The 121,896-nt window shown below is 39.5% G+C and overlaps 4 protein-coding genes, 2 long non-coding RNA genes, 1 other non-coding gene and 1 pseudogene across 8 annotated transcripts; 4 read left to right on the top strand and 4 right to left on the bottom strand.

The window, feature by feature from the left end:
• The first annotated feature begins 16,357 nt into the window (after positions 1-16,357).
• On the top strand, positions 16,358-28,087 carry LOC146522428 (uncharacterized). The gene is made up of 2 exons (XR_014873456.1): positions 16,358-22,565; positions 22,814-28,087. It is a non-coding gene; the product is annotated as an uncharacterized LOC146522428 (long non-coding RNA).
• Positions 27,017-27,088, bottom strand: trnat-cgu (transfer RNA threonine (anticodon CGU)). Its single transcript has one exon. It is a non-coding gene; the product is annotated as a tRNA-Thr (tRNA).
• Positions 28,088-33,910: 5,823 nt separating the features above from the next.
• On the top strand, positions 33,911-49,186 carry supt16h (SPT16 homolog, facilitates chromatin remodeling subunit). Its single transcript, XM_085153865.1, has 24 exons — positions 33,911-34,295; positions 35,304-35,396; positions 35,960-36,130; positions 37,567-37,719; positions 37,810-37,956; positions 38,253-38,404; positions 39,093-39,265; positions 39,857-39,947; positions 40,023-40,096; positions 40,179-40,291; positions 40,499-40,564; positions 41,743-41,841; positions 42,229-42,344; positions 43,564-43,717; positions 43,867-43,994; positions 44,141-44,403; positions 44,519-44,637; positions 45,851-46,089; positions 46,184-46,259; positions 46,384-46,553; positions 46,668-46,797; positions 46,966-47,092; positions 47,251-47,325; positions 47,981-49,186. The coding sequence occupies exons 1-24, from the start codon at positions 34,230-34,232 to the stop codon at positions 48,076-48,078; spliced, it is 3,093 nt and encodes a 1,030-aa protein (XP_085009991.1). The 5' UTR covers positions 33,911-34,229; the 3' UTR covers positions 48,079-49,186.
• Positions 49,187-56,129: 6,943 nt separating this feature from the next.
• On the bottom strand, positions 56,130-57,451 carry LOC146522426 (uncharacterized; annotated as a pseudogene).
• A 3,868-nt stretch (positions 57,452-61,319) lies between these two features.
• On the top strand, positions 61,320-71,430 carry LOC146522425 (macrophage mannose receptor 1-like). Its single transcript, XM_085154824.1, has 7 exons — positions 61,320-61,497; positions 63,016-63,084; positions 67,738-68,082; positions 68,492-68,818; positions 69,020-69,111; positions 69,592-69,685; positions 69,821-71,430. Exons 1-7 carry the CDS (start codon positions 61,470-61,472, stop codon positions 69,826-69,828), a joined length of 963 nt encoding a protein of 320 aa, XP_085010950.1. The 5' UTR covers positions 61,320-61,469; the 3' UTR covers positions 69,829-71,430.
• A 13,772-nt stretch (positions 71,431-85,202) lies between these two features.
• LOC146522424 (macrophage mannose receptor 1-like) lies at positions 85,203-90,542 on the bottom strand. Its single transcript, XM_085154812.1, has 7 exons — positions 90,313-90,542; positions 89,830-89,898; positions 88,233-88,577; positions 87,192-87,518; positions 86,886-86,977; positions 86,517-86,610; positions 85,203-86,381 (listed from the first exon to the last, which is right to left on the bottom strand). The coding sequence occupies exons 1-7, from the start codon at positions 90,338-90,340 to the stop codon at positions 86,374-86,376; spliced, it is 963 nt and encodes a 320-aa protein (XP_085010938.1). The 5' UTR covers positions 90,341-90,542; the 3' UTR covers positions 85,203-86,373.
• A 581-nt stretch (positions 90,543-91,123) lies between these two features.
• Positions 91,124-92,935, bottom strand: LOC146522423 (uncharacterized). 2 transcript variants are annotated; one of them, XM_085154814.1, is made up of 3 exons: positions 91,534-92,935; positions 91,349-91,418; positions 91,124-91,255 (listed from the first exon to the last, which is right to left on the bottom strand). In XM_085154814.1, the coding sequence occupies exon 1, from the start codon at positions 92,294-92,296 to the stop codon at positions 91,811-91,813; it is 486 nt and encodes a 161-aa protein (XP_085010940.1). In that variant the 5' UTR covers positions 92,297-92,935; the 3' UTR covers positions 91,124-91,255; positions 91,349-91,418; positions 91,534-91,810. The 2 variants fall into 2 exon arrangements, with proteins under 2 accessions (XP_085010940.1, XP_085010939.1); XM_085154813.1 differs by having other exon boundaries at positions 91,125-91,418.
• Positions 92,936-109,658: 16,723 nt separating this feature from the next.
• Positions 109,659-112,990, top strand: LOC146522422 (uncharacterized). Its single transcript, XR_014871690.1, has 2 exons — positions 109,659-110,154; positions 112,122-112,990. It is a non-coding gene; the product is annotated as an uncharacterized LOC146522422 (long non-coding RNA).
• Positions 112,991-121,896: the final 8,906 nt, after the last annotated feature.

The raw sequence follows: 121,896 nt of genomic DNA, 5'->3' as shown, positions 1-121,896 counted from the left end.
AATTTTGCGCATTTTACATTTAAATGCCACCAAAGATGTTTTAAATGGATGATTTTACATTTAAACACCAACAAAGATGTTTTAAATGGATGAGGAATCATCCATTTAAAACATATTTGCGAGTCGTTTTGTTGTGATCGTGTAACCAAGCATGGTGATGTGAGGAGTCACGATTACAACGAGGAATTTTGCGGATTTTACATTTAAACACCAACAAAGATGTTTTAAATGGATGAGGAATCATCCATTTAAAACATATTTGCGAGTCGTTTTGTTGTGATCGTGTAACCAAGCATGCTGATGTGAGGAGTCAGTGATTACAACGAGGAATTTTGCGCATATTACATTTAAACGCCATCAAAGATGTTTTAAATGGATGAGGAATCATCCATTTAAAACATATTTGCGAGTCGTTTTGTTGTGATCGTGTAACCAAGCATGGTGATGTGAGGAGTCACGATTACAACGAGGAATTTTGCGGATTTTACATTTAAACACCAACAAAGATGTTTTAAATGGATGAGGAATCATCCATTTAAAACATATTTGCGAGTCGTTTTGTTGTGATCGTGTAACCAAGCATGGTGATGTGAGGAGTCACGATTACAACGAGGAATTTTGCGGATTTTACATTTAAACACCAACAAAGATGTTTTAAATGGATGAGGAATCATCCATTTAAAACATATTTGCGAGTCGTTTTGTTGTGATCGTGTAACCAAGCATGCTGACTGCTGAGGAGTCGTGCGTTACAACGAGGAATTTTGCGCATATTACATTTAAACGCCACCAAAGATGTTTTAAATGGATGAGGAATCATCCATTTAAAACATATTTGCGAGTCGTTTTGTTGTGATCGTGTAACCAAGCATGGTGATGTGAGGAGTCACGATTACAACGAGGAATTTTGCGGATTTTACATTTAAACGCCAACAAAGATGTTTTAAATGGATGAGGAATCATCCATTTAAAACATATTTGCGAGTCGTTTTGTTGTGATCGTGTAACCAAGCATGCTGACTGTGAGGAGTCACGATTACAACGAGGAATTTTGCGCATATTACATTTAAACGCCACCAAAGATGTTTTAAATGGATGAGGAATCATCCATTTAAAACATATTTGCGAGTCGTTTTGTTGTGATCGTGTAACCAAGCATGGTGATGTGAGGAGTCACGATTACAACGAGGAATTTTGCGGTATTTTACATTTAAACACCAACAAAGATGTTTTAAATGGATGAGGAATCATCCATTTAAAACATATTTGCGAGTCGTTTTGTTGTGATCGTGTAACCAAGCATGGTGATGTGAGGAGTCACGATTACAACGAGGAATTTTGCGGATTTTACATTTAAACACCAACAAAGATGTTTTAAATGGATGAGGAATCATCCATTTAAAACATATTTGCGAGTCGTTTTGTTGTGATCGTGTAACCAAGCATGCTGATGTGAGGAGTCACGATTACAACGAGGAATTTTGCGGCATTTTACATTTAAATGCCACCAAAGATGTTTTAAATGGATGAGGAATCATCCATTTAAAACATATTTGCGAGTCGTTTTGTTGTGATCGTGTAACCAAGCATGCTGATGTGAGGAGTCACGATTACAACGAGGAATTTTGCGGATTTTACATTTAAACACCAACAAAGATGTTTTAAATGGATGAGGAATCATCCATTTAAAACATCTTTGCGAGTCGTTTTGTTGTGATCGTGTAACCAAGCATGCTGATGTGAGGAGTCACGATTACAACGAGGAATTTTGCGCATTTTACATTTAAATGCCACCAAAGATGTTTTAAATGGATGAGGAATCATCCATTTAAAACATATTTGCGAGTCGTTTTGTTGTGATCGTGTAACCAAGCATGCTGATGTGAGGAGTCACGATTACAACGAGGAATTTTGCGGATTTTACATTTAAACGCCAACAAAGATGTTTTAAATGGATGAGGAATCATCCATTTAAAACATATTTGCGAGTCGTTTTGTTGTGATCGTGTAACCAAGCATGCTGATGTGAGGAGTCACGATTACAACGAGGAATTTTGCGCATTTTACATTTAAATGCCACCAAAGATGTTTTAAATGGATGAGGAATCATCCATTTAAAACATCTTTGCGAGTCGTTTTGTTGTGATCGTGTAACCAAGCATGCTGATGTGAGGAGTCACGATTACAACGAGGAATTTTGCGGATTTTACATTTAAACACCAACAAAGATGTTTTAAATGGATGAGGAATCATCCATTTAAAACATATTTGCGAGTCGTTTTGTTGTGATCGTGTAACCAAGCATGCTGATGTGAGGAGTCACGATTACAACGAGGAATTTTGCGGATTTTACATTTAAACGCCAACAAAGATGTTTTAAATGGATGAGGAATCATCCATTTAAAACATATTTGCGAGTCGTTTTGTTGTGATCGTGTAACCAAGCATGCTGATGTGAGGAGTCACGATTACAACGAGGAATTTTGCGGATTTTACATTTAAACACCAACAAAGATGTTTTAAATGGATGAGGAATCATCCATTTAAAACATATTTGCGAGTCGTTTTGTTGTGATCGTGTAACCAAGCATGGTGATGTGAGGAGTCACGATTACAACGAGGAATTTTGCGGATTTTACATTTAAACACCAACAAAGATGTTTTAAATGGATGAGGAATCATCCATTTAAAACATATTTGCGAGTCGTTTTGTTGTGATCGTGTAACCAAGCATGCTGATGTGAGGAGTCATGATTACAACGAGGAATTTTGCGCATTTTACATTTAAACTCCACCAAAGATGTTTTAAATGGATGAGGAATCATCCATTTAAAACATATTTGCGAGTCGTTTTGTTGTGATCGTGTAACCAAGCATGCTGATGTGAGGAGTCACGATTACAACGAGGAATTTTGCGCATTTTACATTTAAACACCAACAAAGATGTTTTAAATGGATGAGGAATCATCCATTTAAAACATATTTGCGAGTCGTTTTGTTGTGATCGTGTAACCAAGCATGCTGATGTGAGGAGTCACGATTACAACGAGGAATTTTGCGGATTTTACATTTAAACGCCAACAAAGATGTTTTAAATGGATGAGGAATCATCCATTTAAAACATATTTGCGAGTCGTTTTGTTGTGATCGTGTAACCAAGCATGCTGATGTGAGGAGTCACGATTACAACGAGGAATTTTGCGGATTTTACATTTAAACGCCAACAAAGATGTTTTAAATGGATGAGGAATCATCCATTTAAAACATATTTGCGAGTCGTTTTGTTGTGATCGTGTAACCAAGCATGCTGATGTGAGGAGTCACGATTACAACGAGGAATTTTGCGGATTTTACATTTAAACACCAACAAAGATGTTTTAAATGGATGAGGAATCATCCATTTAAAACATCTTTGCGAGTCGTTTTGTTGTGATCGTGTAACCAAGCATGCTGATGTGAGGAGTCACGATTACAACGAGGAATTTTGCGGATTTTACATTTAAACAGCAAACAAAGATGTTTTAAATGGATGAGGAATCATCCATTTAAAACATATTTGCGAGTCGTTTTGTTGTGATCGTGTAACCAAGCATGCTGATGTGAGGAGTCACTGATTACAACGAGGAATTTTGCGCATTTTACATTTAAATGCCACCAAAGATGTTTTAAATGGATGAGGAATCATCCATTTAAAACATCTTTGCGAGTCGTTTTGTTGTGATCGTGTAACCAAGCATGCTGATGTGAGGAGTCACGATTACAACGAGGAATTTTGCGGATTTTACATTTAAACGCCAACAAAGATGTTTTAAATGGATGAGGAATCATCCATTTAAAACATATTTGCGAGTCGTTTTGTTGTGATCGTGTAACCAAGCATGCTGATGTGAGGAGTCACGATTACAACGAGGAATTTTGCGGATTTTACATTTAAATGCCAACAAAGATGTTTTAAATGGATGAGGAATCATCCATTTAAAACATCTTTGCGAGTCGTTTTGTTGTGATCGTGTAACCAAGCATGCTGATGTGAGGAGTCACGATTACAACGAGGAATTTTGCGGATTTTACATTTAAACACCAACAAAGATGTTTTAAATGGATGAGGAATCATCCATTTAAAACATATTTGCGAGTCGTTTTGTTGTGATCGTGTAACCAAGCATGCTGATGTGAGGAGTCACGATTACAACGAGGAATTTTGCGCATTTTACATTTAAACGCCACCAAAGATGTTTTAAATGGATGAGGAATCATCCATTTAAAACATATTTGCGAGTCGTTTTGTTGTGATCGTGTAACCAAGCATGGTGATGTGAGGAGTCACGATTACAACGAGGAATTTTGCGGATTTTACATTTAAACACCAACAAAGATGTTTTAAATGGATGAGGAATCATCCATTTAAAACATATTTGCGAGTCGTTTTGTTGTGATCGTGTAACCAAGCATGCTGATGTGAGGAGTCATGATTACAACGAGGAATTTTGCGCATTTTACATTTAAATGCCACCAAAGATGTTTTAAATGGATGAGGAATCATCCATTTAAAACATATTTGCGAGTCGTTTTGTTGTGATCGTGTAACCAAGCATGCTGATGTGAGGAGTCACGATTACAACGAGGAATTTTGCGGATTTTACATTTAAACACCAACAAAGATGTTTTAAATGGATGAGGAATCATCCATTTAAAACATATTTGCGAGTCGTTTTGTTGTGATCGTGTAACCAAGCATGCTGATGTGAGGAGTCACGATTACAACGAGGAATTTTGCGGATTTTACATTTAAACGCCAACAAAGATGTTTTAAATGGATGAGGAATCATCCATTTAAAACATATTTGCGAGTCGTTTTGTTGTGATCGTGTAACCAAGCATGCTGATGTGAGGAGTCACGATTACAACGAGGAATTTTGCGCATTTTACATTTAAACGCCAACAAAGATGTTTTAAATGGATGAGGAATCATCCATTTAAAACATATTTGCGAGTCGTTTTGTTGTGATCGTGTAACCAAGCATGCTGATGTGAGGAGTCACGATTACAACGAGGAATTTTGCGGCATTTTACATTTAAACGCCAACAAAGATGTTTTAAATGGATGAGGAATCATCCATTTAAAACATCTTTGCGAGTCGTTTTGTTGTGATCGTGTAACCAAGCATGCTGATGTGAGGAGTCACGATTACAACGAGGAATTTTGCGGATTTTACATTTAAACGCCAACAAAGATGTTTTAAATGGATGAGGAATCATCCATTTAAAACATATTTGCGAGTCGTTTTGTTGTGATCGTGTAACCAAGCATGGCTGATGTGAGGAGTCACGATTACAACGAGGAATTTTGCGGATTTTACATTTAAACAGCCAACAAAGATGTTTTAAATGGATGAGGAATCATCCATTTAAAACATATTTGCGAGTCGTTTTGTTGTGATCGTGTAACCAAGCATGGTGATGTGAGGAGTCACGATTACAACGAGGAATTTTGCGGATTTTACATTTAAACAGCCAACAAAGATGTTTTAAATGGATGAGGAATCATCCATTTAAAACATATTTGCGAGTCGTTTTGTTGTGATCGTGTAACCAAGCATGGTGATGTGAGGAGTCACGATTACAACGAGGAATTTTGCGGATTTTACATTTAAACGCCAACAAAGATGTTTTAAATGGATGAGGAATCATCCATTTAAAACATATTTGCGAGTCGTTTTGTTGTGATCGTGTAACCAAGCATGCTGATGTGAGGAGTCACGATTACAACGAGGAATTTTGCGGATTTTACATTTAAACGCCAACAAAGATGTTTTAAATGGATGAGGAATCATCCATTTAAAACATATTTGCGAGTCGTTTTGTTGTGATCGTGTAACCAAGCATGGCTGATGTGAGGAGTCACGATTACAACGAGGAATTTTGCGGATTTTACATTTAAACGCCAACAAAGATGTTTTAAATGGATGAGGAATCATCCATTTAAAACATCTTTGCGAGTCGTTTTGTTGTGATCGTGTAACCAAGCATGCTGATGTGAGGAGTCACGATTACAACGAGGAATTTTGCGCATTTTACATTTAAATGCCACCAAAGATGTTTTAAATGGATGAGGAATCATCCATTTAAAACATATTTGCGAGTCGTTTTGTTGTGATCGTGTAACCAAGCATGCTGATGTGAGGAGTCACGATTACAACGAGGAATTTTGCGGATTTTACATTTAAACACCAACAAAGATGTTTTAAATGGATGAGGAATCATCCATTTAAAACATATTTGCGAGTCGTTTTGTTGTGATCGTGTAACCAAGCATGCTGATGTGAGGAGTCACGATTACAACGAGGAATTTTGCGGATTTTACATTTAAACGCCAACAAAGATGTTTTAAATGGATGAGGAATCATCCATTTAAAACATATTTGCGAGTCGTTTTGTTGTGATCGTGTAACCAAGCATGCTGATGTGAGGAGTCACGATTACAACGAGGAATTTTGCGCATTTTACATTTAAACGCCAACAAAGATGTTTTAAATGGATGAGGAATCATCCATTTAAAACATATTTGCGAGTCGTTTTGTTGTGATCGTGTAACCAAGCATGGCTGATGTGAGGAGTCACGATTACAACGAGGAATTTTGCGGATTTTACATTTAAACACCAACAAAGATGTTTTAAATGGATGAGGAATCATCCATTTAAAACATATTTGCGAGTCGTTTTGTTGTGATCGTGTAACCAAGCATGGTGATGTGAGGAGTCACGATTACAACGAGGAATTTTGCGGCATTTTACATTTAAACGCCAACAAAGATGTTTTAAATGGATGAGGAATCATCCATTTAAAACATATTTGCGAGTCGTTTTGTTGTGATCGTGTAACCAAGCATGCTGATGTGAGGAGTCATGATTACAACGAGGAATTTTGCGGATTTTACATTTAAACACCAACAAAGATGTTTTAAATGGATGAGGAATCATCCATTTAAAACATATTTGCGAGTCGTTTTGTTGTGATCGTGTAACCAAGCATGGTGATGTGAGGAGTCACGATTACAACGAGGAATTTTGCGGATTTTACATTTAAACGCCAACAAAGATGTTTTAAATGGATGAGGAATCATCCATTTAAAACATATTTGCGAGTCGTTTTGTTGTGATCGTGTAACCAAGCATGCTGATGTGAGGAGTCACTGATTACAACGAGGAATTTTGCGCATTTTACATTTAAATGCCACCAAAGATGTTTTAAATGGATGAGGAATCATCCATTTAAAACATATTTGCGAGTCGTTTTGTTGTGATCGTGTAACCAAGCATGCTGATGTGAGGAGTCACGATTACAACGAGGAATTTTGCGGATTTTACATTTAAACACCAACAAAGATGTTTTAAATGGATGAGGAATCATCCATTTAAAACATATTTGCGAGTCGTTTTGTTGTGATCGTGTAACCAAGCATGCTGATGTGAGGAGTCACGATTACAACGAGGAATTTTGCGCATTTTACATTTAAATGCCACCAAAGATGTTTTAAATGGATGAGGAATCATCCATTTAAAACATATTTGCGAGTCGTTTTGTTGTGATCGTGTAACCAAGCATGCTGATGTGAGGAGTCACGATTACAACGAGGAATTTTGCGGATTTTACATTTAAACGCCAACAAAGATGTTTTAAATGGATGAGGAATCATCCATTTAAAACATATTTGCGAGTCGTTTTGTTGTGATCGTGTAACCAAGCATGGTGATGTGAGGAGTCACGATTACAACGAGGAATTTTGCGGATTTTACATTTAAACGCCAACAAAGATGTTTTAAATGGATGAGGAATCATCCATTTAAAACATATTTGCGAGTCGTTTTGTTGTGATCGTGTAACCAAGCATGCTGATGTGAGGAGTCATGATTACAACGAGGAATTTTGCGCATTTTACATTTAAATGCCACCAAAGATGTTTTAAATGGATGAGGAATCATCCATTTAAAACATCTTTGCGAGTCGTTTTGTTGTGATCGTGTAACCAAGCATGCTGATGTGAGGAGTCACGATTACAACGAGGAATTTTGCGGATTTTACATTTAAACACCAACAAAGATGTTTTAAATGGATGAGGAATCATCCATTTAAAACATATTTGCGAGTCGTTTTGTTGTGATCGTGTAACCAAGCATGGTGATGTGAGGAGTCACGATTACAACGAGGAATTTTGCGGATTTTACATTTAAACGCCAACAAAGATGTTTTAAATGGATGAGGAATCATCCATTTAAAACATATTTGCGAGTCGTTTTGTTGTGATCGTGTAACCAAGCATGCTGATGTGAGGAGTCACGATTACAACGAGGAATTTTGCGGATTTTACATTTAAACGCCAACAAAGATGTTTTAAATGGATGAGGAATCATCCATTTAAAACATATTTGCGAGTCGTTTTGTTGTGATCGTGTAACCAAGCATGCTGATGTGAGGAGTCACGATTACAACGAGGAATTTTGCGGATTTTACATTTAAACGCCAACAAAGATGTTTTAAATGGATGAGGAATCATCCATTTAAAACATATTTGCGAGTCGTTTTGTTGTGATCGTGTAACCAAGCATGCTGATGTGAGGAGTCACGATTACAACGAGGAATTTTGCGGATTTTACATTTAAACGCCAACAAAGATGTTTTAAATGGATGAGGAATCATCCATTTAAAACATATTTGCGAGTCGTTTTGTTGTGATCGTGTAACCAAGCATGCTGATGTGAGGAGTCACGATTACAACGAGGAATTTTGCGGATTTTACATTTAAACGCCAACAAAGATGTTTTAAATGGATGAGGAATCATCCATTTAAAACATATTTGCGAGTCGTTTTGTTGTGATCGTGTAACCAAGCATGCTGATGTGAGGAGTCACGATTACAACGAGGAATTTTGCGGATTTTACATTTAAACACCAACAAAGATGTTTTAAATGGATGAGGAATCATCCATTTAAAACATATTTGCGAGTCGTTTTGTTGTGATCGTGTAACCAAGCATGCTGATGTGAGGAGTCACGATTACAACGAGGAATTTTGCGCATTTTACATTTAAACGCCAACAAAGATGTTTTAAATGGATGAGGAATCATCCATTTAAAACATATTTGCGAGTCGTTTTGTTGTGATCGTGTAACCAAGCATGCTGATGTGAGGAGTCACGATTACAACGAGGAATTTTGCGGATTTTACATTTAAACAGCCAACAAAGATGTTTTAAATGGATGAGGAATCATCCATTTAAAACATATTTGCGAGTCGTTTTGTTGTGATCGTGTAACCAAGCATGCTGATGTGAGGAGTCACGATTACAACGAGGAATTTTGCGCATTTTACATTTAAACGCCAACAAAGATGTTTTAAATGGATGAGGAATCATCCATTTAAAACATATTTGCGAGTCGTTTTGTTGTGATCGTGTAACCAAGCATGGTGATGTGAGGAGTCACGATTACAACGAGGAATTTTGCGCATTTTACATTTAAATGCCACCAAAGATGTTTTAAATGGATGAGGAATCATCCATTTAAAACATATTTGCGAGTCGTTTTGTTGTGATCGTGTAACCAAGCATGGTGATGTGAGGAGTCACGATTACAACGAGGAATTTTGCGGATTTTACATTTAAACAGCCAACAAAGATGTTTTAAATGGATGAGGAATCATCCATTTAAAACATATTTGCGAGTCGTTTTGTTGTGATCGTGTAACCAAGCATGCTGATGTGAGGAGTCATGATTACAACGAGGAATTTTGCGCATTTTACATTTAAACTGCCACCAAAGATGTTTTAAATGGATGAGGAATCATCCATTTAAAACATCTTTGCGAGTCGTTTTGTTGTGATCGTGTAACCAAGCATGCTGATGTGAGGAGTCACGATTACAACGAGGAATTTTGCGGATTTTACATTTAAACGCCAACAAAGATGTTTTAAATGGATGAGGAATCATCCATTTAAAACATATTTGCGAGTCGTTTTGTTGTGATCGTGTAACCAAGCATGCTGATGTGAGGAGTCACGATTACAACGAGGAATTTTGCGGCATTTTACATTTAAACGCCACCAAAGATGTTTTAAATGGATGAGGAATCATCCATTTAAAACATATTTGCGAGTCGTTTTGTTGTGATCGTGTAACCAAGCATGCTGATGTGAGGAGTCACGATTACAACGAGGAATTTTGCGCATTTTACATTTAAACGCCACCAAAGATGTTTTAAATGGATGAGGAATCATCCATTTAAAACATATTTGCGAGTCGTTTTGTTGTGATCGTGTAACCAAGCATGCTGATGTGAGGAGTCACGATTACAACGAGGAATTTTGCGGCATTTTACATTTAAACGCCAACAAAGATGTTTTAAATGGATGAGGAATCATCCATTTAAAACATATTTGCGAGTCGTTTTGTTGTGATCGTGTAACCAAGCATGGTGATGTGAGGAGTCACGATTACAACGAGGAATTTTGCGGCATTTTACATTTAAACGCCAACAAAGATGTTTTAAATGGATGAGGAATCATCCATTTAAAACATATTTGCGAGTCGTTTTGTTGTGATCGTGTAACCAAGCATGGTGATGTGAGGAGTCACGATTACAACGAGGAATTTTGCGGATTTTACATTTAAACGCCAACAAAGATGTTTTAAATGGATGAGGAATCATCCATTTAAAACATCTTTGCGAGTCGTTTTGTTGTGATCGTGTAACCAAGCATGCTGATGTGAGGAGTCACGATTACAACGAGGAATTTTGCGGCATTTTACATTTAAACAGCCAACAAAGATGTTTTAAATGGATGAGGAATCATCCATTTAAAACATATTTGCGAGTCGTTTTGTTGTGATCGTGTAACCAAGCATGCTGATGTGAGGAGTCACTGATTACAACGAGGAATTTTGCGCATTTTACATTTAAATTCCACCAAAGATGTTTTAAATGGATGAGGAATCATCCATTTAAAACATATTTGCGAGTCGTTTTGTTGTGATCGTGTAACCAAGCATGCTGATGTGAGGAGTCATGATTACAACGAGGAATTTTGCGGATTTTACATTTAAACGCCAACAAAGATGTTTTAAATGGATGAGGAATCATCCATTTAAAACATATTTGCGAGTCGTTTTGTTGTGATCGTGTAACCAAGCATGCTGATGTGAGGAGTCACGATTACAACGAGGAATTTTGCGGATTTTACATTTAAACGCCAACAAAGATGTTTTAAATGGATGAGGAATCATCCATTTAAAACATATTTGCGAGTCGTTTTGTTGTGATCGTGTAACCAAGCATGCTGATGTGAGGAGTCACGATTACAACGAGGAATTTTGCGGATTTTACATTTAAACGCCAACAAAGATGTTTTAAATGGATGAGGAATCATCCATTTAAAACATCTTTGCGAGTCGTTTTGTTGTGATCGTGTAACCAAGCATGGCTGATGTGAGGAGTCACGATTACAACGAGGAATTTTGCGGATTTTACATTTAAACGCCAACAAAGATGTTTTAAATGGATGAGGAATCATCCATTTAAAACATATTTGCGAGTCGTTTTGTTGTGATCGTGTAACCAAGCATGGTGATGTGAGGAGTCACGATTACAACGAGGAATTTTGCGGATTTTACATTTAAACGCCAACAAAGATGTTTTAAATGGATGAGGAATCATCCATTTAAAACATATTTGCGAGTCGTTTTGTTGTGATCGTGTAACCAAGCATGCTGATGTGAGGAGTCATGATTACAACGAGGAATTTTGCGCATTTTACATTTAAATGCCACCAAAGATGTTTTAAATGGATGAGGAATCATCCATTTAAAACATATTTGCGAGTCGTTTTGTTGTGATCGTGTAACCAAGCATGCTGATGTGAGGAGTCACGATTACAACGAGGAATTTTGCGGATTTTACATTTAAACGCCAACAAAGATGTTTTAAATGGATGAGGAATCATCCATTTAAAACATATTTGCGAGTCGTTTTGTTGTGATCGTGTAACCAAGCATGCTGACGCGAGGAGTCGTGCGATTACAACGAGGAATTTTGCGCATATTACATTTAAACGCCACCAAAGATGTTTTAAATGGATGAGGAATCATCCATTTAAAACATATTTGCGAGTCGTTTTGTTGTGATCGTGTAACCAAGCATGCTGATGTGAGGAGTCACGATTACAACGAGGAATTTTGCGCATTTTACATTTAAATGCCACCAAAGATGTTTTAAATGGATGAGGAATCATCCATTTAAAACATCTTTGCGAGTCGTTTTGTTGTGATCGTGTAACCAAGCATGCTGATGTGAGGAGTCACGATTACAACGAGGAATTTTGCGCATTTTACATTTAAACGCCAACAAAGATGTTTTAAATGGATGAGGAATCATCCATTTAAAACATATTTGCGAGTCGTTTTGTTGTGATCGTGTAACCAAGCATGGTGATGTGAGGAGTCACGATTACAACGAAGGAATTTTGCGGATTTTACATTTAAACACCAACAAAGATGTTTTAAATGGATGAGGAATCATCCATTTAAAACATATTTGCGAGTCGTTTTGTTGTGATCGTGTAACCAAGCATGCTGATGTGAGGAGTCATGATTACAACGAGGAATTTTGCGCATTTTACATTTAAATGCCACCAAAGATGTTTTAAATGGATGAGGAATCATCCATTTAAAACATATTTGCGAGTCGTTTTGTTGTGATCGTGTAACCAAGCATGGTGATGTGAGGAGTCACGATTACAACGAGGAATTTTGCGGATTTTACATTTAAACGCCAACAAAGATGTTTTAAATGGATGAGGAATCATCCATTTAAAACATATTTGCGAGTCGTTTTGTTGTGATCGTGTAACCAAGCATGGTGATGTGAGGAGTCACGATTACAACGAGGAATTTTGCAGATTTTACATTTAAACGCCAACAAAGATGTTTTAAATGGATGAGGAATCATCCATTTAAAACATATTTGCGAGTCGTTTTGTTGTGATCGTGTAACCAAGCATGGTGATGTGAGGAGTCACGATTACAACGAGGAATTTTGCGCATTTTACATTTAAACGCCACCAAAGATGTTTTAAATGGATGAGGAATCATCCATTTAAAACATATTTGCGAGTCGTTTTGTTGTGATCGTGTAACCAAGCATGCTGATGTGAGGAGTCACGATTACAACGAGGAATTTTGCGGATTTTACATTTAAACACCAACAAAGATGTTTTAAATGGATGAGGAATCATCCATTTAAAACATATTTGCGAGTCGTTTTGTTGTGATCGTGTAACCAAGCATGCTGACTGTGAGGAGTCATGATTACAACGAGGAATTTTGCGCATATTACATTTAAACGCCACCAAAGATGTTTTAAATGGATGAGGAATCATCCATTTAAAACATCTTTGCGAGTCGTTTTGTTGTGATCGTGTAACCAAGCATGCTGATGTGAGGAGTCACGATTACAACGAGGAATTTTGCGCATTTTACATTTAAACGCCAACAAAGATGTTTTAAATGGATGAGGAATCATCCATTTAAAACATATTTGCGAGTCGTTTTGTTGTGATCGTGTAACCAAGCATGGTGATGTGAGGAGTCACGATTACAACGAGGAATTTTGCGGATTTTACATTTAAACGCCACCAAAGATGTTTTAAATGGATGAGGAATCATCCATTTAAAACATCTTTGCGAGTCGTTTTGTTGTGATCGTGTAACCAAGCATGCTGATGTGAGGAGTCACGATTACAACGAGGAATTTTGCGCATTTTACATTTAAACACCAACAAAGATGTTTTAAATGGATGAGGAATCATCCATTTAAAACATATTTGCGAGTCGTTTTGTTGTGATCGTGTAACCAAGCATGCTGATGTGAGGAGTCAAGATTACAACGAGGAATTTTGCGCATTTTACATTTAAAATGCCACCAAAGATGTTTTAAATGGATGAGGAATCATCCATTTAAAACATATTTGCGAGTCGTTTTGTTGTGATCGTGTAACCAAGCATGCTGATGTGAGGAGTCACGATTACAACGAGGAATTTTGCGGATTTTACATTTAAACACCAACAAAGATGTTTTAAATGGATGAGGAATCATCCATTTAAAACATATTTGCGAGTCGTTTTGTTGTGATCGTGTAACCAAGCATGCTGACTGTGAGGAGTCACGATTACAACGAGGAATTTTGCGGATTTTACATTTAAACACCAACAAAGATGTTTTAAATGGATGAGGAATCATCCATTTAAAACATATTTGCGAGTCGTTTTGTTGTGATCGTGTAACCAAGCATGGTGATGTGAGGAGTCATGATTACAACGAGGAATTTTGCGGATTTTACATTTAAACGCCAACAAGGATGTTTTAAATGGATGAGGAATCATCCATTTAAAACATATTTGCGAGTCGTTTTGTTGTGATCGTGTAACCAAGCATGCTGATGTGAGGAGTCATGATTACAACGAGGAATTTTGCGCATTTTACATTTAAATGCCACCAAAGATGTTTTAAATGGATGAGGAATCATCCATTTAAAACATATTTGCGAGTCGTTTTGTTGTGATCGTGTAACCAAGCATGCTGACGTGAGGAGTTGTGCGTAAAACGAGGAATTTTGCGCATATTACATTTAAACGCCACCAAAGATGTTTTAAATGGATGAGGACTCATCCATTTAAAACATATTTGCGAGTCGTTTTGTTGTGATCGTGTAACCAAGCATGCTGATGTGAGGAGTCGTGCGTAAAACGAGGAATTTTGCGCATATTACATTTAAACGCCACCAAAGATGTTTTAAATGGATGAGGAATCATCCATTTAAAACATATTTGCGAGTCGTTTTGTTGTGATCGTGTAACCAAGCATGCTGATGTGAGGAGTCACGATTACAACGAGGAATTTTGCGGATTTTACATTTAAACGCCAACAAAGATGTTTTAAATGGATGAGGAATCATCCATTTAAAACATATTTGCGAGTCGTTTTGTTGTGATCGTGTAACCAAGCATGGTGATGTGAGGAGTCACGATTACAACGAGGAATTTTGCGGATTTTACATTTAAACGCCAACAAAGATGTTTTAAATGGATGAGGAATCATCCATTTAAAACATATTTGCGAGTCGTTTTGTTGTGATCGTGTAACCAAGCATGCTGATGTGAGGAGTCATGATTACAACGAGGAATTTTGCGGATTTTAGATTTAAATGCCACCAAAGATGTTTTAAATGGATGATTCCTCATCCATTTAAAACATATTTGCGAGTCGTTTTGTTGTGATCGTGTAACCAAGCATGCTGACGCGAGGAGTCGTGCGTAAAACGAGGAATTTTGCGCATATTACATTTAAACGCCACCAAAGATGTTTTAAATGGATGAGGAATCATCCATTTAAAACATATTTGCGAGTCGTTTTGTTGTGATCGTGTAACCAAGCATGCTGATGTGAGGAGTCACGATTACAACGAGGAATTTTGCGGATTTTACATTTAAACGCCAACAAAGATGTTTTAAATGGATGAGGAATCATCCATTTAAAACATATTTGCGAGTCGTTTTGTTGTGATCGTGTAACCAAGCATGGTGATGTGAGGAGTCACGATTACAACGAGGAATTTTGCGGATTTTACATTTAAACGCCAACAAAGATGTTTTAAATGGATGAGGAATCATCCATTTAAAACATATTTGCGAGTCGTTTTGTTGTGATCGTGTAACCAAGCATGCTGATGTGAGGAGTCACGATTACAACGAGGAATTTTGCGGATTTTACATTTAAACACCAACAAAGATGTTTTAAATGGATGAGGAATCATCCATTTAAAACATATTTGCGAGTCGTTTTGTTGTGATCGTGTAACCAAGCATGCTGACGTGAGGAGTCACGATTACAACGAGGAATTTTGCGGATTTTACATTTAAACACCAACAAAGATGTTTTAAATGGATGAGGAATCATCCATTTAAAACATATTTGCGAGTCGTTTTGTTGTGATCGTGTAACCAAGCATGGTGATGTGAGGAGTCACGATTACAACGAGGAATTTTGCGGATTTTACATTTAAACGCCAACAAAGATGTTTTAAATGGATGAGGAATCATCCATTTAAAACATATTTGCGAGTCGTTTTGTTGTGATCGTGTAACCAAGCATGCTGATGTGAGGAGTCATGATTACAACGAGGAATTTTGCGCATTTTACATTTAAATGCCACCAAAGATGTTTTAAATGGATGAGGAATCATCCATTTAAAACATATTTGCGAGTCGTTTTGTTGTGATCGTGTAACCAAGCATGCTGACTGCGAGGAGTCGTGCGTTAAAACGAGGAATTTTGCGCATATTACATTTAAACGCCACCAAAGATGTTTTAAATGGATGAGGAATCATCCATTTAAAATATCTTTAGGAGTCGTTTTGTTCTGATCGTGTAACCAAGCATGGTGATGTGAGGAGTCATGATTACAACGAGGAATTTTGCGGATTTTACATTTAAACGCCAACAAAGATGTTTTAAATGGATGAGGAATCATCCATTTAAAACATATTTGCGAGTCGTTTTGTTGTGATCGTGTAACCAAGCATGCTGACGCGAGGAGTCGTGCGTAAAACGAGGAATTTTGCGCATATTACATTTAAACGCCACCAAAGATGTTTTAAATGGATGAGGAATCATCCATTTAAAACATATTTGCGAGTCGTTTTGTTGTGATCGTGTAACCAAGCATGCTGACGTGAGGAGTCGTGCGTAAAACGAGGAATTTTGCGCATATTACATTTAAACGCCACCAAAGATGTTTTAAATGGATGAGGAATCATCCATTTAAAACATATTTGCGAGTCGTTTTGTTGTGATCGTGTAACCAAGCATGCTGATGTGAGGAGTCACGATTACAACGAGGAATTTTGCACATTTTACATTTAAACGCCACCAAAGATATTTTAAATGGATGAGGAATCATCCATTTAAAACATATTTGCGAGTCGTTTTGTTGTGATCGTGTAACCAAGCATGCTGATGTGAGGAGTCATGATTACAACGAGGAATTTTGCGCATTTTACATTTAAATGCCACCAAAGATGTTTTAAATGGATGAGGAATCATCCATTTAAAACATATTTGCGAGTCGTTTTGTTGTGATCGTGTAACCAAGCATGCTGACGCGAGGAGTCGTGCGTAAAACGAGGAATTTTGCGCATATTACATTTAAACGCCACCAAAGATGTTTTAAATGGATGAGGAATCATCCATTTAAAACATATTTGCGAGTCGTTTTGTTGTGATCGTGTAACCAAGCATGCTGATGTGAGGAGTCACGATTACAACGAGGAATTTTGCGGATTTTACATTTAAACACCAACAAAGATGTTTTAAATGGATGAGGAATCATCCATTTAAAACATCTTTGCGAGTCGTTTTGTTGTGATCGTGTAACCAAGCATGCTGACGTGAGGAGTCGTGTGTAAAACGAGGAATTTTGCGCATATTACATTTAAACGCCACCAAAGATATTTTAAATGGATGAGGAATCATCCATTTAAAATATCTTTAGGAGTCGTTTTGTTCTGATCGTGTAACCAAGCATGGTGATGTGAGGAGTCATGATTACAACGAGGAATTTTGCGGATTTTACATTTAAACGCCAACAAAGATGTTTTAAATGGATGAGGAATCATCCATTTAAAACATATTTGCGAGTCGTTTTGTTGTGATCGTGTAACCAAGCATGGTGATGTGAGGAGTCACGATTACAACGAGGAATTTTGCGGATTTTACATTTAAACGCCAACAAAGATGTTTTAAATGGATGAGGAATCATCCATTTAAAACATATTTGCGAGTCGTTTTGTTGTGATCGTGTAACCAAGCATGGTGATGTGAGGAGTCACGATTACAACGAGGAATTTTGCGGATTTTACATTTAAACGCCAACAAAGATGTTTTAAATGGATAAGGAATCATCCATTTAAAACATATTTGCGAGTCGTTTTGTTGTGATCGTGTAACCAAGCATGGTGATGTGAGGAGTCACGATTACAACGAGGAATTTTGCGGATTTTACATTTAAACGCCAACAAAGATGTTTTAAATGGATGAGGAATCATCCATTTAAAACATATTTGCGAGTCGTTTTGTTGTGATCGTGTAACCAAGCATGCTGATGTGAGGAGTCATGCGTAAAACGAGGAATTTTGCGCATATTACATTTAAACGCCACCAAAGATGTTTTAAATGGATGAGGAATCATCCATTTAAAACATCTTTGCGAGTCGTTTTGTTGTGATCGTGTAACCAAGCATGTTGACGCGAGGTGTCGTGCGTAAAACGAGGAATTTTGCGCATATTACATTTAAACGCCACCAAAGATGTTTTAAATGGATGAGGAATCATCCATTTAAAACATATTTGCGAGTCGTTTTGTTGTGATCGTGTAACCAAGCATGCTGATGTGAGGAGTCACGATTACAACGAGGAATTTTGCGCATTTTACATTTAAACGCCACCAAAGATATTTTAAATGGATGAGGAATCATCCATTTAAAACATCTTTGCGAGTCGTTTTGTTGTGATCGTGTAACCAAGCATGCTGACACGAGGAGTCGTGCGTAAAATGAGGAATTTTGCGCATATTACATTTAAACACCAACAAAGATGTTTTAAATGGATGAGGAATCATCCATTTAAAACATATTTGCGAGTCGTTTTGTTGTGATCGTGTAACCAAGCATGCTGACGTGAGGAGTTGTGCGTAAAACGAGGAATTTTGCGCATATTACATTTAAACGCCACCAAAGATGTTTTAAATGGATAAGGACTAATCCATTTAAAACATATTTGCGAGTCGTTTTGTTGTGATCGTGTAACCAAGCATGCTGATGTGAGGAGTCACGATTACAACGAGGAATTTTGCGCATTTTACATTTAAATGCCACCAAAGATGTTTTAAATGGATGAGGAATCATCCATTTAAAACATATTTGCGAGTCGTTTTGTTGTGATCGTGTAACCAAGCATGCTGACGCGAGGAGTCGTGCGTAAAACGAGGAATTTTGCGCATATTACATTTAAACGCCACCAAAGATGTTTTAAATGGATGAGGAATCATCCATTTAAAACATATTTGCGAGTCGTTTTGTTGTGATCGTGTAACCAAGCATGCTGATGTGAGGAGTCACGATTACAACGAGGAATTTTGCGGATTTTACATTTAAACGCCAACAAAGATGTTTTAAATGGATGAGGAATCATCCATTTAAAACATATTTGCGAGTCGTTTTGTTGTGATCGTGTAACCAAGCATGGTGATGTGAGGAGTCACGATTACAACGAGGAATTTTGCGGATTTTACATTTAAACGCCAACAAAGATGTTTTAAATGGATGAGGAATCATCCATTTAAAACATATTTGCGAGTCGTTTTGTTGTGATCGTGTAACCAAGCATGCTGATGTGAGGAGTCATGATTACAACGAGGAATTTTGCGGATTTTAGATTTAAACACCAACAAAGATGTTTTAAATGGATGAGGAATCATCCATTTAAAACATATTTGCGAGTCGTTTTGTTGTGATCGTGTAACCAAGCATGGTGATGTGAGGAGTCACGATTACAACGAGGAATTTTGCGGATTTTACATTTAAACGCCAACAAAGATGTTTTGAATGGATGAGGAATCATCCATTTAAAACATATTTGCGAGTCGTTTTGTTGTGATCGTGTAACCAAGCATGCTGATGTGAGGAGTCAAGATTACAACGAGGAATTTTGCGCATTTTACATTTAAACGCCACCAAAGATGTTTTAAATGGATAAGGACTCATCCATTTAAAACATATTTGCGAGTCGTTTTGTTGTGATCGTGTAACCAAGCATGCTGATGTGAGGAGTCACGATTACAACGAGGAATTTTGCGCATTTTACATTTAAATGCCACCAAAGATGTTTTAAATGGATGAGGAATCATCCATTTAAAACATATTTGCGAGTCGTTTTGTTGTGATCGTGTAACCAAGCATGCTGACTGTGAGGAGTCGTGCGTAAAACGAGGAATTTTGCGCATATTACATTTAAACGCCACCAAAGATGTTTTAAATGGATGAGGAATCATCCATTTAAAACATATTTGCGAGTCGTTTTGTTGTGATCGTGTAACCAAGCATGCTGATGTGAGGAGTCACGATTACAACGAGGAATTTTGCGGATTTTACATTTAAACGCCAACAAAGATGTTTTAAATGGATGAGGAATCATCCATTTAAAACATATTTGCGAGTCGTTTTGTTGTGATCGTGTAACCAAGCATGGTGATGTGAGGAGTCACGATTACAACGAGGAATTTTGCGGATTTTACATTTAAACGCCAACAAAGATGTTTTAAATGGATGAGGAATCATCCATTTAAAACATATTTGCGAGTCGTTTTGTTGTGATCGTGTAACCAAGCATGCTGATGTGAGGAGTCATGATTACAACGAGGAATTTTGCGGATTTTAGATTTAAACACCAACAAAGATGTTTTAAATGGATGAGGAATCATCCATTTAAAACATATTTGCGAGTCGTTTTGTTGTGATCGTGTAACCAAGCATGGTGATGTGAGGAGTCACGATTACAACGAGGAATTTTGCGGATTTTACATTTAAACGCCAACAAAGATGTTTTGAATGGATGAGGAATCATCCATTTAAAACATATTTGCGAGTCGTTTTGTTGTGATCGTGTAACCAAGCATGCTGATGTGAGGAGTCAAGATTACAACGAGGAATTTTGCGCATTTTACATTAAAATGCCACCAAAGATGTTTTAAATGGATGAGGAATCATCCATTTAAAACATATTTGCGAGTCGTTTTGTTGTGATCGTGTAACCAAGCATGCTGATGTGAGGAGTCACGATTACAACGAGGAATTTTGCCGATTTTACATTTAAACACCAACAAAGATGTTTTAAATGGATGAGGAATCATCCATTTAAAACATATTTGCGAGTCGTTTTGTTGTGATCGTGTAACCAAGCATGCTGACGTGAGGAGTCACGATTACAACGAGGAATTTTGCGGATTTTACATTTAAACACCAACAAAGATGTTTTAAATGGATGAGGAATCATCCATTTAAAACATATTTGCGAGTCGTTTTGTTGTGATCGTGTAACCAAGCATGGTGATGTGAGGAGTCACGATTACAACGAGGAATTTTGCGGATTTTACATTTAAACGCCAACAAAGATGTTTTAAATGGATGAGGAATCATCCATTTAAAACATATTTGCGAGTCGTTTTGTTGTGATCGTGTAACCAAGCATGCTGATGTGAGGAGTCATGATTACAACGAGGAATTTTGCGCATTTTACATTTAAATGCCACCAAAGATGTTTTAAATGGATGAGGAATCATCCATTTAAAACATATTTGCGAGTCGTTTTGTTGTGATCGTGTAACCAAGCATGCTGATGTGAGGAGTCACGATTACAACGAGGAATTTTGCGGATTTTACATTTAAACACCAACAAAGATGTTTTAAATGGATGAGGAATCATCCATTTAAAATATCTTTAGGAGTCGTTTTGTTGTGATCGTGTAACCAAGCATGGTGATGTGAGGAGTCACGATTACAACGAGGAATTTTGCGGATTTTACATTTAAACGCCAACAAAGATGTTTTAAATGGATGAGGAATCATCCATTTAAAACATATTTGCGAGTCGTTTTGTTGTGATCGTGTAACCAAGCATGCTGATGTGAGGAGTCACGATTACAACGAGGAATTTTGCGCATTTTACATTTAAACGCCACCAAAGATGTTTTAAATGGATGAGGAATCATCCATTTAAAACATCTTTGCGAGTCGTTTTGTTGTGATCGTGTAACCAAGCATGTTGACGCGAGGTGTCGTGCGTAAAACGAGGAATTTTGCGCATATTACATTTAAACGCCACCAAAGATGTTTTAAATGGATGAGGAATCATCCATTTAAAACATATTTGCGAGTCGTTTTGTTGTGATCGTGTAACCAAGCATGCCGACGTGAGGAGTCACGATTACAACGAGGAATTTTGCGGATTTTACATTTAAACACCAACAAAGATGTTTTAAATGGATGAGGAATCATCCATTTAAAACATCTTTGCGAGTCGTTTTGTTGTGATCGTGTAACCAAGCATGCTGACGCGAGGAGTCGTGCGTAAAACGAGGAATTTTGCGCATATTACATTTAAACGCCACCAAAGATGTTTTAAATGGATGAGGAATCATCCATTTAAAACATATTTGCGAGTCGTTTTGTTGTGATCGTGTAACCAAGCATGCTGATGTGAGGAGTCACGATTACAACGAGGAATTTTGCGCATTTTACATTTAAACGCCACCAAAGATATTTTAAATGGATGAGGAATCATCCATTTAAAACATCTTTGCGAGTCGTTTTGTTGTGATCGTGTAACCAAGCATGCTGACACGAGGAGTCGTGCGTAAAATGAGGAATTTTGCGCATATTACATTTAAACGCCAACAAAGATGTTTTAAATGGATGAGGAATCATCCATTTAAAACATATTTGCGAGTTGTTTTGTTGTGATCGTGTAACCAAGCATGCTGATGTGAGGAGTCACGATTACAACGAGGAATTTTGCGGATTTTACATTTAAACACCAACAAAGATGTTTTAAATGGATGAGGAATCATCCATTTAAAACATCTTTAGGAGTCGTTTTGTTGTGATCGTGTAACCAAGCATGGTGATGTGAGGAGTCACGATTACAACGAGTCATTTTGTTGTGATCGTGTAACCAAGCATGCTGACGCGAGGAGTCGTGCGTAAAACGAGGAATTTTGCGCATATTACATTTAAACGCCACCAAAGATGTTTTAAATGGATGAGGAATCATCCATTTAAAATATGTTTGCGAGTCATTTTGTTGTGATCGTGTAACCAAGCATTCTGACACGAGGAGTCACGATTACGAGGAACTTGATTATGATTTCTTTGACACTAAGTCAGACTCATTTGAACAATTAATAAAAACTTAATACAAAATATTGGAAAAAATAATGTTTCATTGTTTCATATAGATTTCAAATTACATACCATTTGATGTCAACGTATGTTTCTTACATTTGCAGTGTTCATGGTCTTATATTCTTATGATTGTGTTCATTTTATGAGTATATCCTTCTGCCTTGCTTCACATATTTGCTGCTGCTTGGTTTGCTTTAGTCATGCCAGCATCAGCACAGGTAGAGGCAGGTACCCATTAGAGAGATCACGTGTTAATGCAATGAAGCAGGCACCTTGAGGCGACTGCTGTTGTGATTTGGCGCTATATAAATAAAATTGAATTAAACTGAATTGAATTAAATTAGAAAAAAACTGGATGAAAGATTTTGAAGATACACTAAATCTAAAATTGAAGTCCAGCAGTTCATCTAAACAGAAGGCACTTATACTTATTTGTTTATTTATAAGGAATCCCATTAGCTTCCACAACAGTGGTTGCTAGTCTTCCTGGGGCCCAAACCATCGAATACCACCAAATAAAATGTTACACAATGAGTTGGATGCAAAATGTCCACATAATTTGGCTCTTACATCCACAATAAGGTTTTACAATTCTGAAAATGTAAACATGTAAATATTAAAAATTATATAAAAAAAACACTCAAACAAAATACACAATTTCCATTACAAGTGACATTACCCTCTTACAATTTTTTACAAATAAATTAAAAACTGCTTAAATAGGCTTTTAGGTGATTTTTATAATTATGAATAGAAGCCAATTCTCTAATTGCATAAGGCAACTTATTCCACTGAAAAGATGCTCTAAATATAACAGAGTTTTTCAAAAAGTTACTTTTAACTCGAGGAGTTACTAAATTGTGGTTAGTTGAGAATCGTGTAGCATGATTATGTATTTCATCTGGATATTGCAACTGAGCATAAAAAAAGTGTGGTGTGTTTACCAGTATTGCTTTCTTTAAAAATACAAGTAAGCCATAGTGTAATTTAGCTTGTACAGAAAGCCAAGAAAGTTTATCGTGCATTTTATCAATACTTGTATAATATGAACACCTTAACACTAATCTGGCCGCCCTATTTTGGACTAACTGAAGTCTGTTCAGATCTGTCTTATTAGCTGCTGACCAAATGATTGAGCAGTACTCTAGATGAGATAATACTAGTGCATTAATGACATCTTTCATAATTGAAGAAGTAATATAAAAAGAGCATTTCCTAGCTATAGCTATGCCCTGTCCCATTTTCTTAATAACAGAGTTGATGTGCTGAGACCATGAAAGGTGGTGGTTTATGGTAACACCAAGTAATTTAATCTGGGTGACCTGTTCTAATACCGATCCAGCTATGGAAAGATTTAGTTGTGGGCTGTTGACTAAGCGTACTCTACTTCCTATTAACATGGATTTGGATTTAGACACGTTTAAAATCATGTTGTTTTTACTTATCCAGTCAAACACATTCAGCAAATCTAGTTGTAATACGGTGGTCAATTCAGAGTAGCTACTGGCTGAATAAAACATGGTGGAATCATCAGCACAGCAATCATCAGAATACATCTGCACACTGAAATGGTGTTATTAATCCTTTTACACTGATTTTGTTTTTTAAACAAACAGACATAGATGTGTTTACCATACCATAAAACAGTCAGAGAAGGTACGACCTCTGTCATGACCTTAGGATGTGTGTGTGCCAGAACACTGTGGAAGGCGCACAGAGTCTTTGCACACTACTAAGGATCACACCTCTATCATTATGCAATCGATTATAAAACTCTAAGCATATATGAGTAAATATTTCTAAGCATAAATGACAATCCAAAAACACCAACAACAAGTTTCGGGATGTACAGGGTTTGTACACATTACTGTTAACAAGAACACACAAACACACTCATCTAAAAAAGAAACTCATTGGACTACAGTTTTAATGCTCATGCTACATGTTTATTGAGATTGTCTAATGTCTTCGACGGTACCTTCTCCCACGTCTGCGGACACCGGAGGCCTTGTGGGGTCTCCTGCGTTTGCGAGCGGGGCGAGAAGACCTCGCATATCTGCGTCTGTGTCCACACGGCATTGTCAGTACACGTGACCTGCTCCGCATCACGGGTCCTATTTATGGACTCACCTGGCAACTTTAGTGATGTCACTGCTGTCGTCAGTATTGGTGTGACCTCATGACCCATTCATGCCATCTGAACTGTGGTGTAATTATGAGGTCACAGGGGGATGTGAATTCATTCACAAAGTTGATAGAGAGATTGGGTCATAACCAGTGTTTAGCAAGTTACTTTGAATAAGTAATTAATTATAGTTACTAGTTACTTCTTCAAAAAAGTAACTGAGTTAGTAACTGAGTTACAATATTCTAAAAGTAATTATTTACTTGAAAAGTGCATTCAATAAGATGCCACACAAATTATTTGTGCCACTCCAAGAAAATAAATTCTGTCCACTATAAAGGAGAACATCACAGCCTGATACCTGCAGGTCTGACAGCAGCAGGTGTATCACTCCTGCTTCTACCTGGAGACAGCAGTCGCCTCATTGTTCTGACACACAACACAAAACTATCCACAACACTACACACTAACTACACAAGACAACACATAAACTACACACTCCTAACACGCTAAACATCACAAATCTCTCACATCTCAAAACTCGCTCTCCCTCTTTTTCTGCGCTCTCTCTTTCTCTCTCTCTCTCAACGACACTCCTAAAACTTCCCCTGTTTTTTGGGGGGTTTTTTTGCTCAGAAGCAGAGAGTGCTTGCTAGCGCTGTCCTTAGACAGTAAACGTGATGTAACTATTGAGGAAAAAATGCCGCCTACATGTTGTTTATCATGACTCTGGTTTTACGTGGCCTCTCAACACAATTTAAAAACTGGTATATATCACCTTGTTGCTTTGTCTTTAAGTCGTCATGTGATTGGCTTACCACAACTACTTTATTCTTCCTCAGTCAAACAGCAGCACTCATGCGATTGTTTTGCCCCCTGAGCTCCAGGTGTTGTGCTAGACAGTGATCATGATTATCGTCCGCGGGAGCGCGCAGCTGCTTAAAGCTGTAGCGCCCAGATTACTTACAGCTACTTCCGTGCAACTGATATAAGATGCGGTAAGCTGAACACAGCTTCAACCGTCTGTTTGTTGAAAAATAGTAACGGACCGCATTTTCTTGTTAGTAACGGTAACGGCGTTGTAACGATGGGAATAGTAATTAGTTAGATTACTCGTTACTGAAAAAAGTAACGCCGCTATTTGTAACGCCGTTATTCCCATCACTGGTCATAACTCAAATACACAATGATGCAGTCAAATCATTTATTCATTTACTTTTTTTTAACATTTAAGGTTACTCCGTTCAGATATTGGCATTCAGGCTGGGTGTCGCCACTGATTTCTAAAAAATTATTCAATTCTGATTCAAAAGGTCCTGATTCAAGATTCTGTCACCAATATTTCTGACTCTGTCAGAAATATTATAATTATGATCATTAATCTTGAATACGTACTGTCCAAAGAACCTTCTAAACCTCATAATTTAGAAAGATTTAATCCCAAATGATTTGACTGAATGAATGAAAAATGTTCGTCCCACTGGAAGACTCTCATTTCAATTTATTGTTTAAAACAATTTTTAAAAAATTCTTAATATTAACATTAATATGAATTATCAGTGTAAATATGCATTTGTGAATTTCTCCTGTTGTCAGATATCCTGTTTGGATCGTCCACTTTGACTCTTCATAATGTGTTATATTCTGTTAAATATATAATCCTGTGAGTAAAAGAAACTGAGACTCACACTGAGTAAAGCGCTAACAATGGACCTGTTGTGTCACCAGAGTCATATCCAAAGACTTGCCACACTCAAATCAACTTGTTTACCCAAATACAGAATCAAACAGACTTTAAATCACTGTAGATTTTAAGCTGGTACTAAAGGCACAGATGGGGATTGAACCCATGATCTTTGGTTTACGAGACCAACGCCTTGCCACTTGGCCACCATGCCACATTAGGGCCACCATCAGGCCACACTTTTAATTTAGAATTGATGTATTGGAAAGTTGGAAAGTTTGCATTAAAATCTTTTCAAGATTACTGACAACCTATTGGTTTTTGGTGATGACATAACCTTTTCTCTAGCGCCACCATCAGGTCCAACTTTCAATTTTAGATTTAGTGTATCTTCAAAATCTTTCATCCAATTTTTTTCTAATTCAATTCAATTTTATTTATATAGTGCCAAATCACAACAGCAGTCGCCTCAAGGTGCCTGCTTCATTGCATTAATGTCTTGAAATACCAGGAAACCAAACGTCTGCATCTGGAGACTTGACTCAAAAGGCAATAAAAACCAAAACAAACGTAAAAAAAAAATGAATAAAGGAAAAATGACAATTTCACAAATGTCAAACATGTTTTAATTAAAATTCCTCTTTTTTTCCTATTAAAAAGTTGTAAAAATGAGTCCAAGGCCACGATGCCGTAGCATCTAGCTTTGTTATCTTTTGTGTCATACAGTCTGTGTATTTATTTACTTATATTTCCTGAACGGCGCACAAACTTTTTCTTTAAATTATTATAAAAACAACAACAAAGTCAGACATTCAGCAGCAAATCTAACCTTGTTACATGAGAAGAAAAATCATAAACAAATAAAATCATGTATTCTTGTTACTACAGCCATAAAACGTGAGGCCAAACTGTCACCAGGAGTGTACTGAAACATAAAATATTTTTATTTCATGATTAAAAACATTTCCAGTACAACTGCGCTGCAGGATCTCATCAAACTGGGAAGCGTTGTTTGTTCTTTGGAAGCAGCCATCATTCTTCCATTTCACCTGAAACAATGTCCCGGTTAAAAAATAAAGCTTTGACACCAGTTTCCCTTTACAGTAAGTAGTGTTTGTCAGAGCTGGTGTGTTATTTTGCTGCGATACACATCTCTCTTATTTTTTTTCCTCTTTCCTCAAACAGAAATTTTTACCTCATTAAGAAAAGCCCAGCACACATTTAAAAAGCTCTCAGGACACAGGGCCTTCCAGCAGGAAGAGAGAATGACAGACAGATACTTTTCCTGAATCTTAGCACCTTATTCAAGTTGGAAGTAACCTTGTTTTGTTTCTTTTCCCCTCAGGCGGCTTGTAAAAGGTGACAAACAGCATTTAGCAGACAGCAGATCACCGGGTCTCTGAATGGCTTCAGAGCTTTCAACCTCTTCATGACTCCAAAGTAGCTTTAAGACCATTTGTGCTTTTGCCTGCCCCAGAAGCTATTTTAGTTCCTTGGACTGTCCACTTTTTTCTTTTGTTTTTAAAGAATAATGGGAGAAGTCAATCTGTAACTGTGTTCCATTTAACAGTAATTTGTACAAACTTTACATTCCAATACTTGTTGGTTTTGTGTGTGATTGTTATCAATGACACACAGTTTGATGAGATTTTTCTACAAACCACTGGACCAATCGGTCCAGACCCAGCTAGGTCCTGATGGTTGCTCTTGCTCGATTTCCCCAGGGCGACTCTAGCTGTTGCATTGTAAAATCTAATTAGTTCCCAGAACTTAAAAGAAACTATGTAAACTTGTTGCTTCAAAAAAAAAAAAAAGAAACAAGAAAAAAGATGGCTGAAAGTTAAAAATGTTTAATAAGCTGAAAAAGAGAATTTTTCACTTGAAAACAAAAGTGCAGAACTGTTAAAAGCTGACGTTTACACAGAAGAAGTTTCAAAGTTGAAAAGCAGCTGAACATCCTTAAAATGTAAAAAGGCCGAGCAATGACAAAAGAAAAAAGAGGAAAAAGAAAACACCTGAACATCTCAGTGTCCTTTGCTCCCTGCTTGTAAATCAGATGTCACTGCAAACATAAACACAAGCTACACGTGATCTCTCTAATGGGTACCTGCCTCTACCTGTGCTGATGCTGGCATGACTAAAGCAAACCAAGCAGCAGCAAATATGTGAAGCAAGGCAGAAGGATATACTCATAAAATGAACAGAATCATAAGAATATAAGACCACGAGCACTGCAAATGTAAGAAACATACGTTGACATCAAATGGTATGTAATTTGAAATCTATATGAAACAATGAAACATCTATTTTTTCCAATATTTTGTAATAATGTTTTAATGACTTAGTGTCACAGAAATCATAGTCATATACAACACTGATGTTTTAAATGGATGATTCCTCATTTGATGAGGACATTTACACATTTGCTGAGTCATAAATTTGATGCCAGTGAACCTTTTTTAAAAGCCCCCAAATCCCCTATGAGCAAGCACTTGGTGACAGCGGGGAGGACAAACCCCCCTTTAATGGGGGCAGACCTCCGACAGAACCGGGCTCAGGAAGGGGTGGCCATCTGTTGCGACCAGGCGGCGTTTAAATGTAATATGCGCAAAATTCCTCGTTTTACGCACGACTCCTCATGTCGGCATGCTTGGTTACACGATCACAACAAAATGACTCGTATTTTATCTACTTTCAAATCCATTTATCATAAATGTAACAAATAAAGTGTTTAGAAAGTTGCCACATACATGTAATTTTTTTAATCTTTTTATGTATCCATCTATAGAACGCTGCATGTTATAAATCTGCCTGTTTTGTTTTTGTTTTCTTTTTTTAAACCTGCCAGCAAAAAATGAACCTAAAGTATGTAATGCAAGGATGTAATCACTTTCAAGAGGGAGCATAAAGTTTGACTTTAAGTGACAATTATGAATCACAGATTCTGCAGGTCATTAATCAATGTAAAAAACTAAAATAAAATGTATTTTTAGTAACACAGCACACAAATATGGAAGCAAGATGTGTAATTAGGATTTATTTAAAATAAATATGAATTAATTAGTGCAATTTCTTTAACCATAGAGAGAATGACTAAATCCTTCAGGACATTGTCACATCAATGCACTGAACTCACTACGTTATCCCTCTAACAGCCTCAACATGTTCTCACTGTAATTTCCCCTCATGAATGAATTTATGCTGCACTAATCTGAATGTTTGGAGGGAAATCAAACACATTTTACTCGCTGTACTCAAGCTGACTTACCTTTGTTTGAATGACGGCGTACTCACGTGGTCTAAAAATAGCCAAATCTTGTACCCAACCCTTGGTGAATTGGATGTGCGCCTCCAGAGATTTATAATTTATAAACTGGTTCGCCGTGTATGCGCTGACTCCACAGACAAGGTACGAGAATATATCAGGCTCCGTCAATACCGGTTGTTCTTCAGGGTTTCTACTCCACTGCCGTATTTCAAACGGGTCCACATTTCCAAAGCAGGCTATTTTTTGCAAGTACCGTCTCTTTGCATCTGGACGCAATCTGACTCTATAAAGTCCTTTTTCTTTTGAGCTGCTTTTAAGTATGGTTTGTAGCGGTCTTCTTTCCAACACAGTGTGTTTGTTTTGATTCGTGGCCTGCTAAAATGGTGCCGCGCTCCCACAATGCATTGCGGTGTGACAACTCCAAAGCCCTATGGCAACCATTGAGCGTAACTCTTCCCAGTCATTCATAATCTGAGCTCTGCGTTCGTGACATAATTGAAGGAATCCCTGCTCACACCGCTGACTCACACACTCACCGGTGATATCCAGACAGCTTATGATATTTTCTCAAACTGCTGCGCTGAGAAAGTTTCAAAGAGCATGCTGTGTGAGACGATAAACATCCTTTAACCTTTTAACCTGTGGCTCAGGCGAGTCAGTCACTGCAAACACATTTGTATCATCAAGTGTTTGTCAAATGAAAAGGATATGTTTTTCTACAGTTAGGATCATTTTCTATGTGCAGTAAATTGCATCATCTGTGTTCAACCATACATTTTGTAATTGTTATAAACAGAACAAATGTTTTCTCAATTCACTGCTTGATTCTTAACTTGTTTAAATGAAACATGATGAAATGTCATTGCATTATTTTTTTAAATGTCCTTTGCAGTGCATGTGTCTGCATTGTAACTTACTAATAAAACGTCCTGTGTGTACTTTGGTGTGTGATTTATATTATTTCATTGCACATAAATCATAGTACTTTTATTTTACAGTTACACACAGCCTTATATCTCTTCTTGCTGATGTTGTTTCCAGTGTAAGTAACTTTAAAGTGGCTGCATGACAAATGTTCTTAGGGATTAATAAAGTATTCTGATTCTGATTCATGTGTAGTATTTAATGATTCAGTAATGAATGAATCTTGACCTTCTTGGAAAACCTTTCACTTCATTTGAAAAGCAGTGCTGTGTGAAGCTGCCTTGTTGGCTGTAATAATTTACAGATGAAGCATCTCCTCTCTTGTCATGTGCCATTCATTCCTATTCCCTCTGCTTTACTGCTTCCATGATGTTAAGCTGATTTTAAATACTGATCCGATACTTCCTGGAGGTTTTTATTGTAGAAAGACTCTTTCTGATGAAACATCAGCTGAACTTGTCATATCAGTGTGCTAAAGGAGGTATAACATCTTTTCTGACATGCAGTGGAGCCCTGAGAGTCTGAGACCAAGAGTGAGAATCCTCTTCTTTATTTAGGTTTGAATTTAGTTTGGACAAAGTTTATTCTGAAATGATAATATTGACTTAAAATGTGATGGAAAACTTTAATCTGTTAATGATCTTTTCTCTGTTAATGACAACACTCTGCATGGATGTGTGTTTATACACTGCTTTGCTTCTAATCAGAAGATTCAATTAACAGAGAAGATTTTTCTTATTCTACCAAAGTCGCCGTGGAGAAAGTGTTGCATCCATGCTTGTTTACATGGTCACAACAAAATGACTGATCTGTTTCAGTTATGAGCTTTCAGTTGATATCACCTTGCAGGGTGACTTCACAATGACATCACAGTTCAGATATTACGCTATAAACAAGGTATAGCATCACAAATAGTGAAATAGGTGAAATAGAACCCATGAGATGGAGCAGGTGCCGCTGTTTCGGACAATGCCACGACGCAGGTATTGACGCAAACATGCGAGGTCTACTCGCCCCGTTCGCAGACGCAGGAGACCCCACAAGGCCTCCGGTGTCCGCTGACATGGGGGAAGATGCCGTCGCAGACATTAGACAATTTTAATAAACACGTTGCAGGTGTATTAAAACTTTAGTCCAATGAATTTCTTTTAGATGAGTGTGTTTGTGGGTTTGTTTTTTGGAAACATAGTGTTTGGATGAACAATTGCAAAAATGATTGTCGTACTAGAAGACTCTCCTTTCCCTTTATTGTTTCAACCAATTATTTAATTTGTCATTATTAACATTAATATGTATTATCAGTGTAATTATGCATTTGTGAATGTCTCCTGTTGTCAGATATCCTGTTTGGATCGTCCACTTTGACTCTTCACAACGTGTGTTATATTCTGTTAAATATATAAACCTGTGAGTAAAGGAAACTGATACTCACACTGAGTAAAGCACCACAGTAAATAGTGATGTTGTTGCACCACAGTCATGTTTAAAGTCCTCTTTAGTGTTTCTGGTTATTGGGAGCAGAGTGTTTGCACCACTCAAAGCAACTTGATCACCCAAGTACAGAATCAAACAGGTTTTTAAGCACTGTACTAAAGGCACGGATGGGATTTAAACCCATGATCTTTGGTTTGGTGAACATAAGGATTCCTCTGAAGTCATGAGTATTTGGTCTTATTTGGAACAAGTTCTGAATGTTGTGGGACAAAGATTTATTTGCTGCTTTGTATAGTGTTTGCGCAGGTCTGAGGTTAACCAATCTTTAAATTTGAGAATATTTAATTTGATAAAAAGTGGATTTGATGGTTCTCTGTAGGAAAATATGTTCATTAACATTAATTGAAAAATTCAAGAGGAATGTGATATAACAGTAAAGATGAGCTTCAATAATATAATTGGTATCGTTATTATAAATATTATTCTATTAATAAAAATAAGGTTTATTAATGAATAATTATTATTAGGAAAACATGTTGATTAACATTCATTAACGTCTTTAAAAAATGACTTCCTTATTCTGCAAAACGGAAATACCAGGTCTACTCAGTCAATAAAAACAAGCTATATAATAGACCTCCGTACGTTAAGACATTCAGCTCCACTTATTAAAACATTTGTGTGTTTTTGTACGTTTGAGCCTGAATGAATACTGTTCACGCTGTATGAATCAGAACACCTCCGAAATGAATTCAGACTTGTGTACCCAATTCTTCTTTTGAAGGTAATTAAATCATGCTGTACAATCATGCCACCCTGGAAGAAAAACGGTTCTACCGAATAATAAAATGTCCCAAAGGTACCATGATATTCATGCCCATGATTAATGTATGCACTCAAACATATACAACTAATAAATTAAATAAAAATCTGCGTTAATTTTAGTCAATGAAAACCCGACAAAGAATGTCATATAAAACATCTCCCTGCAGAGAAAAAGAATTGAACTGGGAGAGCTTCACGGGCGATACGTAACCACTGCTGGTATCGCGAGAATTACGTCAAATGAGTCGTTTGATGACGGTGGCGGGAAAACCGCGGTGGCGGGAAATGCAGCGTGGTCAACACTAGACAGGGGGTGCTGTTGTGCAGATAATGTGTGAAATGCGCCACAAAAAATAATACTAAAATAAAATAAAATAAATAAAAAATAAGAAAGTAAAAATTGAATCGAGGTGAAATAACGCGATTGTTTTTTCTATTATGTTTCGGTTGGTGTGAAAATATAATGAAGCGTTATGTTATGTTTTACGGTTTTAAATGGTTTTATAAAATCTGATGTGTGAAGTCTCGGAGGGGGGAGGGAGGAAAAAAAAGACTGAAGGGGAGGGGGGGTGCTGTGGACTTAATTATAACAGATTGGTGTGTACGTGGTCGTGTGTGTCGAGTAGGAGGTGGGAAAAAAATACAATTTTAATAATTTCGCGAGTTTTAAAGCAGGTGAAAGCGGGCTGTAAGGTTAGCGTGTGCTGTGTTTTTACATGTCTCTTCAGCTCAGAGGGCCGCTGTTGTATAATTATAAGGGAAGCAGCAGCATCTCGTGGTGGTATTTGGAGCCCAGCAGGCGTGGAAAGAAAGTGCGTTGTTGTTAGTTGACACTGCTCATCATCCTCATCCGGCCTGCTGCGAAGCGAAGCCGGGAGCTGGAGTTTGAAACGGAGCGCTCACAATGGCGGTAAACCTGGATAAGGACGCATACTACCGCCGGATCAAGAGACTATACAGCAACTGGAAGGTAAAATAAATAAAATATAGTAAAGGGGTAGTTGATGTGAGGCGTGTGTCCGCTCGGTGTGCTTTAGTGGAGAAAAGTGGAGCTGCTGGCGACAAGTTAGCCGCGTTTTTCTTGCCCGAGCGAGCGCACTGTTGTTGGGATGAACGGTGATGTGTCCCTCGCTCAATACCAGGGCGAACACTGGTCGCCACCTGAGCTCTTTTATTCCTTTTTATTTCACACACGAACCCAACCTTAGCATCACCCTTATTTTGTTTTGTTCTTGTCTCTACTGGCAGGCTGGCTGCCTCTGGTTAGCGCACCAAAATCGCCCCATTCACCACGCTAACTAGCATGCTAGCATGTTAACTTTACTCCAAGCTAACTTATTAGCCGAGCGGCTAACTGTGCAATAAACCAGCCACTTCTGATTTAACACTTAAACTGAGATGAAGCCGTGCTGTGACGGTCGTCAGGCACATAGATGTGCCTGACAGGTGGCTAACTGCACCACTTGTTTACATTTACTGCCACTTCGCACTTGGCTGCATGCTAACGTTAGCTGGCTAGTTAGCATGAAAGTAACGCCAGCATCCTGGTGACATGTGCAAGATGTCCAGAGCTGCTTTCTTTATTACCGCTCTCACCTTTGTTTGAGGATTCCTGCGTGAATTATTTTAATCTTAAGTACACTCTTTTCATAGGTTGAAGTACATTTTAAGAGCGGCTGGCTCTTGTTGCTGACTTTTCAGCTCATATTTGACCCCATGTCACGCTCTCAGGCTGCTTAACTGTTTCATGTGCATTGTAACTGCCATTTAAAGCCTCCAAAGCACCTTTAATGGGACTTAATATAATACAGCCGGATATCCTGAATGATAAACTGCATTAGCTTTGAGTTGTGTGGTTGTGCCACTACTTCCCCAAAGAACAAGTCCAGATGGAGTAGGAGCACCTCACTGTGGACCTCATATGCTCTTTATCATCTCATGCGTGACATCAAACTGTGTGTATGTTTGTGTTTTGCAGAAGGGAGAAGATGACTTTGGCAAAGTCGACGCTATCGTGGTGTCTGTGGGTGTTGATGAGGAAATTGTGTATGCCAAATCCACAGCCATACAGGTAAGTGTGGAGCAGCATGTGAAAGGAAGGCAACACCTTCCTCTGTGCATTTAGGAAGGGAAATGGTTGTTGCAGAGTGACTGCAGTCAGTTTGAGCTATTCAAATGACTTTAATGAGCTGTTATTTTTATTTTTTGTTTTATTTGTTTTTTGCAAGAATCTCAGCTGCCATTGAGTATTTGAAACTTAATTTAACAAAATTGACTCATCTTGGGTGTGGCTTAAATCTCTTTTGTAGTTCCCTAAAGTCCTCAAGCACGTTGTATCTGTTATATGTTAGATAAACATTTTACAGCGCTGTTGCATCCTGTGCCTCCAGAAAAGCAAATGTAATATGCATCTACAACCAGCTGTCCTTGAGGGTTATTCAAGTAAAAATTCATTATTTAGCTCCAAAACAGTAAAACGCCACCAAATGCAGGAATTTACGCCCTTCTCCCCAATTCCCCCCAAAATAAAAATAAAAAAACCAGCCCTCAAGCTTCTCCCGTAAGTCCGTGTTTAAATTTGTACTGAGATCCCCCCCCCCCCCCCCCTTTTTTTTTTTTTTCTCTCTTTCTCAGACGTGGCTGTTTGGCTACGAGTTGACCGACACCATCATGGTGTTCTGTGACACCAAAATCATCTTCCTCGCCAGCAAGAAAAAGGTGGATTTCCTCAAGCAGGTGGCTATAACTAAAGGCAACGAGAATGCCAATGGTGTCCCGCCCATTACCCTGCTCACCAGAGAAAAGGTAACGCACGTGAAGTCGCCTCATATACACACACATGGAAGTTAGTGAGAGAGTGTGATTTTTTTTTTTTGTTGTTTTGTTTTTGTTTTTGTTTTGTTAATGGCTAGGTTTATCCAAAAAGAGGAATCTGATTTGTTATCGAGCGCTTGAGAAAAATGGAAAGCTTCCTCTTTTGTGGTTTGAGTTCTTCAGACTTTTTTTTTAACTTTATAAATCACATGTTCAATCCAATGCAGTTTTGTTTCTCATCTGTCATCCCAAAGTGGTTTTTATTGTAAGGTAAAGCTCCTGCAGTACTACAGAGAAAACCCCAACAATCGCATGACAAGCATTTGGCGACAGTGGGAAGGCAAAACTTCCTTGTAACAGGAAGAACTTCTGGCAGAACCAGGCAGAAGGGAGGGGTAGCGATCTACCATGAATATTTGGTGGTGAAAGGAAGAAGAGAGCCAGAGATTAATAATAACTAATAGCTGGTTCAGTTTGGAGGGTATGAAGATTTTTAGCCACGTATTTATCTGCTGACTTTCATCTTCAAATCTAGTTTCACTGCATGTGCGTTGTTATTATTACTCGTTTTAATTTACAACAGCAGTAATTCCAAGGCAGTTTATTTTGTACGAGTCGTACTCATAGGTGATAAAAGACTCCATGAGAGGAGCAGAGCAGGACTCAGGCAGCGGTCATGATCCTACAGGTGGACTGGTCTTGTATCAGTTTTCTATTTTGAGCTTTTTAGCACAAGCCTTTTTCATATAAGCACTTTTTCCTCTTCTACCTTTTTCTGCACTTTGACTACACTGTGACTGCTCTACAGAGGTGCAGTCCAGTGAGGTTTTACACAAGCTGTCACGTCAACATCTTGGGTTGATGCGGTTATCTCACGTCCTTCCTCCTCTTTGGACACCCCCTGCATGCTCGAACTGCTCAAAGCAGGTGGAGGGCTTGTTTTTGAGGGCCTTCTGCAGAGAAAAGCAAGGGTTGTAGAGGGTGGAGTAGTCATACTTCAAAAACTGCATCCTTCTCATGCATGTGGCTGCCACTTCCACAAAAGGACTGTGGTTAATTGTCAGGCTGTAGCTGGAGACGAGAGACCACACCAGATGCAGCCGGCACAGAAGAGATGGTCGTGTGGAGAGAAGATGACTCAGATGTGATGGTTTTGCACTCGGGTGGAGATGGGAGAGGCAGGTTTCTTTCAGATTGCAGAGAGCACTATGTTGGGATTGGCAGGAATCAAAGTTTCTGCGAATGTGCTGAACGTTAAACAGGAACATTAGTGCCTGTGTTCTACCTCGTCGGTGGTCAACACATACCTTGTGTGGGATTTAAAATGTTTTAAATCCAACAGCCTTGGACGAGGGGAAGGCGGAGTGTGCTAAAAATGATTTTCTTTTTCCTTTCATCCTTTTATTAGTGTATTACTTGTCTTTCAGAACGAGAGCAACAAGGCCAACTTTGACAAGATGATCGAGGCGATCAGAGGTAGCAAAGAGGGCAAGACGGTGGGTGTGTTCAGCAAAGACAAATTCCCAGGAGAGTACATGAAGAGCTGGAATGACACGCTTTCTGCTGAGGGACTGGAGAAGGTGAGGCGCGATCCCAACACATCGGCCAGCTCTGTGAATGTTACGCTCCCGTTTCAGTCGTGATCAGATGTACTCTGCTTCTGTCTGCAGGTGGACATCAGTGCTGTGGTCGCCTACACGATGGCGGTGAAGGAAGATGGAGAGCTGGCCCTGATGAAGAAAGCGGCAGCCATCACCAGCGAGGTTTACTCAAAGTTTTTCAAGGAGCGCGTGATGGAGATTGTTGATGCTGATGAGGTGAGGGGGGAGGAGCAGCTGGACTCGGTGTCATTTTGTGTTTTCAAGCTGTGTGTTGCTGTCTGCTTTCAGTGCTCAGAACAGCTTAAGACAATTTATCCATGTCATATCATAGTGTTTGCATCACTTTTTGGTCATCAGTATATCGGTAGATTATGAAGGTCCAGTGTAGCACAGTTTGTAATAACGCACAAACACTCTCAGATTAGTTTTGGAGACTCTGTCCCTGAAGGTGTAACTAATACTGGAGCAGCCGCCACACGTCTTTATTTGTATCTTTTGCTCCTCTCCAACAGAAAGTGCGTCACAGCAAGCTGGCGGAGTCGGTGGAGAAGGCCATCGAGGAAAAGAAGTACCTGGGCGGTGCGGATCCATCCACCGTGGAGATGTGTTATCCTCCCATCATCCAGAGCGGTGGGAACTACAGTCTCAAGTTCAGCGTGGTCAGGTGTGTGCAGGTCCAGTCTCACTTAAAGCCAGGAGGCATTTGCAGCTGGTTTTGTCACAATTAAATAAATTGGTTTTGGTAGTGCTGGAAATGTATTAATTTGTTTTGTTTCTTAAAATAAATTTTTTAAACAAAACTCTCTTTAAGATTCACGTTCACAAGAGCTTCAGGGTTGGTCCTAGTTGATTTTCAAGGAGTAAAAACTTAAAGAAATCCAAAATCAGAATTTTTGCAGAAATCCAGCAGCCTTGAATATAAGAAAAGTTTACATTTTATGGGAAACATGTAGTGCAGCATTAGATGAGTTGATTTATGAGTCTTTAGCCACAGCTTGATGTTTTTACGGTTTAATCTTTGATGTGAATTAAAGTATTCGAGTGTTAATGAGCTTCAGAGATGCTTTCAGGTGGATCTCAGTGCCGAGCTAACATACCTGGCGACACACCTGTTTAGCACCCAGATAGATGAGTTGTGCTAATCATTTCTAAACTCAGAAACAAAGCAGCATATTCCCTAAAATACTGAGCTGCTCTTGAACATTTTGTTTGTTTTAAATCGGGTAGGAAAACACTAGGATTTATTAAATGCTGCCTAAGTACAGCTCACAGATTATAGATTCAGTCAACAGGACAAGATGAGGAGCAGAGACCAGTTATCAATGACCCTCTATCGTCCCCTCTCTGCGCAGCGATAAGAACCACATGCACTTTGGTGCCATCACGTGTGCCATGGGGATCCGCTACAAGTCGTACTGCTCCAACCTGGTGCGCACACTCATGGTGGACCCCTCTCAGGAGATGCAGGACAACTACAACTTCCTGCTGCAGGTGGAAGAGGAGCTGCTCAAGGAGCTCAAGCACGGTGAGTTTAGGAGAATAGCAATGGAATAACTGGGAGCGAGCTGGTTTGTGCTCTGTTCTGTAATCTTTGCGCAGTGCAGGGTTTCAGAGTTTGAAGCACTGGGAATAAAGTCTGTGTTCAAATGCAAAAACTCAGGTCACCTGAGTAGCATCTTTAAAAAAAAATGCTCATTGCTGCTTCTTGGAGGGATGTGATCTGTTCCATTGGTTGATTTGTTTGTTAGCAGTCTAGTGCTCACAGTCTAAGATGTTCAAGTTTCGCATATAACAGCTCAAGTTGCTAACACTGGATGAGTATTTTTATTAACCTTCATTGACAGCGCCAAAGGTCAGAGAAATGCGTATGCAATGCTTCAAGGTCAAAGGTCAGACATCGGTTTAGCCCTCGCTCTTTGGGGGGAGCTGTGCTTTTGTTTTGTTTAAAAAAAAAAAAAAAAAAAAAAAAATCAGGCTGTCTTGCATTATGAAAATCAGTATCACATATTTTACATTTTAACTGAACCTGAACTGCAACTTGTTAATGAGTTTTAGGCTGCAGGAGGGAAGTGTGTCAGTGCTGTCTGTGTGTAAACCTCCTGCATGTCCTCCACAGGAGTCAAAATCTGTGACGCGTACAATGCAGTCATGGAGTACATGAAGAAAGAGAAGCCGGAGCTCGCGCAGAAGCTGACCAAAAACCTCGGGTAAGTACCCACAGGGGCTTTCTTCTCTCGGACGTCCTCAAATTCAGAACACTTATGTCTGTTTCCTTGTTGTAGTTTTGCGATGGGGATCGAGTTCAGAGAAGGGTCGCTGGTTTTGAACGCCAAAAATCAGTACAGACTAAAAAAAGGTGAGACTGTCAACTGTGTTAAACACACAGGTGGTTTTATGCATTAGTGAAAGTTTCTTAAAGAAGACGTTGTGTCCTTCAGGGATGGTGCTCAGCGTCAGTTTGGGTTTTTCTGACTTGGTGAATAAGGATGCAAAGAAAGAAGAGCAGAAGAAGTACGCCTTGTTTCTTGGTGACACTATACAGATCAATGAGGTAAGCAGCCCTGTTGGAGTAGATCCCAGCAAACGTCTTTGTCAGACAAGCAACAAAAACATAAATGTTAATTTAAAAAAACAGTAATGACTGGTCTGTACACACTGTTAAACACATACGTGTGCATCTGGTTAAGTTGCTGTCTTCATGCTGATGCTGAAACATGATGGTCAATCTTTTTGATGTCCTGGTGTGTGTGTATCACAGGAGGAGGCCGCCACAGTCCTCACACCGGTGAAGAAAAAGATCAAAAACGTGGGAATCTTCCTAAAGGTGCGTGGTCACTGTGTCCGCTTTCTATAAGAGTCAGGAGCTGAAGAGGAGTATTTACGTCCTTATACATTTATAATCACGTATTATATGGACAGAGGTGTTTGGGCCACACCTCTTAGGGTTGCTGTGGCTCTGGTGGTTGACTGAATGGTACTGCTGCCTATGTATTATTTATTAAGCCATATATTTATGGCTTGCCACCACAGATTTTAATAAAGTGTAATTTCTCTGTTCACCTCATGGTGGCAGCACCATCTGATCCATGTTGCAACCAAAATAAGGATAAGACTTACAATACACACAATAGTAACTCACATTTAACATGAGCCTGAGACGCTGACGTTCAGCAGCTTCACTGAAGTTTCACGTATTGCTGACCGCTTTGTCGTTGTTATTTTATTCTCCACATGTGAGCGAAAAAGTAGATTTATTGTGTTTAGGCTTGAACACAAGTGATCGCCATCATGACAGTTCTTGTGTTAGTGAAAACGAAGTGGGGTTTTTCTTCCCCATTAATAAATACAGTACTTTTGGAAAGTGTTTGGACACTCCTGGTGCACTTTAAAAGCACTGTGTAATTGGGTTAGTGATGCCTGTAGTACAGCCCTGCTTTCAGTTTCTAAACAGCATATGTGATAATATTTAATGTGTCAGTGCTGAGCTTTCACTCTGGTCAGTTTGTTGTTGTGTGTGGACTCCAGCTCTGGAAATGCAGTTTGTTGCCCCTTTGAGAGCTTCGTGGTAGAGCAACATGAACATGCTGCAGGTTGTTGTTAAAGGAGACCATGAGGCTTTGTTGGGGGGAACGTGGGAAGGAGCAGCAACTGGACTTTCAAAATAAGAGGGAGGGGTTCAAAAGTGTGTGGAAAAATGCTAAAACAAGGACAAAATACACCTGGGCAGTTTAGCAGAGTGAAGTGGGGAAATGCTGATGTGCCATCCAGATGTTCATATTCATAGTTTGTATATTGTGCATTCTCAGCAGCAGCACCTGAGATGCAGATCTCGACTTTTCATAGATATGTTTGATGTTTATATGGTTACAGATGCTTTCTGTGGTGCTTCACCTTTTCTGTCACCGTCTATGTTTTAAGTGTTAGTGTGGAATTCTTTGTGCGCTGAATCTGATTTAAATAAGACGGAGAGCAGGAAGTGAACGTTGTTTTCGCTTCTTGTAGAATGATGACGAAGAGGATGAGGAGGAAGAGGTCGACGACGCAGAGGAGCTGCTGGGGAAAGGCGCGCGCAGCGCCGCTCTGCTCGCAGACAGAACCAGGGTAAGTGCGGGCGCATGCGTCGCTCAGTGTGTGACTGGTGTTTTTTGTGATTTTTGCCGCCTTGACGGAGTTTTGATAACTAAGAGTGTGAATGTCTTTGTACTCTATCAGCTACTTGGGAAGGTAAGTATTCATTGTTTTTTCCTAAAATCTCATCAGCTGAACTGGTTTAGTCTCAAAAATCCCTTTGCTGATGGGAATGAAGTTGTCATTTTTATTTGAGTGACACTTTTGTGTTTGTTTGTTGTCCATCCAAAGCTTTAACACATCTGTTCTCTGCATGTGTGTTGTGTTTTTCCACCTTATTTTTTAAAAATAGTTTTTAAAACAAAACATGGTCTTGGTGTCTCCGTGTGGTCACTCAGTTGTGTCTTTTGTCAAACTTAGAACGAGATGACGGCAGAGGAGAAGAGGCGGGCTCACCAGAAGGAGTTGGCCAATCACTTGAATGAAGAAGCGAAGCGCCGTCTGACGGAGCAGAAAGGAGAGCAGCAGATCCAGAAGTGAGTCGGTACTCTCACCATCCATAATGAACTGAAACTATCAGGTGAAGAAACGGCATGAATGTGTTAAAGAGATCCACTCCGGTTAAACTAGAGTGGGGTGAGTCAATGTAGTGCTCAACCACGCAAATGCTTGCTGTAGGTTGTAGGACACTAGTAGGTGCATTGCAGTCCAGATCTGGACCCAGACTGGTCTGGTCTGTACAGAGGAAACGCACAGACCAATCATTTACATTGTAACTCATCCCACATGATGCTGCTCAACCAATCAAATTGTTTATTCAGAGCATTTGCGAAAACAGAAAACTGAAGTTGTGAAGCTGAGATGGTTTACGCGTGAAAGAAACTCAAACCAGACCTTTTTTCAAATGACGTAAATTGACAAGTATTTTATTATCGGCGGACCCTCGAGGTCATTGTGATAATTAATAATAAATAATGTTGAACTCGTCTTAATTTTACTTTTCTAACTGGACCTCCTTAAGTTTGAGCTGAAGGCTCCTGCCAAAGATGATGTAAAACCTGGAGTTTTGTTGAGCTGAAAAGTGGAAACCTTTAGGGAAAAGTGTTTAAAGGCCAGCAGGGGGCGGTAGTAAAAGACTTTGGTCCTGTGTGACACTAATAACCTGTGGACCTTTTTGGTGTCTGAATTGGATCGTGTGAATAAGAGCAAAGTCACAAAAACTTTGATTGTGTTTGTGACTCTTATTTTTCTCTCGCACCCCACCTGTTGCTGGGGGGGGGGGATATCCTGCATTTCTCAGCTGGCAAAATCGCTTATGGTATTGCTCAGCAGTCTGATTTGTTACTCTTTGAGCTTCAGTGAAACTAAAGTGCAAAACAAGCAGGAAGTGGGAGCCTTTTGCCATCAAAATAAAAGTTGTGCCTTTTACAACGTGCTGGTCCGCTTTTGTGCAAGACGTGTTATGAACTGCTCTGAAGTGATGTGCGACAGGCTGTCTCATTGCTGCTTTGATCGATGTTGGTGTCAGCTGAGTGTGAGCGAAAAGATGTGTGGGGTGTTTAGCTTTATTTGTTTTTTGCACGACACACAAGAAACTTCAATAAGTGCCTAGATTTGTGGTTTTTTTGGGTTGTGGTTTTTTTTTTTTTTTTTTTATAAATAAACCCAGGACAGAGAAGTTGGCAGCAGAACTGTAAATTCTGACTTTTAATTAAGTTTCTCCTGATTAAGCGACTCCACTCTGCTTCCTCTCAGGGCCAGGAAATCTAACGTCTCCTATAAGAACGTGTCTCAGATGCCCAGAGAAAAGGACATCCGGGACATGAAGATCTTCATCGACAAGAAGTATGAGACTGTCGTCATGCCTGTCTTTGGCATCGCCACACCATTTCACATCGCCACCATCAAGGTACTCTTAGCTTATACCTTCTATTGGGGGGGGGGGGGGGGGGGTCTACCACAACTACATCCAAACCAGTTGCACTTACGTACACAAAGAGTCTGTGTTACCTTTTTGGTTTTAATTACAGACATTTTTCTTGCGTTTGTGTCTTTTAGAACATCAGTATGTCTGTAGAAGGAGACTACACCTACCTGAGGATCAACTTTTACGTCCCTGGCAGCTCACTGGGCCGACAGGAGGGAAACATCTTCCCCAACCCTGAAGCCACATTCGTCAAAGAAATGTGAGTCTGTCCAGCACTTTCTATCAGCATGCGTGTAGATTTCTCTGCTCACACCTTAGCAGGTCACTGTGTGTGTTTGTTGTGCTGCAGTATTTGAAGGAGCAGATGTTCCAATAATCCTTTTCTTTCCCTCGCTTGCCTCTCAGCACGTACCGGGCGTCCAACCTGAAGGCTCCCGGCGACACATCGGTGCCCTCCACCAACCTGCAGAACGCCTTCCGCATCATCAAGGAGGTGCAGAAGCGCTACAAAACACGAGAGGCCGAAGAGAAGGAGAAGGAGGGCATCGTCAAGCAAGACTCGCTGGTCATCAACCTCAACCGCAGCAACCCCAAACTTAAAGACCTCTACATCAGACCTAACATCGCACAGAAGAGGATGCAGGGCTCGCTGGAGGCTCATACTAATGGTGAGGACAGCAGTCAGTGGGAATGCTGGGAAACGAGGATGCCCAAATCTCGGGAATGTTGTCGTTATAACTGGGAATCTATCTCTCTCTCCCCCTCCCTCCTTCCCCTGCGCAGGTTTCCGTTTCACGTCGGTCCGAGGTGACAAAGTGGACATTCTTTACAACAACATCAAACACGCCATCTTCCAGCCGTGTGACGGTGAGATGATCATCGTACTGCACTTCCACCTCAAGGTATGCTTATTCAAAAATGCACCCTTAAAATATCTGGAGACTTCACTTTCATCTGTGGTTAGGGCAACACTCGATCATCACAGGGGCAGCAGGTGTCCGCAGAGCTCTCTGCTCATACCTGCTGACTGAGTTTTCTTTAGTTTTTGTTTGTGTCCTTATCACTGATGGCAGCATGAGACTGTAGCAACAACTATGCTAGGAGGTCTGTTTTTTCTCTCCTGTCAGTTTGATTTGCACCAAAGCAACTGAAGTGTATTGACAGCGCTCTCTGCTTCCTCACTCGACAGACTGAACTTTCACAGACTTTGTTCCACACTGTGATGGTCATGTGCTCCCTTAATTTATTTTAACATTGTGTGTGTATATAAGTATATTTGTGTAAAATCAATATTACAAACCCAAACGCTCAGTGATGTAATATCATCAGAGCTTAGAGTTGAGCTGTGATGAAAAATAAAATGGTACTTTGACAAGGTTTACAGTGTCAGGTTAGTTGTTGATCTAAGGAGCTTGGAAAGAAAAGCGTCTGAACTTAAGTTGCTTGAAGACATTTCAGCTCTCATTCGAGAAGCTTCTTCAGTTTAGGGTCAAGTGGTGGAGAGTCCCAGATTTGAGCCCTGTGGGTGTGTTGCTGATGTTAATTTCACCTCTTATGAAGGAGTTTAAGTTTTTGAGACCTCCAGTAACTATGGTGGCCCTAAGAGGGCAAACACACTGCAAAAAACATGCAGAGCACAACAAATACTGAAAACAAAAAGTTGGCAAAGCTCCCCAAAAAAATTGCAAACAAAAGAGAACTGAAGTGATTTAGATGGATACAATAAAAAGATGGAACAGCTGTGGTGAACTACTGAGGGCAAACATGCATCTACAGTCATTTATGACTAATGCGATTAAAACACACATGGTTCTTCAACATAGAAATGTGTGTTTTATTTATTTATTTACTTTTATTTGCTGGTATTTTCTTAAGTTGCAGTACTTTGCAGAGACTTAACACTTTGCAATAAAAAAGAGGCTTGTAAAAATCTGGCATTTTTGAGATTGCGCTTAATTGATCTTTTATTGTATTAGGCCTCAGTTGCACAGGCCTAGACACCAGTCGGTGACCGGTTCTTCAGTGTATTCACTCATCGGCTGTTTCTCATTGTGTTTAAGCGATTCCCTTTAAATATTCTGAAAATGGTCTAAAAACTGTTGCGTTTCTCTCCAGAACGCCATCATGTTTGGTAAGAGACGCCACACAGATGTCCAGTTCTACACAGAGGTGGGCGAGATCACCACAGACTTGGGCAAACACCAACACATGCACGACCGAGACGACCTGTATGCCGAGCAGATGGAGCGGGAGATGAGGCACAAGCTCAAGTCGGCCTTCAAGAACTTCATCGAGAAGGTGGAGACGTTGACTAAAGAGGAGTTGGAGTTCGAGGTGCCCTTCAGAGACCTGGGGTGAGTAAACGAGGCCGTCGGGAACCGATGCAAACGTGCGAGGACAAGGTGGACACCCCTGTGAGATTGTGGCCCATGCCTCTTTTGTTTGCAGGTTCCAGGGCGCCCCCTACAGGAGTACCTGCCTGCTACAACCCACGTCCAGTTCTCTTGTCAATGTTACTGAATGGGTGAGTGAGCAGCTGGCACTGAGCTGCAGACGGTTCAAAGGTTTAATCTGTGAAGAAAGCTGAAATGTGTGCAGTGACCTGCCGGCAGTTCAGTCTGTTAAAAATCTGTTTCCTCCGTCTGCAGCCGCCGTTTGTAGTTACTCTAGATGAGGTGGAGCTGGTTCACTTTGAGCGCGTGCAGTTCCACCTGAAGAACTTTGACGTGGTCATCGTTTACAAGGACTACAACAAGAAGGTCACCATGATCAACGCTGTGCCCGTGAACTCCCTTGACCCTATCAAAGAGTGGCTCAAGTAAGGCCAGTCGATTTAATGAGTGACTTAATTTTTAATGCATCTAAAAGAATATCTCGGATGGATTATTAATACTTTTTTTTTTTTTCTCTTCTCCGTTTTTCTCCTCTTTAGCTCTTGTGACATCAAGTACACAGAGGGCGTCCAGTCTCTGAACTGGACCAAGATCATGAAGACCATCGTTGACGACCCAGAGGGGTTCTTCGAGCAGGGAGGCTGGTCTTTCTTGGATCCAGAGAGCGAGGTGAGTTCATGGTTTCATAGCCTAAGCAGACATTTACAGTTTTAAAATGTTCCATGTTCCCAGTTTTTCCTTTCAAGAACTCCTTTCACGTCGTAACACAGTGCTGAGAATAAAATAGCGGTTGGTTTTGTGATTACATGCCTCTCTGCGTGCCATGTTTTGCCTCAGGGAAGCGGCGCCGAGGAAGATTCAGAGTCAGAAATGGAGGATGAGACGTTCAACCCATCTGCAGATGAAGAAGAAGAGGAAGAGGAAGACAGTGATGAGGATTACAGCTCAGAGACGGAGGACTCTGGTATGATTTCCATGGGCCAGTTTGAACCTCTGATGAATGAAATGATCAATAAAAGCTTGAGAAAACAATTTGTACCTGAACAGCTCTTTGCCTTGAACTCACACTTGTACACACTGATGAACCAGATTTTCTTTTTTTGGGGGGGGGGTGTGATGCAGATTACAGCGCGTCACTGGGCAGTGAGGAGGAGAGCGGGAAAGACTGGGATGAACTGGAGGAAGAAGCCAGGAAAGGTTTGTATTTGTAGACTGTGGTTTTTCAAAACTTGCACTTGAAGAGCGTTCAGGGCTCGCTGTCAGTGTCCACATACTCAAAATAAGCCTGGCATCAGCCACTAGAGGGCACCAAATGCACACAAACCCCACAGTACTCATGTAAAAGCAAACCTTTCACATCTGCAGCAACTGTCATGTGACTAAATACAAACGGTCTCTTCAGGAATCACAGATTTAAATATGGCTGTTAACTCACGAGCGCTTCAATAGTCACACCTTTTTAGTTGGCCATTGGCTACTTAAATATTTCTGTTAATCGCATGGCAGCAACTCGATGCAATCAGGCGTGAACATTACCTGCCGAAATTCAGACTGAGCATCAGAATGAGGAAGAAAAGTGATTTAAGTGTGTTTAAAAGTGTTTGTTGTTTCCCACGTAAATATCTCTGGAGTTTACAGAGAATTATATAAAAAAATAAATAAAAGAGAAAATATCCAGTGAGCAGCAGTTCTCTGAGAGAAACTGCCTTGTTGATCAGACTGCTTGAAGGCTGCAGACGAGCATCTCTGAACGCACATGTTGGGATGTGGTGGAGGAATCTGCAGTATCAGCCACGAGGGTTGATCACAGCACAGGGCTGTTTCATGGTTGTTTCTGTTTCCTCCCCTGCAGCTGACAGAGAGAGCCACTATGAGGACGAGGACACCTCCAACAGGAAGAGGAAGGTGCGGTCATCAGCCCCGCCGAGCAAGAAGAAGCGACGGCACTAAACGTCCCAAACATCCATTCATACTGCCAAACCTGACCCTCCCTCCCACCACGGCCGGCTCCCCACACTTCACACAGACACACACCTGCGCTCAGACACACACTGTGTACATAGACGTAGACACCGCCCCCTTTGTTTATTTTTTAGTTGTTGTCGGTGAAGTGTCATGTTGAAGAACCAGCAGGACAGCCACACTTCATTCATTACTTCGTTTTCCCACCTTCGTTCATCCATCCATCAGGGTTTATTGTCTGTGTGTGTGTGTGTGTCTGCGAGTGTGCGCGAGTGGTTAAATGGGTTTTTATTGCAAGCATTGTTTATTTTCTGTTAAAGAAAGCTGAGTTTCTTAACTAATGGATAATAAATAAAAAGACTTGACATCTCCTCTGCCAAGTGTTTTATATAAACTGAGAAATCTGATTTTTTTTTTTCCCCTCTCATCTTCCCCACCGTGTCCACTTTTTTTCCCTCTTATTTTTGTCAATGTTTGTTAAATTGTGGTAATAAGATGGGGAAAATGTCCTTTATTTTTTAGGGATGGGAGGGGGCAGATGCACGTTTTCTAATTATTTTACCTTTTTTTTTTTTTTTTTTAAGTGGGATTTATGAATGGATTCGGACACACACTTCAACCTCGCACTTATTCTCCTCTCTGTCCCCTCCTCTTTTTTTTTTGTTTTTCTTCTTTTTTTTCTTTTTGGTCAGTCTGAGTAGATATGATGTTGTACTGTTAATTCTGAAAATTCTGTTTTTGTTTTTGTAATAAAATTAAAAGGAACTGTAGTTTGTTTTCACTCTTCTCTCTTTCACACACTTTCAGTTTTGCAGATTAGTCGTTGTGTACTTACTGCCGGTGTCGTAGACCACTGCCTCTTTTCAGTCGTGGGCTAAGAGCAGTGCTCTTGAGCATTAGTTCTCCAGGCTTCTGGAAGGACAGGCTGCTTTTATAACCTCATTTTCACTCCAGTCCTTGTACCCGACCGTTTTCAGAGAAACATGTTTCTTAAGCCACTTAAGAAAATGCTGACTTGTGAGTAATTCAAACACAAAAACTAGCCTAACTCAAAGGGTGAACAAGTGTTGCCTACGTGAGAGACGACTTCACAGAGAACCATTTTTTAAAAATTGTATCTTTAGGCATTTAGTTACTAGCAGCCTGATGTAAATATGTGATTTGTTCCCATTTCATATTGTTTTATGTGAAAAATACCAAAGAACAGTTTGATAGACATAAAATAGTGATTTTTTTTTTTTTACACCAACAAGGTGATTCCTAAAGAACTGTTGGCTAAACACTTGGCATATCTCTGCATGAGGCACAGTGTGTTTTTAATAAAATAGGTAGTGGAAGTGGCTCTCCTGCTACTGAATCTTTGTACGTGCCTTAAAAAAGTATTTATACTCCTTGAGCTTTTACACATTTTGTCACAGGCACAAACTTAAATGTTTGTTATTGAGATTTTCTGTGATAGACCAACACAAAGTAGCACATGATTGTGAAGAGGTACGAAAATGATACATGGGTTTTCTAAATTTTAAGCAAATCAAAATCTGAAAAGTGTGCATTTGTATTCAGCCGCCTGTACTTTGATACATCTAAATAAAACCCAGTGCAATCAGTTGCCTTCAGAAGTCACCAAATTGGATAATAGAGTTCACCTGTGTGTAATTTAGTCTCATAAATACACCTGCTCTGTGAAGACCTCAGTGGTTTGTTAGAGAACATTACCATACCACCTTTATTTATAAAGCACTTTAACATAAAACTAGAGTTCACAAAGTGCTGTACATGCAAATAGCACAAGTAAAGTTAATAGAAATAAGATAAAATAGATTAAATAACTAAAATAAATGAAAACATGTTAAAACAAATTGAGTCAATCCCTTTAATCAGTGCCAAAGGCTTCAGCGAATAAATATGTTTTAAGAAAACTTTTAGTCTCAGAAAGAGAAGAGGCCTGCCTAACGTGCAAGGGCAGATCATTCCACAACTTTGGAGCAGCTACAGCAAAAGCACGATCACCTTTAAATTTATACTTAGTTTTTGGTACCTTAAGGAGCTGCTGATTGGCGGACCTAAGGGAACGGGCAGGTGTATATGGTTGTAGTAGCTCAGAGACGGGGGGGGGGGCAGGCCATTAACAGATTTTAAAAACAATCCTAAAATGTACAGGTAGCCAGTGGAATAAAATTAAAATGGGGGTAATGTGCTCAAAATTTTTTGTTCCAGTTAAAAGATGAGCTGCAGCATTTTGCACAACCTGCAGGCGCCTAATGGACGCATCACTAACCCCACAATAAAGTGTTACAATAATCCAGCCTAGAAGCAGCAAAGGCATGGATTACTGTCTCAAAAAGCTGTTTCGATAAGATGGGCTTTATTTTGGCTAATTGCCTCAAATGAAAAAAGATCTTACAACAGCTCTGACCTGGCTTTCAAGTTTAAGATCTGCCTCCATTTTAACTCCCAGATTAGTGATGACTGGTTTAACATACTGTGCCAGCGAACCAAGATCTATAGTAGTGGCCTCAGAAGCGCCACCAAGAAACATCACTTCTGTGTTCTGCTCATTAAAATGTAAAAAGTTCAAAGCCATCCAGGCCCTTATTTCATCAAGGCATCTGAGCAGAGGGTCTACTGAGAAGCCATTTATCTTTTTAAGTGGGAAATAAATCTGGGAGTCATCAGCATAACAGTGGAAAGAAATCCCATGTTTTCTGAAAATAGACCCAAGGGGTAGGAGATATAGGGAAAAAAGAAGCGGGCCTAAAACTGAACCCTGTGGGACCCCACACTGAAGAGAAGCAGCAGAGGATACAAACTCCCCGAGTTTCACAGAGAAAGTTCGCACAGTCACCTGAGTCAGTTGCTAAAAACACATCATTAAAAACTCTTAAAAGGGCAGATTCGGTACTATGTAAAGCTTTAAAACCAGATTGGAAAACTTCAAAAATACCGTGTTCTTCTAAAAAGGACATTAATTGCTTGTAAACTACCTTTTCGAGAATTTTTGATATAAAAGGCAGTTTGGAAATAGGTCTGTAATTTGCAATAATATCAGGATCAAGAGCAGGTTTCTTGAGTAGAGGCTGAATCACTGCATGTTTAAGATTGACAGGTACAACACCAGAGGACAGACTACTATTTACAATGGATTGTACAACTGGCGCTATAGTGAGAAAAACCTCTTTGAAAAATCGAGGAGGGAGAGCATCATAAGGGGAACCTGAGGGCTTCAGGTGAGAAATCCTGCAGGCAGAGCAAAGAAACTGGCTCAAACCTGTCAAAGACAGCAGAGCTAGGGACAGGGGTAGAAGGGTTGAGAACGGACTGGTAAATCTGCGCTTTCACATATAGCACTTTATCAATAAAGAAGTTTAGGAAGTTTTCACAAATTTCCTGAGAGGGCTCGACACCAACAGTCTGTGGAGCATGAAGGACCCTGTCAATAGTCTTAAATAAGATATGAAGCTTACGACAATTTGACTGAATAATAGCAGCAAAATGTTTCCTCTTAGCATCTTTTACAGTCTTCTGATAGGAATTCCAGTAGTTTTGTAATATTTGGTATGACACCTGAAATTGATCCTTCTTCCATTTACGTTCAGCTCTCCTACACTTTCTTCTGGCAGCACGGGTGTCTTCATTCAGCCAGGGTTCAAATTTGGCTTTAACTTGCCTACAGGTAGAGACAGGTAGATTGAGAGTTAAAACAAGATCCAACGTGTGCCCATATTTTTGTGTAGGCACAGACACAGGTTGCACAAGATCAAAAGAGTCAATAAGATTTAAAAAAAAGTCCTTTGCCATTGGCTTGTCAGGGCAGCACACGTGAATATTGAAGCCCCCAATAATAAGGACATGATTATATTTTGGCATAATTTCAGCCAACAGATCATAAAAGTCATTTAAGAAGTCCTTATTGTATTTTGGAGGTCTGTAAACCACAGCACAGAGCACTGTGTGAGAGCGACCCAGCTCAAACACACTCAGTTCAAAGCTACTAGGTGATGTTGATAAGGGCAGTGGTTTACATTTATACTGCTTCTTAAAAACAACCGCTAGTCCTCCTCCTCTGCCTGATATTTGAGGAGAGTTTAAAAAGCAGCAGTTATCTGGTAAGAGATCTGTGAAAACGCTGGACTCACCGGCCCACAACCATGTCTCAGTTATACCGAGGAAATCCAGTCCTTGGGCCATAAATAAATCCTTTAAAATAAAAGTGTTATTACTCAGCGATCTAGTGTTCACCAATCTAAACCTGGAGGAGGTCAGCATGTTCGTGGCTGACTGCGATGAGGGAGGGAAGATGAGGGAAAATCCGTCGCGGCTGGTACATCTGATCCGAGCCAACAACGGGCACCAGCCAGGCATCGGTGGGCTCCAGAGAGCGCGGAGAAAAGACATGATGAGACGGAGCCGGGGAAGAGCGCACCAAGTACACCTTAAGTTTCACGAGCAAACCGCTTCGTCTGAAATGCTTTCGACGTGAGGCTGGGGCCAGGGTCCGACAAAGGTTAGCTGGTATCCCAGATAGGAATGGAGGTAACGTCTTATGTCCAGTATAAGTTGCATTGGTAAGATCACTGGCAACTAGTCGGAGGTCCAGCAGAGTTTGGCGATTGTACAAAAAAAGAGAGTTGACTCTAGCAATAAAAAAACAACACAAACAAACACAACATTAGAGAACATTAGTGAACAAACAGCATGATGAAGCCCAAGGAAGTCACCAGACAGGCCAGGGATAAAGTTGTAGATAAATTTAAAGCAGTGTTAAGTTATTTAAAAAAAAAAAGAAAAAAGAAAGAAAAATTCCCCAAGCTTTGAACATCTCAAGGAGCACTGTTCAAAAGTGTGCGACAACTGCAAACCTACCAAGCCATGGCCGTCCACCTAAACTGACAGACTGAGCAAAGAAAGCACTGGTCAGAGAAGCTTCCAAGAGGCCCATAGTCACTCTGGTGGCATCATGCTGTGGGGATGCTTTTCTTCAGCAGGGACACGGACTCTGGTCAGAGCTGATGGGCAAAATGGATGGCGCTAAATACAGGTCAATCCTGGAAGAAAACCTGTAGGAGGCTGTGAAGGAGATTCACCTAACAGCAAGACGATGACCCTAAAATTACAGCAAGTGCTACAAAGGAATAGTTTAGATGAAAGGATATTCGTGTTAGAATGGCCCAGGCAAAGTCCAGACCTAAATCCCATTGAGTATCTGTGGCAAGACATGAAAATTACTGTACACCAGTGATGGGAATAACGGCGTTACAAGTAACGGCGTTACTAACAGCGTTACTTTTTTCAGTAACGAGTAATCTAACTAATTACTATTCCTATCGTTACAACGCCGTTACAGTTACTAACAAGAAAACGCGTTACCATTTTTTAACAAACAGACGGTTGAAGCTGTGTCCAGCTTGCCGCATCTTATATCAGTTGCAGGGGAGTAGCTGTAAGTAATCTGGATGCTACAGCTTTAAGCAGCTGCGCGCGCTCCCGCGGACGGTAATCACGATCACTGTCTAGCACAGTGGTTCCCAAACTTTTTTTGCTGGGTCCCCCTTTGTTTTACAAGAAAAATGTCCCTCCCCCGCGCACACACGCACGCACAAACACATCCTTTAACCACACACACCCATATTTTGCTCCATTGTGGTTTATTTCACACCTCAAACATTTAGTAAACAATGAAGCAAATACAAGTAATCTGCAATAAATTACAGGTAGTAAGAAAATAAACTACTAACTCTTTTACACTACGTCCACACCTACACGGGTATTTTTGAAAACGCAGCTGTTTCGTCCTCATGTAAACGGCGTTTGGAATCACCGAAAACTGAGATTTTTTAAAACTCCTTTTTTGCGTTTACGTGTGGACTTAAATACAGTAACAAAGTATTTGTATCTCATGACTTCCCACCCCTGACACCAAACAATTAAAGTCTTTAACATTACCATGACATCATTGCTGTTAAAGGGTAGTGACACCTTGGCTCATGTGATTAGGTAGAGGATCATGAGGGGGTCCTTTGTCCCTCTTTGGGGTGTCACTCCCACTGGGTTTAAATCTGGGACTCTCCACCATTTGACCCTAGAACTGAAGAAAGCTTCTCAGATGAGAAGTGAAACGTCTTCAAGCAACTTAAAGAATTCCAGACGCTTTTCTTTCCAAGCTCCTTAGACTAGTGATACATGAAACACTACTAACAGAAAGATGTAAATATAAAGAAAATTAAAGCTCTTCACTTTATTTTATGCTGATCACCTGTCCATCCTCTTTTAGATGACAGTGTGTTGTATGCACAGGTCTCCCACAATAGATATAAACCCAAGAGAGATAAAGGTAAGTAAAGTAAAAAAAGAGAAAAACATTCATTTTGTTTTGTATTTGCACTTTTTTACACACCAAGGAAAACTGTTTAATAAGTCAGGTTATGATTTTTAACCAAGAGGTACAAAAATGTACAGAAATAACAGAGCTTACAGTGATAAACCACAGTATGAGATTTATTCAATTCAAATAAGTTTTACAGTAAGTACATTTAATCCTAAATCACCTTTAACCACCAAATTATTCTTTATTAATTCTTTCAGATCAAGAAGAAGATCTGTGTCTGTAAACCAACTGAACGGAGGACAAAACTGAGTTTATGTCATCTGAATTGAACAAACCATTGAAAACAAAACTGATAATAACCTTATTCCCCTTTGTATGAAAACAAAAAATGTAAAAGAAGATTGAAGTAGTTTTGTTTTCATTAATAGATTAATTATCATTTGATTTATTTTTAAAATCCTGTTTTACTTTTCACTCTTTTTTGATTAACTGTTTTATAAATTAATAAACATATTTTTGCTTTTTTTACTTCCTGTAAGCATCCAGCAGTTTTAATTGTGTTATCTGATTATGTGCATCATATAAACCCTTTTTTATATAAATTTGAAAATCATTACATAAATTAAAATTCGCTGGGATGCAAATGATAGTCTTAGCTGTCTGTAACGGTTGTTAAGTGAGTGAGTTTAAAGGGGAAAAAAAAGTGGTTCACTGCAGGCATTTAAACTGTATTTTCAAATTATGAAACCCTTACATTAAGTAAAACTACCATTAAGATATCTACATACAAGTAACAAATGGTGCAATTAATATTATTTATTTATTTATTCATGATCAGGATTGGGGGTGAGTGGGGTCATATGAAAATGCTTAGAAAAGTTATAAAATGGGTATCAGCTTTTAATAATCCCCCAATTGCATCGTCTAAAAGTTCGTAGTCTGTGAGGGCTGTTTGCGTAGTTGCTCATTCCCACTAAACACTGGACATCGGATAGACGTGCAGATCATGTCTATATTTGGTCAATTGGTCCATGACAAATTCTGGACATTTGTACAACATCCAAACAAGTTCCACAATTTGGACATCCAACCATGACGGTCAACATTTGAACTTTGGACTGCGTAATTTTTTTGAACATCTATGAAAGGTGCAGGACATTTACATGATGAATAAATGTAATTTTTTTTTAAAATTTACAAATCCTAATATTGATGTTTTCAATATGGTACATATGAATACGGATTATGTATTTATTCAGTAAACGTGGGTGAGTTTTGGGGGGTTATTTTACATTTTCCTTAACTTAATTGTTTGTAACCAGGTTAAATGTAAATGTGTTGAAAACATTTAAATCTATGTTAAAATGTAAAATAATAATGGTTAAAGTAAATAACTTAAGAGAGAATTTGAATTATATACGGTTCATTTTTTACAAGTATCCTGTGTTATTGTGAAAAGCTTTGTAAGAGGAAGTGAGTGTGTTTGTGATCATCCACGTCGAAACTCTTCATGTTCATGCTCTTCATGGCGTTTCGGCCGATGACACAAAATACCATCATGTGCTGGACTCGCTGGATCCGCTGTCCACCCGCCGTGGGATGACCCTCCTGCAGGATCCCCCCACCCAAAGGAAATACACCACTCTCAAGGCGCTGCTGCTGCTGCGCTACTCCCTCTCTGAAGAGCAGAGCGGCCGAGAAACTTGTCTCTCTCTCTCGAGCTTAAGTGATGGTACCGCACTCGAGTTCATGGAGAGCATGCTGCCGTTGCTAGGAATGGATGAAAGCGGATTCCTCTTCACTCACGCACTTCTTCGACAGCTGCCAGTGCGAACTGGCCTTGCCAACTCCCTGCTGCTGGCCACAAAGGATTACCACTCACTTGCAGAAGAAGCAGATCACAGTCTCCAGGCTACCAGGAGCTTCGGTATCCAGGCAATAGTTTCTGACTCACCGGGGGCCTCCAACTCACTGATGGTGGCTGGGATCGCGGCACTGCAGAAAAGTGCAGTGTTTTTACCATCAGCTTGACAGCGGCATGCCACCTTTGCAGTTTTAAGGCCTCTATCTAATAACACGAGCCAAGATGTAAAAATGGGTGTGGATCACAATCAGTCAAGATTTCTAGTGAACCCATTGTGAAACCTGGCCCCACCCTATCATGTTATTCACTAAGGTCAGATGGCCTAGGGTGTGAGTGGGTGTTAAGGTGTCTGAGAAGGGATCTCAAAACTGGATTATAGATGGCAGACAATTGGTGTAGTAAACCCCTGCCTCTGTTTAAAGATGGTCACTCACAGTGGACATAAATGGCTTCTTTCACTCCTTTTTCAAACCATCTGTCCTCTCTGTCCAAAATGTGAACATTGGCATCTTTGAAAGAGTGACCTTTGTCCTTTAGATGCAGATGGACAGCTGAATGTTGTCTCATGGAGGTGGCTCTTCTATGTTGTGCCATGCACTTGTGAAGTGGCTGTTTGGTCTCTCCGATGTAGAGGTCTGGGCATTCCTCGCTGCACTGTACAGCACACACCACATTGTTACATTTGTTTTTAGACGTTCTGTCTTTGGTATGAACCAGTTTTTGTCTGAGTGTGTGGCTGTGTCTGAAGTACACAGGACTGTTGTGCTTGGAGAAAACTCTCCTGAATTTCTCTAATAAATCTGCTACAAAGGGGAGGACAGTATTGCTGCGCTTGTCTTTCTGACAGTTGGTGTCTGATCTTCTTTTCTGTGCATCTTTGCTGATTTGATGAAACCCCAATTAGGATAACCACATGCTTCCTTTGCGTGCGTGTTCCCTTCTGGCTTAGAGGGAACATTTTCTGCCAGGTGTTGTAAGGTCCTGATTACTCCAAGTTTGTGTTCTAGAGGGTGGTGGGAGTCAAAAAGGAGGTACTAGTCCGTGTGTGTGGGTTTCTGGTAAACTTCAATGTTGAGGTTTCCATTCTCCTCAATGCACATGCCACACTCCAAAAATGGCAAACTGTTATCTTTTGTGTCTTCCCTGGTGAACTTTATGTTTTTATCCCCAGAGGGTTAAAACAGCATTTCTGTCACTGTCACAGTGTAACTCATTTTAACCCAGTAACCTGAAGGGTCCATCAAAGTGACCAATCACATTAGGACCCTGGCCTTCTTTGGGCTTCGCCTCCAAACTGTCAAAAGTCAAAGTGATCTGTTGACTTTCATGAGCATATAAATTGCCCACATCCGCTGTAAAACTACTGCAGTGCGAGCAAAGGAGAAACTATGATGGGGGCAGTGTTTTTTTGGCGACTTCTACCCATACGGATTGTTCAATTTGCACACAAGGAATTCAATTGCACCGTTAAAATGAAATGATTTGCTCAAATTATGTTTTTTTTCTCGTGCAGGACTTATGATATAAAGATCAGTCCATACTTGTGGGTTCAGTGGGTTATGTAGTGCAGTCTAGATAGGAAAAAGGGCAGAAGAAAGTTGGCACCCTTGTCTTGTTCCCCTGTGAAGTGTGGTGCTTGAAGATGTTAACCCAGTGATTGTGACTACAGTCTGTGGTGAGTTTTAGTGTTTTGATCCAAGGTAACAGACTTTTCCAAATCCAAATTTTGTAATGTAGAAGTAATTTACAGCTGACACCATCAAAAATGTTTGCTGCCTCCTGTGTAGTTACTATCGTTTCTTTGTAGATGTGATTTGTTTGATGAATTTTATTAAACAATATATGTTTATTATTAGCTTGTTGGCTGTTAGTAAACCCTGTTTCATTGATGTGAATTACAAATAAGGTGACAGTTTCAGTTCTGGTGGATAAAGCTTTACTTATGAATTAAATTTTTTTTATGATATATGGGTTGATAACATGAAGTGAAAGTATGATTTTTTTTTGGTTTTATTATTATTGTATCATTGTGTATTAATTCTGACAGATTTAACAAGTGCAATACTTGAATCAGCCACACCAAAATGCTCATGTGTTTACATGCTCAGATAGCTGAAGGAGGGAGAACATATTCACCCCTCCAAGCTCACTCATATAAGAAATTTCAAAATATCATTTCTAAGTAAAATTAAAATCTCTAGTTGAATTATTATTTATGAACACCAACATATATGTTTTTTTAAACCATAGCATTGTGACAAAAGTTTTCTCAGGACACTTTGCATTCTTGTGAAGTTCTTCTTACACTTTTACTGCTTCCTTAGGAGTTAAGAAAGTAAATAAAGCCAGGTACTAAAGGTCTAATGCACCTGATCAAATAAACAATAGTAAGTGTGACCAGCTCTTTAAGACCAGATGTTTCTGGCAGTTTGCTATGAACTCATGAATTGTACTGAAGGGAAATGTGAGATCAATTGAGCACCAGGTTAGCTCAGTGAGTGAGCAGGCGACCATGTGCCACATGACCAGAAAATAGCAGCCCAAACTCGAGTCTGACCTGTGGCCCTTTGCTAAATGTTTTTCCTTCTCTCTTTCCACTTTCCTGTCTGTTTACACTTTCTCTAGCCATTAAGGGCTAAAAATGTGAGACTGACAGCTAAGTGGGTGAAAATTCCTGTACAATGTGTGACTGTCACGGTTCACTGAGGACTCACACGTGAAACTCTTCGGTTTGAGGAGACACAGTGGGGTTTATTTCACATTCACCAGGTGTATTTACAGACAGTGCAGGGAACTGTGCTATATACAAGTGTGACAGGGGTCAGGACTCCAGAGAATCCAAGGTGGAGAGGACGGGGGGAAAGCATTCGTTCTTCTTCACTCACTCACTGCTTGCTTCCAGCTATTCTCCAATCATCCAATACTGGGGATCTTCACCGGGAAACAGGGATGGGTCCCTGGGATCTAAACATAGAGTCAAAACGTTAGAACAAAGGCATGGATACAACAGGAGTCTAATATTATGAGAGCTGAGATACACTGATGCGAGTCACTTAACAATCCAGTGATGAATGGCTGCTATCACTGCTGCCCACGTCAGTGAGACTCGGGTATTTCCAGTTCACGGGTGCGTGGGCCAAGGACGTGAACCTCACATAAATGTGAGTCCATTCTATTCCGTTTTATTTATACAACACCAAATCACAACAACAGACACATTTTTTGAATTTTAAGGTAGACCCTAGGGTCTACAATAATACATAAAGGCAAAACTTAACAATGACCTCCCCCCCATGAGCAACCACTTTGGTGACAGTGGAAAGAAAAAACTCTTTTAACAGGCAGAAACCTGAAGTGATCTAATGGGGTGATATGGTACTATAAGGTCATTAAGGTAAGATGGGGCCTTATTATTTAAGACCTTGTATGTGAGGAGCAGGATTTTGAATTCAATTCTGGATTTAACAGGAAACCTGCTCTCTCTTTCTAGTCCCTGTCAGTACTCTTGCTGCAGCATTTTGCATTAACTGAAGGCTTTTCAGGGAGTTTTTAGGACTTCCTGATAATAACGAATTACAGTAGTCCAGCCTAGAAGTAAAAATGCATGAACTGGTTTTTCATCATCACTCTGAGACAGGATATTTCTAATTTTAGAGATATTGTGCAAATGGAAAGAAAGCAGTCTTACATATTTGTTTAATATGTGCATTGAAGGACATATCCTGTCTTGACACCAGTGGGTCAGGGCACTGACCTCCTCCCTGTAAGTCGTCTCATCACCGTTGGTGATAAGACCCACCACTGTAGTGTCGTCCGCAAACTTCACAATGATGTTGGAGTTGTTAGTGGCCGTGCAGTCATAGGTGTAGAGTGAGTACAGGAGAGGGCTCAGTACACAACCCTGTGGAGCACCAGTGTTCAGTGTGATGGGGGATGAGGTGATGCTGCCCAGTCTGACCACTTGGTGTCTGTCAGACAGGAAGCTAAGGATCCAGCTGCAGAGGGAGCTGCTCAGTCCTAGATCCTGCAGTTTCCTGTCCAGCTTCGAGGGAACAATGGTATTGAATGCTGAGCTGTAATCTACAAACAGCATTCTTTTCCAGGTGTGAGAGGGCAGTGTGTAGTGTCAGGGCTATGGCATCATCAGTGGACCTGTTGTGGTGGTATGCGAATTGTAGAGGGTCCAGTGAGTCGGGTAGTGAAGAGCAAACGAAGTCCCTGATCAGCTTCTCGAAGCATTTGCTCACGATGGGGGTCAGGGCTACAGGTCGCCAGTCGTTCAATGAGGAGATGGTGGAGGATTTGGGTACAGGGACGATGGTGGCCATTTTGAAGCAGGCTGGGACTACAGACAGAGAGAGGGAAAGGTTGAAGATGTGTGTAAACACTCCAGCCATGCTTTTCCCAGTAATATCCTGTGACCTGTCCGCGCGGTGCACAGAGAACCCCGGTAGTTGTATTGCGGAGTCCGGTACCTTATCCAATAGCCAGGTTTCTGTGAGGCAGATCACACAGCAGTCCCGCATCTCTCGCTGGAATGAGATCTGTGCCCGAAGCTTACACAGCTTGTTCTCCAGAGACTGCACATTAGCCAGTAATAAACTGGGTAACGGTGGTCTGCTAGTGCGCCGTCTCAGTCGAACCAGAACGCCAGATCTTCTCCCTCTGCGTCGGCGTTTGCGGCCTCCAGGGTCAGAGAACAAAGGCGTCTCAGGTGAGATGAATGGGGGTATTTGTTATGGTATTTATGGTATTTGTTATTAAAATTATTATTGTATTATTATTATTGTATTAAAATGTAATCTTACTTCATTTTCTTAATGTCAGATGCTCCGGTTAGACTAGCCTAATGACTGTCACTGGCTCTTTAAATCTCTTTTGGCACACCTATAACCAAATAAGTTTCAGTGTCTGCATAGTTTCTTTGCATAGTGTGTAAATCATAAGACCTTCAGATTCACAGGAGGTTTCAGAAGCAAATCAAGTCATTGAACCGCATCAGGTACGTATATCTCTGAGTATAAATTATTTATAGATCAACCGTTAACTTTCTTTGCTTGTTGGTACTTGTTGCTGTACTGGTTGCAAAATATTTAAATGGTGTATGTGGTGTTGTATGCTGTAGTTGAGAAAACTGAGTATTAAGTTGCTGTTTTGCTTTTTTTTTTTCTAGACTACTTCTTCTGAATCATGGGTCATAAAACTCTCATTTGTGCAGGTAAATCCAAACAGTAAAAACATTTTTTTGTGAAGTAATGATGAAAATAAAAAAGAGTTAACTATGAAATAAATCAAAGCAAACTTTTTAAAAATTTTGTTGCAAATTTAGTCTTATAAACTCATTAAAGAGGGAAAAAACACAAGATTTCATAAATGAAATAAATTTGTTTATTTATTTTTGTTATTTAACTGAGAATAAAAAAACGGTTTCGTGGTAAAGAAGCTGAAAAACTGCATCGAATATCACTAGTGAAAATATTATGACTGAAAGCTTTTTGAAACTAACAATGATATGGGTCTATAAACATGTTGCAAAACCTAGAAACATCTTTTCAGGGTTGGAACAGGTCATTTCTTGCATGGCTGACATCTGGTTACAGAGATTTTTATATTCAGTGACTCATTTGTATTGCTTTACATGCAAGTCCACAGTATCATAGAAACTCAATAACAATGGTAGAGTTTAGCTTGGTGATACAATACGCTACCAAACTTTTGAAACAAACAGTGAGCTTGGTCTATAAACACTGAAATTTTGCAAACTTAGAAGCATCTTTTCAGAGTTTTAAGAAGCAATTTCTGTCACAGTCAGAGAGATCTTTTCATCCAGTGACTCATTTGCATAATTTTACATACAATTCCCACAGTGTATTTGAAACTCCACAAGAATAATAGAGTTTAACTGTGTTATGACAGAGTACAGTGCAATCTAAGGAGTTTGGAAAGAGTCTGGACTTCTTTAAGTTTCCTGATGATGTTTCATCTATCATCTGAGAAGCTTCTTCCATTCTGAGAAGAATTGGTGGAGTGTCCCAGATTTTAAGCCCTATTGGAAGTGTCCCTGACAGGGTCGTGGACCAACTATTGATAAATGCCAAATCACACGAGCCAAGATTTGAAAACGGTATTTAGAGAACTCTAAACATCCCCCATTAAAAAGACATGTCAAGAGACCAAATGTGATATGATTCTCTGCATTTATAACAAATCTAACACCAAGGTTTTTGCAAGCCTAAATAAAAAAACTGTATAAAATAATTTATAGGAAATGTTAAGCTTGCTCAGTTAATTGGTGTCATCGACATCAAAGGGGAGTTATTGTGTGTAATCGTTATAGAAAGATTTAGCCGTCCTGTACAAATGGGGAAGAAAGATGAAGAAAAAAAATGGATGGTAAATTATTATGTCAAAGTTAGGATTTTTGTAACTTTCCATTTTACAATACATTAGATATGAACAATTCTTTTTATTATTCATGTTTACTACCTACTAATAATGAATTACTTAGGAATTTAGTTAGGTGATTCAAAGACTATATGTCAAGATATGTGTTCAGTTTTAAATTAATTAATTATCATACATGTGTAAAACAATTGTTACTCTTTTTACTCTTTCTGTAACTTCATAGAAAATAACAAAAAAGATGATATATTTTTACATTCAGTTTGGATATATCATCAACTGAATATGGCAATATTCAGTAGATGAGTGCTAGTCATTCTTCTTTGGTTTGCAGGAATTTTCATAATGCATTTGATGACCACCACCAGAACTGCACTGCTTTCAGCAGGGTCCAACATAACAGGTAAACAAGCATGCACTGCAGTAGCTCAGTCAGTGTTTTGTTTAGTTTTTTTCATCCATCCATCCATCCAGCCAGCAATCCATTTTCTTCTGCTTGTCCGGGGCCGGGTTGTGGGGGCAGCAGCCCAAGCAGAGAAGCCCAGACCTCCCCCTCCCCAACCACCTCCTCCAGCTTGTCCGGGGGAACACCCAGGCGTTCCCAGGCAAGCCGAGAGATATAATCTCTCCAGCATGTCCTGGGTCTGCCCCGGGGCCTCGTCCCTGTGGGACATGCCCGGAACACCTCATCCAGGAGGCGCCTAGGAGGCATCCTTGTCAAATGCCCGAACCACCTCAACTGCCTCCTTTCGATGTGAAGGAGCAGCGGCTCTACTCTGAGCCCCTCCTGAAAGGTCGAACTTCTTACCCTATCTCTAAGGGAGATGCAAGCCACCCTTTGGAGGAAGCTCATTTCCACTGCTTGTATCCGCAATCATGTTCTTTTGGTCATTACTCACAGCTTGTGACCATAGGTGAGGGTAGGGACGTAGATCGACTGTTAAATTGAGAGTTTCATCTTTACACTCAGCCCTGTCTTCACCACAACAGACTGGTACAGTGTCCGCATCACTGCGGCCACAGCACCAATCTGTCTGTCGATCTCCCACCCCCTTCTCCCGTCACTTGTGAACAAGACCCAGAGGTACTTAAACTCCTCCACTTGGGACAGGAACTCGTCCCTGACCCGGAGTGGGCACTGGCGGAGCACCTACCAGGAACGAGTCTGGCCTGTTGCCGGCGATGCGGACCAAGCTTTTGCAATGGTTGTGTAAGGACTGAATGGCCCGTAGCAATAGGCCAGACACCCATTACTCCCGGAGCACCCGCCACAGCATCCCCCGAGGGACACGGTCGAATGCCTTCTCCAAGTCCACAAAACACATTTAGACTGGTTGGGCAAACTCCCATGCACCCTCAAGTATCCTTGAGAGGATGAAGAGCTGATCCAGTGTTCCACGACCAGGACAAAACCTGCATTGTTCCTCCTGTATCCGAGGTTCGACTAACTAACTCCGTGAATCGCTTTCTTATTTTGGTGGAGAGGTTTGTATTTCCCAGGGATCCCAGGGGACATGTTGTCTGGGGGCCTTTACCCTACCGGTAGGGTCTCCTATGGTAAATTGGTCCTGGGTGAGGGACCAGACAAAGAGCGATTCAGAAGTCCCCTATGACAAGACCATTGATGGAGCAGTTCACAATGTCTGGGATAGGGTTACCGGGGCCCCACCCTGGAGACAGGCCCGTGGAGGGTGCCCGAGGATGAGCTTCTGGTGGCCAGGCCTTAGTCCATGGGGCCTGGCCGGGCCCATCACCCACAGGAGGCACTGTAGGGGCATTTTGAGCCAGGCGGTGGCCAGGAGTGGAGGTCCTGGCGGACCAATCCCCGGCTACCAAGACTGGCAATTGGGACATGGAATGTCACCTCTCTGGTGCGGAAGGAGCCTGAGTTAGTGCGTGAGTTTGAGAGGTACCGGCTAGATATAGTTGGGCTCAATTCAACGCATGGCTTGGGCTCTGGTACCAGCAAATGGTGGACACCAGAAGTGAGGGGAGCCACCAAGCTGAAGAAAGAGTCCCATCGGGCTTGGTTAGCCTGTGGGACTCTGGAGGTAGCTGATAGGTACCGTCAGGCCAAGTGGAATGTGGCGCGGGCAGTGGCTAAAGCAAAAACTCGGGTGTGGGAGGAGTTTGGAGAGGCTGTGGAAAAAGACTTTCGTACTGCCTCAAAGAGATTCTGGCAAACAGTCAGACGACTCAGGAGGGGAAAGCGGTGCTCTACCTGCACTGTGTATTTTGCAGGTGGAGTGCTGCTGACTTTGACTGAGAAAACTTTCGGGCGCTGGAAGGAATACTTCAAGGTCCTCCTTAATCCCACTGACACATCTTCCGTGGAGGAAGCAGAGTCTGGGGATGAATTGGATGACCCACCAATCTCTGGGGGCGAGGTCACTGAAGTAGTTAAGCAACTTCTTGGTTGCAGAGCCCCTGGGGTGGATGAGTTCCGCCCCAAGTTCCTTAATGCTCTGGATGTTGTAGGGCTGCCTTGGTTGACACTCCTCTACAGTGTTGCGTGGAAATCAGGGGCAGTACCCCTTGATTGGCAGACCGGGTTGGTGGTTCCCATCTTTAAAGGGAAGCCCGGCTATTAAGACATTCTTGCGCTAAAATAGAATAGAATAGAATAATCCTTTAAATGTCCCACAAGGGGAAATTTGGTTGTAACAGCAGCCAAAAAGACAAATATACAAACAAACAGTACACAGGACACGGAACAGAAACAGACACAATTTTCTTACATATTTACATTAAGGACAATGGTTACTATAAACAGAGAGTACTGTACAGTTATTAAATTAAATAAAAATAATTACAGGTAAGAGGCAAACCAGGTTGTAGTGCGAATTGGTTAATTAACTAACTTATTGCAGTTACAGCATTGATGTAAACATCTATGTTTGTTGGGAGCAGTTCAGATTGTACAGTCTGACAGCTGCAGGGAGGAAGGACCTGCGGAAACGCTCCTTCATGCATCGAGGATGCAGCAGTCTGTCACTGAAGGAGCTCTGCAGTTCAGCAACATCTACATGCATGGGGTGGGAGACTCTGTCCATCAGAGATGATATTTTGGCCAGAGTCCTTCTGTCTCCCACCACCTGTACTGGGTCCAGGGTGCATCCCAGAACAGAGCTGGCCTTCCTTATGAGTTTATCCAACCTCTTCCTCTCAGCTGCCGATAAACTGCTGCTCCAACATACCATACTGTAAAAAATGACAGATGCCACCACAGAGTCATAGAAGGTTTTAAAAGCGCTCCCTGGACTCCAAATGACCTCAGCCGCCTCAGCAGGTAGAGTCTGCTCTGACCCTTCCTGTACAGAGCATCAGTGTTGTGGCTCCAGTCCAGTTTATTATTCAGGTGAACACCCAGGTACCTATAAGAGTCCACTATCTCAATGTCCACTCCCTGGATGTCAGTGTGGTGGGTCTGCGTCTCCGGAAGTCCACCACCAACTCCTTCGTTTTCCCGGCGTTGATCAGCAGGTGGTTCTGCTGACACCAGTCAACAAAGTCCAGAGTCCACTGTCTGTACTCTGAGTCGTCCTCACCTGTGATGAGGCCGACTATGGCAGAGTCGTCAGAGAACTTCTGTAGGTGGCAGCGTGGGGAGTTGATGGAGAAGTCTGCAGTGTAGAGGGTGAAGAGGAACGGTGCCAGCATAGTTCCCTGTGGGGCCCCTGTACTGCAGACCAGCGTGTCAGAGACACAGCCCTGTGACCTCACATACTGTGGACGTTCTGTGAGGTAGTCCAGTATCCACTGGGACATGTGATCCTCACAGTGCTTCCAGGCTTCTCCAGGTGAGTCAGAGCTCGGTGCAGGAGGTAGATGATGGCGTCCTCCACCCCAATGCCAGGCTGGTAAGCAAACTGCAGCGGATCCAATGAAGACCTCACCAGGGGGCGCAGATGGTTTAGAACCAACCTCTCGAGGGTCTGTGCTATGCTAAATATGTACTGTGCTTTCAATAACACATATGTGGTATTAAAATACGCCAAATGTTTTCCTTTTAAGCACATTTTACATAAAGCCGATTTACCAGTAGGCCGCCATTGTTATTTACTTCTCAATGCACTCTGGGTAACCTTTCCAGTTTGAACCAGAGCAACCCGAGAGAGAGAATGAAAATAGTCAACCGCACTTAGTTTAGATGAAGACGAAAACAATCCGTCACACGAGAACGAGAGAGTGAGGGAAAATTACTGGTGTCTATGCGGCTACTGCTTGCCAATGGCAACGGCGACTGAGAAGGTTTGTTGTAAAGCACCAAAACTTTTTGAAGCCGTATGTCTTAATCCAGATGTTCTTTGGGCAGCCCTTGTTAGCCTCCATGACCAGTATCCAGTCTTTAAGAAAGGGGACTGGAGGGTGTGTTCCAACTACAGGGGAATCACACTCCTCAGCTTCTCTGGGAAAGTCTATGCCAGGGTGCTGTTAGTTTTTTCAAATACATTTTTATATTTTTTTGAGCAATAATAAACCCAGCTGGATTTTACTAAAATTGAGGAGATTTTTTGGTGATTGTAATGACAGTGCATTAATACATTGTCATACTTAAAGGGAAAACTAAAAGTAGTAAGATCAGCTTAATCTAATAATTTCCAGGTTGTTTTTTTTTTTTTTTTTTTCAAGCCAAGAGGACACAGTTGGGTTTCGAGCCATATCTGAACTGAATTCTTGGCCAGCATTTATTGCAGATCTGTTTCTGACTGAATATTCCTGAGACCTTGATGTGTTTATCAGATTTGCCAACCAATTAATATTTTAAAGTTGCAGACGTTTTTCATCTCTTAAAACCAGCTTGTTTCTTAAATTCCTTATTTCATGTTTCTTGATTTCACGAGACAGATAATTCATTGGAACAAACTCACTGAAAAAAAATGTATTTTAGAATAAAACAGTTATGAGATGGGAAACAAAATATATTTTTGGTTGTTAGATTTAACTTGAGTAATCCGATGTGTATTTATGCATGAGAAAGTTAATACTCTTTGGTGATGCAGTTTGTCTGTTTTTAATTGAAGAAAGAAAGTCTAATCTGCTGGTTTTTTTTAAGTGCTTCAGGAGTATCACTTCATCAATAAATCCCTGACCTGGTATGAGGCTCAGAGCTTCTGCAGATTAAAGTACACCGACTTAGCAACCATAAATAACATGGATGATGAAAACCAGCTGATCAACACACTGGGCAGTAACGTGACATCGTCATGGATTGGACTCTACAATGGACAGACCAACAGGTGGCTTTGGTCTGATGGCAGCGGTATAGCGAGCTTCACCCAATGGATCCCTGGTGAACCAAGCAACTCTGGAGGGGTTGAGGCATGTGGACAGATGTATGATAACGGCCTCTGGAATGACGCGTCATGTGGATTAGCCATGGCTTATGTGTGTTATGAAAGTGAGTAAATGACACAGTGATCTTTAAAGCAAATGTAAACTGATGCAATTACATACAGTGATTAAGATGAAATAAAACCTTCAGGATTTTAATATGAATTATTTAATGGTGAAGATAAATATGAATTTATATTTCTTATATCTAAAACAAAGAAAGAAAAATCATTAGCTGGGTAGCACACAAAATGATAGCCCAGGTGTGATTCTTTTAAATGTGTGCACATATATGAATCAATACACAATTACAATGGTTTAAGGCATTTTTTTTTATATTAGTTTTTTGTCACTAGCCACACTATGGCCCTCCTAAATGTAAATCTGGCTCTAAAAATCTTACCTGATTTCTACTTTTCTTGGAAGAAAAAAGATGTCTAACTTCCTTTTATTCCTCTCTCTTTGTATGTTTTTAGTTCAGCAGGATGGCAGCAAGAAGTATGTGGTTTACACACAGGGACAAACCTGGCCGAACAGTCAAGATCTGTGCAGGCAGATGCACACTGATCTGGCATGTGTGCATACAGCACAGGAAAATTTAGCGATTGCTGCAGTTACAAACGTAGTGTGGTTCGGTCTGTTTAAAGATTCCTGGTACTGGTCAGATGGAACAAAGACCTCCTTCAGGTACTGGAAAAGAGGCGGAAGTTATAGTGGAAAATGCGTTTCTGTGGAAGGATCACAGCAGGGACGCTGGGTACCAGCTGACTGTAACCAGAAAGCAACATTTATCTGTGAAGGCGGTAAGTTCCTGAAATACAAAAGCAATAAGTCATTTCTTGGAAAAAGTGTGATGTCAAAACTCAGATAGAAAAATAATAATATTCATAATAAGGATCGCAATCAACACAACAGCTTTCTTCTTCCTTTCCTAGATGTAAGAGCATGCATCAAGACAGTCTAAATAATGGCTGAGATTATATTTCTGTGTTTGTATTCTGCAGGTCTCAAGCTAAAGAAGATGGTCATAAAGATGAAGGTGCAGTCTGATGTGGATCTCACTGACTCTACTACTTCCAGCCTATTCCTACAGAAGGTACAAACATAGCTTCAAGGGTCCACCAGGGGAAACTGGTTATACTGCAAGAGTTCATAAAATTACAGTAAACAGAACATCAACCAAAAACTACCTACAGAAAAAAATAATACCAGTATGCAAAAAGTTTTGAGTAGAGTCAAAAATATAATAAGAGTAATATTTTCAGTGAAGAACATCTGAAGCACTCTGTTATTTATGACATCATGAACTCCTCCCTGAGATCTTGCTGTCTAGCAAGACTGTCAATTCTATTTTTATACATAATACATTATGGTCTGTTTGTTTTTGAAAGTAATAGAAACTAAATAAAAATATTTAAATTCAACACTTAAGTATCTCCTCAAAGTCCAACTGATGATTTAAAAATGGTTTAGTTATTATAGTTATCTTAATGTTACACAGATAGGTATGAAGCTGTGTGCTAAATCTGGAGAGTATGTCAAACAATTATTTTCTTTGATCGTATTTTTCTTTTAGTTGGAAACAATCCTGAGAGATCAAGGGGTGACTGATGTCCAACTTAAATATAAACGTGTATTTCAACCTCAGTTGAAGACCACTGAGAACGCGGGTACGAGAGGCCTCCCTACAGGGAGCATATATCATGCTAACCTTAATTCGAAACATACCAATCATTTTGTGCAAATTAATTTAGTAAAAAAACAAACAAACAATCAGTGAAAAGGTTTTTTTCCTCTCTTTACAGGATGCTGAGTGCAGAAGTGCCAATGTCGTTTTACTGCAACATTAGTGGTTATAGTGGTTTGTAGAGCTGATGGATGGAAACAGATTATTTAAAGATTGTTGCTTTCCCCAGCAAATTTATTTACCCTATACTTGTGTAGTTCATAACAGCTGATGTAGATTCTAACCTAAGTTATTAAGTAAATTAAACTTTTACTTACTTTAAGAGTGTAATTAAAACAGTAGATCTTGTCCTCATTTACCCCCTAAGGTTTTTGGTCATAATATTGTAACTATGGGTGGGAAGAAGAACCTATGCAACATAACATTAAATATTGTAATAATATGAACTCAAAATCAAAGTGCTAATAATAGATGCAAATCACTTTCAAGCTTTGAAAACTTTGCATTACCGTGCTTTGGACATGGCATCTAAGTGCTTTATTTTGAAAAGACAATTGTGTGAAGAATTTTTTTTTCTGCTTCTTTCAGTCAGTAGAAAAAAAACAAACATATTTATAGCTGCAACCAGACTGCTCCATTACTTTGGTAGTGACTCTCATGTTTTCATTTGGTCACCATATTGTTATACAATAGCCATCTCTCCTAATCTGTGTTTATGGAGGCATGTGTTCTGTCTACAATAAAATAACTCTCTGAATGTTGAACCTTCTTATCCAGTGTTTTTCTGTTGTATTTATTCCCCCATGCCTCACAGCACAGGTCTGAGAGAGATCATTTTTAAAACTAACAGTCTGAGATCACCCGGACAGGTAGAATCTCAGCCATGATAAAACTTTTCCCATAACTCTGGTAAGATGTTCTAGTCTATCCCAAAAAAAAAATACAGTCATCCACAGTGGCTTCATGTGTCTGGCCCGTCGGTGTGTGGGAGCTGAGTCTTCAGTCCTGCAGAGAATACATGCAGGAAGAGGTGGAACTTCATTTTTATGGGCACACAATCGGCCAATCACATGCAAAGACTGAGATCACACCATTATGTGAAAGAAGGGCGGATGTTCTGAAGACGGTGGTACAGGCCAGGTATGCAGAGAGACGGGGAGCCGCATTTAAATGCAAGCGTGTCAGAAAAAGTAACAAGTGAACACATAAAATGAGCAGCATCTGACTACATTTCACTGATGTTGGAGACTGCAAAGCTGAATGCAGGATTTATAAAATTAGGAGATGGATAATGTGATACGCATTTTTATTTTTTAGCCATTTTCCATTGTGGAGAATAAAAGGTTTGAAACTTTTCCAGGCTTTAAACCTCATGCGTCCTCCCTATTAGCAGTGAATGCATAAAAACAAGGCTTTTATGAAAACACTGAATAAAAAATTTCTTCTTGAAAAAGACTAAATGTACAGTTCAGTATTGAATATTACATAAAATAAACTATGTACAAAGTGTCTTTGAATGGCAGAGATGCAGAAATGTGTGCATGTAGTACAAAGGTATTGCTCGTGTCTGAGTGCATAAATGAGTCACTGGCCTGAATGTGGCATGAAGCCATTTATAATTCTTACTCAATTTGATCTGCTGCTCACCACAAACAAGCAAGTAGAAAAAAGTAGAAATTTTGGACTTTTATTTATATTTTCACAGGTTTTACACTTTTTCCTACTGATAAAAACCTCCCGTATGATCATTACTACACAAAGTAATTATGAAATAAACAATTAATTAAATGTTCCCGGTATGTGAGGCAAGAGGGAGTATGTTATGTTATGTGAAGGTGCAGCCAGAGCTCTGTTCTTGTTGTGTTTCTGGGTGTAAAATAAAGGACTTCACATTTAACTTTAACTTGTGATCTCCTCATAAAAAATCTGCCTAACATGTCTCTGCAGCAGCAGGAGACAATAAACATGTGACAGTATGTTGTGGTCAGATCTTGTTGCTTTGTCTGTGTAAAAGGAAGGAAGCAAAAACTTATAAAAAGTGTTTGTGGTTGTTACGACCCGGCTCAAAAGCCGCAACATAAAAAAGGAGATGAATACCAGAGTGTTAGTGAGAAGAGGCTTTATCTTAAAATGGCATAGCAGGCTGGCTCAAATGGCTGGTACCACCGAGGCAAAGCCTAGTGAGCTCCCTGGACGCTTGCCTCAGGTATGCTTTTATCCACACCTGACTAGGTGTGGTCAATTAGCACCAGCTGAACACACTGAGCAGATTAGAGGCTGCAGAGGGACGTAACAGTGGTCTTCACAGTTCTGTGGTATCTGCTGTGCTGCTTCTTCACTCTCTCTCTTTACAGAAAGTTGTAGAAGTTTTCAGATGTGTCACTGCTGGATGTGAGGATGGGAGCCACTTTGCTCTGTGAGCTGGGCCTATTCTGTGAGTACATCACTGACTTCTATTTTTTGATTCATACTGATCCATAAACGTGTTTTAGTAAGAAGAATGGAGCATCAGTCTTTTGTACCATTTCAGGTCATGTGATCAGAGGACTCTCGTGTTTGTTACCAACATGTTTGTTTGTAGACTGGATTAGATTTTAGTGCACTGACTCAGATCAGAGTGGAGCTGATTGAGCTTGTGTAAAAATGGATTGTTTAGCTTGTTAATGTCTGAAGTTTCTGTCTTTATTGTAGTGCTCTGTACGCTCCTCTGCACTGGACATGCTCAAGGTGACTAAACAGTTTTCACTTTATTTTATTGACTTCTTTTTATTCATTTAGTAAAGATTCATCTTTATTAGGCATTCATTTTTAATGGTTATGGTTAGGGTAAGGGGTTAGGGCAAACATTATGTCAATGAAGGTCCTCACTAAGATAGCTGAACGAGTGTGTGTGTTTGTGTGTCTTGTGTAAATGTTGATACTAAGGTAAAAAAAAGTGTAATGTGATTTGCAGGAAGTTACAGCGAGATGAGCAGGATTTTGTTTTCCTCTTACAGGAAAGGAGGCAAGTGTTGATTTCTTCTCATGATGCAGGATGAAGTTGTCTAGCCAAAGTAAACTGTTGCAGTCTGTAAATGAGAAGAAGCATCAAAATGAAACTATGTAAAATGCATTACAGCCCTGTATTAGAGGAATGAGTGTGTGAGAGGGAATGACATCAGTGTTAACACAGTTTGGGCCATTGCACTATGTTGCATATACTCACACTGTTACAATTTGGTAATTGGAGGAGGAAGACCAGAAGAAAAATGCAAAATGAAGGCACATAACATCAGGGTAGTGTAATCCTGGCCTGTGTGTGGTGTAATATCTATTTTCTTTCTGTCTTTGTTTAAACTCAACAGCAGATCACCCAAAGGCCCAAATAACTATTGATGTGAGAGACATTCCAGTAGGGGGCAGTGTAACCCTTAGCTGCTCAGTGAACTCATCGTCATCTGGATGGAAATACTACTGGTACAGAGATGTGAACTCATCAGAACCTCTGACCACACAAGATGCTGTTCAGATGCAGATGCAGTTCCCTTCAGATGGACAAATCCGTGTCTCACAGGAAGGACTCTACAGGTGCAGAGGAGGAAGAGGACACCCAGTCTACTACACAGAGTACAGTGATCCACTCATCATTGATGAAAATGGTGAGCTTTTCATCAGTGAGTGTCATAGAAAGACAAAATGTAGAAATGTTTTTTATTTTCAGTTTTATGCCTGGATCAGTGATTCACAGTTTTTGAGATATTGCAACACATTTGGCCTCAAATATACAGACTAGTCAAGATAATAATCAGATGTGAGATCCTGGAGAAGACACTGAGTGGGAGTGTGAAGGGAGAATGAAAAGTTCTACAGTCTTCAACACACCTGAGTGAAATACTTCAGTTTGACATCACTCAGGCCAATCTTTATGTTACATTCAGAATCTAGTTCTAGTCCCGCTCCTTATCCACTGCATTATATCACTGTAAAATACCATCGTCCTTGTGAACAGAAGCATTTTTAAAGCTGCTATTTTAGTGTTTATAGGCACAGTGTAAGTTGTTGTGGAAGTTTTTTACTTAAATAAAGCCTGCAGACGAGCGGTGAGCGGTAGCTAACATTCTTTTAATCCATGCACACAAAGAACAGACAAACAAGCTTGTGGAGCCCTCCATGGCCGCGGGACAGACGGTCAGCAGAGTTCTCACTGAGCCTAGCATGGCTCCCAGTTAAATACCTTCTCCGGGAACAAAAGGCAGTACACAGCCGTTTCACACCTTAAGGTTCACACTCCCTTGCTACCTCCCAGAGTCCTCGAAGAGACAAAAGACTCTTCCTGTGGAGTTCCTGTTTTCCCCCCAACAGCCTTACTACACCCCCTACCATTTGTCTTAAGTATGAGTGTCAGACATGTTAAAACAATGAAATAATGTGATGAATACCTTAGTGAAAGAAATTCCTATACAATCCCACCCTTTGATTCTTAAATCAAGAATCACATTAAAACCAGAATTTCTTTCCTGACATTCTGTATATCACATCAACATTATTGTTCACTTAAAGGAGTTTCACACTGTGTATCCTCACTTCACTGTTCTCCCACCACCCTTTGTTCATCTTTAATCTTCCCCACAATCTAAGCTCTCACATGCAAATGGAAACAACAATGATACAGAGGAAAGGTCTTCTCCAGAGTGTCAAAGTACTTTGCATGGCAAAGTGAAACAGCATTAGGTGGTCAGTCTCTGTCACAGTCATGGCTCCTGGTGTCTGTGCCATTTACAGAGTCATAATTCCAATGCTGATCTTCCTTGCGCTGTCAACTTTGGAGCTTAGCACGCTCTCTCCATCCCTCGATTTCTGTTCCAACGCGACTGTAGATTTAAGGCAGAGCACGTCGTACACCTTAGTTGTCTTCCTCAGCGTCAACGGCGAAACTCTTTCATTTTATTTTAAGATTTTGCTGTTCAAAATCTCCTCATGACAATCCTTTGGAAGTCCACTGTCGTTTGTCAGTTGTCCTGCAGATGGTCCCTGCTTCTCAGTGGTCCTCTTGAAGCGTTCTCTCCTAGTCATAGTTTGCGTCTGTGCCTCAGTCAATCCTTCCATATCCCTCATGTCATGGTTCCTGCAATTTAAAAATGAAAACTTCCCCGGAAAACCCTCTTTTGCCCTATGTTAGCTTAGCACAATTAGACATGCACAATAAAGTTGTGCATTGTCTCTTAAAAATTCTCAGGGCTTCTCCCCTGAAGTAGCTTTACTCCAGGCCCTGTTGTAAGAAAAAACATTAGCCAGTGGTGTGTCCTGCTGTAAATCATGTGATTAGATCATATGATTAGCCCTCTGCTGTGGAAAAAGTGATGTAGACGTTAGCGCGGCGCGTCTGTATGCACACTTTCTCACAGTGACCTCTGTACTGTAAACAATACAAGGTCATGAATAACACACCCCTGGTAAATTCACAAAGACACAGAAAGTGGCAATTAAAAGGTTAAGTCAGCACGGCTCAAAAGCCCATGCAACCCAGGATGTTGCTGTCACCTTTCTGCTCCTGTAACAAAGAAACATACATATATACATCCACCCTTTTGTCAGGTCATGGTGGAGGTGCAATCTTGCATATTGGTGTCAACTTAGTCAAAGCTTTTGTCAGTCCAGTCAGTCCCCATTTTTATTTGCTGATAACAGAACCTCCTGTGTCGCAATAAGTTTCTACTGCCAGCAATGACGTCATTTCAAAAAAGGAAAAAAAAAAAGAATTTAGACTGGATTACCTCGCTGAATCCTTTTTGCCAGGGATTTGTTTTCTGATTGTCCCAAATAAGTGGCTTTCTCCCGAGCCCATTTTAATTTTGGAGAAGCTCACTTGCGATTGATCAACATGTTGTGTAGCGCTTTCAATTCCAATCTTGCAGGCCTGCTTGAAAAAGAGAAAATTGCCAAACAAAAATCTCAGTGCACTGTTAAAAATCAAAAAATATGAAGGCCTAGTTTAGAAGTTGTCTAAGCATACTCTCTTAGAATGATAGATCAAAACAACTAATTGGCAGGTTCAAAGTGGTACCAAAAGAAAATGCATCAGCCAAATAAATCTCCAAAACTTTCATCCACCAGTCACACACCTCACACAACAGCAATATTCTATTAGAAAATGAGTTTTTGTTTTTCCCCATGTACCCAGATGTGTGTCATGATAAGACCTCCCTCACACATCAGAAACCAGAAACTCAATAATCTATTAGTCCCCACTCATCTGACCCTCCCGCAGCATTCTGTTCACCCCTGCTATGATTCAATCATCCTTCCCCAAAAATGATACTAGTTCACTAGTCTATGTATCACTGCTTAACCCACTAAGTGAACCGGACAAGATGATGGTAACAGAAATGCTTAAAATGCTATTTGGTCTTCATGAGATTCATTGCATGTGTGTTTGTGTTTGTAGGATTAATGCATTTTTCTGTTTGTGTAATTTTTGTGTACCTCTCCTCTTTGCGGTGCTCCAGACACTTTTCAATTCTCCACGCAAGGCAGTCGTTTTTTCCTTCCCAGTTTCCTAAACCCAAATTTCATTCCCACACTACAACAGCATTCCTCCATGTTGTCCCCTTCTCCTTTGACTGTGGTCTCATCTCATCTCTCCCCCTTGCAGCAGTCCAGTGAGAGTCAGTTGTTTTTCAGCTTTGTCCTGTGTTTTCCACTGTCTCATTTTGCCATTTTGCTCCAAAAGTGGCAAATGTCCAACTCAAGCAGTCTTTTCAAAAGTCCATTCACACACAGTGAAGGTGCAGCTCGTTGGAAATGCACATACATCCATCCAGTCATGATGATGCCATTTTTCTCCTTGCTGTCGCTGTCTTGCACAGCTGTTGCTGCTGGACCTTTTCTTCACTGCTCAGGATGCTGCTGTGAGCTCTCGAGATCCATCTTGTTGTTCTGGAACTGCATTTCTTGTCTTCAGGGAGAGATTCTTGGAGCTTGTGTTCTCAGGGTGACAAACACGTGGAAGTTAAGCTGTAAAACAATTCAGCCAAAACTTGGCTTGAGTGTTTCTAATGATGTTAACCTATAATTTTCTTCCGACTGCTGCACGTGGAAAATTGATCCGGGTCTGTTCTTCACCTGCAAGTGACACACTGAGACATTTTGATCATTAAACACAAAACCCTTGCCCTAATTTTATTGCTTATTTTCATCAACAATTCTGTTAATTTTGTGTGTGTCCACCCTAGGGGAGCTGGTGGCCTGCAGTACCACCCTCTCCCACTAGTTGAAAACAACTTTTACACACATTTCTACACTCCTCCCTTTTTTTTTTTTTTCTTGTTTTTGTTCCCCATTTTCAACATTTTGTAACCCAATTTTTACTGTTTTTACACACACATCAACGTTTCCCACACAACCATTCTCTGCAATCTTACACACTACACATTTACTCAATTCTTACCATACAGTCACGTATTGAGTTTTGTCTCTGGCCGCCTGGTGAAACGTCCGCTGCTACTGGATCTAGATCCCATATTTACATTCAGAGCGTCCCCTGCAATGGCCTTCTTCCCTTACCGGCAGAAAAGTGCTAAAATACCGTCACTCCACACACTGTATTGTGCAGACGTGATTATCAACGGTGGACTCGAACCACCGTTCCCTGTGATGGCCCGGTGTTTTTGCAATTACTCTTGCAGACGACTGCTTTTCTTTTGCACAACACCGGAACCGAACACAAGCCTGGGGACTCTAACCCCAGGATTTTCCCTCCGGAGACTCGAACTCCGGAGCAGCAAGCACTTCACCACTCGGCCAGACAAAAAACTCCTCATAACTGTATACAAAGTTAGCTACAACTCACCCATCTGCAGAAGTCCCCTCAAAATCGATGATCTCGGTGGTGACTGAAACACACAGCTCCGTGACTCCTCCATTTCCTTTGCTTCAACAGCTGGTGGGACAAAGGTACCTTTTCCCTCAGGGGTGATCAGCCCGTCCACGGAACCGTTGTTCAGCGACCACACGGACCACCCTGCTCGCAGCGCCATTTTGTTGTGGAAGTTTTTTACTTAAATAAAGCCTGCAGACGAGCGGTGAGCGGTAGCTAACATTCTTTTAATCCATGCACACAAAGAACAGACAAACAAGCTTGTGGAGCCCTCCATGGCCGCGGGACAGACGGTCAGCAGAGTCCTCACTGAGCCTAGCATGGCTCCCAGTTAAATACCTTCTCCGGGAACAAAAGGCAGTACACAGCTGTTTCACACCTTAAGGTTCACACTCCCTTGCTACCTCCCAGAGTCCTCGAAGAGACAAAAGACTCTTCCTGTGGAGTTCCTGTTTTCCGACCCAACAGCCTTACTACACCCCCTACCATTTGTCTTAAGTATGAGTGTCAGACATGTTAAAACAATGAAATAATGTGATTAATACCTTAGTGAAAGAAATTCCTATACAAAGTACAAAGGGATTAAATATCAGCTTATTTTTGTTCTTTGCAAAACTGACACTAACTTTCTGAGGAAAAGTTTCAAGTTGGTAGCAGTTAATGTTTCTTTTTTTTTAACAACAGATGTGCTCGATCCTGAAAGTTCTTCATTTGTTGTTCTGATGATCTTTAGACTAATGTTCATTTTCATGTTCCTCCTGTTCTTGTTGTATTGCTGCACAAAGTCAAAAGGTGAGAGTTGTTTTTCTTCTGATATTAAATATTTTACTCTTTAAGTACAGTACTGTGCACAGGTCATGAGCCATCCCTCATTTCTTAATATTTTGCTAAGAAAATGGGAAACAGTTGCAGTGATCTACTGAAACATGTAAACATAAATGGAAATCTAGCAAATAAAATAAAAACAATGTGGATAAATAACAACTAAGAAGTCAGATGTTTTCCAAATGTTATTTCATGGTGGATCAAACTCTGACGGTCCTTTTCTCTGTTCATAATTCATCAATTTTAACAAGATCTCCAACAATGTCAAATTTGTATTCATCGTGTCATCAGAGCCATTCCCACTGATTTTCAGCCCAGTTTTTTTGACATTTGGTGGACCTCAGCCTTTTCTTTGTTTGTCTTCCTTAATTAATTCTTCGCAGCCATCCTTCCACTGAGACCATTTCTGATGAGGCTTCATTGAACAGTAAAAGATTCAGCTGAAGGTTCACATGCATCATCAGGTGCTGTGTCAGGTCTTTGCTGCATATAAGGAGATGAAGGGTGGCTGAAGACTTTTGCACCACACAGATGCGGCCCTAAAGTGGAAACAGCAATGTATAATAGATGACCATGTAAAAGCAAATGCCTTTTTTAAAGTTTCTAATAAAGGTTTTGCGGATGACCAGAGGGTCAGCCTGGATGAAAACCAGGCTGAGTTATGTACTCCTCTTTTCTTCACAGTTAGTTTTTCATCAAGTTTAAACTATTCTGATGCTTTTTGTAACACAACTGTACTGATTACATCTGCTGCAGCTCTGACACTGTTGAATTAAACAAAGCCAAGTTAATAACATTTAATTTAAATGTGTTTAAGTTAGTATCACAGACACCAGGTGACTGACTTTCTCTGACCTGCAGGTGATCATTGTGTCTATGAGATTTATAATTTAAAGTAGTTGTAGAAGCTTTGTGGTTATCATTAAAATCAATGTTAACATTATTTTTTTCAGGTTGACCAGAAGTTAATTATCCATCCTGGGATTCAGCTCAGTCATTAACAAAAAAACGTGAGTACACAAAATAAGTGATAATAAACATGAAAATAATAATTATGATCACTAATAATGACAGAGGGTGTTTATTTTTAAATGCATTCATTTGATCATCTCAACAGCACAACGTGGTGACCCAGAGGAGAGCTCTGACTACAGTCATGTAAATCCAAATTCAGCTAGTTTATCTTCTTTTTATTAAATTAACTTAACAATATCAGGACACTTTGAGTGAAAAGGAGAATATTTTTGATTCAAAGAAATGATCCTGATAGCCTGAGTTTATATCAGTCATTGTGTTTTGTTAGATCGTACTTTTTATGTGCTGTAAATCTGTTTCAGACTCAGAGATCATTGTACAGATGTTCAGTGTTGCTCATGAATCCAGCAACACTGGATGGCATTTATTCATTTGTGCTCATTTTTAAAGCAAAGAACTAAAGTAACTTTGCTCTTCCACTCTAGTAGGTGGGTGTGATGTAGGTGCAGTGGGTCCTTCTTGAGTTGAGAGAGTGATTCCTTCAGTTCAAATTGGCTGAGCTATGAGATGTTACATTAGTCGGAGCCTCTCCTCATGACTGAAGAGTCACTTTAATTCTTAACCATCAGACCTTTGTCACTTCCCATCCCCATATTTCCCTTCTAACTGACAGCAGTTAGGAGGTGAGTGATTGTTAGGAGGAGGATCTCTATTAAAAGAAATTAACACGGACTTTGTAAAGTTTGTATTAACTAAAGCTGTGTGGACTAAAATCTGCTTTTTAAAAATAAATGTTCTTACTAAAATATTTTATTGATTAAATATTTAAAATTAGTTGGTCTAAAAGAAAATAAATACGTTAAACATATCGTGTAGTGTTCCATGTCAGATTACACACCGTGTAAAATTTACGTGTCTACAGTACTTTGAATCTGTTGAAGACATATTTAATTGAATAACAGTAGGATAAGTAATGAACCTTTTTTTAAGACTTTTATTGTAATCACAATCATAACAATCATGTTATACTGTTTTAGCAAGTACTGAGTTATGACATCATAGCTGAATATCTAAAATATATTAAATATTTTGTTTAATATATAACATATTTAAATAACAATATCAGTAGATATGTTACTGTTATTAATAATTAAATCATCATCACTTGCTGCACAGGTTTATTTTTACACTTTCTGAAATGTTTATTAATTATATTTTCATGCATGGCTTGTGTCAGTGTTTGTTTTCATTCCAAATGTTTGTGATTTGCTTCCCTACTTTGTACAAAGTAGTTTCTTAGAAATAATATTAAATAAGGTAATATAGTCCTTTTACTTTGTTTTAGCACAAATGTGTATTCTATTTCATATTCATGCGGTGTATAATCAGTTATTTCTTCCTTTCATTGTTTAAACTTTTGTATTAAATTTTGATTGTGTAACACTTCATTCAGCATGATGATGTTGGAAAGATGTGTTCTATTTGATAATGTGGCTTTATATTCAGGTTTTGTGTTGTATGAGGGCAACAATGAATCATTTTACTGTATTCATCAAAATAATACTTCTATTGTTACTGCTATTGTTTGTACTAACAACCAGAGATGGGCAGTAACACGTAACTGTAATCTGATTACTTTTTTCAAGTAAGGAGTAAAGTATTGCAAATATTACTATTGCAAATAATACTATTGCAAATAAAGTAATTCGATTACTGTTACTTTCCTGTAAGCATGCTGCGTTATGTCGTTACTAAACTGCGATATTGTTTGTGAGAGTGTCTCATGACAATGATGTAAGCGCGTGCGACCTCTGTGGTAACAGACATGTGCAGATCAACAATGGATAGATTGCGTGGAAGTACTGACCTTACTTTGAGTTTGATTCCCTAAAAAGTGAAAAAAAAAAAGTGTCCGCTGTTCACTCTGCGTGGGAAGAAAACTTCTTTCTACACCAAAAAATTAAACTTCAAAACTGAGCAAGCACCCAGCACACTGCCATGGGAATGTGAAATTCACAGAGAAACCCCCGGATCCCACGCTGACATGACCGCTGAGGCACCGGCAATGCTCCACCTGCACCACTCCTGCTAAACAGATTTAAGAGCAACAGGACTTAGTGCCACCCAATCAATCAAACCCCTTCATACAGCCATACAGCCTGGAGAGCAGTTACAGTAGGTTGAAAATCTGGCCTGTCTAGTGCAAAATATAGTGAAATGATGGGTGGGTCATAACTTTATCACAATATCAGTGTTTAAAGAAAGAATAGATCAAAATAATGAGTTGTAATTATAATCATTGTTATTTTTCTGTTTTTTTAAATTTTCTTTTAAATAATATCAATTTATTAGATTTGACTGAAATGGGTGAATTAAGAACTCTTTACTGAAAATAGTTTTGGTGCTTTGCAGTGCAAAATGTCTGAATGGTCAGTCCATCTTCATTTTCAAGACTTAACTCTTTATATTTTATCAAAAAGAATGAAGTTAAACGAATTAATTGTTATTTATATAGCACCAAATCATAACAATATCTCTTTCGAGATATCTGTTAAATCCTTTTTTACTTTTCCCTCTTTTTAAAACTGTTTTGTTGCTTGTTTTACTTTCTATAAGCTCCCAGCAGTTTTATTTATCTAATTATGTGCATCATATCAGCCATTTGTTATATTAAGGCTCTCCAACTCCAGTCCTCGAGAGCTACTGCACAGCTGAATCAAATGAATGGCTTGTTACCAGCCCTTTGCCAAACTTGATACCATGCTAAAAAGTAATTCAATCATTTGATTGAACCTTTGTATAGGAGAGACCAAGCAACCACTCCACAGGGGCATGACACAACACAGGAGAGCCACTTTAGCAGAATAAGACTCAGCTGTGCAGCTGCAATCAAATGACAAAGGAGACCCTTTGTGGATGTATATGGTCGTATTTTGGACTGAGAAGACACATAGCCTGAAAGAGGAGTAAAAGAGGCCATCTACATCTACTGTGAACCATCAGCTACAATTGCATTCTAATATTACAAGTAGTTAAACAACTCAAACATATTTCTCTAACTTTTAGAGAAACATAAAAAATATTAATACTGTTAACTTCTTTAAAATCCTAAACAAATTCAAACTTGCATACCCAGTTATTAAAAAAATCATTACTGCTGTAGAAGAACTCCACCCTGGGAAAAGAAAAATAGTTCAGTTCAAGTTTAGTTCATTTGGAAGAGGAAGAGAAGGGAAGTTTTGGGATCCAATAAACAACCAAAGTCAGTTTGCAATGTAAATACTGTCTTCAAGTGGAAAACGGGGGGAGTGATTCACCTCTTACTTTCAGGCTTTTGATGTGCTTCTCTGTCTTATAGTGGACAAAAACTATTTTTTGTATTGGCACAAATAATTTGTGTGGCATCTTATTTGATGCAGAACAACGGATTGCTTGACCATTATGACCATTTAATAGTTTTAAATGATCATGTTAAAATGCTTGGCAGCATTTTTAGGTAAGTAGTTGGATATGACTTTGTTTTTTGCAAAACTTGTGCAGGTTTCTAGAATTTTCCATCTTAATTTGTATTTCAAGTTATTAAAATGATTTGTTAAACATGTTTTTAAATAATAAAAACAACTTCTTAAATTAAGACATTTGAGGTTGTGCTGAAAAGAATGATACCCAACAAGGCAGGGTAAACAGTTTGAAAAGGTGAAATATAGAAGTACAATCAAAAGTAGTCAAAAACGGCCAATTATACCTCAGAGGGTTAATCATCACAGAGACCTGGCTACGTCATCACCATTCACCACAATGATAGAAATGAAGACTCTGGGAACAGCAGAGATGTATCAAGGGACAGTGAAACACCATTTAGGACCACTTGGAGACATACAACTTCTTGAATGTGTCAATGGACTTGATTAAGGCTTCATGTTCTGTAATGGGGTATTGACAATGGATAATGTGAGAGATTCTGTGTAGTGTATGTCCCATTTTCAGTGCGAGGCTTGAGTTGTGTATGACAGTGTCTCTTCACTGAAACCTAAAACTTTTTTTTCTTCTTGCAAAACTCTCTGAAAGTTATCAGGCCAAACAGCTTCCTCCAAGTTGTGTACTGAGAATTCTGTGCTCAGAAACAACGACAAACGTCCCACGTCACTGAGCTTCTGTCAAGTATATTCATACTTTGTAGGGTCTTGTCTGCATTTATTGTAGAGGGACTAGACAAAATGAATAATTATCATTTTGCTCAACTGAGGCACCTCATGTTTTATGACACCAAGCTTCCACACACCACTCGACATCTGCTGATGCAGACTCCAGAGTCAAGTACTTCGGTTCTTCCAGGTTGCTTACCTAAATAATCTTCTTTTGGTTTGTTGTGACATCTGCAGACATATCTCCAAAGGTCCTTTCGAATGCACATCTCTTGACAGTGAAAAAACTGAACAAACTTTTCTGCTACTGCCCCAGTCTTTAGTCTTTCCTTCACTTTCTGTGGTCCAATTCCTCCATGCAAAACTGGAGCATTTCACCGCAGTCTGTTTCTGCTGGCGACTCTGGTGAGTCTGTCCAGCCACCACCATCTACCACTCAACCACCAGATCAACCGCCTGCAGCAGCCATGTCGCCATCACATCCACCACCTGCAACAACCATGCCAATGACTTTTCAACCGCCTGCTACTCCACTGTCTGGTCCTACACATCCATGCCCACGTCCAGCATGGCCTGCATGCCCACGGTCACCTCCAGCACAGCCTGCTCATCCATCAACCAAACCACACAAACACCGGCGACCTTCCAGGCCATCTACCAGGGAGCTTCGCAGCCGCAATTTTCCATGCTGTCGGCCTCTGAACCTGCTTCGCCTGCGCCTGTGCCTCTTTACACGTGGAAAGAAAGTCTGGCTTTGTTCTGATCTTTGGGTGGAGAGCGGTTGGAGAGAAAGCATACACCTTGCTAATAATGCACCTGTCTCTGTGTTCCATTCCATTACAGTTCAGCCACATGTGAATACACTTCACATCATTCAGTTTATGCCATTTCCCTTTAGTTAGATTTATTGTTAGCTCCTTCTCACATGAACATTCCTTTTCACCATATTTCCTATTTAATTCAAATATATAAGAATACATTTTCTGACCTCTTCCTTTCAATACTCTGTTTGTTAGTTATGATATACTCAAAAGAGTATATGTCAGACATCAGTCATCCTGACCAAGCATCTAAAGGTTTCTCTCCCTCATGGCATACAACAAGATGTGGGTTGTATGCCATGCTTATATTCCCTTGTGTTACACACACACACACACACACACACACACACACACACACACACACCGTATACTTAATTAAACATATACTTTAATGTAGAATAAAAGATGAATAACTATTAGCAAAAGCACATACAGATAAACTCTGTCATAGCATTCTTTATCATTAATGAGAGGTATATCAGGAGGACTTTGTTCTCTTTCAATCCCACCTTTCTCAACAATATACTGTATAATGGTTACTGCAGGACTGCCCAAGTAGCCTTCCTACCCTCTACCACATGTTCCACTCTCTACTTTGCTTGTGTTTTTGTTGTTGTTTCCGCATATCATGTGAAATGAATTACTTATTATTATAACTTAAAAAAAACCTTAAAAATTTAATAAATCAATATTAAGGCCGTTGCAAATTCAAAAGAAAGGTGCATTTTATATAAAGCACCTCCCATGACATTTGCATTTCACTGCAAAAACTGTCTAAATATCAGGAAAAATATACTTTGAGAAGATCTAGACAATAATCAAGTGAAATAATTTGCCAGTGCAGTAATATAATTCATGCTTGCCCGCAGTCAAAGCCAGTGTGGCAGACATGTTCTGTACTGCCCATGTTTGTACAACAAAAGTGTGAACTGTTACTGCGAGGTCTTGAAATAAGGAGTCACAAAAAATTGTTACAACACATAATGTCATCTCAAACAGTGTTTTGGCGATATATGTAAAGTAAGCCATTTTAGGAAAAACGGTTTAATGGATTAAAAAAATCCATCTTCAACATCAGTTGTCCAAAATATCCACTAACTCTCCTATGTACATGTCTTGCTTCTCTTACTTTGTCTTAAAAATGCTCAACCCTAGCCTCAGAGGGATTCTGATACACTCACTCACTTTATAACATGTTATAAAAGATATGACAAATGCAGTATCCAGTGCAAGTTGAGTTTGCATGCTGTGGTTGGATTGACTTCTCAATATTTATCTTCCTGTAAGTGTCATCTAAGACTTGCATCATCAGACAAGTCTGAGAATAACTTTAGATATCTAAAAAAAACCAAAAAACAACAAAGAAAACATATACATATATGTTTTTTTGATTTAGATATTGGATCAAAGGTCAAAAAGCAAAACAAGAACTGGTGTGGGGGACTGCATGGAAATAAATATCAAAGAAAAACACTGGATAAGAAGGTTCAACATTCAGAAAGTTATTTTATTGTAGACAGACCACATGCCTCCATAAACATGGATTAAGAGAGGTGGCTGTCTCGATTCATTAGCAAGGTAATAGAGCAGTCTGGTTACAACTATAAATATTTTTTTTGACTGACTGGAAGAAGCAAACTTTTTATTATACATTTTTTTTAAAGCTGATCTTTGAAAAATGTGTCTTCCAGTGCTTTGGACATTGCCGTTTAAGTGCTTTATAAGTTAGACAGTGATTTGAATTTGAATTCAAATTAATGCAATATTTAATATTTTATTACATAATAACTATTTCCCATCTATAGTTACAATATTATGACCAAAAATCTTAAGGGGGAAATTGGAGACAAGATCCAGTGTTTGTAAGAAGTTTACTCTGCTTAATAACTTAGGTTAGAATATACATCAGCTGTTATGAACTACACAAGTATAGGGTAAATAAATTTGCTGGGGAAAGCAACAATCTTTAAATAATCTGTTTCCATCCATCAGCTCTACAAACCACTATAACCACTAATGTTGCAGTAAAATGACATTGGCACTTCTGCACTCAGCATCCTGTAAAGAGAGGAAAAAAACCTTTTCACTGATTGTTTGTTTGTTTTTTTACTAAATTAATGTGCACAAAATGATTGGTATGTTTCGAATTAAGGTTAGCATGATATATGCTCCCTGTAGGGAGGCCTCTCGTACCCGCGTTCTCAGTGGTCTTCAACTGAGGTTGAAATACACGTTTATATTTAAGTTGGACATCAGTCACCCCTTGATCTCTCAGGATTGTTTCCAACTAAAAGAAAAAATACGATCAAAGAAAATAATTGTTTGACATACTCTCCAGATTTAGCACACAGCTTCATACCTGTCTGTGTAACATTCAGAAAACTATAATAATTAAACCATTTTTAAATCATCAGTTGGACTTTGAGGAGATACTTAAGTGTTGAATTTAAATATTTTTATTTAGTTTCTATTACTTTCAAAAACAAACAGACCATAATGTATTATGTATAAAAATAGAATTGACCAGTTTCCCCTGGTGGACCCTTGAAGCTATGTTTGTACCTTCTGTAGGAATAGGCTGGAAGTAGTAGAGTCAGTGAGATCCACATCAGACTGCACCTTCATCTTTATGACCATCTTCTTTAGCTTGAGACCTGCAGAATACAAACACAGAAATATAATCTCAGCCATTATTAAGACAGTCTTGATGCATGCTCTTAAATCCAGGAAAGGAAGAAGAAAGCTGTTGTGTTGATTGCGATCCTTATTATGAATATTATTATTTTTCTATCCAAGTTTTGACACCTAATTAAAAACATCACATTTTTCTAGGAACTCATTTATTACTTTTGTATTTCAGGAACTTACCTCCTTGACACATGAATGTTGCTTTCTGGTTACAGTCAGCTGGTACCCAGCGTCCCTGCTGTGATCCTTCCACAGAAACGCATTTTCCACTATAACTTCCGCCTCTTTTCCAGTACCTGAAGGAGGTCTTTGTTCCATCTGACCAGTACCAGGAATCTTTAAACAGACCGAACCACACTGAGTTGAAAAATGCACCAGTCGCTAAATTCTCCTGTGCTGTATGCACACATGCCAGATCAGTGTGCTTCTGTCTGCACAGATCTTGACTGTTCGGCCAGGTTTGTCCCTGTGTGTAATAGACGTAGTTCTTACTGCCATCCTGCTGAACTAAAAACAAATAACAGATAAGTAAAATGGAGTTAGACATCTTTTTTTCTGCCAAGAAAAGTAGAAATCAGGTAAGAGATTTAGAGTCAGATTTATGATCAGCAAGGCCATGACGTTTGTTCATATAAATACTGATGGAAAACTTAGGCTTGCTTTGTTACGTCAAAAAAAATCACATTGGATAACAACTAGAACTTTCCTTATAAATCGAATGAATTAAATACATATAAGCAGGACATTGTCTTATAGACACAGAATTAGAACTTTAATGACTTCTTTTTAAGAAAAGTATCAGTTTTTGCACAATGAGATGTTAAAACAAATACTAGTATTCATTTTAAAGTTAGTAGAATTGGTCTTAAAGACTTTCTCTTCAGTGTGATTTGTTTAATTATTATTATTTGTGTGTGTGTGTGTGTGTGTGTGTGTGTGTGTGTGTGTGTGGGGGGGGGGGTTATATTAAAAAAAGGCCCTCAATTGTTTTGATTGTGTAAAGTACGTATTCATATATATGTATACATTTAAAAGAACCACGCCTATGCCATTATTTTGTGTGCTACTCAGATGAAGACTTCCTGTCTAGTTTAAGATATAAGCATTATAAATTCATGATCAAATAATTCATATTAAACTCCTGTAAGTTTTGTTAACTTTGATAACTGTGTGTAATTACATCAGTTTACATTTACAAAAATCAGTGTGTCATTTACTCACTTTCATAACACACATAAGCCATGGCAAATTCACATGACGCGTCATTCCAGAGGCCGTTATCATACATCTCTCCACATGACTCAATGCCTCCAGAGTTGTTTGGTTCATCAGGGCTCCACTGGGTGAAGCTCGCTATACCGCTGCCATCAGACCAAAGCCACCTGTTGATCTGTCCATTGTAGAGTCCAATCCATGATGATGTCACGTTACTGCCCAGTGTGTTGATCAGCCGGTTTTCATCATCCATGTTATTTATGGTTGCTAAGTCGGTGTACTTTAATCTGCAGAAGCTCTGAGCCTCATACCAGGTCAGGGATTTATTGATGAAGTGATACTGCTGATGTACTAAAAAAAAAAAAAAAAACCAACAGGTAAACCTTTCATTCTTCAATGAAAACAGACAAACTGCATCAACAATGAGCATCAAGTTTGTCAAGCATAACTACAAACCTGACTATTCTAATTAAACCTACCAACAGGAATACACAATAAACATATGCTTTGTGTCTCGTCCTATAACTGGTTTCATTTCATAATACCGTTTTTTCAGTCTGTTCAAATAACCTTGTCTCAGCATTGTTTCATTCAATTTGTGTGTGTGTGTGTATGTGTGTGTGTGTGTTTAAATGTTTAGAGGGTACCCAGTTTTAAGAGATGAAAATAAGGAGTTTGTAATGGTCAAAGGTTTAAGCATTTAAAAGTTGGGGTACTGTGTTTGCAAATGCTAACAAATGTTCCTTTAATTAAAAAAAGAATACATGATTTCATTTTATACTTATTACTGAAATTATCTTAAATGCATTTTTCAAAAATATAATTTAAGGTGATTTTTAACATCCATACATCCTCATATTTCATAGGAAGGGCGGGTTACACTCTGGACAGGTTGCTGCTCCATCACAAAGAGCCAAGAGCTAATGAGTCGTGCAAATGGGTTTAAATCTGGTACTAGCAAGATGTACCTAATAAAGTCAGCGCATGGCCTGCACAAATATCCCGATCTGTTATTGAGAATTTGTTCTCCAACCTGGATGAGTGCAGTCTAGAATTGTAAAATATTTATTGGTTGTGGCAAATCTGATGAAAATGCTAACCTAGTGTGTCTCAGGACACACTAGGTTAGCAAACATATCAGCAAATAATGCTGGCCAATCATTTAGTTCACTGTGTCCTCTTAGCTTGAAATAAAAAAAAGAAATTTTTGGGTTTAACTAATCTTACTACTTTTATCCACCTCTAATTTTACTATTTCACTTTTTGATGATTCATAGCTCAGTCATGTTTTACATGCTTTTCATTCTGTGAAGAAAACCCCATCACAATAATTCTCAAAAGTGTAAAAATAAATATAGTAGTAATAAAATAATCACTTGTAAACTCACAGACTTCTTACACATGGAACTAATTTAAATTTGTTACAATTTCCATTTTACTATGATAATGTATTGATAGAGTGTCATTACAAATCACCCAATAATCTCCATGATTACATGTGCAATACAATTGTGACGAAATCCAGTTGACTTTATCAATGATCAAAAATGTGCTTTAAAAAAACAAAACACTGATTAGGTTGCTGAGGTGCATGCTTACTTACCTGTTATACTGGAACCTGCTGAAAGCAGTGCAATTCTGGTGGTGGTCATCAAATGCATTATGAAAATTCCTGCAACAAAAAAAAGTAGAATGACTAGAACTGATCCACTGAATGTTGCTAAACTAAAAATCTCTGTGACTAGGTGCCACTGCTTCTTTCAACCCAGAAAAGATGCTTCCAGGATTGCAGCATTTGAATGCCTATAGAGCCATCTTAGTGTTTGTTTCAAAAATCTTTCAGTCATAATATTTTCAGTATAGTATTCAATGCAGTTTTTCAACTCCTTCACCAAATGTTTTTTAAACAAAAACAACAAACATCATTAATGTAATAATGCAAATGTTGGGTGTTTTTCTCTTGTAATGAGTTTTTAAGAGTAGAACTGCAACATAGTTAAACATTGTTTACTTTTTAGTTAACTTTTTTTTTATTATCATTCTTCAAAATAATTTACAAAAATGAGTTTTCACTGCTTGGACGTACCTGCACAAATGACAGTTTTATGACCCATAGCTTAGAAGAAATAGTCTGGAAAGAAAAGAAGCAAAACAGCAACCTTAAACTCAATTTTCTAAACTACAGCATATCCATTTACAATTTAAAACTAAATTTCATAACCAGTAACAACAAGTACCAAGAAGTAAAGAAAGGTAATAATTGATTTATAAAAATAATTTATAATTAGAGACATACCTGAGTACATCCCTGATATAGTCCACCAATTTGTTTTGTTTCTAAAGCTTCCTGTAAATCTGAAGGTCTTTTTATTTACACACTATGCAAAGCATTTATGAAGACACTGAAACTTATTTGATTACAGGTGTGCCATAAGATATTTAAAGAGCCAGTCACAGTCTTCAGGCAAGTCTAACTAGAACTTATGACATCAAGAACATGTTCAGTATCAGCAGATACTTGAACCCTGAAAAGGATAAGCGGGGGGCGAATGGATGGATGGATGGATATATATATATGTGGCCCGGTCATGGGGAATGAGACAGAACACAGGAAATACTATTTTGTGGGCTTTTTTATTCTCCGACTGTACTCGGAGGAGCACAGTTTTAATTCTGTAGTTTTGAGTGAAACGGCAAAATTTAACTATTCCACTGGCTCAGCCTAAAACTGCCTTTCAGGGTCTGAGACAACAGTAACTATCATATGTACATGTTAAATTCAAACAGTATAGACAACAGTAGTCACCTGTCAAGAAACAAATACAACAAAAAAGAGAAAACAAAACAAATAAACACATTGTTTACATCCCACAACTTCGCAGGTCAACTGGCAGTAAAGTGCACTGTAAACTCTTTTTTAAACATACATTTCTATGGGAGAACATCATGAACTCACTTCGGTTTCTCCACACAGCTACTGTGCTAGGACAAGTACACACGCAGGAATCACACAGCAAGTGATCTCCCCTCTGAATCAAACAGAAACATACAGAGTTATGCAAAGTGAATAACAGTATAAACTTAACAACTTTGAAATCTGTTAGGACACTGTAACTACTCACGCCAACCCGCTCTTCAGTCCCTTTCACAGCACGTGACCATTAAACATGCACCCGTCGCGCGTTAAGAACTCTACAGAAATGGTCACAAACCTGGAGTCATTGCTAAAGAAACTTAGCTAATTACAGTCTACTACAACACTGGTGACAATATTTTGCAGTATGCTACACTTTTTTAGCACATTTACCTCTTGTGTAGCTAGCCACAGAATATTTTGCAGTCTCTAACTCTCCAGTGCTCCCGCTCACAGCGCTCAGTGTGTGACGCAAACTTGAGTGCATGCGTGCTCTGGCTTACAGTGTCTCTTAAAGGGACAATGTACCCCCAAAATGTGAGGTCTAGTCATCACCATGACAACTCTACAACAGACCTCTGGTAGACAGGCAATCAGTCAAAAACACAATCCCCTCTTTTTAAACCCTTTCCATATCTAGTATTAGTTCACTTGGCTACATTCTCCCCTGCTACGAGTCAACGTCCTCGGTGACCCCCTGCTCATTCACCATTCCCCTGAGTTTGGTGGTGTAGAGAACCATACCGGCTAACACCTGGGAGAGTACATCTGGACTGAAGGATACTGCATTGCATGCTGACCTAGGTAGATTAAATGGGTTTGTGTGGACCCCTGCAGTTTCTCTCCTACTACTGCGTGTAGCAGGTGTGGGTGGACCTGCCTCCGCTTTCTCTCTTTTTCCTTTCCTAGGAGCTGGAACAGGTTTCGCCACCGGTTCTTCGCTGGAGAATCCAATGCTTCCTGGTCCAGGTGTAAGGTAAGCTGCTGGCTCCACCTCGAGGTCATCAGGGTTGTCACTGCTCTCCTGCCCTAGTAGAACCTCACCCACATTTTCAGTTCCATTCTCCAATTGGTCTCCAGGCTCGTCGACCGTCGGAACCAAGTTCCCAGGTTCCTGAGCCACTGGCAGCTCCATTGGGTACTGGACCTCCTCCATCAAGGCAAACTCTGGATGCTCAACCTCGTATCAGACACTTGGTGCTCATCTGCAGAACTGACTTCCTGGTCACGTAGCCTTGGCTTGGGTGCAGGTATAGACCCCACGCATGGCCTCAAGTTAGATCTGTGGACTCTTTTCACCGGCCCTCCTTCCAGGGGCACTACTGTGTATGTTGTCCCTTGAATATCAACCACTTTATACACAGGGGCTGCCCAGGCATCTTGAATCTTATTCCTTCCTGGTGGTCGGTAACGGAGATACACAAACTGTCCGATGTCAACAGGTGGACAGAACACCTTTCCTTGCTGCTGAACCACTCTCTCTGCAGCCTTCCGTTCGGCAAATTCTCTGGCTCTGGCATGTGCATCCTGGAGACGCTCCAGATGCACTAATAACCAGTCCAGTTTGTCATCCTTTACTTCTTCCCGGCCCAACAATGCATCAATGGGTAGATGTGGGTGGACCCCAAACAGCAGGTAATGGGGAGAATACCCTGTGGTCGAGTGCGGCGTGACATTGTAAACATACACCAGCTCTGACAGATGCTCGGGCCAGCGCCGCTTCTTCTCAGGGGGAAGCGTACGCAGGAGGTTGTGCAAAGTCCTGTTGAACCTCTCACAATGTGGGTTACCCTGAGGGTGGTAGGGTGTTGTACGAGTTTTCTTGACTCCATACAGTTTGCATAGCTCAGCAATCACTGCGCTTTCAAAATTCCTGCCCTGGTCTGAGTGTAGGCGCTCTGGTACCCCATATTTCATGAACCACTCTTTCAGGATAATCTTAGCTGTGGTATCTGCTTTTTGATCTCGTGTGGCAAATGCCTGACTGAACTTGGTGAACACGTCAGTCATTACAAGAACGTTTTCACGACCATCTGTAGCCCGCTCTAGGGTGGTATAATCAACAGCAACAACTTCAAGTGGGCGGGTAGCCAAAAATGGAGCGTGGGGTGCCTGAACTTTGGGTTGAGGCATCTTTGTTAACACACACCTCTGACATTTCTTCACCCAGTGCTCAACATCTTCAAACATGCCCACCCAGAAACATCTTTGTTTCAACAATCCCAGTGTGCGTTCAATTCCCTGGTGTCCCATGTGATCTTGCACACTCCTGAGCACTTTTTCTTTAAGGCAGGCAGGTAGTAGCAGCTGATGGCACTGTCCAAGGTGAGCATCCTCAATCACACGGTATAGCAGTCCATCCTTTTCTCTGATCCGAGGCCACTGCTTCAGTAGAGAACGTACCGGTTTAGACAGACCCCCTCTTTCTCTGTAGGTAGGTCTCTTCTGTCTGCTCCAAAACTCTCTCAAGACACCAATTGTCGGGTCTGACACTTGGAAGCGATAGAGTTCTGCACTGGAGTAACCAGGCATCGTTGGGGTGTTGCCCAGCACAGCCTCACTGACTGCTTCCTCATCTGGTTCGGAGGCCTGCAGCAGTCTGATCCTACAAGCCTCAACTCCAGCCATGACAAGATCTGAGCCTAGACCTGTACCTGCCCTTAGCACATTACATATGGCTATAGAGCCATCATATTCTGCATCCTCACTGTCAGGTTCTGCCGTGTCAACTGTTGGTTGCCGAGAGAGGGCATCAGCGGCAGTGTTGCAGCGGCCAGGGCGATACTTGACAACAAAGTCAAACACAGACAGCTGAGCTACCCACCTCTGTTGAATGGCTCCTAGATTAGCAGTGGGCAGGTGACACAGGGGATTGTTATCCGTTATGATTGTGAACTTGGACCCCAGCAGATAACTCCTAAATTTTTCTGTGACTGCCCACTTTAATGCTAGGAGTTCGAGCTTCATGCTGCTAAAGTTTTGATCATTCTTCTCAGCCCCTCTGAGCCTCCTACTAGCATAAGCTATAACTTTATTCCTTCTCCCCTGCTTTTGGGACAGAACAGCACCTAATCCAAGACTGCTAGCATCCGTTTCCAGCGTGAAAGGGAGATTGAAGTCAGCATAGCCTAGAACAGGGGCACTAGTCAACTTTTCCTTAAGCAACTCAAAAGCTTGTAAACATTGTGGTGTCCAGGCTGAAGCAAAAAGCCTTAGATAAGTCCTGACAGGACTTATCTCCTTAACACAGACGTTCACTACATCATGGAGTGGCCCCGCAGTTTGGGAAAAGCCCTCAATGAATCTCCTATAGTAGCTGCAAAATCCTAAAAAGGACCTTAGCTCTTTCACAGTACTAGGAATGGGCCATTTTGCCACAGCGCTTATCTTGTCAGGATCTGTGCTTATTCCCTGAGCCGACACTTCATGACCGAGAAACTTGACCTTGGGCTGGAGGAAATGGCACTTTTCAACCTTAACCTTCAGCCCCGTATCCCTCAGTCTTTTCAAAACAGTCTCCAGTCTCACAATGTGATCCTGGAATGTTGATGAAAACACAAGCAGATCATCCAAGTAGATCAACACAATCTGAAAGACCAAATCACTCATTGTGGCCTGCATAAGACGTTGAAACGTCGCGGGGGCATTACATAACCCAAAAGGCATCCTTAAGTATTCATACAGGCCAAATGGTGTGGTAAATGCTGTTTTGTCTCTGTCTTTCTCATGTACCGCTACCTGATGGTAGCCACTGGCAAGATCTACGGTTGAGAAGAACTCTGCACCACTCAAAGCATCCAGGCTCTCCTCAATGCGAGGGAGTGGAAAGGCATCACGCCTGGTCTTCGCATTTAGTCTGCGGTAGTCTACACACAGTCTAAGACTCCCATCTGACTTGCATACCAGAACAACTGGTGAAGCATAGGAACTCGAACTCTCCTGAATCACCCCCTTTCTCAACAGTTCAGAAATGTGCTCCCTAACCTCTTTGTACTGATTTGGTGGGATGTGCCTGTATGGCTGAGAAACAGGGGCTTCATCTACAACAGGAATTTCATGCTTCACACGATCAGTGTACCCCAAATCCTCATCATGAAGTGCAAAAACATCCGCATACTTTTTCAAAAGAGTTCTGACCTCGACCTGTTGTCCTGGTGTGCCACCTATGTGTAATCTTCCCAATAAGTCCTGTACGCAACTGTTGGCCCCCTGACAGTCCTTTTGGTTAAGCGTCACCTCCTCATGGTTGGCAGATATGCGCTCAAATCTCACCTCGCATGGGTCACCCTCAATGCAGCGGCCAGGACTAATAATGCCTAGTCTAGCCTTAGGTGGAAGCCAGACATCCTCTTGTGAGATGTTCATCACCTGTACTGGGAATACCAGGCTGTTAGTTGACACTAGAGTTGGGATCACCAATAAGCCACCTGGGAGCTGAACATTCCCTGGTTCAACCAATGCGCTACCAAACTGCTTGCCATGGCCCCTTGCATAGACAGTGGTCAGGGATGAGGCAGGCACCCGCACTTTGTGTTTGCTTGCAACACGGGCAGTAGACACCTTTTCCACAAGCTCAGCAGCTTGTACGCAGTGGCAGGCCTTCCTCCAGCTGGACTCCAGCTCTCCCCCTAGAGTGGTGTCAAACTCTGAGAGTACTAACTGTCTACATCGTTTTGCAATGTTCATCCCTATAATGCCATGGGGTGACCAATCCAACCATTTGGGATTGTCTCTTTCTGCTTTATCATCTTTGATTATAAGAAAACCACATTCAGGTATAGTGAGCCCCATGACCTGTACATCTAACTCCACATAGCCTAAATAGGGCAGCGGCAACTGGTTGGCTGCTGTGATTTTAAGCCACTTGGCAGTACAGTGCATATCTTCATCTTCTCCCTGGAGATGATTTCTGAAAAAGCTTTCTGTCAAAGTGCTTACATTACTTCCTGTGTCAAACAGACATCTAAGGGATACACCACCTATCTGGATATCTACTTCAGGGCACTGACCAACAGCATGTTCTAGAAAATGTTCCTTGGTTAGAGCTTCCTTTGAGCCTTCTGACTTGCCTCGCATTGCCCAGCTCATAGCAATGGAGGGTTCCCGTTTCCCGTTAGCGGTGAACTGGGCATGGTGGCAGACTGGCTCGTAGGTTGTCGGGGTGCATTACAGTGTCTGGCCATATGTCCCACCCCTTCACATCGGAGACAAATAGGCTGACCCTCTCTAGTGTACCTAGGCTTGGGCTTAGCTTTAACACCTCTACTGTCTTCAGAACTGGCAGTCTGTGTTGTGAGCTCCCTCACTGCATTAGTTAACTCCCCTATGGCTTTACCCTGTTGTGTGATTATTTTAACCATTTCTTGCAGAGCCATGGTAAAGTCTGTCTGTACATCACTGGTGGAGGTTGTCTTTTCACAGCTTTCATCTGGCCTGTCACTCACTATATTTCTATGTCTTGCTACATTAGTGCTGCGTGGACGATCTTCCATAGTCCACATGATTGCCTCCTCTCTAACATCAAAGAGACTACACTCAGGCTTGTCCCTAGTGAGCCTACGTAGTTCACGCCGAAGATTTGGGGCATGCACACCTTCAGTGAATTGATCCCGAAGTGCCAGCTGTGTGTTGGGTACTACATTAGGGGACTGCTGTATTGCAGCATTGAGCAACTGAGAGAGTGCATGTGAATAATCTCGCAGGTCTTCCCCATCTAGTTGGCGGCGTGCATAGAAAGCATGCAAGAGCTGTGGTGTGGTGCGCTTCTCTCTAAATGCCTCCCTCAAATATGAAAAGAGATCACTCGGTTCCTTCACCTGGCCTGCCATACGTAACTTAACTTCCTCTAGGGCAGACCCTTTCAGCTGTGAGAGGATAAAGTCGGTTTGATCCTCTCCACGCAGACCCCTAGTTCTTATTGCTCTTTCCACCTCTTCTATGAATTCATCAACAGTGTAAGCATCTTTTGCTGGTTCCCCACTAAAAGGTACAATCACCTTTTCTCTTGGAATGTACACAACAGATCTGGTTGGAACATTACCCATGTTAGCAATACTAGACATAACAGCATCATGTTTCCTACTCAGTTCGTTAATCTTTGTTTGTAGCTGCACCAACGGGTTACCTGCACTGTCAAACAACGAGGCAGCTTGACTGTCTTCAGTGGGGATAGCTCTGGCCCCTGAAGGACCTTCCCCCTCGTCCTCTTGTGACATACTGCAATGTCTCTGAGTCTTTAGTGCAGCAGATTCCCACAGTCACTTGTAGATGAGATTCAACAGTCCAAAATCTGTGTCAGATGCCCTCCTCGTCCAATGGCTGAAGCAGGCTCCTGTTGTACCACTGCACAGAACCACCTCAGGACGTCCACACTGCGATTGCCGCCCTCTGGGAAGGACTAGGATCTTCTCAGCCACTACTGTTGTCTATAAAGCCCCACTCACTGTGTCTCTCTATACTGAAACTCAAAACTAACTTGAGAATCCCACTTCTGACACCAAACTATGTGGCCCGGTCATGGGGAATGAGACAGGACACAGGAAATACTATTTTGTGGGCTTTTTTATTCTCCGACTGTACTCGGAGGAGCACAGTTTTAATTCTGTAGTTTTGAGTGAAACGGCAAAATTTAACTATTCCACTGGCTCAGCCTAAAACTGCCTTTCAGGGTCTGAGACAACAGTAACTATCATATGTACATGTTAAATTCAAACAGTATAGACAACAGTAGTCACCTGTCAAGAAACAAATACAACAAAAAAGAGAAAACAAAACAAATAAACACATTGTTTACATCCCACAACTTCGCAGGTCAACTGGCAGTAAAGTGCACTGTAAACTCTTTTTTAAACATACATTTCTATGGGAGAACATCATGAACTCACTTCGGTTTCTCCACACAGCTACTGTGCTAGGACAAGTACACACGCAGGAATCACACAGCAAGTGATCTCCCCTCTGAATCAAACAGAAACATACAGAGTTATGCAAAGTGAATAACAGTATAAACTTAACAACTTTGAAATCTGTTAGGACACTGTAACTACTCACGCCAACCCGCTCTTCAGTCCCTTTCACAGCACGTGACCATTAAACATGCACCCGTCGCGTGTTAAGAACTCTACAGAAATGGTCACAAACCTGGAGTCATTGCTAAAGAAACTTAGCTAATTACAGTCTACTACAACACTGGTGACAATATTTTGCAGTATGCTACACTTTTTTAGCACATTTACCTCTTGTGTAGCTAGCCACAGAATATTTTGCAGTCTCTAACTCTCCAGTGCTCCCGCTCACAGCGCTCAGTGTGTGACGCAAACTTGAGTGCATGCGTGCTCTGGCTTACAGTGTCTCTTAAAGGGACAATGTACCCCCAAAATGCGAGGTCTAGTCATCACCATGACAACTCTACAACAGACCTCTGGTAGACAGGCAATCAGTCAAAAACACAATCCCCTCTTTTTAAAACCTTTCCATATCTAGTATTAGTTCACTTGGCTATATATATATATATATATATATATATATATATATATATATATATATATATATATATATATTAATTGCTTAATTCTGATCAGAATACAAGTTTAATTGGTGTAACCACTGTAAAAATATAGCAATGAAATATAGCAATGATTCTAGTGGTAGGGCTCTCACTGAGAGTCTGTGTGGAAATGGCCTGTGTGTGTGAGTGGGGGAATGAGCGAAACTCTAAGAAGACACTGATCTCTGACTTTAACATGTTTGATTTGATCACAAAAGAAAAACGTATATTAAGTGTGTTGTGATCAGCAAACATAAAAGTTTGAAGGGAAAAAGTGAGGAGAAAGTATTCCTCTGTAACTGAATTTCAAAGAAATGTTGAAATGAATGTTCATGTGAGACTGACCTAATGATAAACCCAGTTAAAGTAAAATGGCTTTAACTGAATGAAACATGAAGTGCGATTAATGTGATTAAATATTCAAATGTTACAAATTAGTTTCATATTTTTTGTTTTATTCTCTGCTTATGTTTTTTTTGCTATGTTAAATTATAAATTAATTATAAATTCATATTAATGTGTGAGGAAAAGTCAGATAGAGAGAGGATGACAAGGTGTGGCTGGACATCGGGTGATTAGATGTTAATAGTGTGATTGAAGTCCCCTAGGGCCTCATTACCATTTGCCAAACAGAGGGATGAGACAAAGGGAAAGATGAACAGAGGTAATGCAGGAGAAACACTGAAGATGACAAACAGACGATCTGACAAGGAACAGAGGAAAACACACACAATGTATTTACACACACACAGAGGGAAACAAGGAAATGGCACAGAGGAGGGAGACACAGCTGAACATAATTAGAGGTGACGAGACAAAGGGGAAACAAAACTGAAAACACTGATGCAGGGCACGGGACGTGTCAACGTGAACAGGAAATACACGAACACAGAAACCAGGACACTAGGTGTAACACAAGGAACACAAGGTAGGCATAGTGGCAAAACCTATGGGCTGGAAAATCACCAAGGTACTAAAGAAAAACGAGGGGAAACTAGAAATACAAAAGATAAAGCCATGAAAACCACTAAATCACAGAAGTATGAGAAAAAAAAACATAAACATGGAGTCACCAGACTCTGGACTGTGACAAATCCTGTGCTCAGTTTCTCATGTGGAGATGGTTTTTTGGTTTTAGACTGCAACAGGTCCCCGCATTGGAAACAGATCTTTGTCTCCATAACATACTGATTGCCAGAACACCTACACACTCACACACACACTGGGGTCTTTCTCCCTCCACTGGTGAGCAATTGAACAGCACTGTAGAGAATTACTGTAGTTGACACTGCACTGGTGACATTAAATATATAACTACTGTGCCAAAAAGTCTATTATATTTCAATATAACATAATAACAATTCATTTCTATGCCAAAACTAACCAAAAGCCCAGAACAGGCTTCATAATATCTTTGATTTTTGACCTTGTTTTCATCATATCCATTCTTATTTATTATTAGCATCATCAATACCTGCATCATTATCACTTTATATCTTTACACATTTCGAGAAGAATTCAGTTTAGTTCAGTCAGTTCTAAGAAATGCTACATCAGCAGTGCAGTGTATCAAATAGTTAAAATGTGTTGAGCTTAAAGTTCACTGGGCTTGACTTCAGAAAAGTACACATGAATCCCCACAGTTCACTGGTAATTAAAAATATTAACCCATAGATATTTATATTTATTTATATATTTATAATTCATGTTTGAGTTACTTGTTTTCAGTTCAAATTAAATAATTTATTTATCATGATCCAGTGGGATGAATGTATTATTTGAATGTCTGAATATAATCTATAGGTAGTCAGTGTTGTTTGAAAATTATTATTGTGGGGGAAGCTGTGGATTTTATGCCAAAAAATATCCCCCACACTATCAAACCACTGGCCTGAACCAGTGATACAAGGTAGGATGGATCCATGCTTTCATGTTGTTTACACCAAATTCTGACTCTGCCATCTGAGTGTTGCATTAGAAATCAGCTCGTCAGACCTGGCAACATATTTTCCAATCTTATGTCATCCAACTTTGGTGGGCTCGTGTGATTTTCAGTTCCGGGTTCTACACCTTAGCTGAAAGGAGGGACACAGAGTGTGATCGTCTGCTACTGTAGCAAATCTGCCTCAATATTTGTCATATTGCGTGTTCAGCTCAGTTGTTCTGCTCACCTTGGTTGTAACTTAAACCAATGTTACTTTGATTTGAGTTACTGTTTCCTTCGTATCCTCTCAAAGCAGTTTGTTCATTCTCTTCTGACCTCTGACATCAAAAAGGCATTTTGAGCCAGAGAACTGCCACTCACTAGATTTTCACTGGAAATTATCCTTAGTTACCTTTTGTATGTGACCTTATCACAAATGTTGCAGTCGTGGGAGTAGCCATCAAAAGGACAAAGTACATAAACACCATTCACAGAAGGAATTTGAATATGTCTGGAGAAAGTTATTGGAAATTGTTTGAATAGAAAATTGTCCTTATTTGTTTTCTCAGCAACCCCACAAATTAAGGAATTGTGCTCAAACATTCAGACATTGTATACACTAATATAACGTAACTTTATTTTTTGGTTGGTGGTGAACCATGTTTTATGCAGATGGTAAGAAAATACTGTATTTACCTATTATCAACTTTACTGTAAACACAAACTGTAAAATATTTATTTAATGTAAATAAAAATATCAAGACCTTGAAAAGTAATTAAAGTATTAAGACTAAACTTTCTGTTGATTCAAAGCATCTTCACAAGAAAGAAACAAAACAAAATGAATTTGAAGAAATTACATGAAATTTAAATTGATTTAAAATTTAAATTAATGCCCATATAATATCTAAATAAACTTTTAAATTAGAAGTAGACTTTGTTTGGAGTTAGTCACTTAAACCATGACTCAGTCATTTTTTTCTGTTTCCTGTTGCAAATCAGGTGTGATATATGCATATAGTTTGTTTATCTTAAACATTACTGGAAACCATTTCCATCATTTGAATTTGTTTAAGCTCACTTCAGTATTTAGGTCATAATGTTTTAATGACAGCATTGTCGAGATCTCGCAAAAGTTGAATTCCAACAATGGCGGCAGCTACTTAGTTGTAATATTACTCTCTCTGGGTCACAAAATACACTTTTAAGATATTTTGAGGCGTGAATGTAGTTGTGTAAACGTCAGATACCTGCTCGGTTTACAAGACATCACATATTTGCAAAAGTGCGCCGACATTTTCAGAGATCTGACACCCACTAGCTCGAAGCTAACGGGAGGTCGAGACCTACTACAGCCGGGAGGAACACCGCTTTCCCGGCACATCGTGCCTCGACCTCCCGGTCGGCTTCGAGCTGGCGGCCTCCGAAGAATGCGGCTAAAACTTTTGCGAGATCTCGCAAAACTTTTGCAAGAGCCCGAGTTTGTTTTGTGAGATCTGGCAAAAGTTTTTGCCAGATCTCGCAAAAGTCCATCTTAAATTTTTTTTCTCCCATGTCCCCTGCGGGGCTCCGTAGTAAGGCACATTTTTCAAAACTAAAGAATGATTTACAAGTATTATTAGCATTTTTTTTAAATCATGTTTTTCCTAAATATTGTACTATAAAAGTATTCCTTTTACAATATCATGACAAAACAACTTAAGGCTAACTGGGACAACATCCAGTGTTTTTAAAGCTAAGCTTTAACTGAGTATTAAGTTTAATTTACTTAATAACTCAGGTCCATCAGCTGTTAGCTGTCAAACAATTATGGGGTAAATAAATTCACTGAGGTGAGAAAGAATCTTCAAAAAATCTGTCTCCATCCATTAGCTCTACAAACCACTTTATCCACTAATGTTGCAGTAAAACCTCCTGGTCACATCTGCAGTCAGCATCCTGTAAAGAGAAACACATTGTTTTTTGTAGCCATTACCCTCATTGTCGGGTTTCAAAAATGGTGGTTTAAGTTTTCATGAAAGAGACTCTCTCACGACTCATCGAGTGACGCTACTGGCCAGCCAATTGGTGGCATGCAGTTTGACTACATCACATTTTAGTATCTGCTTGGATTGCTTGTAGCCACGGGTACTAAAAAGTACCTGGTACCTATGACCTAATGGAAAACACTGAAAACCATTGCGAACCATGCCAAGTTGATCTGAGTAGGTACTAATGGAAAAAAAAAAGGCAGGCTGTGGTAAACTCAAACTTTATCTGGCGGGTAATGAAAATCCAAAACATGGAATATAAGGTACAAAAGACACTGAAAACCAAGATCTACAGAAATCTAAACTGAGAATTAATACTTGTGGAGCGCACATGTGCAGGGAAAGACAAACAGTGGTAGCCCTTTTCTATCAGTACCCACTTGTGTCAGCTTGACACGGCTTTTAGGGTTTTCTGTTAGGTGATAGTACCTGGTAACAGGTACTTTTTTACTTGACTGGGGTTCCAAGCGAGCCACTGGATTTAAGAAACCCTCTGACATGGCCTGTTCCAGCTCCCAAAAGAGACCTGCAGTCTCCACTTCAGACCTGCAGCTGAAGATGAGGGACTAAAATGGTTTATATGAGAAACAGAGAAAAGTCACCAGGGCTTTTTAGTCACTAACTAATGTTACTGTTACTGTACTTATTATTATTATGATTGTTATACTGTAAGAGAATCAGGCCGGACTCTTCTTAAGCTCCATTATAGAGCTATACTTAACTTTCAGATTGCGGGTTTCTTGTGGTTCCTAGAGTATTTCAGGTCCCTCTTCTGTGGAACCAACTCCCAGTTTGCATTCAGGAGACAGACACCCTTTCTACTTTTAAGATTAGGCTTTACTTTTTGATAAAGCATACAGTTAGGGCTGCATCAGGTGGCTCTGAGTCCTCTCTTAGTTACGCTGCATTATGCCCAGAAATGATTCATTCTTAGTTTACCCTGCTTGGTTTCAGCTGCCATCATATCTAATAGAGTCACTAACACATAACTGTGAAAGAATTTGTCTTAAAGGCTTAAGGAAATGCCACTATGCTTAGTTATCTGTGTTATGTGATCTTTTCTTGGCTGCAGAACATCCTGGCAATACCAAGAAGGAATTTGAATATGGCTGCAGTCAACTACAGGAGGTTGTTTGAATGGAAAATCATCCTTATTTGTTTTGTCTCAAACCCTACAACAAAAAAGAAAAAAGAAAAAAGACAACAACAACAAAAAACCCCACTCTATTTATTACATATTATGTTAGTATTACATTACAACAAAAGAAAAACAAGCCTTAAAAACAGTTACTTAAAAATTAGATATGTAGACCTGTAAATAATATATATAAACTTGTAAAGATCCAAACTAAATATTATTGAATTTCAAAGTGAAATCCACCTTTCTATTAGAACTTTGTATGTAATTACAGTCACTTGAAGGATGACTCAGAACTTTTGTCACTCGACATTGTGCATCTACTTTACATATATGACATCACAGACGTTCTCCTGTTGCAAATCAGATATCTATCTATCTATCTATAGATAGATAGATAGATAGATATATAGTTCTGAAGAAGTGAACTGAAGAAGCTTCTCGGATGAGAGGTGAAACGTCTTCAAGCAACTTAAAGAAGTCCAGATGCTTTTCTTTGCAAGCTCCTTTGACTACGATGACATGGATGACTGAGAACCTTCACAGACTTATACATGTAATCTCATTTATATCTCTTTCAGGGTCAAAATGCCCCTCCATGAATTCCCACCTCATCGCATTGGAGGGATTTGTTTATTCCAGTGATCCCAGCAGCCATGCTTTCCTGCCCAGTCCAAGTGGTATTTATTTATTACAAGTAAAGATAGCATTAGGACAACCTCAGTCACAGCTCAGTCATCAGTTGGTTTTTTAACCATAAGCTCTTCCAAGTCTGAGATCACGGTTTTCAGCTAGAAGAGGGTGGAGAACCTACTTCAGGTTTTGGATGAATTACAACCCCAGGTGAGGAGTTTAAGTATCTTTTGTCTTGTTCACGAGTGACAGAAATGTGTAGTGCTTACTGATATTATTTTTCTGTTGGTAGTTTTTGTTTGTTGTGATGTTTTCTGTTGTTTTATGAACTCTTGCTGCACAACCAGTTTCCCCTGGTCGAACAATTAAGAAATGGTGACCCACAAATCTGCGTTTGTACCTTCTGCAGGAGTAAGCTGGAAGTAGTGGAGTCAGTGAAATCCAAACCAAATTTTCATGCCAAAATGTAAAAATAGAAAACGTCTGTAGATCACATTATCAATGAACATATTAGTTTTGTGTTTTCGGAACTTACCTCCTTGACACATGAATGTTGCTTTCTGGTTACAGTCAGCTGGTGTCCAGAGTCCCGTCTGTGATCCTTCCACAGTAACACAGTTTCCACTATAACTTCCACTTCTTTTCCAATACCTGAAGGAGGTTTCTGTTCCATCTGACCAGACTCAGGAATCTTTAAACAGACCCATCCACACTCTGTAGGTTAGTGTATTAATCGCTACATTTTCCTCTTCTGAATGCACACATGCCAGATCAGTGTGTTTCTGTCTGCAGAAATCCTGACTGCTCGGCCAGGTTTGTCCCTGTAAGTAATGCACATACTTCTTGCTGCCATCCTGCTGAGCTAGACACACAAAAAAGACAGGAGTAAAAGGAAATCAGGTCTCATATTTCTGCCAAGAAAAGTCATAGTCACATACAAGAGATACAAAAGGTGTACTAAGAGCAGGGTCACAATGTTTCTGGTGATATACACTCGTGAAAAACATAGGCATGCACTTTATTATTTTGTTCAGTAGATTACTTCCTGCTTTATAAAACTCTGCTTGTTTATGTGCTGCTAATGTGCTCCACTGCTGTTGGATTATGTCAGTCATTGTTGATCACATATTAGTTGACACACTGAACTTTTTATTTCCTTTAGCCATATGCTAATCTGCATAGAAATGATTTTACAGCTTATTTAACAAAAGGTAAACTGTATGGATATCTTTTTTAGAAGAAAAACACATCAGTTTTTACACAATGAGAGGCTGATGTATTGTTTTTGTGAGTATTCCTGTTCAAGCTAGTAGATATGCTCAAAGTTCCCAGACCACTTTTCTTGTCCATGAATCACTTAGTTTTTTTTCCCTGTTTTGATTTGTAGTTTTGCGTTCTGAACCATTTTAACGATGTTTCAACAACACACTCTTGAGTTTGTTTTAAGGGTAGCAACCTCTTGAACCTCCCCACCATTGATTGGCTATGAGATTATTTCCAATGTTAATTTGCAGATATATCCAGGAATATATCCTTTTGAAAATATTCAATTTTCATAGTAATCCATCCAGATATTTCAGTTTCAGTGGACCAAAAGTGGTGAATCAAACCCTCAGAATGACACCACTAACATGTCTACAAGTCAACTAATGACTTTTTCTTGTCTTTGTTTTTAGATATAAATAACTAATATAAACTAACCTTTATCCGTATCAAAAATAATTTATATTAAAATCATTAGACAAATTAAGTTCAGATTAAGCAGTACGAACTCCTAAGATCTCAGAGTTGCTGTTAATATTAATCACTTTGTTTTTAAGGTGTGTTTTTATCTACATTACTTTAATTGCATTACTTACTTTCGTAACACACATAAGCTTTGTTTACACCACATGGCGCGTCATTCCAGAAGCCATCAGCATACATCTCTCCACATGACTCAATGCCTCCAGAGTTGATTGGTTCACCAGGGCTCCATTTGGTGAAGTCTGCTCTGCCGCTGCCATCAGACCAAAGCCACCTTTTATACTGTCCGTTGTAAAGCCCAATCCAGCTGGCTGACACATTGCTGCCCAGTGTGCTGATCAGCTGGTTTTCATCATTCATGTTATTTATGGTGGCCAGGTCATTGTACTTCAATCTGCAAAAGCTCCGAGCCTCATACCAGTTTAGGGATTCATTGATGAGTGATAGTTTGTCCTTTTTATTGAAATATAGACAAACAATATCAACACAGAGGTTCAATTTGTCAAGGATAATTAGAGCACAGTGGGTTTTGGTCAGTGGTTGTTGATCAATGGTCATGAGAATTTGCATATTAATGATCAAGGAACTGACCTCCCAGCCCATTGTTCCTTCAGTGGGCTGGTTTATAAGATTTGGTGAAACCTGCAGTCAGCTGAGACTGAAGAAGTCACTTGGATGAGTGACGAAACGTTTCTCCCACTGAAAACGCTACGTTCAGATGAACAGAATCAACTTTTGAAGATTTACTTACCTGGATGATTGAGAATGCATCAAGACACATACAGTAACTGGGAACAAGGCTTAAGTACTAACAGATAACTAGAAAGAGGAAGTAGAACTAGACATGACACACAAGAGGTTTAAGACCACCAAAATAAAACAGGCAGTAACAAAAGACGGGACACTCAGATGACACAAAGACAGAAAAATAAACAACCACCGAGACCAGACTGAGCCGGAAATAGAACCAGAGGGAGGCAGGAAATACCAGAGATATGTAAAAGAGATGCCCCCTGAGACACATAGGAAGTGCCAACACAATATTCAATAAAACTGTAAAAACAAGTATAGAACCAAAAGGGTAATCACCTGTAAATTCATGAAATTCTTACAACAGTAATTAAATTTGGTGATTTGTGATTTCCCTTAAACTCTGATACTGTATTGTTGCAGTGTCAGTACAAATCACAAAACCATCTCCTTGATCACTGACCTAAATTACATTACACATAATGCAAAAGTGGTAAAAACAAACTCAGAACAGGTTGCTGCTGTGCAATCTTATTTACCTGTTTCTTTGGACCCTGTTAAAAGCAGTGCAGTCCTGGTGGTAGTCAAGTAACCTTCCCAACACTGCTCACGCACTAGATCATGTTCCTTCCCCACCAGAGAGGTGACATTCCAAGTCACAAGAGCTAGTTTCAACAAACACCAGGGCCTCCATCCTTGAATGCCACCACAACACACACTGCACAGGTGTTAGTGAGCCCACAACAGCGCTTAGATTTTGTGGGCCAGTACCCCCCCCCCCCCCCCCCCCCCCCCCCCCACACACACACACACACTTGTGTCTGACTCCCTCCAGTGGTGAACAATGAGACAGCACTGTAGTTGGTAAATATTTTACCACTGTGCCAAAGTCAATTAGATTTCAATATAACATCATATCAGTTCATTTCTGTGCTTAAACTATGCAACAACCCAAAACATCATTTTTTTTATGCCCACGTCATATTTGTTGTTAGTATCATCAGTACCTACATTATTAATTCAATTCAATTCAATTCAATTTTATTTATATAGCGCCAAATCACAACAAATGTCGCCTCAAGGCGCTATTAGTATTGTACATCCTTACGTTTTCACTCAGATCTAAGAAATAACACAATAACACTGCAGGGTATTAAATGAATGCAATGCAGAGGTTAGGGTTGAGTGGGGTCGTCTTCACAAATGCACAAATTACATTCCCTTTTTATTCTGATGAAAATTTTTTGTTAATGAAAAACAGCGCAGAGACAAATCAATGCAATGCATTAAGTTTTGCAACTAAAAGATTTTGAGAGATTTCTGAGATTTCTTCCAAATTTCATAACACAGGACAGTTACATGCATATCATTTCTTCCGCATTGCACCACTCACTACTGCATATGTGCTGTAATTCATTGAGAATCTTCCTACAGATGTAGATATGTTGCACATTTATCCACAGTATTTCTGTACAAATCTTCTAGGGGGACACTCTCATAGGGTTTAAAATCTGGGACTCTTCAGCAATTGCTCTTAGAACTGAAGAAGCTTCGGGGATAATAATAATGTATACTTTATTGATCCCCGTGGGGAAATTCCTCTCTACTTTTAACCCATTCACTCAGTGAAGCAGTGGGCTGCCACTGGGTGCCCAGGGAGCAGTGTGCAGGGACTGTACCTTGCTCAGGGGTACCTCAGGGTAGCTGTTCAGGGGAATTGAACCCCTGAGCTTCCGATCACAGGGCCAAAACTTTACCTACTGAGTTATCCCTGCCCTGAACCTAAAGACATCCTGGCATTTTCATTCCAAGACATATTCCCATAGAAGTTGATTATCTTGTTAACCTCTTAAGCCCCAACGCCCCCTGATACGGGGGCAAAAGGCAGGAGATCAGTTAGGCTTGGGGCTTCAGAGGTTAATATGGTTACATCATCACTGAAAATGGCTCTGGAAGTGATGGGTCCTTAGAAAGAGAAAACCTCAAGTCAGAAATACTTGACTCCCTGGTATAACTCTCAAACACCTTAAAGCATAAACTTGAGAGAAAATATTATTTCACCATTTTAGAACATCTTGATTTATCCATGAAAAATAGTTTGTTGTTGTTTGTTGAAGAAAATGAGAACCATCCCAGATTTTCCTTCAGCACTGTAGCAAGGCTAGCAAAGAGCCAGCGCTCAGCTGAACTATCTGTTGAGTATTCCTTTAACTGTCAGGGTTAGGGTTAACCCTAACCCTGACTTCATGAATTTCCTAATAAATGAAAGGTTAACAATTAGAGGAAAAAATTACTCACAATCATCTTACATAATAGAGACAGTGTCATTATGTATAGCTAGATTCAATACTGTTGATATTTATTTAGAGTCCTGTCTTATTGATCCTTCTGAACTTCAATAATCAACTCAATCAATTTGACTTCCTCCTCCATCTTTTAGTTCCCATGCCTTTACGACTGTTCAAATTATCCTATTATTAATTAACCCTTAAACCTCAAATATGATCAATCTATCTCTATTAATAGGCTACATACCACAGGCCTTTAAGGTGGCAATAATCTGACCGTCATCACTTGACAAAGCTATCCTAGCTACTTATAGGCCAATCTATAAGTAGCTAAAAGTAGCATAAGTATAAGTAGCATAAAACCGCTAACTGATCATCTGCAGATGAATAGTTTATATGAAGAGTTTTAGTCAGGTTTCAGAGCTTATCACAGTACTGAAAAGTCTTTAGTGAAGGTTACAAATGATCTGGAGCTGGAATCTATCCCAGCAACATGGGTTAAGAGGCAGGGTACTCCCAGGACAGGTCGCCAGTTCGATGCAGTATTAACATAGAGTGATACAAAACCATTCGCACTCCCATTCACCCCTATGAGCAATTTAGAATCTCAAATTAACCCAACTCCACTAACTGCATGACTTTGGACTGTGGGAGAAGGCTGGAATACCTGGAGAGAACCCATGACCAGTAAGAGCAAGATCCTAATTAATGCTCATAGACACAGCTGAGTCATGAGCATCAGCTGTGCAAATACAATGATGTTGTGTGCCATGCTTCTCTAATATATTTGTTGCTATTATCAGGCAAAAAGACTTTACATTACTAGATAGTTTTTAGCACTAAATCTTTATCCTAAAATTGCAGGTAAAACCACCCAGCTGTGTTCACCATGAAAATGACCACCACCCATTTTCATTTGAGCATTCCACCCCAAAAGTGGCTCAAAAAAAGTTTTCCAGGTAAAAGCAACGTTTAACCCTTTAAAGCCTAAGGCATGAAATAATTGTTTAAGGTCTCAAGTACAATGTGTTACATGTCGTGACTAGGATTACAATCATATTTGTTACATCTGGCATTGTTTTTCACATGATGGATGTTGCATAATGCAAATTGAATCAATGTGGCAAGAAGATTTTATTATCTTATAAAATTCTGCACTATTTTTTTTATCGCATACTTTGTCAGCAGATTTCCCCAGGCTTCAATAAAAGTATAAAAAGTGCAAACGTTTTATATCTTTTACATCATATAATCCCTCACAATTAAAATGAAGTGAATTCAGTTTCAGTGTAAAGAAATGTGACCAAAGTTAGATCACATTTCACCAAAAAGAAACGTGCATTCAGAGTGTTGCCTGCTTTCAAAGTAAATTCATCGTTAAAAGTGGGTGTGTTTGGAAATCATGTGCCACGGGTTTTACAAGGCACTTCAGTGCCATAAATATACTGAACAAAGAGACGTGTTTGTCACTCAGAAGCTTTTGCTTGGCAACAGATGGTCAGTACCTGCAGGTAGGAGTACACTTTGAATGTTTTCTTACTTTTAATTCTTTTAATGCTGATAAATGTATTTGGATGACATCTGTGAAAAGTAAACATTTTGCAGTTTCATCACTTGTAATCAGTAATAATTTTTTTCATTTCTTTACACAGTGCAATGAAAATTGGACAATGAACATAATGCATTGTGTGAAGATAAAAAAGAAAAACATGTTGAATGTGTTTTGTTAATTTCTAAAAAATATGTGTTGAGGTGATTTTAATATTTTTGCTGTGGATAACTTTTAGTTTTCCCGATTTCAATGAAGCATTGAGCAGAGATATTGCAGTCTTCAGCAAGTTGTTTTATAGGCTAATTTGCAAAAACAAATATGTCGAATTCAGGTATGACAGCAAATACATTAAAAGTAGTACAATAGGCACTGAGAAAAAAAAATGTCAGAATTTAACCTTTAAATGGTGACATTGTGTCCAAGTGGCATCATGGATGACCCAAGCTGTATAGTTATATTTACCATTGTTTTATACATAAAATAATTCCTCTTATAAATTTGTCAATCTGCATTGTAACACTTTTAACATGAAATGTCTGACCGGTGTGGAAAAGATTATAGAAAGTTATGTGTGGTCATGTAACATTTCTTTTTAAATAGAAAAAAAATCTTTTACTTTGTCTCCTCCATTAGGTCCATACAACTAGTTAATACCATCACACAATGGGGAACACCAGAGCAGGTGTTTATGAAGACCGCAATTTGGCTGGAGGAATTCTTCTGTCCACCTCTCTGCTGGGCATGGTTACCTATATCTGCGTTTTCTTTTATCAGCGCAGGCTCATTAAGCACATCCGCTTTCCTCTTACCTATATGATCTGCGTGGATATTGCAAATTTTTTCATGGGAATAAGTGTAGGAAGTAGATATGTTGAGTCTATCTCCAACTGTGGAATCTCTTGCAGTTCTTCATGGCTTTCAGTCGCATGGTTGTTGACCAGATTATATGGAGTGATTTTACATCTCCTGACCTCTGCTTGGTGCCTGCATTGCTTTATTCATCCAAAAAGCGAATCCAAACAGTGCTATTTTTTAACAGTAATTTCCATTTTGATCTGTGTTTTGTCCCCTGTTTATGCATTTGTAAAACAGGTGGCCATCTACGTTTTGGGAGTTATCACCATTGGGTTGGCTTTGGGTGTCATTATAAACTTTAGATTATCAGCTGCATCTCCTGCACCTGCCAAAGAGAAGAAACTGATCACGGCACTCGCCATGTATATTTTCTTGGTTGTTTTCCTCCCCAGTTTTATTCTTGAGTGCCTATTCAACATCATCGGCACCTCTGACAGTAAAATGATTTATGAGAATGTTCTCTTCTTCACAAACCTTCAGCTAATTTTCAATGGCCTCCTGTGTTTCTTAATCATGAAGTTGTCTGCTGGTGTAGAAGAAGAAGAAGAGGAAGAAGAAGAAGAGCAGCAACAACCACAACAACTGTTGCAACTACAACAGAAACAACAGTGGCAACAGCCACTAAATGATCAGTCGCAACAACCACAAAGTCAATGGCCTCAGTGGCAACAACCTCAAAAACGTCAGTGGCAACAACCACAACATCAGCAGGAGCAACCAGAACAACGTCAATTGCAACAACCGCAACAACAGGACTGGAGACGTGATGCTTCTATATTTACTATACATAATGGACAAAACTCACATTAAATTTCTGCACCAGACTTATGTGAGTTTGTAGATGGATATGTTGGACAAACGCATCAACATTGTCTTTGTCTGTGGACATCACTTTCTATTTTAAACTTATTTTGCTTCATTTGTTAAAGAGGGATGGCGGCTTCACTAGAAGTTAATCTCCAGCAGTATTTAGAAGATTGCATTTCTTCTCATATTCATATTGCAGTGAATGTAATGAAGATAAAATCCGAGTTGAAGATTAGCATTGTACTCTCACTGTTAATGCTTGATTTTAAATCCAATGTATATCAAAGAAAAGCAAGTAATTTATTTTTATAGAGGAAAACATTATACTTTACACACTTTGCATTCTAAAACTTCCATTCAATAAAAAAATTTAAACACATTTGTCTTTTTAATAAACATTGGCCATATTTGATGCTCATATTTTATCTGAACTTAACAGAGAAAAGAACAAAGAAGTATAAAATAATAATTATTTTTTTCATTTTGGGCACAGCCCTCGTCAAACAGTCTATTCCTACACAAAAAAAACAGTTTTTTTTAGTGATATCTGTCAAATAAAAGCACGGTCACCACCCTATCAATCTACACAAATCACTTACTTTACTCTGACACAGTTTTCAACTGGTCAGTGGATATTTTTCAAGAAACTGTTTCTCTTACTTCCCCCTGGAAAGAGATAAAAGGTCAAGATCAGCCAGATTGAATGCTGAGCTTGTCAAAAATCAAAACCTTCAAGCCTTCTCATATTTCAGGTTTTCCATATCAGGTGCCCATGTTCACATTCATGTTTTTGGGTTTTTTTCTTGGGTTTTTTTCTTATGTTTAGCCTTAGTTCATCCAGTTTAGGTTAATGTGTAGTTTCTCCTTTGCCCTTTGTTTTGTAGTGTCAAAACCAGCCTTTAATAAACGGCTCATTTTCTGTTAAGTTTAAGTTTTGTTGACGGATGTCTGTACTTGGGTCCTCCTCCTCATTCCACACAGTCAGCTTCCTTGACTGTAACAATTAAAGCTTTTTGTCAATTAAAAACAGCACCAAACATAGTAAAATTTCCAGTTACAATGTTTTCGCATTGCCAAGACTTCTTTCCTGCTAACGTTTCTTTCAAAGTAAATAAGATACATATTTCTTCTGCACTTTATCACTACTGGACATATACAAGAATCCATTTAGACTCATCCTTCATCTTGAACCACCATGTGACGCGCACACTGTAGAAGGGGAAAGGACAGATAGAGACGGGCATATTTGGGTGGAAACATTTAAATGATTTATTATTGATACAAAGCTCACTATCACAGGCAACAGATCAAACTATAAAAGATATATGAGGTTGTAAAAGAGACAAAAGTACACACATGCAGTCTTTGGTGACAAACTCTACTATGGAAGATATCTACAGATACAATGACCTAGATCACTGGTTTGTGGACTTCAGCCTTAACCTGAATGTGAGCATTCCCCATACTTATTTCCTTGGAAGGTAAATGAGCCTCCCTGTGAAATGCTTTCAGTCAGCTTTGTGTCTACTTTTCAACGTTTGTCAGCATGTTGTTGAAGTTGTAGTCGTTGCAGTTGATCAGTGTAAGTGGGATTCACCATAGTTTCAATAGGAAAACTGCACCATTTATATTTTACGTAATGTCTGGATGTAGAATAACAAAAATAACCATTGGTTGTGACCACTGGATGTTTACTGGATGTTTACTGGATGTTTACAAACCTGATAATCAACTGATAATTTCAATTGTGATATCAACATCTGGGTTAGGTGGTTGGTCAATACAGGAAAAAACGTCTCGATTTTACATGCCAGGCTTCGACCTGATTACTTCTGTGTTAAAATTATTTTCTAATATAGCTTTTTGGAAAGTGACTGGAAAAAATTTCAATCCAAATTCCACAAATTCTGTGTACTTGAGGGTGCTGTAACTCATAATATGGAAGTGAAATTTTGCATTGTGAAAATAAAAAAAATTAGTGTGAGGGGTCAGGTATGAACTTTGTTTCAGATTAAAACTTTATATAAAGATGACAATGTTGAATTAGGGGTATACGCTAGAATTAGGGGTGCAACGATACTCGTAAGGATATTGAACCGTTCGATACAGTGCTTTCGGTTCGGTACGCATATGTATCGAACAATACAACATTTTTAATTTATTTTATCAACTTTCCTTCTGACGGTGCTGTCTGTGTTGAGCGCTCAGTGGATCTGTGCTCGACAGTGCAGCCTAGGCGGAGTAGTCGAACGCAGATTCACTGAGCGCAGGGCAAGCTAGCGAGACAGAAGTTAAGCTCTCGTTGCAACATGGCAAATTGAACCTCCCCCACCCTCATTCAGATCTGGAGTTTGGAACTATTTTGGTTTTCATGTGACGTATGACCCTGAAGGTAAGCGTGTCATGGACAAAAGTAAAATATTATGTCGGATGTGCCACGCAATGCTCAATTACATGGGTGGGAACTAGTGCGTTAGAGCAGTTAGCTCGTTAACGTGTTGGCCGTCCAGCCCCACGCACGGGGCGATCCGCGGTAGCTCGTTAACGGAGATTTGCCATGTTGTGGCGTTAAAGTCATTTCAACGAGATTTACGCTGAAAACACTAGTGGGAACACAACAAATATGACTGCACATTTACGCGACATCATCCTAGTGCAAAGACAAGTGGAAGCAGACAAAAACAACAAGCACGCATGCTACAAACTTTAGCCGAGTCATTTAGACAGCCGTTAGCACATGATTCTCCTTATGGGGACCTGATATGTTTAATATGCTGCTGAGAATATAGCCCAGAAGAAGCGTATAGTATAGCTTTTATTTTGGAAAGAGCCATTTCTCTGTAATAAACTCTCTTTTCCAAACATGAGTGATTCCTCAATCAGATACAGGGCTCGCAAAATCGCTAGCCCGACGTCCCGGGGCTAGCAATTTTTCCAGTCGGGCTACCAAAATCTATCTCTGCCCTGCCCGTCGGCCTATCGTAGGAAGGAAAAATCTATGTCAATGCTTTTGCATTCTTTCGGAAATGTAGCTGGGTAATTATGTCATTGGCATCGGTGAGCCACTGTCAATATGTGACATATTGAAATCGCGTTTGAATTTGCGCTTGTTTTTTGCTTTCACTTTGCAATCGCGCGAACTGTGTATAGAGAGCGACAGCACTGATTGGTGAGTGATGATAATTTGCGCACCAATTCCTCTGACATCGTCTTATCAATCGTTAGCTTACTATGCAAACATGACAAGTGAAATCTCCCGCAGCTTAAACATGTGAGAGGTTGATTGCGCAGAGAATCGCTGAGCGTTATGTGAGTGCGTGTGTAAAAGCAGCAGGATATATATTTTAGTTCTGCTGAGCCAAATAAGACAGGTCAGGGTGAAGAAGTGACAGCCAAAGAAAAGCTTACCACAAAACGGAAAAGTTATGACAAATCAGACTAAGGCAAAAAAAAAGTGCAGCTTTATGGTTTCATGGACAAAAGAATTTCTGTGGCTGCAATATGGCGAGCTAAATAACCAGGGCTGCACATATGTGGTCCGCAGGTGCGCATTCGCTGTCAAAATAAAAAACGCGCACAAGATAAGAAGTTGCAACGCGTGTTTGCGTACATAAGATTTTCAGGAGGAGGACAGACATTTGTTTAGAACTCATAAAGATGTCGAAGAAGCTCCTTTAAGCAATTACTGTGATGTTCCTCCACCTCCAAAGAAATGTCAGAAGGAGTCCGAACCACAAAAGAAGCGCGTATTCTCGGAAAAGTGGTTGCAGGAGGTGATCTGGCTTCAAACAAATGATGAACGCACAGAGATTTGGTGCAGAATGTGCCGTGAAAATTTAATAAATGACAAATTAAAAAGGCATGAACATTTTTTTGTATCGAAAAAATATCGAACCGTGACACCAAAGTATCGAACCGAATTGAACCGTGAATTTTGTGTATCGTTGCACCCCTAGCTAGAATGTTAAACAAATTCAAATCCTGAATGTGTCTATGAATAAGTGTCAACAAGCAATGAGTCAACAAGCTTAGCCTGCACTAACCTGCCTGGTCTTTTACTTCAACCCATGAGAAATGCATTGTTTTTCAAGCTCTAAAATGAATGAAGACATTACATGAAAGGTTTAAATTTCACATGCTTAGTAATTCCTACTTCTTGAAAATAACCTCTCTTCTTCCTCTCCTCTCCTGTCTTATCTTTTTTTTTTCTTAATCTTTCTCCATCTCTAATAACGTTGCACAGAAAACAATGAGCTGTGGCGGACCACCAGGTGGCTCCACTCACACCCAAGTTGAAGGGAAGTGCTGGGGTGGAGATTTTGGCGCTTTCTGTATGTGAAGTTCTGCTGAGTCAGCTAATAAAGTTGGAGTGAAACACTGAGACATCTGTCGTTTTTACATACTTCCACAGAGCAACATTTGCACCATAATCACAGGAATGAGAAGGAGTAACTGGCCTGTGGATTTTTATGTGTGTGATATTTTTTTCAATTATTTTCTTGTTGTTGAGGAATTATCTCCATGTCATCACCCATAGCAACACTAGGTTGCAGCATGTAAAAAAAAAAAAAATTCAATAGTAATAACAATTAATCTGCCCATCAGATTTAATTGCACACTAACTGAAGTGGCTAGTTTTGTGCCAAAGGGATTGACAGCATTTAAACTACTGTAAGTGGCTTTGCAAACATACTTGTCATGAATGAAGTCACCAGTCAAGATATTTTAAGTGACCAAGAAGAACTGGATTGACATAATGTATCACAGGAATTAGACATAATAAAAACAGCAACATTTAATCACTATCCGATCACCATTCCTAAAATGAATGAATGGTCATGCTTGTTCAGTGAGAAATAAAAATGAGGTTAAATAAGTGTAATAATGTTCAGTAAGTGTAATAAAGTCCAGCTCCTCTGTGATTTCAAACTCACTCCAACATACAACATACAAAGACCTGGAGAGGGGCACATTCTCAGGTCATATTAGTTTCGGAGACTAAACTGAACTTAGCATCAGAGAATAGTTTAAAGGTTTTGGGGGATTTTGTGGGAAATTACTTGACTGCTCGATCCCTGGATGTGTGAACCTTTGTAGAAACTCCTTGTTGCTTTTGCAGCTTTGCTAGTAAAGGTTCAAATGTGCGTTCCGATTGAGTCCGTCAAGTTCTTGTATTTCTCTGCGTCTTTACTCTTGTACAGGTGATTCAAACTGTAATCCTTAAACTCAGCAACCAACCTACCTACTACTCTTTTTATTGTGAAGCGGGCCGGTCTGGGACACTGCCACCATACTAGTGGGTTAATACATAACCTGCAGACAAAGGTCAGAAAAAGATTACATAAAATGCTGCTCTTGTTTTTTCTCTTATGATAATATTCCTCTTATATCTGAAGATTTCCCAATCTTCTGACTTTTTAAATTACTGACATCACATCAGCCATATCAGTTAAAAATTCTATTTGATCCTATTTAACTTAATGAGACTTAACCTAATGTTTTTAGGCAATAGATACAAGCACCTGCATAGATTATGACTAGTCTGATGGTTAGATGAAATAAAAGAGGGCATGTGCTTGAATTCTTAGTTTTATGATCTGCTTTATATCCCTAAAGTTGCAGCTGAAAGAGACAATGTTTCTCACTTGTTACTTTTACTTTGTGGACAGTGACCTCTGTATATCAGGTAAGATGGATTTTAACCTTTTTTTATGAGTTTTATTTTTTTATGGGCACAATGAGTACAAAATGCTTTTATTGATTTAAACACGTTGCTCTTTTTTCTGTTCGAGGTTGTGCCTTCTCATTATTATTCCCTTTGATCCTGAAAGTTATATGTAAGTGTTTGATACAAAGATACACTGTTCAAATGATATATTGCTAATGAAAACTACCTTTTTGCTTCAGTCTGCAGCACTGTTAAGAAAAGATAATTGAACTCTGTGAGAGTAAAGATTAGGTAGCTGCTCTCTGGCGTTGAAGAAACAGAATTAAAATCACTTCCTTAAGTTAGACTTTCAGGTCAAATGTTGAGTATGAAGCAGGTGGTTGATGAACCAAAAATAAACAGAACTGGCACTCTACCGCATGTTATTTGTGCCACACTGTAAATAATAAAAATGATTATATAATGGTGATTATATGGTTTAACACCCAAAAATGTTGGTAGCAACAACTACTTAAAGTAAAGTTTGTTGAATATTCGTTCTTGTGCACTTTATGAGAACAGGTAAAAATTTGTTTATCCTCACACTGTAACTGGGAAAACAGATCAGTATTACATGTGAATATTTAATGTCTTTGAGAAACTGTTGATCTAGATGTTTTTTCTTCTTTCTCCTTCTGCATGCCCACAAAGCTTATTAAGCTAATTAAGACTACAAAGCTATGGAGAACATCACAAGTCTTATCAGTGATTGGTCCTATGGACAAGACGCATCATCCAACGATACTGTGGGTGTTGTGGGAAATCCTGACTTGGGTGCAGGAATTCTTCTCGGTTACACCCTCCTCGGAATTGCCACCTATATCTGGGCCTTCTGGTATCAACGTGATGGACTTGTTCTTCTTAAAAGAAGCTGGTGGATGCCCTACTCATGCCACCAATTCAGCTCCAGAGGTGTTCACAACATCCACGGACCTCTTATCGCTGTGATTTCCATGGATATTCTAAACGTAATCGCAGCAATAATCTTGGGAGGTCAGATGGCTGCTTCTGCCTGCAACTTGAAATATACCTGTGTCTACACCGTTCTGATATGTTTTATTTCGCGATGGTTCGGAGTGATTTTCCATCTCCTAACTGCCTATTTTTCGCTTGTTTACCTCTGCAACCCACAACAGGAAACTAAAATACGCTGTACCTTTGCAATTATTTACTTAATCATGTGTGCTCTGATCCCATTTTATACTTTCTTCATCCAGTGGGCAGCATACATGATGGCAATTTTTACTTTTGGATTGGTTCTGGGTATCGCTGCAAAATTTAGAGTGCCACCTGAATTACCTTCTGCTGCCACAGTGAAGGACCTGATTGGGATTCTTGCAATGTGCACTTTCTTAGTTGTTTTCTTACCCAGTTTTATTCTTGAATGCTTAATTTACAGCACTGGCAACAGGAAGGTGACAGATGAGTACAATGCAATTTATATGAATGTTTTGTTTTTCACAAACTGTCACCTGATTATGAATGGACTTCTGTGTTGCTTAATCCTGAAGTTGTCAGCTGCTGAAGAAGAAGAACAACAGCAGTGGGAGCTACAACTACAACAGTAACAAGTGTAGCAGGAACAGCAACATCAGGATTTTGAAGGTCAATGGTTTGCTGTTTTTGCAAATGTAATTAGTAATTGGCTCGCAACTCTTAACTCATGTATCTTTGCTATTCAGGCTTTAACTATCTATGTCTGTGGACATTGTTTTCTTTCTTCTTTAAACTTATTTGACATTATTTGTTAAATAGGAGGCAAGGGCTTAAGCAAAGGTTGATTTGTATCAGTATTTTGTAGATGGCTGTACTTCCTGTCTTATTCATCTTAACATGAATGTAAAAAAGATGAAATCAGAAATTGTCATCACCATCGTAATCTGTCTGACATTATTTGATTTTAAATACTGTTTTAAAATAAATAACATAACATTAAATAGCATTTAAATCCATTGTTTTTAGGATCATTTTCCTGTTGTAACACCCAACTGTCTCTAAGTTTTAACCATCTATCTGTGAATTTGAGGGGAAGCTTAAGAATTTGTAGGTAGGCCTCTTTCATTATTCCATCTGATGTATAAGCAATTACAATGGCAGCAAAACAACCACAGAGCATGATGCTACCACCACCATGCTTAACAGTTGGTACAATTTTCTTAGGTTGGAAAGCATCAACTTTACTCCAAACACAGCTCTTGTCACTGTGGCAAAATAGCTGAATCATTAATCTGATTCAACATCATAGGAATTAAGTGGATGCTCTTTCATGAGTCAATGCAAGCACCGTAACAGGTTACAATACTAAGAGGAACTAAAAAAGGGCATATGCTTAAAGTTTTACAAGTATTACAATCTACTTTATAGATCTAAATAACTCTAAAAGGCAATGATTATCAGTTGTAATCACCTTGGGTAGGGGTGGGTTTAAAAAAGCTAAATTTCTAATAGATTTTAGTTTGAATAATGTGATCAAAACTGAATCCAATCTGGACCTCGTGAACCAGAATCAAATGAGTTATAGAAATCAATGACGATACCCACCCCTAATCTTGGGGACAAATCATTAGCAGCCCTTGGAAATAAGTTTTCAGTGTTTTTCTTTTGATTTCATGCCTGAATTCCAGACATTGAATCCTCAATGTTTACATGAAAGTTAAAGTCAGCCACTGCTGCTTCTATTAAAACATTTAAAATGCTTGCAGTGAGTTTGATGACAATGCACAAAACCAAATGCAAGTATTTTTGTTTACGTGAGCAAAAAGATGTTTATCCTCACACTGTGAATAGGAAAACAGATTGTATATGGCTTAGTAGACGTTCTTGTAACTTTTAAACAGGCATTGATACAGTGCTTGCTGAAACACCTTGGCCTGGATGTCTCGTTGTTGTCTACCTCAGACCTCTCTCAAAGCTTCTTTTGTTACTAAACTTTTGGGAAAAAGTAGTGGCCTCACAACTGCAATGTTTTTTTTTAAAAACATTTTACAACTACACCACCCCCAACAACATTAGGGTTTTGAATGTGCAAGATTTGATGCTTCTGGAAAAGTAAATAATGCCTTCTTATTCTTTCAGCTGCTCCGTTTGCCACACAGATCAGCTGCCTCCATCTCACTCTATCCAAAACATCTTCTAACTGCATTCCTTTCTTCACATAGAAGTACGCTCCTGAGTCTCACTACAACCCCTACACTCAATGCACTACACAGCCACCAGAGGGTGCTGTTATATTAGGCATTTGAATAAGTTACTAATGCAGTGCTTTTAAGAAGATCATTAACCCAGGACATAACTTCAGTCATTGTGCAAACCACCTCTAAGCCACATAAGCCATAAGAAACAGTTCAATGTTGCCAGTAAAATGGATAATATTAAACCAGGACTCAGCTCCCTTAATCTCAGCAACAGACACACTGTCCAAGATTTGATGTTTTCGATATTTGATATTGCCTATAGCAGGCAAATTGTCTCACAGTTCTCATCTCATTGGCCTTTGCTGTCCATTCATCAAGTATCTGTGGACGTTGAGATCAATTTCCTTTTGGGTGACGGCTTGGCTAAAGTTTGATTTGCAGCATTGTTAGATTTATTTCTAGGCATTTATACCTTCATTGTTATATAGGACAGTAAGGCAGACTGGCAAGGAGAAAGACAACATCAAACCACTGGGGCAGAATGGTGATATACTGGTCATCTAGTCAGCCTGGTGAGCTACTGACACCTGATCTGTAGGAATATTATATAGATGAGATCTGGGCCTTCTACAACCCCCAGGCCACC

The sequence above is a fragment of the Neolamprologus multifasciatus genome, chromosome 3 (assembly GCF_963576455.1).
Source record: "Neolamprologus multifasciatus chromosome 3, fNeoMul1.2, whole genome shotgun sequence".
NCBI classification, from domain to species: Eukaryota; Metazoa; Chordata; class Actinopteri; order Cichliformes; family Cichlidae; genus Neolamprologus; species Neolamprologus multifasciatus.
Note: the sequence above shows the minus strand (reverse complement) of the source record. Positions and strands in the feature narration are given on the sequence as shown.

What these genes read in the sequence shown, in the direction of transcription:
- LOC146522424 (XM_085154812.1), bottom strand. Translation starts at nt 90,340, where the DNA reads ATGGGTCATAAAACTGTCATTTGTGCAG. An exon ending in TAAAACTGTCATTTGTGCAG is followed by an intron (nt 89,899 to 90,312) that starts GTACGTCCAAGC and finishes TTTTTGTTGCAG; the next exon opens with GAATTTTCATAATGCATTTG. An exon ending in CCAGCCTATTCCTACAGAAG is followed by an intron (nt 86,611 to 86,885) that starts GTACAAACATAG and finishes TTTTTCTTTTAG; the next exon opens with TTGGAAACAATCCTGAGAGA.
- LOC146522425 (XM_085154824.1), top strand. Translation starts at nt 61,470, where the DNA reads ATGGGTCATAAAACTCTCATTTGTGCAG. An exon ending in TAAAACTCTCATTTGTGCAG is followed by an intron (nt 61,498 to 63,015) that starts GTAAATCCAAAC and finishes TTTGGTTTGCAG; the next exon opens with GAATTTTCATAATGCATTTG. An exon ending in AACATTTATCTGTGAAGGCG is followed by an intron (nt 68,819 to 69,019) that starts GTAAGTTCCTGA and finishes TGTATTCTGCAG; the next exon opens with GTCTCAAGCTAAAGAAGATG.
- LOC146522423 (XM_085154814.1), bottom strand. Translation starts at nt 92,296, where the DNA reads ATGGAGGAGGTCCAGTACCCAATGGAGCTGCCAGTGGCTCAGGAACCT.
- supt16h (XM_085153865.1), top strand. Translation starts at nt 34,230, where the DNA reads ATGGCGGTAAACCTGGATAAGGACGCATACTACCGCCGGATCAAGAGA. An exon ending in GACTATACAGCAACTGGAAG is followed by an intron (nt 34,296 to 35,303) that starts GTAAAATAAATA and finishes TGTGTTTTGCAG; the next exon opens with AAGGGAGAAGATGACTTTGG. An exon ending in TTCACATCGCCACCATCAAG is followed by an intron (nt 43,718 to 43,866) that starts GTACTCTTAGCT and finishes TGTGTCTTTTAG; the next exon opens with AACATCAGTATGTCTGTAGA.